We start from the raw sequence: 144,179 nt of genomic DNA on the forward strand, positions 1-144,179 counted from the left end.
ACGTAAATTAGATACTTCTCTACTTCATTTTCATAAATTTTTTTAAATCACTTTGTCATTATGGAGTATTTTGTGAAGATGGCTTAGAAAAAAAAATATATTTAATCAATTTTGAATTCAGGCTGTAAAAACAAATTGGGGTATGAATACTTTTTGAATACACGTTAGTGGGGTCTGAAATTTTGGACCCCACTATGTAAAAGGAGGAGAAGGAGGGTTAACACAGTTGTGTAAATCCTGGCTTATGAATAGGGTGGGTTTGGGGACTATGTGTATGTGCCAGTTGATAATGCCATGTGAAGACTGAGGGTCTTGTTTTTTTAAACGACAACTACTAACCGTATGACGAGACAAACGTGACTACACCAAGGTTAGATTCAATTGACTTCCTGAATTGAATGGAATTGACGCCAACCCTGGACTTGACACCAACCCTGGACCACACATTGGCAGCCATTTCTGACAGATCAAGTTGAAAATAAATCAGGTTTAATGTTTTATTTGAAAGTCATGCCACAAGTTGACATAAAATACAAAATGAAAATAAATGATTTCCAGATCATAACTTTAAAATAACCACAGTGTAACCGATAATCAAATCAAACAAACATGCACGGTAACAAAAAAAGACAACGTAAGAACACGCAGATAAGCATACAGTACATAAGATACAGCCTTCTGATATCTAGCTATCAGTAAACATATCAGTGTTAAGCGTAGAGAACACAAGGTTAATTGGATATATAAAATTAACAAGAGTATAAAATATTGATAAAAGATAGGCTACTCGTTATAAAGACCTTAGTATCTTCTATAAGTGTCACCATGCAGTATATTCCAGTCTCAAGTTAATAAACATCCGCAGAAAAGTACAAGAGAATCACAAGCTCATTCGTCGAACGTATCAGACTCCATTTTGGAAACATGGCCACCACAGAAGGTGTCTCATGACTTGGCAATTTTGAGTGAGCAATGTCATAGAATCTACATAATGCTATCGTAAAGATGACGTAACACCTAGCATAAACATGTATGAAGTTTCATGACCAATGTCCTTTAAAGTTCACATGCAGCGGTATGCAGGCTAACAAACTCAAGGTAGCTCCGAGTCTAAACGAGCTAACATACGTAAATCATTGCACCATGTTGATGGCTGTGTTCAACTGAAACATAGAAAGTACTGTTTGGCCATTACACAGGCTTTAATAAAAACACATATTCCAAATAAATCGTAAACACAATACAAAGACTCTCTGCAATCACTTATTTTCGGTATTCCTCACATTTTTCATGTTGTCCATCTCTAATAATTTTTTTTTGCTTTCAAATTTAACTGGATAAGTATCCATCTGACAAGTATTCTTGCAGACCGTTGCTTTAAAATGTCTCTCAACAATTATACGCTCTTGCGTTTGAAATGTCAGGAATATATTGTAATGACCCTGGACTTGATAAGCACAGTACAATCCCTCCCAACTGGGATAGCCCTATTGTAATTGTGGATAGGGTGTTAATCTTTAGGCTAGGCAACTGGTGTTCACAGCCCACTACAGACTTAGCACAACTTCCACATTTATCACACTGACGTCAGAAGTGGGATAGTGATCGTGGCTTTCGAAAGTATGTCCTGTAAGACGCAGGACTTGACATGCTTTCTGAAACGGAGGGGGTAATGATGAAAGTAAGAGTGTAATGATCCTATCCTTGAAAGGTGCCTAACAATCTCTTCCAGTGGGGATATCCTTATTGGGATGGGGGATAGGGTGTTTGTGTTAAGATCAGGCGAATGGGGTTTGCCCACGAGGGACCTTGTCCTACTTCCTTGTTCGTCACCATTAGATCTACATTTGTCACAATAGGAGTCCTGCAGTAGTGGACAAACACTTTGGTTGCTGTCACTTTTCATATACAGTACATACTGTTCGGGATGCTTAATTCAAATGTTCAGAATCCGTCAAATACATGCAAGTATGCAACATAAGCCTTCAATATATGAATATAGTAACACTGTTTACAACATTTTGAATAAAAAATATATCTTTGAAAATCAAACTGTGCGAGCTGATTTGAAGTAATTTGCTTCATGCATTGGTGTTATTGGTTTGATATAAAACTGGCCAAAGTTCTGAACATTCTTATGCGTTTTGTGTCCTTAAAACATTTGGCATGGACCATCAGAAAATATATACAGAGCCAGAAAAATCAGATCACCGAATTGACACTCCGCTCACCAAGGGTAAACCAATCGTACCTTGAGTAAGTGATGCTTCTGGCAAATGACAAGAACGTGCAATGTTAACGCAATGAGATCTCAACCAGCATGCGTTTTTGACAAAGACACAAAAAAAAGCATATTGGAACGAGAAAGGCTTGACAATCCCCACAATGTTTAACTAGTTATTGTATGTCCACAAGAGTGGCAAACAAAGCTAATTTACTGTAGAACCTTAACCAACAGTACACTGCAGTACATTGGTCTTTTCCTCCCGTCCATTTTGGCACCGTTGTAGCACAAATAGTTAAAAAAGACGAGCGATGGTCTACCACATGTGATACAACCCCTTGGTCCTGGTGACTATTATTGGTTCAGATATGGTCAGAACAGAAGCTGCAATACGGCCAACAGCTACTATACCACTAGCAATAGCTAACGATAAGGACTTGTGCAAACTACCTAACTGAAGACATTGTTTGTCTGTGGGGGTCACAGCAAGATTGTGAAACTGAGTCGTATAAATAACTAAAATGGCTGCTGCTGCTAACCTGCCAGCCTGCCCACCACGGGTGCCCCTGTTCAGAGTAGAGCCGAGCACCAGACTGGCTGAATGGACACACACTGCTACATCCTGGCAACAGAAAACCAACCAATCCCCTTATTGACAGGAGGACCTCTTCTTCCCCTGGCATGAAAGATTAATCTGCTTGGTATGTCATATTTTAACCCTGTGACACCTGCATGCGCTCTATGGCACTCTATTGCCTTTAACTTAACCATGACCCTTCTCGCCATAGCGTTCTATTCTCTGTAACACTTTACGTAGAGGATAAACAGAACGTTAGCTTCCGGGGGTGATATTGATGCTCGACTTCGTCTCGGGCCTAACAACACCCGTGCCAATATATCCCCCAAACACCGGCTTCTCAGGCATTATCACTTGATTATCATCTCAAAATGATCCTGACTAAATTACAGCCATTATGAGTAACTTGAACATTTCCTTCATAGAGACAAAACATCTAGGTTATTATAGTTGTGATTTTGTTTTTAGATTTTTATTTAAAATTCAGTTTAGTTTCAGCTTGTCTTCAGACAATGTACTATTTTTTATTTACTTTGAGTTTTATAAAATAATTTATATTTCATATTATTTCATTTCAGTTTAAATGTGTGTGTTAGGGACAGAAAGTAGCATTATGCATGTGTGGCAGGCCTATAGTTTGTATTCTTGGGGGGGTGTCACTTCTTGTCACTGGGGGACAATAATACATAAGGTGATGGGTCATGTCATAGGTTTGTTTAGGTTTAAATTATAAATCAATCTTAATGTGACTTGGGATTTAAAAGGATAATCGTCTGTGTCTAACTCAGATTCAGACATTTCTACCGCACCGTTCAACGCTATGGCCAGCTCTGGTTGTTGTTGATCATTCTCTTGCCAGTTCTGTAATAGCTCGAAAGCCTTGACTATGTTCACCCTGTTGTCAGTTATGACAAGTAGGATCTTCTCCTCTGGTATGTCACTTGCTCAATTACCTCTCCGGTGTATGGATGCTCTCCGGTGTATGGATGCTAAATCCGATGGAGGTTGAGCAACGCATGCTGTGCCTTGATTGGAGGGGTGATAGAAGCAGGCTGATATACCCATAAATTAAGTAGTCATTCCTTTCTTGCTCCATCCGTTTACACGGTTATTTTTCATGCCTCTTTCAGAATCTCCTTAACCTTCTGGGTTGCTGTATCCATTTCCAAAGCAATCAACCTGTTTACTCTAGCAGCGCCAGGTTTTACATTTTGGATCAGGTGTTTGGTTGAATTATCTGAAGGCTCGTGGACTTGCCAGACTGGATGAATAAATGAACAAGCGCTTCTTCTCTTTTTTTAAACTTGAATTAGGTTCTGATGTTTCTATTCTTTTCATGATAACTGCTAAAGTTGGTTGCCGTTAATGAGCAGCTACCAATAGCTGGTGGCTGAAATTGTATGATTCTTTGTGGGCGCAGATCAGATGAACTTTGAGGTTCTTTGGGTGTTCTCTTTAATCTCTGTCCCACACATGCTGCCATCTTCTGACACTACATTTCCTTTTATCCTTTCTAGCAATGTACTCAAAACAACGGATGCCGCCCTTGTTTACGCCTATGGTTCAATATTCGCGCTCGGATTTCTTCCCTATTAGCTACAGGTTTGACGGATGCCAGTAGAACGCTACCTGCCCGAATGCATAGTGCCAACTGTAAACTTTGGTGGAGGAGGAATAATGGTCTGGCTAGGCCCCTTAGTTCCAGTGAAATCTTAACTCTACAGCATACAATGACATTCTAGACGATTCTGCGCTTACAACTTTGTGGCAACAGTTTGGGGAAGCCCCTTTACTGTTTCAGCATGACAATGCCCACGTGCACAAAGCGAGGTCCATACAGAAAGGGTTTGTCGAGATCGGTGTGGAAAAACTTGACTGGCCTGCACAGAGCCCTGACCTCAACCACATTGAATTGGAACGCTGACTGCGAGCCAGGCCTAATCGCCCAACATTAGTGCCCGACCTCACTAATGCTCTTGTTGCTGAATGAAGCAAGTCCCCCCAGCAAAGTTCCAACATCTAGTGGAAAGCCGTCCCAGAAGAGTGGAGGCTGTTATAGCAGCAAAGAGGCACCAACTCCATATTAATGTCCATGATTTGGAATGAGAGGTTCAACGAGCAGGTATCCACATACTTTTGGTCATGTAGTGTAGTTTTAAAAATGTTTTTCTGAATTATTTTATTTCAGTTAACTAAATTGTTTGTCCAATTTTTGTTTTTGTTACTATATGTTACTTGTATAACATATTGCCTTATAACAATACAGTTTGAAGTTTCGGCTTGCAAAGCAGCTCTGCCAATATCGGCACCGCTGTTTACAATAATGAATCTGGACGTTTCTAATTATGCTAACTACTGGAAGATTCTGTCGCTATGGGCCTTCAGACACAACTCGAGGTAAGAGTAATTCGACACAAAAATAGATTTTGCATGAACTATCCCTTTCAGAGTTTTTTGTAGCAACCAGTTTAGTCTCTCTGTCTTAGTCTGCAACTGAACAACATAGAAGGAAATACATATGTCACACAGCACTTGAATGGCATTTTCGTCATTTGAAGCAACGAATGACAGTTAATAGTAAAAACATTATGAATGGTGGATGTCACTGATCAGTACCTTTAAAGTGACCCTTTTAAACATCTTGATTGGACATTGATATGATGTGCAATAGTGTAAACATGCTGATTCTTAAACACTACCATTTGTTTCCCACACTGAAGATGGAAAGAATAAAGAAATATAAAATAGAAACAATAGAATAACAATACAAGGCCATGTACATACCATTAAAAATGATCTATCCAAGACACATTAATTCATTAAATGCATTAATAAATATACAAACAAATGTGATAATACATTAAATAAATAAAATGCAATAAATGCCATTGTTGTTCGAGTAATGCAAAAAAGAAAAGGCGTTGAAACAAGCACATAAACAAGTAAAAGGGATTGATGGTTTGATAAAGAGAGAGTGAGAGATCGGTCGATCGAAGCTCTCCGCATTACATTCAAAAAATAAAATGTCTCTGGAATGATTCTTAACGTACGTGGGATCCCACGTCAAATCCTGCTCTAGAAACGTCTCTGCAATCATATTGCACTTTTGAAAAGATACTCGACATGACAACATGGCGTTTGGGGCTTGTTCCTCCTTGTATATCTTCTTTCTCCGCCGCTTGCCACTGTCAGAGATTGAGATAAATAGCCTGTGGAAAGCAGGTCAAAAGAAAAAGAGCGACATGATCTACATGAGAAGAGATGCTAACGGTTTTGGGGACTGTACCAGTGATGGTTCTGAATGATGTCATAGTCTCTGTCTTGGCCAGACAAAAACCCACTCTTTTCACACTACCATTTCAAATAATAAAAAATTATGCTAATTCAAACTGTGTTCCGGTCGGGAATAGTGGTATCGAGTCACAACAGAGTCAGAGCCAGGAAGAAGGCTATGGCACGTTGTTTTTGGCAGGAGTCGACTGACGGATTTCCTGCCTCTTCTCTCCGTCCACTATCTCCTCTTCCGCTCATCCCTCCATCCAGCCATGTCCGTGAGCCTGTCAGAGCCAGGCGAGGTGCATGATGTTCAAAGGCGCAGGCTTAACATGTACGAATGCATGCGCACACACACACACACACACACACACACACACACACACACACACACACACACACACACACACAGAGAGAGGGACAACAGCTGCTGTCTCTCGGGTCACATGATTCACGCGATTCAGGTCAATTGACAGGAGTCCCATGACTTAGGAAGCGTCAGGCAGTGGCGTTGCCGTAGAGATGACCGACTGACGTGGCACAGTGGCAACTGCCGCCGGCAAAAGAGAGAGGGAGGGAGGGCCTGGTCCGTCTTTGGTCCCGTAAAGCACTTGAATATGGCAGGCGGAGCTCCACAGTCACTCCACTGGGGCATATCAAAAGCGCCGGTTGCTAAGCTAAGAGTGTGATGCCTAGTTAAATAAAGGTTCAATAAAAATTAAATAAAACATTTGTGTGTAAAGGGGTATGGGGCTTGTGCAATGCAGGCAGATCATTTTTTTGCCGTGCTAAACTCGATTTTGTCCATGGCAACCTGTAGAAGTGAAGGGTAGCGTAGTCCGAGGGGATGGGAGTGGGAAGAGGAAGATGGGATAGATGTGATGGAGGGGGGAGGAGGCAAGGCTACACCCAGTATACCACCCAATACAATGACCCCCCTCCCACCCGACATATGGCTGGTCACAGGCTCCTAAAGAGACCCACTCAGCCTTAAGGCGATGTATAGCCCTTAGAGACGCTGGCAGATGCATGAGGGGTGCAGGAGCATGTTAAAAGTGTGTGTGTGTGTGTGTGTGCGTGTGTGTGAGAGTTGAAGGCATGTAGAGAGAGTAGTCTTGCCTACTACTTACTAAAACGATATACATACTGTGTACTAATCATGCATCATACTATTTAGAATGTACTGGTTAGTATATGTATGCAGTAAGCTTCAAACATCAACATACCAGGCTCACCCATACTGAGAATGTGTCATCTAACGCACAATTGCTTTGTTTCCCACCATTCATTCATTTTGGTAGCTGACTATCAGCGGTTTATCGGCTGTTGTCACACTTACGTGGGTCTGAAAAGACACTTCTCTTCCTCAATAGTGTGCAGTGAATTCTAGTAGATGGAAAGATGAAATGAGTATGACGTCCTGGCATTTAAAGCATACAAAATGTTCAATATTTCACATACTATAAAACGTAATATTTTCGCATACCCAATCAGCCTACTATTTAGAACTTAGACACGGCCTGTGTGCTTGTGTTTGTGTGTGTGTGTAATAGTGAGAGTGAGAGAAAGAGTCAGAAAGAAAGAAAGCTGTGTCTGTATATGTTGAAGGGGGTGTTGGGTTGGGTGGAGCAGGGGTGGGGGATGATTAACCTTTTAACTGACATGCTTGGGTTTAGGGGTGGCGAAAGGTCGTCAAGATGACAAAGGTCAAGCTCCTTCGACATTCCATGGCGAGAGCGGCGACGGCGGTGGTTGTGACGTCATATGTTGATGAGTGTGATGCAGGTGATGAGGCGCACGGTGACCGTGCCCGGGAGGTCGTTGTCTTGGCGATTGCCCTTGTCGCGCAGGTGGAGCGTGTGCTGCTCCTGCCGGTCGTTTGGGTCACTGGACAGGGTCACCTGACCCAGGAAGGTATCCACAATTACGTTCTTATTGTAGATCTATTATGGTATGGCCCAAGGTCCAAGGAGAGCAGAGAAGAAAGAGAAAAAGAGGGAGAGAGGAAGCATAGGAAAAGTGATTTTCAAAAAGTTAGAGTAAAACATATTCAAGAGATAGAGGGATACATTCTGTATGAACACAGACAGACAGATACAAAAAAGTTCCTCCTCTCCGTCTGTACTTACCTCAATGTGGATGCCTTCCTTGGGCTTCTTGCGGTAGAACAGGCCTTTGACATCGAAGTTAGGGCTCCGCGTGTCCTTGTGCACCGGCGAGCGCACCCTCTCTCCCTCACAGGTGATGATGACGTACGGGTCCGAGGCTGGGAGGGAGAGGGAAGGAAGGATGAGGGACAGCTGCCAATCTCTGTATCGGCATGAGAAGTGTAAACGTGTGTGTGCATGTGTACTCAACTATGCAGGCCAAAACCAACTCGAGGTCTAAATGAAGCCAATCCTTATCTGGCCATCAGACCAACCAGCAAGCAGACAGGTCTCTGACAGGTAGGTGGAGAAGGGCTTTAGTTGCTTGTGCTACTAGGTAGGTCGAGGATATGGGGAGAAGGAACTATAGAAGACTATAAATCTGAAAGGGAGGGGATAGGTTTCAGCCATATGGAAAAAAGTATTCCTAGACCTAGCCCTTTGTGGAACTACTACCATTTTGCTTAAATCTATCCAATCCTCTTCGATCTACATGAAGCTAGGGGTTACGGGTTAGGACATGGGTATTCAACTCTTGCCCTACGAAGTCCAGAGCCTGCTGGTTTTCTGTTCTACCTGATAATTAATTGAACACACCTGGTGTCCCAGGTCTAAATCATTCCCTGATTAGAGGGGAACAATGTAAAAATGTAGTGGAACTGGCTTTGAGGTCCAGAGTTGAGTTTGAAGGGGTTTAGGGGCTAGGGGCTGTTTCTGGGCTGAGCCAAAGTCTATTGGACTATTACTGTGCTATATGTCTAGTTGTAGCTAAGCCGCTAGCCACTAGGTGATGCTGATGTACCTCCTTGTGTTTTGGCCGGGTGCCTCTTCTTGTTGGGAATGAGACAGTGCAGCTCTGTGTATGACCAGAAGAGTTCACCTTGCAACACATGCTGATGGCACGGAAAAACACATACACACTCGCACAAAATGTACAGTACACACTTAAACTCAAGTTATCCATCGGCAGAAGAGTTTATTGTGTCGACCAGAACCTTTCCCCTCCAACTATCCCCCATCCTTTCCAGCATGGTCCAGTAACAACGGTGGAGATATAACCGGGCCATGCTAGTATAGCTCGTGTGAAAATGGTCTATGCAAGTCAGCTCCCAAAGCCTCCCTTCGACATGGGTGCGTACTGTAGCTTACTTTACTGTCTACTATTTCCTACTGCAGCCATACTAGCTTACCTCCATTAGAGTCCTGGCCCTGGAGTCCCTCAGCACTCAGAACGTGGACCTGGGTGACCAGCTGGGGGTAACCACACATGCCCGTCCAACACGTCTGTGGGGGCTCATCCAGGTTCAACTCTCTGTTGGGTAGGGAAAGAAAGTGAATATGGGTGTTATTCATTTTGGTGAGAGTAATGGCAGTGGATGACAAATTACGTGAAAGAGGTTCTGGGTCCACTTAGAGAATCAATTCAACTTTATCAAAAAGCTAAAATCCTTTTATAGAAACCCATACAATTCAACTGGTGTGCATGTTAAAGGGATCGTTCACTTTTTTGAAATAAGTAGTAAAATGCAAAAAATACTTTAACCCCAAGTGTCGTAAAATACCAAAATGAAATATCCCTTTAACATACACACCAGTTGAATTTGATGGGTTTCTATAAAATGAGGTTTGTTATTTGACCAATTTGAACTGATCCAATTTAGGCAATCCCTATCATAGAACTACAAAACAATACTGTTCTATTCAATTCTATGATCCCAGTGAACAATCCCTTTGCAAATGTAAGGAGGTTAAACGGAAGGGGGGTGGGGGTGGGGCTGCATGTCGGCCGGCTGGTTTACTTGCAGTCTGAAGGCACGTCGGTGAAGACCCGCAACAGGAAGTCGCCCTGCTGCCCGGGGTCAAAAGTCGTGGGGATGATGACGTAGCGACCCTCCTTGAGCTCCTTCCTGAGGAAGACGCAGCGCGAGTTGATGTAGATGGAGCCCGCCACCTTCTGCTGGGCCGTGTGCATGCGGTATTTTCTGTTCAGCTCCACCTAGAGGACGGGAGGGGACATGACATCAGGGTCACATTTTAAAGGGAGACTTTCAAGGTAGATATGGCATCATCAGGCAGAGCAAGGATAGAGGCAGAAGCAGGGAGACAGATATAGGAGGTGGAAAGATGGCACATGTGAGGACTGAAACAGGATCCTTATGTCTTATCTTTTATGTTATGAGTAGCAAGGAAGTAAAGAGATGGCAATACCATGAAGTAAAGCGTTAAGAGGCAAAAGGAAAAATTCATGTGGAACGACAGACGGTGTGTTCATCTTCCTGTGTATCCATCTGTGTGTGTTCATCTGTGTTTGTGTGTGTGTGTGCTAACATCTGCGTATTTGTCTCTTCATCTGTGTGAGTGTGTTCTTGTGTGTGTGTCTTCATCTTTGTGTGTGTGCGTGCATACCCGGTGAATGTCGAAGCCTATGGCCAGGTTATCTCCTTTGCCCTCTTTGGTGGTGGCTCTCCTCTCCTTCTGCTGCAGGGCGATCAACACCTCATCCTCTACCTTATTCACATCAAACACATACTGCAGAGAGACAAACACACTAATTAGAACAATCTCCTCAAATCAAATACAGAATATGCAGTACATGCAGAGACACCAACAGAAAAACACATACAAACTTACACAGTACAAACACACTCCTACCCAGCCTCCCACCATCCACCCACACTCTCCCCACTTCCACACATCCTCCACCCTCATGCACCACACCTGTGGGTTCTGGAGGAAGGTGGCCTTGTAGTTGATGCATCCCCCAGAGCGGTTCCTCAGAGGGTCTTGGCGGGGGACCCAGGAGCCCCGCATCACTTCCTCCTCCCATGTTTTGTGGATGCTCAGATAAGAGGTGTTGATGAGGCGGCACAGGATCAGGTCCGTGAAGTACTGGCAGAAGTCATCAAACGTCATCCTAGCGTGGAGAGGAAGGGAGGGAGGGCAAGAGGGAGGGAGGGTATATTTAGGAAAGTGCCGCTCAATCAGTTAAAACTTCTTAGGGCTGAAATCCTGTTAACGGGATCGATATGACAACAGCCAGTGAAAGTGCAGGGCGCCAAATTCAAACAACAGAAATCTCATAATTAAAATTCCTCAAGCATACAAGTATTTCACACCATTTTAAAGATACACTTCTTGTTAATCCCACCACAGTGTCCGATTTCAAAAAGACTTTACAGCGAAAGCATCACAAACGATTATGTTAGGTCACCGCCAAATCACAGAAAAACACAAAAAACATTTTTCCAGCCAAAGACAGGAGTCACAAAAAGCAGAAATAGAGATAAAATTCATCACTAACCTTTGATGATCTTCATCAGATGACACTCATAGAACTTCACGTTACACAATACATATATGTTTTGTGCGATAAAGTTCATATTTATGTCCAAAAACCTCAGTTTACATTGGCGCCATGTTCAGAAATGCCTCCAAAATATCCGGAGAAATTGCAGAGCCACATCAAATAACAGAAATACTCATCATAAACTTGATGAAAGATACATGTTTTACATAGAATTAAAGATAAACTTGTTCTTAATGCAACCACTGTGTCAGATTTCAAAAAAGCTTTACGGAAAAAGCAAAAACCATGCAATAATCTGATGTCGGCGCTCTGAGCCCAATCAAGCCATACAGGTACCCGCCATATTGTGCAGTCAACAGAAGTCAGAAATAACATTATAAATATGCACTTACCTTTGATGATCTTCATCAGAATGCACTCCCAGGAATCACAGTTCCACAATAAATGTTTGATTTGTTTGGTAATGTCCATTATTTATGTCCAAATAGCTACTTTTGTTAGCGCGTTTGGTAAACGAATCCAAAGTCACGAAGCGTGTTCACTAAAAGCAGACGAAATGTCAAAAAGTTCCGTAACAGTCAGTAGAAACATGATGTTTTTAACATAAATCTTCAATAATGTTCCAACCGGAGAATTCCTTTGTCTTCAGAAATGCGATAGAACAGAGCTCGCTCTCACATGAACGCGCATGGTCAGCGCATGTTCAGCTCATGATAGACCTTACTCAATCCCCTCTCCTTCGGCCACACTTCACAGTAAAAGCATCAGACAAGGTTCTAAAGTCTGTTGACATCTAGTGGAAGCCGTAGGAAGTGCAAAATGACCCATATCCCACTGTGTATTCGATAGGCGAGGAGTTGAAAACCTACAAACCTCAGATTTCCCACTTCCTGGTTGGATTTTTCTCTCAGATTTTTGCCTGCCATATGAGTTATTTTATTCTCACAGACATCATTCAAACAGTTGTAGAAACTTCAGAGTGCTTTCTATCCAAATAGACTAATACTATGCATATATTAGCAACTGGGACTGAGGAGCAGGCAGTTTACTCTGGCCACCTTTTCATCCAAGCTACTCAATACTGCCCCTGCAGCCATAAGAAGTTAATAAAATACAGATTAACTTCTTTGGTGTAGGGGCCAGTATTTTCACATCCGGATGAAAAGCGTGCCCAGAGTAAACTGCCTGCTACTCAGGCCCAGAGGCTATGATATGCATATGATTAGTAGATTTGGATAGAAAACACTCTGACGTTTCTAAAACTGTTGGAATGATGTCTGTGAATATAACAGAACTCATATGGCAGGCGAAAACCTGAGAGAAAAATCCAACCAGGAAGTGGGAAATCTGAGGTTTGTAGGTTTTCAAGTGATTGCCTATCCAATATACTGTGTCTATGGGGTCAGATTGCACTTCATAAGGCTTCCACTAGATGTCAACAGTCTTTAGAACGTTGTTTCAGGCATCTACTATGAAAGGGGAGCGAATAAGAGCTGTTTGAACCAGTGGTCAGGCTGAAAGCCTTTAGTTGAGTCGCGCGCAGCCGTGAGGACGAGCTCCGTTCCCTTTCATTTCTAATGACAAAGGAATTGTCCGGTTGGAATATTATTGAAGATTTATGATAAAAACATCCTAAAGATTGATTCTATACATCGTTTGACATGTTTCTACAAACTGTAATGGAACTTTTTTGACTTTTCGTCTGGACTTAGTGCCCGCGCCTTGTGCATTTGGATTACTGGACTAAACACGTGAACAAAAAGGAGGTATTTGAACATAAATATGAACTTTATCGAACAAAATGAACATTTGTTGTCTAACATGGAGACCTGGGAGTGCCATCAGATGAAGATCATCAAAGGTAAGTGATTAATTTTAACGCTATTTCTGACTTTTGTGACACCTCTCCTTGGTTGGAAAATGGCTGTAAGGTCAGCGCCTAGACACAGAAAACCAAACATAATTGCATGGTGTGCTTTTGCCATAAAGCCTTAAGGAGGCATTAAGGAGAAGTTTATCTTTAATCGTATGTTAAACACTTGTATCTTAGATCAATGTTTATGATGAGTATTTCTGTAATTTGATGTGGCTCATGGTTTTCTGTGACTAGGCGCTGACCTAACATAATCACATGGTGTGCTTTCGCAGTAAAGCCTTTTTGAAATCGGACACTGTGGTTGGATTTACAAGAAGTTTATCTTTAAAATGGTGTATAATACTTGTATGTTTGAAGAACTTTAATTATGGGATTTCTGTTGTTTTGAATTTGGCGCCCTGCAATTTCACTGGCTGTTGTCGAGGTGGGGCGCTAGCGTTTAAGCCTAGGCTTAATCCCATTAAGCCTAGGCTTAATCTGTGTGTGGGTGAATGGCCCCTAATGTGTTAATGGTGTGTGTGTGTGTGTGTGTGTGTGTGTGTGTGTGTGTGTGTGTGTGTGTGTGTGTGTGTGTGTGTGTGTGTGCGTGGTGGTCCCTCTCACCAGAATTCTCCGTCATCCTGCACGGTGACGCCCAGCTTCTCTCTCTCACTCTTGCTCACCTTCTTCCACTCCTCTGAGCTGGGGGCACAGACATGAAATTACCTCATGTTCGACAGTATGAAACAAAGGAAATTACAGCGCAAACACACCACTGAAAAACCCTTTGGATTGGAGATTCCGAAGTTCAGCACCACATGACAATGGACAGCAATTTTCTCAGGAGCAGTCATAGATTAAAACATAAAGACTTACCCCAGGAAGTAGGAGTTGTAGGTATCGGCAATACATAGCAATTGTGCGTGTGCCTATGTGCATATGAAAATAAACCTCTCTTCTGTTTCTATGAAATTCCTGCCAGTTCCACAACTTCTGTGTAACTCTGTGACAAACTTCCACATTAAACAATACAATTAAATGTCTCCAATTCCAATTGTGATCAAACCCCAGATACATTATACATGCATTCCTATGACTATATGAATGAAAGGAGACGACTCCTTTAATTACACCACTCAGTCACTTCCCCTTTAAGAACTAACATCTCTCTCCTTTACCTACTCAATAATTCAGCTGTCTTCATGAGCGAGCCCTACAATCTCTGCTATGTCACACAACCTAGTGATAAACAATAGGACACAACAGAAGGAGGAGGAGAGAAGCTCTTAGTCTTCTCCCCATCCTATTACATGATAAACACCATAAATTAACTATTGAACGTGTGATTTTATTTTATTTATTATGTTAGATATTTTCGGATTCTATATTTTTTTTACTTTAAGGTGACTTAAACGTGTGAACATGTGCACCACGTGTGCCTTCAAAAATAATAGCTGTATTACCATTCAACCAAGTTTATGTATAACAATACACGTCTGATTAACTCAGTTCCAAACAGTTGCGTTAATGGAATTCACTCCACAATATTATAGTCACTGTACTAACAGCACCCCTGCAGATCTCGGAATGACATTGTAATGGCTTTACTTTTTGTGTCTCCTTCTCCTGCATTATTACTGAAATGCAAAAAATGTAGAGCCTACCCTTATTTTTCCCTCCATATTGTTGTTTTTCTTTAAATAAATAAATAAAACAAAAACACACGTTCACACATATTCAACAGTTAATTTATGGCATTTATCACCCCCCCCCCCACACACAAACACACTCACACACACACATAGCATTCCCCATTTCAGAAGATGGAGAACACCTCTCTCTCCACCTCATTACTCCTACACGGTCTAGTCATTTCGAGGCAGTAAAGGCACTCTGAATAGGAGAAGCTTTCATTATGCAGTGTTGTGTACATCGAATTAGAATAAGAATTCTAATTCTAATACTATGGTTGCGTAGTACCACTTCCAGGCCTGAGGAGGCAGTGTTGTGTATTTACCTGTCGCTCCAGGGCCCGCTCCACTCCTTCTCTCCCCAGGGGTTCCTCATGCGGATCATATTGAGCTTCTCTGATTTGAAGAATGCCAGCAGGCCCTGGCCCAGACGCACCTTCTTCACGTCCGTCACTGCGTATGCGTGACCCTTGACCAGGCCACAGTCTAGCCGTGCCTCCATGTCCTCCACTGTGGTCGCCTATGAGACAATTAATAATCAATTAATTAATTCAGAAATATTTATTTGTGCAGCACATGTCATACACAGAATGTAGCTCAAAGTGTTTGAGTTGTGACAAGGGTTGTGTTCATTAGGGCGTGCGACATGCGACAAAATGAAAATCTGCATTCAGACATTTTTTTGTTTGATGCCTATTGAACAAGGCCCAGTCAAGTTGAACTGAGAATTGGTTTGTTTGAATTGAGCTTGCAGCCTAGACGGCTGGTGCTGTCCCTTGCTACTTGATCATCAAAGTATCATTGAGCACAGGGCCCAGATGTAATGAGCCCGTTTCACAAACAAAGTGTGATGCAACGACAGCAAGGGAGCAACTACTAAGGAGACAGAAGAGGAAAAATGATAAAGAAGACAGAAAGGTAATGAGGGAAACCAGGGTCGTATTCATTAGTGCACAACGTAACAAAATGTTTTGCAACGGAAACCAAAAACAAGTGTTTTTTATTGGGAAAGGGGAATACCTAGTCAATTGTACAAATTAATGCATTCAAAATAATGCACTCTGAATCAGAGAGGTGCGGGGGGCTGCCTTAACTTATCCGACATCCATGTCGGATAAGATCAGTTAGTCCCTCCCCGTTTCAGTCCATTTTCTTCCATTTGGTGCCTACTAAATATGACCCAGGGGATACTACATAAAAATTCAAAAAACATACATGACTGCTCCTGCATGAAAAAAACCCTTCTCATAGACCTCACAGGCTCTCAACTTAAGCATACTTAATGGCCTGCTGATGGGCCATCAACTGTGGATGGGCTTCCCATTGTATTCAAATTGGTTGAGTAGGTTGGCTACCAGAACATTCAGACCTGGCCCAACGGGAAAGCAGTTGTCTGGACTTCAGAGAGCTAGGCTTTTGCTAAGCCTAGTATGAAAACAATATTTGAGGTAGATTAATAATATTAATAATAATATAATATACAAACATACTGTACATATCTTAGCTATCATTACACATTGTAAGTTTCTAGGACACACCAGTTGTTCACAATTCAACCGAAAGTGGTGGAAATGAAATGTCTGTCTCCAATGGTAAAAATGAAAGACAATTTTATTTTACTAGGCAAGTCAGTTAAGAACAAATTCTTATTTTCAATGACAGCCTAGGAACAGTGGGTTAACTGCCATGTTCAGGGGCAGAACGACAGATTTGTACCTTGTCAGCTCTGGGATTCGATCTTGCAACCTTTCGGTTACTAGTCCAACACCAACCACTAGGCTACCTGCCGCCCCATAAATTGAAAACATTTCTGATTTGAAACTGATAGTTGGATGAAAATATACTAAATTGACAAAAAATATTTCCATTTTAGATAATTGAAAACATTTCTGATTTGAAACTGATAGTTGGATGAAAATATACTAAATTGACAAAAAATATTTCCATTTTAGATATTTCCATTTTAGATAATTGACCAAAAGTCATATTGACCAAAAGCGGAGTAAACAAAATGCATATATTTTAAATGATACTTTTAGCATTCAAAAGAATGAATGACTTTTTAAATTTCTCTAAGATATTATCTTATTTGTACTTGATGTAAAGAAGTGACATTTTATATCACTATGTGAATGTGTCTAAATACCATATAAAATACCACTGAATTTTAGGTAAGGGGTTAATTGTAGCAAATGTTACGATTAACCCCCTTTACAAATCTGAGTCTAATCTGAGTCTAATGAGAAAAAACAACTAACTATTGTCATCAATTATATCAATCAAAATAACTCTTCTTACTGATAAAAATGATGTATGATTAGATAAAATGGGGAATGTTCGGCAGGTCAATAATCAAGAAAGAGAGGTGGCAAGAATATTTCAAATTCGGCCTGAACATATATATATATTTTTTTAAATAGGTCACTACCCTATTATGCCCAGGCCCATAGGCTCTGTGGAAGACGTGCATTGAGCATTTGCTACCACACACATCATTTTTCAAACCATGCTTACAAAAAACAGCGAAAGGGGGGAGAAGACAAAAAGCAATTAGGCTTGGAGTCTGGGGAGAGATGCACGAGTGTGGCTTTTAAGATGCCTTTGTTGCATTCCTAAATCAGACCTCACAACAAAAAGCCTGGGAGTAGTCAAGCATTTTTATAATGTTGCCAGGCCGTTACAACCATAACCAAACAACAACCACCAAGTCATGGGTCATGTCCGAGGAATTAACGACTAGGGTTTTCGGGCCGTTCGTCTAGCTGACGTGTTTGTTTAGCCATTATTTTTTTCGTGTCTGTGTCCATTCTGTTGTTATTGTTTCTGTAATGGAGCCTAATGAAAACTCATGAATATAAAATGCCTATCGCTGCCAGTTGAGCTAGTGTACGTGATTCGGAATCACACAATGTTGGACTGTAAATGAGTTCTAGTGCAGGAGTGGACAAGCGCAGAACCGCAGACAATCAAAAGGGGGAACTCACTGCCTGCGTTCCAAATGTACAACTTATTACCTTTATAGTGTACTACTTTCAACAAGGGCCCATAGGGTTCTGGTCAAAAGTAGTGCACTTTGTAGGGAGTAGGGTGCCATATGGGACGCAGTCAGTGGCTGCCCGGGGGAGAGTGGAACTCGTACAAATGGAGCTCCCAACAGCAGATGTTGCGTATTGATGAACAGATGAATAGACGGACTGACGGATGGACAGATAAACAACAAGCAGGTTGAGGATGACAGGTAGATGGATGGATAGAGAAGAGGACGGTATTTGCATTCTGAAAGTGTATATGCACTCATACAAATTCAAGTCTCATCAGCAGAGAGAAAGCCTTGTATGATTACATTGATAGATGATAGATAGATGGATAATCACAAAGGATTACATTTTCCTCTCGCAAATGTAGACTTTGCATGAGCCAACTAACCTCAACTTTCGAAATAGACGGGATGGCACATTATCATGGTGATTGCCAAACGCTGCAATTTGCGATTTATGTCGCAATTTTTTGGTGTTCCAAATAGCACAAGGCAGAAAAAAACATTTTGCAATGGAAAAAAACAGGAAGTACATTGAACACGACCTAGATCTCCTAACTGACCCCCTGGCTGCCCCTGATCCAAAATGGCAGCCTTGTACAGATCTTCCCCGAGTGACTCACCCGGATTGAGCAGCTGATGAGGCCGTCCCGGTTGTGGACCTTCAGCACCCTCTCAAACAGCTGGTTACGGGCCACCTCGTCAGTGGCCATCTGGCCCTCCAGCAGGTCCATGGGCTCCGACACGCCCCCTGTGAAGTCCACCAGGGCATCCGCTGTGTTCCCGCCGTCCAGGGCCTCGTAGCAACCGTACACTCTGCAAGGACAGGTCGAGGAGGGAGAGGAGGAATGAGTTCATCTGAAGTCAAATATCTCTCTATCTATGCTGTCTACAGTGCACAGTTGACAACAGAATGACAACTGAGCCTCTTGTTTGACTCCACATCTCAAATCATAAAGACTGTAGCTAGTAGACACAGTATCTTGAATCAGTTAAAATAGTGACAGACAATAAAAAGCCTAATTCTAAGACATTAAAGGCTTATACATGCTTATAACATGTTATAAAGCATTATACCTACAGGCGTTAAGTAAAGTGTTACCAATTGGAAATATTTATTTACCCGAGTGAGTGAGTGCATCCTCGTTCTAAAGATTTTCTCTGCATTCCTCAAATATTGGGAGAGTAAAACATACAGTAGCATTTTATCCTATTCTAGATGATATTCCCCAGGTCTACTGGGGCTGCTACAGTACTGTATCTCTTTATCCCTGCCCCTAGGTGTTCATTACATTTTAATGGTTTTTTTTATTACCATGACCGTATTACACATTGTCCAATTGGGACAACAAATTGATTGATTGCTTGATGGATGGATTGAACGTTTAAAACATTTTCCAACCAGACTGTACTACACATTTCCCAATTTGGACAATAAAGCCGTTGACAGATTGATTGATTCATTGACTAACTTGGCATAAGCCTTCTCCACCAGTGCGCTCCAGAACTCGTTGCTGTCATCCGAGTGGCAGTAGACCAGCTGGTTGTCCACCGTGGGCAGTCGGTCGTCGATCACCACATCCACCCACTCTCCGAAGCGCCAGAAGCGGAAGTGGAAGATCCCGGCGTACGACTCGGGTGTCTCCGTGTCCCACTCCTGCTCTTTCCAGTCTGGGATGACCTGAAGGGAGGAGGTTGGAGAAGGAGGGGGTGGATGGAGATGAAAGCAGGAAAGAGAGAGGGAAAGGTTGGGAAAAGGGCGGAGGGGGTGTGGGGGTGAAAGAGGGAGCGGGTGTGGGTAGGCAGGACACGTAGAGGGAGGAGGGAGAAAAAAGAGAGTCCGAGTTATGCAAGCCGAACGAACAAGCCGCGTGTCGGCCGAACTGGTAAATATCACACCCTCTTGTGAGTGAGCCTGTCATCCCCGCTGGACATACCTCTTGTCCACAACTTGTCACCCCCGGCTGGCCCGCTGTGTTCCGGAGGGAACAAATGTAGTGTATCACCTGGGCTCTGGCAAGTATACATCCAGAGGGGGAAGAATACGTGGAACAGGACAGAGGGACGGGGAATGACTAGAGCTGCAATGAATGACTAGAGCTGCAATGAAGTACCAGCCAGTCATCCACCTTCCCGGTGGCTCCCCCTCGGACTGCGATGGGCGGGCTGGGGGGCAAACAAGACCGCACTTAGCCCCCTCGCCCACCCACCCGAAATACCCATCAGCCATCAGGGCCAAACAGGAAGTGTAGTAATGAGACGCCACATAATGAAAGTGTACTGCGGAGCGCAGAGGGCTAAACTTGATGGAATGAACCACTGTTCCTCTACTGCCCTTGGAGATACATGCTGGGGAGTGGTGGACTAAGAGCCCTGGTCGGTGGGTCGGTTCTGGCAGGGTGGTTCTGATGGAACCTTTGTTCTGCAGATCAAGGGGCTGTTCTGTGTGTGTGTGTGTGCGTGTGCGTGTGCGTGTGCGTGTGTGTGTGTGTGTGTGTAGCAGCTCCTTTAAGAGGAGAGGATAAAAAAACAATACTGCACCATAGAAACCCCAAGTCATGTGAGAGCCCTTAGGAAGCCAGTGACATAGAGAGAAAGAGAGGGGGGTGAGAGAAAGAGAGAGCGTGAGAATGAGGGAGAGGGGGTATCTATCTCGGGTTTCATCCAGAACATAATAAAGCTCTATAATAACTTTACTCTCTCTGCAAAGGATGGACTGGACTCTGGCCAGAAACAGCAGCAACCCCATCCACCCTCCGCCTAATGTTCTGAACATTGCAGATAGAAATATATCAGGTAGAACATATGTTTTTCTGTCAGATTGAAAAAAGCTGACACGATTTCCTATTCTTTCTATCCGAAGTTAAAGTTGAGCAGTGGAAACTGGTGGTGGGAGAAATCAGAGGACGGGGTTATTGTAATGGCTGTAATGGAATTAACGGAATAGGTATCAAACACATGAAACACATTCCGTGTGTTTGATACCGTTCCATTGCAGTGACACCAGCCTGCACTGGTTACTTGGCAGACTGACAAAAAAAAATCTCTGATTTCGGTCACACTTAGTTAAGTAAAGTACGCGAGAGAGGCAAGCCTACGCTAGCCGAGCACAACGATGGTACAAACGTGAGACAAAACAAATATGTTGTCACACAGCTGTCCCCTGTTCCTCCAAGGGCAATCCCCGCGTCGCTACTGCAGATGTCATTAGCTCAGGTTGCCTAGAGCTCATCTTGCCAACCAAGAACGACAAGACGGCAAGGCCCGCCCCGCATCTCAGGGTGCTGTGGGTGTGCAGGAGTGACTTCCACACACACATACTGTACTCAATAAAGAAAGAGGTAGAAAAAGATAGAGGAGGAAGAGGAAAAGGCCACAGTCCAAAGAGCTGCATGTGTGCGCCTACCTGACCCGGTGACAGAGAAAGAAAAGAGAAAGAAAAGAGAGAGAGAGAACGTGACCAAGAGAGAGTGAGGATTCCTGAGGACTCAGCCAGTCAAAGCGTTTCCCGGTTCCCCCTATCGACCCATCACACTCTTGAACCTAAACCAACATGGCCACCCAAGCCACTCTGGAGCTGCCCTTCAGGCCCGACGCCCATCTGACCGAGGTGATGCGTCAGCGGGCCCAGTCGCTGCAGCAGCGTGGCGGGAAGAGGCAGGACGGCGAGCGCCTCCTCCGACCACACGAGGCCATCTACCGCCTGGACTTCTCCCAGCAGGCATTGCGTTTTGCCCACTGGGGAGTGAAGCTGGCACGCTCAGGCCGCCTCACCGTGATTGCCACCTCACAGCTCTGGACGCCCGACCTCACCCACCTGATGAACCGCCAGCTGCTGGAGCCGGCGGGGGTGTTCTGGCGAGCTGAGAGCGACGGCGACGACACACCCGTGCACCACTATGAGGCAGACGCCCAGGAGTTTGGTGAGCGGATCGCCGAGATGGCGAAGGTGAGGAAGACAATGTACTTCCTGCTGGCATTTGAGGAGGGCGTTGGTCCGGACGCTGTTGAATGCTCCATCAGCTTCCAGGTGGACCAGAAGTGAAGACTGTAGGAGGAAATGGCAGACGGAGGGCAAGGTACTAGGCGGACATTTTGGTTATGTTTAATTTAATTTGACTATCCTCTGGCCTTATGAGCAAGTACGTTTGCCATTTCTCTTCTTGTTGTCTTTCGTCATGTTTTTCCACCACCACCATTCCTCGTCGGAGAACAACTTTGTTTTTCGTTTAGAATTTCAGTCATTTTCTACATATGCTACTTCTTCTTAGAGTTAGAGGTAAAGTTAGGTTTAGAGCACGGGTCTCAAAATGACGACCTGTGATCCAAATCTGGGCGATTTAATGTGGCCTGCAGTAGTTGTTAGAATGCGGTAACACAGGGGAAAGGACAGACAAATCGACCGACCGGAGGGACCACAACCACTCACTTCCTCTGGGGTAGAGGAAAGATAACACCTCAACACCTCCACTCCCTTGACTCGATCGCTTCCTTTTTAACACTCTCTTCTTCTTCCTGTCTTCCATTTTAGCATAGAACGACCGGCCTCAAACAAAACACAAAACCTTTTTGGATTTCAATATGCCCTTTCTACTGTAGGTAGACTTTCTGTAGGGATCCAGGTAATACTAGTCTAGTTTATCAAAAGACTGGAGCATTTCTGATGTTGAAATTACTATTAAAGATGCAGTAAGTGTTTCACTTGTGAGTGGACTTTTAAACCCGAGGCTTCAATCATGTTTCCTTCAGATCTTTGTAGAGCATTCAGAGCCGTACTGTAGCTACAATCAGTCGAGTCTAGAGATGTGATTATTCATTACTTGTAAGGTTTGTTTGATACCATAACGTGACTAAAGCAACTAATTAGAGAATGACTACTTGTGTGTAATTGATGTGCATTTGAATAAATCGTAACAAAAGACAAGACGGTTCTCTCTGTGGCATTTCTAACAGACTAGCAATACAACGTCAGCTCTGATGTTTTTCAATGTGTGTGTGTGTACGGATGCACATGTTTATGTGTTGGGTGTCTGTCTGCCTGTCTGCCTGCCTGTCTGTCTGTCTGCCTGTCTGCCTGTCTGTCTGCCTGCCTGTCTGCCTGCCTGTCTGTCTGTCTGTCTGTCTGCCTGCGTGTGTGTGTACGCACGGATCTCATTTTTTCTACTGGCGTCTGACAAACGAGCAGGCTCATCGCGGATGACTGAGGGGGTCTGAGTGTGTGTGTGTGTGTGTGTGTGTGTGTGTGTGTGTGTGTGTGTGTGTGTGTGTGTGTGAAGCCGTTCTCCACCCACCTGAGGTGGTTGGCAGCTGGGAGGGACACTGTAGTGCGCCAGCAGAAACATAATACCACAGCGGACAGCGGGGTCTTATTTATTAGACAGGAAATGGAAGAAAACAGACCGAAAACAGCCTGGACTCGTCAAAGAAGAAACATTTGTTTAAAATTTTCCTGTGATGTTTTTTTGCTATGGTGTGCCCTAATGAACACGACACAGACTGGCTTCCTATTACCTCATCCATCTCCGTCTGGCCCCGGCCCGAATGACAAACGTCAGGGAGGGGGATTATATCTCCACAGCAACCGGCACTTAAACTCCCTCCCTCCCAAAGGTCACCCCGTATTCATAAACATGTCAGAACAGAAGTGCTGATCTACAATCAGTTTAGCCTTTTAGATCATTATGAATAAGATACATGGACGAGGGGGGGGACCTGATCCTAGATCAAAGCTCTGAAAGGCTTTATGAATATGGACCGAGGCCACCACAAAGACAGAGCTGAGTAGTGGAGAGGGAGAGACGGAGGGGAAAGGAAAGAGAGAATATGTTGGTGTGTAGGAGAGAGACAGAAAGAAAAAAAGAAAACAGAAGGAGAGATGGACACCACAAGCGTGTGCCCCCCCCCCCCCCCCCCCCCCCCCCTCCCACACACACCTAGTCACCCACTCATTCACCACAGAGGCATAAATCAATGCCTGAAATCACAACCAGCCACCTGATAGATTGACTGTCTCTCAAATCAAATTGTATTGGTCACATACACATATTTAGAACTAGATTGACTATCTCTTTGCGGTTGACCGCTTTTCTCCCAAATTATTCTCAACGCCATTCCCTTTGTCAGTAATGGAGAAGCAAAAGCAGCAGAGTACAACGACAGTCTCCTGAGTCTCAATTAAGAGAATGGCCTGCAGTATGAGAGTGTAATTATTAATCTGATGGCGTCTCCATTGTCCTTTTCTTCCTTATTCAATAACATCAGCTCACAATCACACTTCTTCCCTCTCATACTTACAGTTGCCGGTCACACACACACACGACAGACATACAGACACTATACATACACACACCGCACCAATGCTAATTAGTCCTTTGCACATACCAGCTTCCTGGGGGGATCTACCTCTTGGTTGTTGTATGTACCGCTGCCCCATGCCTGGTGTAACTAAACCATCACTGCACTGCTTCCATCATGGAAATGCATGGTCACGCACGCATCAAGTTCATCTTGTTGTACTGTTGGACAACATGCCTTTATCTTCAATAGGTCAAAGTTGATTGGGTTGTATTTCTATGTAAAACATTTCTATGTAAATCATTCATTCCTCATCCTCACTCTGGGGATAGAAGTAGTTGTGGTCCTGAAAACAAAAATTGCTGAAATAGCGCAAGCTTTTCAAATCTGTTAACACATCTTTATGTACAGTACATTTTAAATAAAAACCAAAAAGCTAATTACTGAGTTGTAACACTTTACTTAAAGCATGCAGGTATAATGCTTTCTAAGTTGTTATAAGCATGTACAAGCCTTTATAATGTCTTATAACAAAGCTTAAGTCCTATTTGGACGGGATTCGTTTTACTGGGGGAGCTCAGGTAATGTAATTATGTGCACGAGCACAAATGACCACATCCGTCATTTTAGTCCCGTCCGAATCTGCTATGTCAGTAATTTTTACTTGGCAGGAAGGTTATTATCCCATGCCTTGAGGCCGATACGTAAAGCTTAATGAAGAGCAGTGATACTTGCAAGAGCAGTGTGCATGTTTCTAATTTTTTCTCATATTATATCAGCCCTAAAAACCTACTATTTATGGCAAACTCCCAGCTCCTCTAATAATACTTATCGCGTGCGAATCGTCATCACTGTGTATTGAGGGATATTGCAGGGTTTAACAGGCTAAGAACATGACAGCAAATGTATGTTTAAAACCAAGTATTATGCAGGCAAGGGCGTCATTTTATGTTGCATATGGGGGGTGGGGGTCAATGGGTTCACCCTAGGGGGGTCCGGGGGCATATAATCAGAATACAGGCAAAAACATTTGTTATAGCACGTGGGCTGCAGTCAGCAAATATTATGAGTTGAACTGATAGTGCCTTATAACTTAAATTGCCTTATAACCACCGTGGGGCGGCAGGTAGCCTAGTGGTTAGAGAGCTGGGCCAGTAACCGAAAGGTTGCAAGATCGAATCCCAAAGCTGACAAGGTAAAAATCTGTCATTCTGCCCCTGAACAAGGCAGTTAACCCACTGTTCCTAGGCTGTCATTGAAAATAAGAATTTGATCTTAACTGACTTGCCAAGTAACTTTTTTTTGTTTATAAATAAAAATCCTCACCTAATGACCTGTTCGTCCTCTCCCTGCCTCAACATGGGCAGTGCTCTCTCACACACTCTCTCTACTGCTTGTCTCTGACCCTTGCCATGACAAACAAATCAACTCAGAATGCAGTCATCAACTGTTTTGTTGTACTTGGGCTTCAAGTCAGCAAAGAAGAGGAGTTGAACTGATAGTTCCTTATAACTTGAATTCTCACCTGATTACCTGTTCGTTATCTCCCTGCCTCAACATGGGCGGTGCTCTCTTTCTCACGCTATCTACTGCCTGTCGTTGACCAAATACCATTATCATATGACAAAAATGACTGGCCTTAGCAATGATGGGGTTAGCTTATTAACACGAATTAGACTGCTTTCATTACCTAAATTAGTTATAGCTAACTAGCTGACTACATAGCTACCAATCTATTTTGAATTGTACAGTGTGCTTAGCTAGCTAGCTATGTAAACATTCATTCATTTACTTACAGTCCTCTCCACTCTCCAAAATAATCTTATTTCCTGCACTTTTCTCCTCTTTGGGGTTGGCAACTCCATTAAGGGCACTAGCTACTTTTACACCAGGGTGAACACTAACTCACTGAGTGCCGCTCATCTGAAAATGCTGTTGAAAAGGAAAAGGATTGACCTCCCGAGTGGCGCAGTGGTCTAAGGCACTGCATCGCAATTGCTAGCTGTGCCACTAGAGATCCTTGTCCCATCCAGCTCTAGCGACTCCTGTGGCGGGCTGGGCGCATGCACGCTGACACGGTCGCCAGCTGTACGGTGTTTCCTCCGACACATTGGTGTGGCTGGTTTCCGGGTTAAGCGGGCATTGTGTCAAGAAGCAGAGCGGCTTGGTTGCGTCGTGTTTCGGATGACACATGGCTCTCGACCTTCGCCTCTCCTGAGTCTGTACGGGAGTTGCAGCGATCAGACAAGACTGTAAGTTACAATTGGATACCATGAAATTGGGGAGAAAAAGGGGTAAAAGAAAAAAAAAATATTATAATTTAAACAAAAAATAAAAGGAAAAGATTGAGATAGTGTGCTAGCTTTGGTGCTGGTTTAGCTAGCTAGATAGCTAACGTTAGCTAACGTTATACGGTTTAACTCAGTATAAAACTATTTTTACACAATATTATATCTTCACCAATGGTTCGCTAGTTACACAACAACAGGAATACATTTATGAAATGTTCATTAACTTTTACTAGTTTTAAACTTACAAAAAATGTTTACATTGTAGTGCTTGTGAATACCTGTCCTAAGCAAACACCACAAAGAGAAAGAGAGAGAGTGGGTTGTGCGTGCAGCTGAACTGTTACTGCAGGCCAAACCCATGCATCGCAGACCAATGAAAAGGTTAAGAGGAGAAATTGTGTGTTTCTCTAATCTCCTTACAAGCCGTTCTCAACTCTTTTCCCATTTACCACCAACGGGCCGGATGCCTCTGGGGATCGGGAGCATTTGGCAGCAGGGGGATCCAATCATAAAATTAGGAGTACTGTGGTGCAAAGCCACATAAAGCCAGTAGCTGCCTGGAGCTTTACAGTGCAGATTGTTTGGGGGGGGGGGGGGGGGGGGGGGTCAAATTGACCAGTTTCTAATATTGGGGGTCATGCCCCCCCCCCCCCCCCCCCTGTCTACGTCCACCGTCAAGTTACACGTCTAACGCAAGTAGCCTACAAATTAATTTACTGTTTTGTCACATATCAACTTTTCCTGTGTCTAATTGTCTTTCAAAATAATAAGAGGACGATATATTCATAAAATGCCAAATACGTCAGTTAATTAAATATCTGCATAGACTACAATTCATGGTTCTTATTGATACGCATTATTATTTTGGCTTTCTCATAAATGTAGGCTATTAAGCCATAATTAGGCTTTCTCTAGACACGCTGAAATATCTTTACACTAAGAACATGACATTTTGAATTATAATAATTTTCTTTGTTCGGTAAAACGAATCCCGTCCGAAAGGTCCACTGGAAAAAACGGACATGCTGGGGTAATAATTTCATAACCGACATATAGTAATACCAGTCCTGAACTAATAGGGCTTTAGACCTACAACATGGTACACACATCCAGTAACTTGAAGGTGTCATAAAAGAATGCTAGATACCCACACATTCCTTCTTTCAAAACAACCGGGTGGACCGGAAAAATCTGCTTTGATACTTTACCTAAACACCAGACTGAGTTCTAAGCTTGAAGGATGCCACAAAGGACCATGGCAGTGTACTTCAACTCTACTGAGAGTGTTCATAGATAGGTGTTGATTTATCCTAATGATGCTTCTGGTGAGAGGAGCTTTCCCCTGTTTATCCCTTCACCACCAGGTAATGGGGCCTAATGGGTATTGTGTATGTGTGTTATAGTTAAGAGTGTGCATCTCTTGTTTAAGATCACACGTCACACACGCGCGCACACAACCCTCCCCACCCACAGACACACTTACTTTAGACCACAGGGACTCTCTGGAGGCCAGGCTGGAGCACGCTGCCACAAACCAGCAGTTTCCCAGCTGGCCCTGGTGCAGGTCGTGCGCACTGATCCCATCCACAAACAGGTGAGGGTCCTCAGAGAGCTCCTACACAGAGAAAAGGAGGGAGAGTGAGAGAGAAGGAAGAAGGGGGAGGCAGGGGAGAGGGTAAGGGAGAGAGAGAGTTAGAAAGGTTACATGAAGCCTATCGACCCCCCAAAAATTTGAGTTTCGTCAGTGCGAAAGGGAAGAACGAAAAAAAGAGATTGTTAGACAGGTGAAGATGAAGAGAGTGAGAGCGCGAGAAAGAGAGAATCAGTGAGAGAAGGAGAAAAAAGAGGGAATGATATATAAGGGAAAGAGAGAGAAATATGGATAGATGGAGAGAAAAAGGGAGAGGGAAAAAAAGAGAGAAAGGGAGGGTGAAATAAAGAGAGAAGACAGATGGATGGAGTGAGTTGCCAGGCCAGGCATGGCCGGGACTCTTTAATTACGGCTCCTAATCGATGGGAATTTAGATGAGGCTCTGCAAAACACTCCACTTCTATCCATCACACACACACACACACACACAACATGCCTCTACTGACAGACAGGAGAGAGGGGGAAAGAAAGAGAGGGCGAGAGAGAGTTCCAGTGAGTGAGCGGAATGAGGTTAAGAGAGTGTGGGCGAGAAAGAAAGTATAGAGAGAGCGGGAAAGAGCCCCCGACCCTGATAAGTCTGTCTCAGGTCTGAGAGGTGTTGTGGTGAATTATGTGGCGACACAAGAGGATCTACAGGGTCACGTATTTATCTGGGCCGCGCTAACCTGAGCCCCACCGGAACAACCTCTTCACACCAGACACAGAACGACCAACAACACACAGACAGCACTAAAAACAACCCCCGACCTACAACAAACAGACAGCACTAAAAACAACCCCCGACCTACAACACACAGACAGCACTAAAAACCACTCCCGACCTACAACACACAGACAGCACTAAAAACAACCCCCGACCTACAACACAGAGACAGACAGCACTAAAAACAACCCCCGACCTACAACACACAGACAGCACTAAAAACAACCCCCGACCTACAACACACAGACAGCACTAAAAACAACCCCCGACCTACAACACACAGACAGCACTAAAAACAACTCCCGACCTACAACACACAGACAGCACTAAAAACAACCCCCGACCTACAACACACAGACAGCACTAAAAACAACCCCCGACCTACAACACACAGACAGCACTAAAAACAACCCCCGACCTACAACACAGAGACAGACAGCACTAAAACTACCTCACATAGAGTTACAACTACCCCCGACCTACAACACACAGACAGCACTAAAAACAACCCCCGACCTGCAACACAGAGACAGACAGCACTAAAACTACCTCACATAGAGTTACAACTACCCCCGACCTACAACACATAGACAGAAGGCACTAAAACTAACCCAAGGTACTAGACTGGTTCTGCTTTAGCTGTGAAAACAGTTGCATGGTTGAAGAGCAGACCCTTAAGCCATATTGCTAACTATTAACTAGAAAATACTGTAGCTTTCTTCATTTGGGTCCTGGAATCCAGGCAAATACAGGAGTGGGCTAAAGCAGAGAAGACCTGAGTATCGACATGCAGGCAACTAAAATTCCTTAGAGGATCCCAATAAGGATCTGCAGTCAATAGTGATAGGTGGGAGACTGCATGAATGATATCTTTGAGGTTGCGTCCAAAATGGCACCCTATTCCCTATATAGTGCACTACTTTGACCAGGGCCCATAGAGCTCTCGTCTGCCTTAGTGCACTATATAGGGGACAGGGAGCCTTTCAGACACACCCCGAGTCTCTGTGGACACTGATAAGTGTGACGTGCGTGTGTGTTATTATCTACCTCTCTCTTTGGGGGGGGGGGGCATGGGGTTTTTCACCCACCAGGTGTGAGGCAATTGTTATTTTCAGCCGGTGTGTGTGTGTAGGGACTTTCCCCACCAACAATGTGCGAAAAGATCCCTGGTGCCGCGCTTCTGACATCCTACTCCATCTCCTAGTATCTCTTTCTCCCCCCCGACCCTCCTCCTCCCTCTGCCTCCCTCTCTGTCTCGCTCCCTCCATCCCACTCTCCTGTGGGGTGCGATAATGAAAGCAGGTAATAAACCAATGTCTGATAGTAGGGCAACAGTGATGTCATCATTGGCTCCTCTGACTAATAGATATGTCCACAGCCCACTGATAGATTGCCAGGGAGGTGACCGCCTCACCTGCGGGAAAATACTAAAGTTGCCCCTCCACAGACCGTATCCACATAAACAGTCATATCTGACATCACTATGACAATGCGCTAGCAATGTTATTCGGAGTATCCCAAATTGAATAATATTGTAATAATTATTAAATGGGCAATTCCAGAGTTATGGATGTTACATTAGCAAAATCACATTTGCACTCAAACTTTAATGTCTCACAGAATGGACAAACAAAAATAGATATGAAACTTTTGATGTGGGTGTCTATAGGAACCCTTGGGGGGAGTGGATACCCAAAAAAGCAGACTTCTAAATATTGGCATATTGGAGAAATAAAGCAAATGAAAAGCGTTATGATGTTACATGAAATGGACAAGCTTATTGGGGAGACTGAACATACAGTGGCTTGCGAAAGTATTCACCCCCCATGGCATTTTTCCTATTTTGTTGACTTACAACTTGGAAATTGATTTTAAAATTGAAGATGAATTTGAAGATGCAAAATATTGTTTTATTGTGAAACAAAGAATAAGACAAAAAAAAAACAGAAAACTTGAGCGTGCATAACTATGAAGTCAATACTTTGTAGAGCCACCTTTTGCAGCAATTACAGCTGCAAGTCTCTTGGGGTATGTCTCTATAAGCTTGGCACATCTAGCAACTGGGATTTTTGTCCATTCTTCAAGGCAAAACTGCTCCAGCTCCTTCAAATTGGATGGGTTCTGCTGGTGTACAGCAATCTTTAAGTCATACCACAGATTCTCAATTGGATTGAGGTCTGGGCTCTGACTAGGCCATTCCAAGACATTTCAATGTTTCCTCATAAACCACTTGAGTGTTGGTTTAGCAGTATGCTTAGGGTCATTGTCCTGCTGGAAGGTGAACCTAAGTCCCAGTCTCAAATCTTTGGAAGACTGAAACAGGTTTCCCCCAAGAATTTCCCTGTGTTTAGCGCTATCCATCATTCCATCAATTCTAACCAGTTTCCCATTCCCTGCCGATGAAAAACATCCCCACGGCATGATGCTGCCACCACTATGCTTCATTGTGGGGATGGTGTGCTCAGGGTAATGAGAGGTGTTGGGTTTGCGCCAGACATAGCGTTTTCCTTAAATGGCCAAAAAGCGAAATTTTTGTCTCATCTGACCAGAGTACCTTCTTCCATATGTTTGGAGAGTCTCCCACATGCCTTTTGGCGAACACCAAATGTGTTCGCTTATTTTTTTATTTATGCAAAGGCTTTTCTTCTGGCCACTCTTCCATAAAGCCCAGCTCTGTGGAGTGTACGGCTTAAAGTGGTCCTATGGACAGATACTCCAATCTCCGCTGTGGAGCTTTGCAGCTCCTTCAGGGTTATCTCTGGTCTCTTTGCTGCCTCTCTGATTAATGCCCTCCGTGCCTGGTCCGTGAGTTTTGGTGGGCGGCCCTCTCTTGGCAGGTTTGTTGTGGTGCCATATTCTTAAAAAAATATATATAATGGATTTAATGGTGCTCCGTGGGATGTTCAAAGTTTCTGACATTTTTTTATAACTCAACCCTGGTCTGTACTTCCCCACAACTTTGTCCCTGACCTGTTTGGAGAGCTCCTTGGTCTTCATGGTGCCGCTTGCTTGGTGGTGCCCCTTGCTTAGTGGTGTTGCAGACTCTGGGGCCTTTCAGAACAGGTGTGTATATATACACACTGAGATCATGTGACACTTAAATAAAGTCCACCTGTGTGCAATCTAACTAATTATGTGACTTCTGAAGGTAATTGGTTGCACCAGATCTTATTTAAGCGCTTCATAGCAAAGGAGGTGAATACATATGCAGGCACCAGTTTTCATTTTTTTGATTTTTTTTTTTAAACAAGTTATTTTTCATTTCACTTCACCAATTTGGACTATTTTGTGTATGTCCATTACATGAAATCGAAATAAAAATCCATTTAAATTACAGGTTGTAATGCAACAAAATAGGAAAAACACCAAGGGGATTGAATACTTTTGCAAGGCACTGTATTAGCAAAAGTCTGGGAGTTTGTCATTCTTGGGTAACCCTCCGTTATGGATGCTACAGTGTCTGAAATAAACATTTAAATCATAAAGATGTCTTCATGGTAATCTATCATAACACATTTGTTGTCATTTGGAATGCTTTAAAATGTCAGCAGAAGGCATAGTACCTTAGGATTGCACAACCATAGGTAGGCTGAATAGTATACACAGCCAGGCACCACACCCTAATAGATACTTTATCTTATTATATACACTGAGTATACCAAACGTTAGGAGCACCTTCCTAATATTACGACATGAGGCCGTGCATTATCATGCTCAAAACATGAGGTGATCGCGGCGGATGAATGGCACAACAATGGGCCTCAGGATCTCGTCACGCTATCGCTGTGCGTTCAAATTGCCATCGATAAAATGCAATTGTGTTCATTGTCTGTAGTTTATGCCTGCCCATATCATAACCCCACCATCACCATGGGGCACTCTGTTCACAACGTTGACATCAGCAAACCGCTCACCCACACTACTCCATACACGTGGTCTGCGGTTGTTAGAGCAGTTGGACGTACTGACAAATTCTCTAAAACGTTGTTGAGAGGCGGCTTATGGTAAAGAAATGAACATTAAATGATCTGGCATCCGCTCTGGTGGACATTCCTGCAGTCAGCATACCAATCACAAGCTCCCTCAACTTGAGACATCTGTGGCATTGTGTTGTGTGACAAAACTGCACATTTTAGAGTGGCCTTTTATTGCGCCCAGTACAAGTTGCACTTATATAATGATCATGCTGTTTAATGAGCTTCTTGATATGCCACACCTGTCAGGTGGATGGATTATCTTGGCTAAGGATAAATGCTCACTAACAAGAATCTAAACAAATATGTACACAACATGAGAGAAATATGCTCTTTGTGTGTATGGAAAATGTCTCAGATCTTTTTATTTCAGCTCATGAAACATGGGACCAACACTTTACATGTTGCGCTTATATTTTTTGTTCAGTATAGTACTGCCATATATGAAAAATGAATTTCAGCATATATTTTCCAAGAGAATCTTAGCTAGATCACCTCATTTTCCAGATATCAACAATTGCATCAGTAAAGGTCTGAAGAATACATCTCAAAGCAAGCACACAAAATATGGTGAATGCATCCGTTATGGATGTAACACATACCATAACGCTGACGATGAAAAGGTGAGAAACCAATTACAGACCATACAAAACCTTGACGAAAGTTAGCTTTACAGAGAACGTTTCAAGATGATCCGATGTAAGGTGCATGTTTTACAAAAACTTTTAATAAAAAAAACGTTACATTGCCTGTCCCAGTTACCCCCCTATCTTTACAAGACTGTCGATCAATACAGCTCAATACCGCTGTACTGAAATGGGTTTAGATGAGGTCGTAAATACAGTTCAACGTTGACTCTTAAGTGTCGGCTGGTGGTGAGAGATGGATGGAGAAATGGACTGAAGATGAGAGGGAGAATGAGGGAATGTTTGTGAAAAAAGTGTGTGCGCATTGCATGCATGTGTGGGTTTGTGTCCACACCACACCCAAGGTCAGTAATTTGCTGATGTAGACGAAAGCAGGTTGCTGCAAAAGCCAACTTTTCATCAATGGAGAGGAGAACCCCAACACTGCAGAGTCCCCTGGAGACCTCTCCACCATCCCTCTCAACACTCCTATTACTCAAAGGCCACTATGGAAGCAAATAACAGTTAGATGCACATTTTCTCTGCATGTGCTGCCATAGAAATATAGTGAATAGAACGGGCGTCCCCATTCAAGTCGATGACGGCATAATGGCTGGACTGGCGGCCATTGCGAGTGTACCCATAGGAGCAAAGCAGGAAGTAAAAACAGGAAGCGTTACAAAAAGGATATTCCGTTGAATTAGCCACCCCAGCTAGCACATTTGGTTCTTTGGAAGCTGTGGGAACATCCATTTTTGGTTTCCCATTGGTTCAGGGAACGAAACCATAAGTTTCCTGACCGGTAAAACTGAACTTTAAAAAAATTAAAAACGTTCTGAGAACGGAAGTGAAAATTTCACCTGTTCTGGGAACATACATTTTTGGGTTGCAGGGAGCTTCTAAAACCGTTTTACTATGATTTTACTATGATTCCCTCAAAGTTTTCTGCTAGCTTATTTTGGGTTAACTGTTTTGAAATCCAAGCACAGATAGGACACATGGAAATTAATTTGCTTAGACATTAAATCATGCAAACACATAAATGTTTTATTATAAACTGAGTGGTTCGAGCTCTAAATGCTGATTGGCTGACAACAGTGGTATATCAGACCGGGTATGACAAAACATGTATTGTTACTGCTCTAATGACATTGGTAACCAGTTTATAATAACAATAAGGCACCTTGGGGGTTTGTGATATATTGCCAATATACAACGGTTAAGGACTGTATGAAGGCACTTCACGTTGCGTCTTGCCTAAGAACAGCTCTTAGCCGTGGTACATTGGCCATATAGCACACCCCCTGGGGCCTTATTGCTTAATTGTGGCACGGCGTCAGTGAGATTCGAACCTATCATTTTCTGTTCTCTATCTATGGAATCAGTTCACTGCGCCTCCAGGTTGGAGCTAGCATGCCATGTTTTTTTTTAACTCATACAAAGCTGTCCATTTCAGTCTACGCAAACAAACCCCATTTCAAAAGAAAATAAGCACTCATTAAGATCAGATGTGGCCAACACATGGAACGTATATATTTTTAATAACATTCTTAGAACATTCTCTGACCGTTACTACACTCTTGTGGTTTTTAATGGGCATTTTTGTTAATATTGAGAATGGAATGTATTATTTTTTATAAATAACATTCTCAGAACGTTCTCTGAACATTACACAACAATTTGAGACCATGACTTTAAATAGAACCATGAGGAAACGTTACGAGGATGTACTGAAATTCGCACACAGAAAAACATTGTTTAACGTTCTCTGAACTATTTGAGAACATTCTCAATGTCGAAGCAGCTGAAGAACGTTCCTAGAACATTACCAAAATGTTAATTAAATGTAACCATGTTTGAACTTTAAGGAAACGTTCTGTTAAAGTAATGAAGTAATGTTTTTTTGTCAAGTTCCTTAAATGTGCTGAGAATGTTTCAAAGCAACTATCCTACGTCATTCCCAGAAAGTTGTTGGAAGGTTGTATGCAAAATAACCATAGGACAACCACACTAACCTAGCTCTAAGAAACATATGGTTCTCAGAACATTATGTGCTAGCTGGAACAGGCTATTTTACAGAGGAGTATGTTCACTTCCAATATTCACTCCCAATATCTGTTGGGTGGATTGCCCCGACTGTAAAAAAAACAATTGCCTACTGATCTGTCTGTCTCCCTACAGGGTAAGAAATAACAGTGTCATGGCTAATGCTGGCGATGGCTAACCAAATCATTTACCTTGTACTGAAGAGCTGCCACTCCGCTTCATAGTACCTCTGTGACCAAATCAGTCGCCGCCCAGCAGCCAGAGTCATAGCACCAGGCCAGGCGATGACGGTCAGACAAGATCAATACAACTGCCACAACGATCAGGGAGCTCATTTAGCCCAGATAGGTTTGGCTTGGGAGGACAGCGAAGCGAGCCCAGATAAATGGGCTCTGTCTTTTTATTGCTTGTCAGTCATGTCATAGATTACCACAACTAATCTGTAGGCCAGAGTGGATGTAGTAGGGAGAGAAGGCTGAGAGGGATTGCAGTACAGAGCCGAGAGCAGAGAGAGACGAGAGAGACAGAGAACCGAGAGACAGAGAACCGAGAGGGGAGAGAGAGAAGGGAGAGAGGAGCATTTTATAGAGGCCTCTTATTTATGCCTACATGCTCCACTGTCTTGACTTGTGGCCATAAACATACCCAAGTGCCGTTTAAAAAACGTAGCACTAAATGCTGCTTGTACTTTAATATATTTTTTGTGAGCAACTTTTTATTTAGTTTTGTCATTTTTTAATCAGAGGGGAGGTTTACAGGTACAAAACAATCAAAGACATGCATACAAAGATAACCCCAAACCATCCCACCCAGCAACCGAAGGTGCTTATCAGTCGCCCTCCCACGCATGCATCCATCCATCCGAGTCTCCCCATACATTCCCCCCAATCCCCACGCCCTTCCAATCCCCTAGCCCTCCCCATGCTAGCAGATAGCGCAATGACCTCTAAGTCTATGGGTAACGCTAGTTAGCGTTGGCTCACGAAACGACCTCTAACTTCCTTCATACTTGACACCGAGACATAAAAATGGTATCCAGAGTTCCTCTGACTCTGGGGGAGTTCATCTGACTAATTGCCAAAATCATGAAGTATCCCTTTAAATACAGTCTGTAAACAAACTGAAAATGTATAAGTTGATGTTTCGGATGTGTACTCTAATAACTCACTCACTTTTAACCCACCTCTTCTCACTATCTGTTACACATTAAAACCGTGAAATTACAACTGCTTGAAGTATTAGGGAAGACATATTTCAGACCATTAGCATCTTGCCTTAATACCTGAAATACCTCAACTGAAATTGCCTGAAATAACTGAAAGCCCGGAGAACGAGAAACACAAAGAAGCATCAAAACCATCAAAAGAAAAACAACCACCATAAAAGAGAGAAAAAAAAGAATGAGAAACGTGATGACAACAAAGGAAGATTGTGAATGGAACGGCTACTGTCATGGCTAATGGATGCCGTGCCGCACCACACTTCCCATTTCTAGCTGCTCCGAGACTCTGGAATAAGCGGCGATCTGGTCAGGAAGAGAGGAGAGAAGAGGGGGAGAAGGGTTTGGGAAGGAGAGGGGGAGGGATAATTGACTTGGACACTTGTCTGGCCATAGGCACCAGCCGTTAGCCGCTACAAGACGGTGCTTCTCTTTAGCATGTGTTGGTTTGGTGCCTCTGTGGGAAAGTCTGAGTGTGTGTGTGAGAGTGAAGATGTAAACACACACACACACACACACACAGTAGTAGACTACAGTCAGTGTTCTTGGCAAACCAGATGTCTTTGGTCTTCTGAGTGACTGCTACTATATATTGGTGCCGAGGACTGGTCTAGTGGTAGTGCTGCCGGCCACAGACCACACATTACCCCTAGAGGCAGGGGTTTGATCCACAACTGCGCCACTTTCTGAGTTGTATCCCTCTCCTTCATGTCCCCATCTCAGTTTACTTCTACCCCGTATCAATCTATAAAAACAAAAACAACAAACCTTCACAAAAAATACCATAATTGGTTGTCACATTTCAGCAACTTTCTTCTCCTTTTTCACAGTTCTAGTCTGTGTGAGGGTGTGAGGGTGTGTTTGTCTGTGTGTTAAGTGGTTAAACATGTGCGTGAGCTAAACAAACTAATGTGAAACGCATTGGAAAGATGTTTATTCAATGTACAGTACCAGTCAAAAGTTTGAACACACCTACTCATTCCATGATTTTTCTTTATTTTTACTAATTTCTACATTGTAGAATAATAGTGAAGACATCAAAACGATGAAATAACACATATGGAATCATATAGTAACCAAAAAAAGTGTTAAACAAATCAAAATAGATTTTAAATTATTTAAAGTAGCCACCCTTTGCTTGATGGAATGCTTTTCCAACAGTCTTGAAGGAGTTCCCACATATTTATTTTTATTCAACTAGGCAAGTCAGTTAAGAACAAATTCTTATTTACAATGACAGCCTTCCCCGGCCAACGCTGGGCCAATTGTGCGCCGCCATATGGGATTCCCAATCACAGCCGGATGTGATGCAGCCTGGATTCGAACCAGGTACTGCAGTAACGCCTCTTGTACTGAGATAGAGTGTCTTAGACCACTGCACTACTCGGGAGTCCTTAGTACTCAGCAGTTCACATTTACTGAGCACTTGTTGGCTGCCTTTCCTTCACCCTGTGGTCCAACTCATCCCAAACCATCTCAATTGGGTTGAGGTCAGGTGATTGTGAACGCCAGGTCTGATGCAGCACTCCATCACACCTCCACAGCCTGGAGGTGTGTTTGGTCATTGTCCTGTTGAAAAACAAATTATAGTGGTCCCGTGTGGCTCAGTTGGTAGAGCATGGCGCTTGCAATGCCAGGGTTGTGGGTTCAATTCCCACGGGGGGACCAGGATGAATATGTATGAACTTTCCAATTTGTAAGTTGCTCTGGATAAGAGCGTCTGCTAAATGACTTAAATGTAAACGTAAATGTAGTGGGACTAAGCGCAAACCAGATGGGATGGTGTATCGCTGCAGAATGCTGTGGTAGCCATGCTGGTTAAGTGTGCCCTGAATTGTAAATAAATCACAGACAGTGTCACTAGCAAAGCACCCCTACATCATAACACCTCCTCTTCCGTGTTTCAAGGTGGGAACTACACATGCGGAGATCATCCATTCCACTACTCTGCGTCTCACAAAGACACGGCGGTTAGAACCCAAAAATCTCACATTTGGACTCATCAGACCAAAGCAAAGATTTCCACCGGTCTAATGTCCATTGCTCGTGTTTCTTGGCCCAAGGAAGTCTCTCCTTCTTATTGGTTTCCTTTAGTAGTGGTTTCTTTGCAGAAATTCAACAAGGAAAGCCTGATTCACGCAGTCTACTCTGAACAGTTGATGTTGAGATTAGAGGTCGACCGATTATGATTTTTCAACACCGATACCGATTATTGGAGGACCAAAAAAAGCAGATACCAATTATATCGGACGATTTTTTTATTTGTTTGTAATAATGACAATTACAACAATACTGAATGAACACTTATTTTAACTTAATATAATACATCATTAAAATCATTTTAGCCTCAAATAAAAAATGAAACATGTTCATTTAAATAATGCTAAAACAAAGTGTTGGAGAACAAAGTAAAAGTGCAATATGTGCCATGTAAGAAAGCTAACGTTTAAGTCCCTTGCTCAGAACATGAGAACATATGAAAGCTGGTGTTTCCTTTTAACACGAGTCTTCAATATTCCCAGGTAAGAAGTTTTAGGTTGTAGTTATTATAGGAATTATAGGACTATTTCTCTCTATACCATTTGTATTTCATATACCTTTGACTATTTGAAGTTCTTATAGGCACTTTAGTATTGCCAGTGTAACAGTATAGCTTATGTCCCTCTCCTCGCTCCTACCTGGGCTCGATCCAGGAACACATCGACAACAGCCACCCTCGAAGCAGCGTTACCCATGCAGAGCAAGGGGAACAACCACTCCAAGTCTCAGAGCGAGTGACGTTTGAAACGCTATTAGCGCGCACCCAGTTAACTAGCTAGCCATTTCACATCGGTTACACCAGCCTAATCTCGGGAGTTGATAGGCTTGAAGTCATAAAGCATTGCATTGCATTGAAGCATTGCGAAGAGCTGCTGGCGAAACGCACAAAATTGCTGTTTGAATGAATGCTTACGAGCCTGCTGGTGCCTACCATTGCTCAGTCAGACTGCTGTATCAAATCATAGACTTAATTATAACATAATAACACACAGAAATACGAGCCTTAGGTCATTAATATGGTCAAATCTGGAAACTATCATCGAAAACAAAACGTTTATACATTCAGTGAAAAACGGAACCGTTACGTATTTTATCTAACGGGTGGCATCCATAAGTCTAAATATTCCTGTTACATTGCACAACCTTCAATGTTATGTCATAATTACGTAAAATTATGGCAAATTAGTTCGCAACGAGCCAGGCGGCCCAAACTGTTGCATATACCCTGACTCTGTGTGCAATGAAAACAAGAGAAGTGACACAATTTCACCTGGTTAATATTGCCTGCTAACCTGGATTTCTTTTAGCTAAATATGCAGGTTTCAAAATATATACTTCTGTGTATTGGTTTTAAGAAAGGGATTGATGTTTACGGTTAAGTACAGTCGTGCAACGCTTGTGCTTTATTCGCAAATGCACTTTTGTTAAATCATCCCCCGATTGGCGAAGTTGGCTGTCATTCTTAGGAAGAAATAGTCTTCACACAGTTTGCAATGAGCTTAGCGGCCCAAACTGCTGCATATACCCTGACTCTGTTGCAAGAGAAGTGACACCATTTTACCTAGTTAAAATAAATGAATGTTAGCAGGCAATATTAACTAAATATGCAGGTTTAAAAATATATACTTCTGTATTGATTTTAAGAAAGGCGTTGATGTTTATGGTTAGGTACACGTTGGAGCAACAACAGTCCTTTTTCGCGAATGCCACCGCATCAATTATATGCAACGGAGGACACGCTAGATAAACTAGTAATATCATCAACCATGTGTAGTTAACTAGTGTTTATGATTGATTGATTGTTTTTTATAAGATACGTTTAATGCTAGCTAGCAACTTACCTTGGCTTCTTACCTCATTCGTGTAACAGGCAGGCTCCTCGTGGTGTGCAATGTAATCAGGTGGTTAGAGCGTTGGACTAGTTAACTTGTTTGGGATAGGGGGCAGCATTTTCACGTTTGGATGAAAAGCGTGCCCAGAGTAAACTGCCTGCTACTCAGTCCCAGTTGCTAATATTTGCATTTTATTAGTAGATTTGGATAGAAAACACTTTGAAGTTTCTAAAACTGTTTGAATGATGTCTGTGAGTATAACAGAACTCATATGGCAGGCAAAAACCTGAGAAAAATCCAACCAGGAAGTGGGAAATCTGAGGTTTGTAGGTTTTCAACTCTTTGCCTATCGAATATACAGTGTCTATGGGGTCAAATTGCACTTCCTAAGGCTTCCACTAGATGTCAACAGTCTTTAGAACCTTGTTTGATACTTCTACTGTAAAGTGGGGGTGAATGAGAGGGGATTGAATAAGGTCTCTCCCAGAGTGCCATGAGCTGACCATGCGCATTCACGTGAGAGTTAGCTTGAGTTCATTGCATTTCTGAAGACAAAAGAATTCTCCGGTTGGAACATTAATGAAGATTTATGATAAAAACATCCTAAAGATTGATTCTATACTTCGTATGACATGTTTCTACGAACTGTAATATGACTTTTTTGACTTTGTCTGAATTAAGCGATCGCGAATTGGGCATTTGGAATCCTGGGCTAAACGCGCGAACAAAAAGGAGGTATTTGGACATAAATTATGGACGTTATCGAGCAAATCAAACATTTATTGTGGAACTGAGATTTCTGGGAGTGCATTCTGATGAAGATCATCAAAGGTAAGTGAATATTTATAATGCTATTTCTGACTTCTGTTGACTCAGCAACATGTTTGGCTTGTGTATATGTTTGGCTTGTTTTGGTCTCTGAGCGCCGTACTCAGATTATTGCATGGTTTGCTTTTTCCGTAAAGCTTTTCTAAAATCTGACAAAGCGGTTGCATTAAGGAGAAGTATATCTAAAATTCTGTGCATAATACTTGTATCTTTTATAAAAGTTTATTATGAGCATTTCTGAAATTGATGTGGCTCTGTGCAAATTCACAGGATGTTTTGGAGGCAAAGCCAAATGTAAACTGAGGTTTTTGGATATAAATATGAACTTGATCGAACAAAACATACATATATTGTGTAACATGTTGTCCCGGGAGTGTCATCTGATGAAGAATATCAAAGGTAAGTGAATATTTATAATGCTATTTCTGACTTCTGTTGACTCAGCAACATGGCGGGTATATGTTTGGCTTGTTTTGGTCTCTGAGCGCCGTACTCAGATTATTGCATGGTTTGCAATAATCTGAGTGTTGTCCCGGGAGTGTCATCTGATGAAGAATATCAAAGGTTAGTGATTCATTTTATCTCTATTTCTGCTTTTTTTGACTCCTCTCTTTGGTTGGAAAATGGCTGTATGCGTTCTGTGACTAGTTGCTGACCTAACATAATGATATGTTCTGCTTTCGCAGAAAAGCCTTTTTGAAATCGGACACTGTTTGGATTAACGAGAAGTTTATCTTTAAAATGGTGTCTAATACTTGAATTATGATATTTCTGTTGATTGAATTTGGCGCCCTGCAATTTCATTGGCTGTTGGCGAGGGAACGCCGTTCCCAGACAGGTTAACCGTAAGGTTGCAAGATTGAATCCCCGAGCTGACAAGGTAAAACTCTGTCGTTCTGCCCCTGAACAAGGCAGTTAACCCACCGTTCCTAGGCCGCCATTGAAAATAAGAAATGTGTTCTTAACTGACTTGCCTAGTTAAATATATATATATATATATATATATATATATATATATATATATATATATATATATATATATATATACACACACACACACACATTTAAAAAATAATCGGTGTCCAAAAATACCGATTTCCGATTGTTATGAAGACTTGAAATCGGCCCTATTTAAAATCGGCCATTCCAACTAATCGGTCGACCTCTAGTTGTGATGTGTCTTACTTGATCTCTGTGAAGCATTTATTTGGGCTGCAATTTCTGAGGCTGGTAACTCTAATGAACTTATTCTCTGCAGCAGAAGTAACTCTGGGTCTTCCTTTGCTGTGGAGGTCCTCATGAGAGCAAGTTTCATCATAGCGCTTGGTTTTTGCGACTGCACTTGAAGAAACGTAAAAAATTCTTGAAATATTCCGGATTGACTGACCTTCATGTCTTAAAGTAATGATGTACTGTTGTTTCTCTTTGTTATTTGAGCTGTTCTTGCCATAATATGGACTTGGTCTTTTACCAAATAGGGCTATCTTCTGTATACCACCCATACCTTGTCAAAACGCAACTTATTGGCTCAAACGCATTAAGAAGGAAAGAAATTTCACTAATGGACTTTTAACAAGGCACACCTGTTAATGGAAATGCATTCCAGGTGACTACCTCATGAAGCTGGTTGAGAGAATGCCAAGAGTGTGCAAAGCTGTCATCTGTAAATCGGATAGATTTATTGATGGGACAAACAAACAAAAGGCTTACATTTCGGCATAAATCGCCTTCATCAAAGCCTTGAGTAGGCCCCTGTCCAAATCATCAGATCCTTGAATATGTCCCTTTCCAAATAAACCACGAATGCAATTTAAAAAAGGACATTTCCTAAAAAAAAATCAGATTTAAAAAGAATGTTTATATTAGTGTAAGAAGTAGTAGTAGTATTAGTGTGTGTGATAGCCAGAAAGCTCCCTCACCTGGGGTCTCTTCCAGTGCACGTGTCCAATCCTGTTGCCCTGGTAGAAGAGGGTGTCGTCCAAGGCGGGGAAGTGTGGGTCTTCAAACAGAAGGCCACTGGCAAGGCATTGCCTCTTCAGGGTGGAGTATTGCTGCCCCTCGAAGGCCTTCACTGACGAGAACATCCTACAGCCTGTACGGACCAGACACAAAAGACAGGGGGCTCTGTTAGTGACCTGGAACTGACCTCCTAGCAACAAGTATCTAATATCCTTGAAGATTAGCATGTGACAGTTTAATTTTTTTTAACCTTATTTGGGTAGGCTACACTATTGACAAATACTATTGGACATTCAATTCAGAATTGGGTGTTTCTACCAAATGTCTGTGGTTGGAAAAAGTGTATCCAACTTCCACCATTGCTTTAAGCTCAGAGCAAACTAAAAGTAAAATACAATTTAGCCTACTATACAGTGCATTTGGAAAGTATTCAGACCCTTGACTTTTTCCACATTTTGTTACAGCCTTATTCTAAAATGGATTAAGTTGTTTTTTCCATCCTCATCAATCTACACACAATACCCCATAATTACAAAGCAAAAAAAGGTTTTTGGAAATATTTGCAAATTAATAAAAAAATAGAAAGACGATGTACTCAGCAATTTGTTGAAGCACCTTTGGCAGCAATTACAGCCTTGAGTGTTCTTGGGTATGAAGCTACAAGCTTGGCACACCTGTATTTGGGGAGTTTCTCCCATTATTCTCTGCAGATCCTCTCAAACTCTGTCAGGTTGGATGGGGAGCATTGCTGCACAGCTATTTTCAGTTCTCCAGAGATGTTCGATCGGGTTTAAGTCCGGGCTCTGGCTGGTAAAGTCAAGGACATTCAGAGACTTGTCCCGAAGCAACTCCTGCGGTGTCTTGGATGTGTGCTTAGAGTCGGTGTCCTGTAGGAAAGTGAATCTTTACCCCAGTCTGAGGTCCTGAGTGCTCTGGAGCAGGTTTCATCAAGGATCTCTCTATACTTTGCTCCGTTCATCTTTTCCTCGATCCTGACTAGTCTCCCAGTCCCTGCAAAACATCCCCACAGCATGATGCTGCCACCACCATGCTTCACCGTAGGGATGGTGCCAGGTTACCTCCAGATGTGACGCTTGGCATTCAGGCCAAAGAGTTCAGCCTTGGTTTCATCAGACCAGAGAATATTGTTTCTCATTGTCAGAGTCCTTTAGGTGCCCTTTGGCAAAGTCCAAATGGGCTGTCGTGCCTTTTACTGAGGAGTGGCTTCCGTCTGGAAACTCTACCATAAAGGCCTGATTGGTGGAGTACTGCAGAGATGGTTGTCCTTCTGGAGGTTTCTCCCATCTCCACAGAGGAACTCTGGAGCTCTGTCAGAGTGACCATCGGGTTCTTGGTCACCTCCAACGCTGACCAAGGCCCTTCTCCCCCGAATGCTTAATTTGGCCGGGGCGGCCAGCTCTAGAAAGAGTCTTGGTGGTTCCAAACTACTTCCATTTAAGAATGATGGAGGCCACTGTGTTCTTGGGGACCTTCAATGCTGTAGAAATGTTTTGGTAGCCTTCCCCAGATCTATGCCTCGACACAATCCTGTCTCAGTACTCTACGGACAATTCCTTCGACCTCGCGGCTTGGTTTTTGCTCTGACATGCACTGTCAACTGTGGGACCTTACATAGACAGGTGTGTGCCTTTCCAAGTCATATCCAATCAATTGAATTTACCACAGGTGTACTCTCAAGGACGATCAATGGAAATAAGATGTACCTGAACTCACTTTCGAGTCTCATAGCAAAAGGTCTGAATACATATGTAAGTAAGGTATGTTTTTTTATTGTCAATAAATTTGCTAAAATTTCAAAAAAACATTTTGCTTCGTCATTATGGGGTATTGTTTTTTAGATTGATTAACATAACAAAATTTGGAAAAAGTCAAGAGGTCTGAAAACTTTCCGAATGCACTGTATATCACAAATGGACTGACAGCCTGACTGACAGCTGTGCCTCAAGCACCATTGTAAACAGAGTCCATAAAAACAGAGCAGAAACATCTTTGCAGCTACAAAAGAATGGTGTTGGGTAGACAACATTAGCAAATATTAAGTTTTTGAGGTCAACTAGGAACAATTAGAAACAAAACTTCAGACAGACACACACAGAGCGAGCGAGCCAGACCAACCAAGGACGCACTAATGGCACAAACACCCAATTGAGACTGTACGCACAATTCTGCAAAAATATACGTTGTGTACAACACAAAACCTCAAACAATGCATGCAGAGCAGAATTAGGACTATAACCGCTAGTTATCAAAAGAAGAAAAGAGCAGTTAAATTTTACAACCACCTAAAAGGAAGTGATGCCCACACATTCAACCACAAGGCCCTCACCTACAGAGAGATTAACATAGAGAAGAGTCCCCTCAGCCAGCTGGTTCTTTGTTCACAAACACAAACAGACCCCACAGAGCTCCGGGACAGCAACACAATTAGATCCAACCAAATGTGAAAGCAAAAAGATAACTACACACAATGGAAAGAATCAACCAAAAAACAGAGCAAATAGGAATGCTATCTGGCCCCAAACAGAGAGTACACAGTGGCAGAAATACCTGACCACAGTGACTGACCCAAAATTAAGAAAATCCTTGACTATTGTTGGAAAGTGACAGATTTACTTGAGCACGTTTTCATATGTTTCTAATTATAACTGTAAGTGGCTTAGCAGTATTGATGAATGTTTTATGGGTTAGATGGAATGATCTGCAGTACCAGCCAAATGTTTAGACACACCTACTCATTCAAGGGCGTTTCTTAATTTTTTACTATTTTCTACATTTTAGAATAGTGAAGACATCAAAACTATGAAATATCACATATGGAATCATGTAGTAAACAAAATTTTTTTAACAAATTGAGATTCTTCAAAAGTAGCCACCCTTTGCCTTGACGACAGCTTTGCATATTCTTGGCATTCTCTCAACCAGCTTCATGAGGTAGTCACCTGTAATCCATATCAATTAACAGGTGTGCTTTGTTAAAAATGTATTTGTGGAATTTCTTTCCTTCTTAATGAGCCAATCAATTGTGTTGTGCCAAGGTAAGAGTGGTATACAGAAGATAGCCGTGAAAAGATAAAAGACCAAGTCCATATTATGGCAGGAACAGCTCAAATAAGCAAAGAGAAACGACAGTCCATCATTAAGTCATGAAGGCCAGTTAATACAAAACATTTCAAGAACTTTGAACGTTTCTTCAAGTGCAGTTGCAAAAACCATCAAGCGCTATGATGGTACTGGCTTTCCTGAGGACCGCCACAGGAAAGGAAGACCCAGAGTTACCTTTGCTGCAGAAGATAAGTTCATTAGAGTTACCAGCCTCAGAAATTGCAGCCCAAATAAATGCTTCAGAGTTCAAGTAACAGACACATCACAAGATCAACTATTCAGAGGAGACTGCGTGAATCAGGCATTCATGGTCAAATTGCTACAAAGAAACCACTACTAAAGGACTCCAATAAGAAGAGACTTGCTTGGGTCAAGAAACACAAGCAATGGACATTAGACCGGTGGAAATCTGTCCTTTGGTCTTAGTGATACGCAGAGTAGGTGAACGGATGATCTCCGCGTGTGTGGTTCCCACCGAGAAGCATGGAGGAGGTGTGATGGTGCTTTGCTGGTGATACTGTCAGTGATTTATTTAGAATTCAAGGCAAACTTAATCAGCATGGCTACCACAGCATTCTGCAGCGATACAACATCTCATCTAGTTTGCGCTTAGTGGGACTATCATTTGTTTTTCCAACAGGACAATGACCCAACACACATCCAGGCTGTGTAGGGGCTATTTGACCAAGAAGGAGAGTGATGGAGTGGTGCATCAGATGACCTGGCCTCCCCAATCCCCCGACCTCAACCAAATTAAGATGGTTTGGGATGAGTTGGACCGCAGAGTGAAGGAAAAGCAGCCAACAAGTGCTCAGCATATGTGGGAACTCCTTCAAGACTGTTGGAAAAGCATTCCGGGTGAAGCTGGTTGAGAGAATGGCAAGAGTGTGCAAAGCTGTCAAGGCAAAGGCTGGCTACTTTGAAGAATCTAAAATCTATTTTGATTTGTTAAAAACTTTTTTGTTTACTACATGATTACATATGTGTTATTTCATAGTTGTGATGTCTTCCCTATTACTCTACGATGTAGAAAATAGTCAAAATAAAGAAAACCCTTGAAAGGTGTGTCCAAAGTTTTGTCTGGTACTGTATGTGCAATGGTATTTGGTCAGCAGGAAAGTCAACAGGGGGCCTGTCCATAAGGGTGGGATAGGAGCCATGTGTTAGAGCTGATAAATCATACATTAGTGTCTTATATCTTAATGTTTTTATCATATTTTCTCAATATGTTTCATATCATTATATTATCTTAGTATGAATAATTGGCACATTTGTTAAAATAGAAATATGTGTTTATCCTGTGTATGAGAAGAGCAATTATGTAGTGTACTGACTCCCTAATCTCAAGGCCTCTCCTGATTGATAAGAAGACCGGTGAGATGTGTGGAGTAGAACCAAGGTTCCGGACTCAAGCTGGGACGACACCACCTGCCCAGCCACAGAGATGAATTGTTCATCCTAGACACAGAAGGGGAGTCTGTTTGGGAAGAATGGGGGGGGGGGGGGGGGGGGCAGGTCTGCCTATGGGCCCCAAGCTGCACTTCTTAACCTCCTGCCAAATGTATGACCACATTAGAGACACATATTTCCCACAGATCACACAGACCCACAAAGAATTTGAAAACAAATCAAACATTGATAAACTCAATATCTGTTAGGCGAAATACCGCAGTGTGCAATCACAGCAGCAAGATTTGTGGCTCGTTGCCATGAGAAAAGGGCAACCAGTGGAGCACAAACAACTTTGTAAATACCACTAATATATAACTGTTTATCTATCTTCCCTTACTATTTGTACTACTAATAGCACATTGCTAACACTGTACATAGCTAATAATAACACTTTAAATGTGCATATTGTTTAAACATTTTTGAGAGCAATATTTACTGTTCAATTCTAATTGTTGTTTTTGTTGTTTTGTGTCTTCTCGCTTTTGTATATTGTTTATTAAGCTGCTGCACCGCAACTCACTGCCTTCCTGAAGACAAACAATGTATACGAAATGCTTCAGTCTGGTTTTAGACCCCATCATAGCACTGAGACTGCACTTGTGAAGGTGGTAAATTACCTTTTAATGGCGTCAGACCGAGGCTCTGCATCTGTCCTCGTGCTCCTAGACCTTAGTGCTGCCCTTGATACCATCAATCACCACATTCTTTTGGAGAGATTGGAAACCCAAATTGGTCTACACGGACAAGTTCTGGCCTGGTTTAGATCTTATCTGTCGGAAAGATCAGTTTGTCTCTGTGAATGGTTTGTCCTCTGACAAATCAACTGTACATTTCGGTGTTCCTCAAGGTTCCGTTTTAGGACCGCTATTGTTTTCACTATATATTTTACCTCTTGGGGATGTCCTTCGAAAACATAATGTTAACTTTCACTGCTATGCGGCTGACACACAGCTGTACATTTCAATGAAACATGGTGAAGCCCCAAAATTGCCCTCGCTAGAAGCCTGTGTTTCAGACATAAGGAAGTGGATGGCTGAAAACGTTCTACTTTTAAACTCGGACAAAACAGAGATGCTTGTTCTAGGTCCCAAGAAACAAAGAGATCTTCTGTTGAATCTGACAATTAATCTTGATGGTTGTAAAGTCGTCTCAAATAAAACTGTGAAGGACCTCGGCGTTACTCTGGACCCTGATCTCTCTTTTGACGAACATATCAAGACTGTTTCAAGAAAGCTTTTTTCCATCTACGTAACATTGCAAAAATCAGAAACTTTCTATCCAAAAATGATGCAGAAAAATGAATCCATGCTTTTGTTACTTCTAGGTTAGACTACTGCAATGCTCTACTTTCCGGCTACCCGTATAAAGCACTAAATAAACTTCAGTTAGTGCTAAATACGGCTGCTAGAATCCTGACTAGAACCAAAAAATGTGATCATAATACTCCAGTGCTAGTCTCCCTACACTGTCTTCCTGTTAAGGCAAGGGCTGATTTCAAGGTTTTACTGCTAACCTACAAAGCATTACATGGGCTTGCTCCTACCTATCTTTCCGATTTGGTCCTGCCATACATACCTACACGTACGCTACGGTCACAAGACGCAGGCCTCCTAATTGTCCCTAGAATTTCTAAGCAAACAGCTGGAGGCAGGGCTTTCTCCTATAGACCTCCATTTTTTATAGAATGGTCTGCCTACCCATGAGAGAGACGCAGACTCAGTCTCAACTTTTAAGTCTTTACTGAAGACTCATCTCTTCAGTGGGTCATATGATTGAGTGTAGTCTGGCCCAGGAGTGTGAAGGTGAACGGAAAGGCTCTGGAGCAACGAACCGCCCTTGCTGTCTCTGCCTGGCCGGTTCCCCTCTCTCCACTGGGATTCTTTGCCTCTAACCCTATTACAGGGGCTGAGTCACTGGCTTACTGGTGCTCTTTCATGCCGTCCCTAGGAGGGGTGCGTCACTTGAGTGGGATGAGTCACTGACGTGATCTTCCTGTCTGGGTTGGCACCCCCCCTTGGGTTGTGCCGTGGCGGAGATCTTTGTGGGCTATACTCGGCCTTGTCTCAGGATGGTAAGTTGGTGGTTGAAGATATCCCTCTAGTGGTGTGGGGGCTGTGCTTTGGCAAAGTGGGTGGGGTTATATCCTTCCTGTTTGGTCCTGTCCGGGGGTATCATCGGATGGGGCCACAGTGTCTCCTGACCCCTCCCATCTCAGCCTCCAGTATTTATGCTGCAGTAGTTTGTGTCGGGGGGCTAGGGTCAGTTTGTTATATCTGGAGTACTTCTCCTGTCTTATCCGGTGTCCTGTGTGAATTTAAGTATGCTCTCTCTAATTCTCTCTTTCTTTCTCTCTCTTGGAGGACCTGAGCCCTAAGACCATGCCGCAGAACTACCTGGCATGATGACTCCTTGCTGTCCCCAGTCCACCTGGCCGTGCTGCTGCTCCAGTTTCAACTGTTCTGCCTGCGGCTATGGAACCCTGACCTGTTCACCGGACGTGCTACCTGTCCCAGACCTGCTGTTTTCAACTCTCTACAGTATCAGGAGCGGTAGAGATACTCTTAATGATCGGCTATGAAAAGCCAACTGACATTTACTCCTGAGGTGCTGACTTGCTGCACCCTCGACAACTACTGTGATTATTATTATTTGACCATGCTGGTCATTTATGAACATTTGAACATCTTGGCCATGTTCTGTTATAATCTCCACCCGGCACAGCCAGAAGAGGACTGGCCACCCCTCATAGCCTGGTTCCTCTCTAGGTTTCTTCCTAGGTTTTGGCCTTTCTAGGGAGTTTTTCCTAGCCACCGTGCTTCTACACCTGCATTGCTTGCTGTTTGGGGTTTTAGGCTGGGTTTCTGTACAGCACATTGAGATATCAGCTGATGTACGAAGGGCTATATAAAGAAATAAAAAAAAAGATTTGATTTCACTTGCTTTTGCAAGTTTTTTATGCCAATAAAGCCCCTTTGAACTGAATTGAGAGCGAGAGAGACAAGGTGAGAGAGAGCCAGAGAGATACAGAGGGACAGAGCTGTTGAGGGAACAAGCCAATCTTTTTGGAGCCACAAATCAAGGAGCTGTTGATGACCTCGCCATACGATGTGACAGGAGACCAAGAACTTAACAAATCTCCATCACCATAGACACCAAGAAGGATGTTTTGTTCTAGGTTAATTTGAAACTTATGATTTTCTACTGGCCTGTGATGACAGAAAATGGCTGCCAAATTTCCTACACAGTACACACAGGTCCAACAGGCTTACATGGAATGAGTTGACTAATCAAAAGGCAAATCTGTCAAGGCTGGGGTCAATTCGAATTGAAGGCAGTCAATTCAGGAAGTGATTTTAATCACTTTTGCAATTTGAAATAAACTTTTGAAATAAATAGCTTCTACTCCTCAGTTTATTGAAAACTCATTGAAAGAAGATGGTGTTTTTTCATTATTTAAAAAAAATAGTTATTTAAGTTTACTTCCTGAATTTACTGTTTCAATTCGAATTGACCCCAGCCCTGATATCAATTAGCTACACAGCTGGTTTCTTTATCTTTTTAAAATCGGCTTTAATCATACAACAACAAAATCTTAAAGGCCATTGGGAAATAAACCAATGGGAAGGATTTTCTGCATGGCAACTAGGTTCAAGAAAACACACTGTTCTTTTGCCTGTGGGGAAGAGGACAAGTAATGAGATCTTATGGAGGGCCAGAATGGGAAGAGGAGTAGTGTGTGTGTGTGTGTGTGTGTGTGTGTGTGTGTGTGTGTGTGTGTGTGTGTGTGTGTGTGTGTGTGTGTGTGTGTGTGTGTGAGGGTTGTTAGGCTACTTGTCTTTTTAAGCATGTAACATTGTCTCTGTCTGATGTTGACTGTCAGTCTCAAATGTGCCAGGAATACACAAGAAAAACTGAATCACAGACAGATCGTTCTCCACAGGAGCATGGAAAAGATGGATGGCAGAAGCCTTTTAGAGGCAAACTTTAGACCAAACACCACACCACACACTTCAATAACTGACAGAAATGAACCAGAAACACAAACAGCAAGATTAAAAGACACACGATGAGAAGAATGGAAGTAGAATACAGAAGCACATAGACCAAACAGTATATACTTCCCCCTATCCTTTAGGTTATTAGCCTCAAATTTTGCTCCAGGGTGAAGATTCCCCTAGATACAGACTCAGGATCAGCTTCCTATCTCCCAATTCTAACCTTACCAATAGTGGGGAAAATGCTAAACTTACCTAAGATCAGCGTCTAGGGGGCAACTTTACCCTACTCCTCTAAGCTCAGTCTGACCTGCTGTGACATATTCAAAGGCAAACGCATAACATTTGGTCTTCTTTCAACATCTTTTTTCTGACATGGACATGTAATGCAACAGAAGCACATGAAAGTCAACATTGAATCAAAATGAAATAAAACATTTAAATCAAAAGAAATGCGGCCATTAAAACTAAATTCTTTACACCTTATGGCATTTTATTCAACAAAAAAGTTATCTTGAAGTGGTCTCCGGCAACATGAGATCACAGAAAATGGAGGAATGCCAAATCAAATCTCTAAAAAGGTTTAAAATCATATTAACTTGGACGAGTGAGGTATAAATTTGTATCAAGGGACGTACAGTATACATCATCTTCCAGAGGTATAAGGAATCATTTTAATTTAAACCCAAACAGGAAATGATACAACAATAAACACACATGTAACACGCATACGCAGACACGGACACACACCCTACTGCCAACCCTATTTTCTGATTAACATTTTGGCTAGACATTTGAACTACAGTAGCCTACACACATGACGTCTGCCTATAGGCTACAGCTACGTAGTAGTAACCCAGCCTAGACAATAATTGAAGGCAGTAAAAGGAATAGGGCCTACACTGACAAAGAAGTTGCACAACACCTAAGCTGCTGGCTGTCATTCAAAGCTCCCAACTTCGAGATCCGACCGTTAAACCAGTGAATTATTCATGTCCACATTCTGCTTTTCTCCATTTATTAATATGGACTCACAGGGTGCATACTAAATGGCACACTATTTTCTATAGTTCCTATCGGCCCTGGTCAAAAGTAGTACACTTTATAGGGAATCGGGTGCCATTTGGGACACAGACACAGCCTATGGACTTGTAGTGCCATATGCTCTCAGAGCTGGGGACATTTCCAAAAGCCTACCACCTACTAGGAATGGGCCCGTATTTATCAAGCGCTTCCAGAGTAGGAGTGCTGATTTAGGAGACATTTTGGCTTTTAAATCCCAGTTAATAAGATCACATGCACAGGGGGAACCGTATCCTAGATCAACACTCCTATTCTCTCATAATCAACTTTGCTTTACATAGGTGTTCTCATCTGGTACAAATCTACTTCAAATGGAGGCCATCACCACCATTTCAGAGGCTAACTATTGGGTTTGCCCTCAATAGCTGCCATCAGTAGCCTATTCAGATGGATAAATGCGACATTTGATATTGTCATAATAAAATAAATAGCCTACCCCTAATATTGACGAAGAGGGCTGATTCAATTCAGACTCACTGATTGCATTTATCAGCTGAATACGTGGAGAAATAAAAGAGGTTGCAGTTGGAGCCAAAACATGACACAGATGGTGCAGACCAGTCTCGCTCGAGACTGCAGAGGGAAAACCCACATGCGGGCACACGCCCACTCTCTTCCATGCAAGACGAGCACAAATGGGTCGATGGCCAGAGCTCGGGGGTGAGGTTTGAGAACATACACACGGTCATGTATTTGGTTTAGCAGCAATCAACAGCTAATATGCCAACCGCTTAAATGTAATTGATTGGAGAGAAGTTTATGAATTTGAATAATAGGTTTACAGGCTAATGGTAGGCATAATAAACATGTTACTATTCAAAAATATTAGCATCATTAGCTTTACTTTGTAGCCTATTGTAACAAGTGTGGTTTTACTGGATAGTCTACAAGGTATTGTCAGACACTACCATCGGAGCAGGTCATTAGTGTGCCAACTTCTCCCACTACTATAAAACACGTTGACAACTAAAGCAAGCACACATTTTCTTCAGGAAATATTTTCTAGTTCTGTGTGTGAATTAGAGGTCTAGTCACCTTAACAAATCTATTTTAATCCCCAATACATTTGTATTCACTCTTTAAATGAGACAAACAAGATGCAAGTTGGGTTAGATCCTGCTATTATGAATCCTTAGATCTTTCTTTCTTCTTCTGATCCTATAGAGACTTGTCCCACTCTCCACACCTGCCTGTCTGTGTTGTGTGACCTCGTCACCTGAAGCATTTACATCAATGAAATGGTTAGTTTACCTTGTCGTTGCATAAAAATAATATATTCATCAAATCATTTACTTAATCATTAATTAATCAACACGTTTTATGGAAATGTCATCATTGGAAATGTCCAGGTGGATAATAGAAAAGCAAGTTATTTTTCTGAAATGAATTACTCATTTTCAATTTATTACATTTTCTAAAGGTCGCCAACGCTCCTCTTCGTGACAATTTGATTATACTTTCATTATGTCATCATGACATTTGCTGTAAAATACAGTGCTCTCAGAAAGTATTCAGACCCCTTGACTTTTCCCACATTTTGTTACATTACAGCCTTATTCTAAAATGGATTAATCTACACACAGCACCCCATAATGACAAAGCAAAAACAGTTTTTATTTAAAAAATAATAATAATAAAAAATTGAAATTTCACATAACTATTCATGACCCTTTACTAAGTACTTTATTGAAGCACCTTTGGCAGCGATTACAGCCTCGATTCTTTTTGGGTATGACGCTACAAGCTTGGCACACCTATATTTGGGGAGTTTCTCCAATTCGCGTCGCTGCACAGCTATTTTCAGGTCTCAGGTTCAAGTCCGGGCTCTGGAAGGGCCACTCAAGGACATTCACAGACTTGTCCGGAAGCTACTCCTGTGCTGTCTTGGCAGCATGCTTAAGGTCATTGTCCTGTTGAAACTTCGCCCAAGTCTGAGGTCCTGAGCACTCTGGAGCAGGTTTTCATCAAGCATCTCTCTGTACTTTGCTCCATTCATCTTTGCCTCGATCCTGACTAGTCTCCTATTCCCTGCCGTTGAAGAACATCCCCACAGCATGATGCTGCCACCACCACGCTTCACCATAGGGATGGTGCCAGGTTTTCTTCCAGACGTGAAGCTTTGCATTCAGGCCAAAGCGTTCAATCTTGGTTTCATCAGAACAGAGAATCTTGTTTCTCATGGTCTGAGAGTCTTTATGTGCCTTTTGGCAAACTCCAAGTGGACTGTCATGTGCCTTTTACTGAGGAGTGGCTTCCGTCTGGCCCCTATACCATAAAGGCCTGATTGGTGGAGAGCTGCAGAGATGGTTGTCCTTCTGGAAGGTTCTCCCATCTCCACAGAGGAACTCTGGAGCTCTGTCAGAGTGACCATCGGGTTCTTGGTCACCTCCCTGACCAAGGCCCTTCTCCCCCGATTGCTCAGTTTGGCCGGGCGGCCAGCACTAGGAAGAGTTCTTGGTGGTTCCAAACTTCTTCCATTTAAGAATGATGGAGGCCACTGTGTTCTTGGGGACCTTCAACACTGCAGACATTTTATGGTACTCTTCCCAGATCTGTGCCTCGACACAATCCTGTCTCGGAGCTCTACAGACAATTCCTTCGACATGGCTTGGTTTTTTTCTGCGACATGCCTGGTCAACTGTGGGACCGTTTGTCTAATCAATTGAATTTACCACAGGTGGACTCCAATCAAATTGTAGAAACATATCAATGATGATTAATGGAAACAGGATGCACCTGAGCTCAATCTTGTAGTTCATGTACAATTATAAATCTACACTGAACAAAAATATAAAACGCAACATGCAAGAATTTAAAAGAATATAAGGAACTCAGTCAATTGAAATAAATAAATTAGGCCCTTAATCTATGGACATCACATGACTGGGAATACCGATATGCATCTGTTTGTCACACACACAAAAAGTAGGGGCGTGGATGAGTCAGTATCTGGTGTGACCACCATTTGCCTCATGCAGTGCGACAAATCTCCTTGGCATAGAGTTGATCAGGATGTTGATTGTGGCTTGTGGAATGTTGTCCCACTCCCTTTCAACAGCTGTGCAAAGTTGCTGGAAATTGGCGGAAACTGGAACACGTTGTTGTACAAGTCTATGACGAGCATCCCAAACATGCTCAATGGTTGACATGTCTGGTGAGTATGCAGGCCAGATCTGGGACATTTTCAGCTTCCAGGAATTGTGGACAGATCCTTGCGACATGGGGCCGCACATTATCATGCTGAAACATGAGGTGATGGCGGCGGATGAATACCACGACAATGGGCCTCGGGATCTTGTCACGGTACCTCTGTGCATTCAAATTGCCATCGTTAAAATGCAATTGTGTTCATTGTCCGTAGCTTATGCATGCTCATACCATAACCCCACCATGGGGCACTCTGTTCACAACATTGACATCAGCAAACCGCTGTCTGCAATCTGCCCGGTACAGTTGAAACCAGGATACATCTGTGAAGAGCACACTTCTCCAGCGTGCCAGTGGCCATCGAAGGTTACGACACTCAGCTGCAGTCAGGTCAATGATAGATGGATGATCTTAGCAAAGCAGAAATGCTAACTAACAGGGATATAAACAAATCTGTGCACGTTATTTTGGAGAACTAAGCTTTATGTGCACATGGAACATTTCTGGGATGTTTTATTTCAGCTCTTGAAACATTGGACCAACATTTTACATTTGCGTTCCTATTTTTGTTCAGTGTAGTTCCAATCCATCTCACTCAGAACAAGCCACATGACAATGACATAATGAATCAGTTCACAAAGGTGATGATCAACAATTGACGCCATATTTGTTGTCTCAAATCAAATGCATACCAGCAGTACTGAAGAACTGGTCACCATCTCTAAGTCAGACAGTACCATCCTCTCACCTCTGTGATGACGAGACCTGCTTGGCGAGACTACTATGAATGTCTTTATAACATATACAGTCAGGTCCATAATTACTGGCACCCTTGATAAAGATGAGCAAAAAAGACTGTATAAAATAAATACAAATATTATATATTGTATGCTAAAAGAAAAAAGAAAAAGAAAAATAAATCGGGAAATTATATTATTTTATACTAATACAAATGCTCAGAGAAAGACATTTTGTTTAACAAGTAAGAAAAAAAAGTGGGGGGGAGAGGTCAAACTTATTAGCATCACTGTATTCAATAATGTATTACCCTCCCCTTGCGAGGATTACGACACTGAGCCTTTTAATAACATGTTTTATGTGACTGGAAATCACAATGGGAGGGCTCAGACCATTCCTCCATACAGAAGCCTTCGAGATCCTTGATATCATTTGTCTGCTCTTATGAACTGCCTTCCCCAATTCAGGGTCCAGGGTCTTGGTAAAGTTCATTATGCCATTGAACTTAACAAGGGCCCCAGGAGCAGTGGAAGCAAAATAACCCAATAACATCTAAGATCCACCACCATAATTTACCATAGGTATGAGATACTTTGTATATGTATCTGTTTTTTTAATGCCAAACCCACCACTGGCATGTGTGGCTAAAGAGCTTTATTTTCATATCATCTGACCACAGCATCGGTTCCAAGTGCCATTGCTGTTTTATCTAACTCCAGGTAAGCGATGGTCAGATTACATTAAAATAGATCTCTTAAACCACGCACAAAAGTGGTGGGTTTTTGCATATTTTTGCATATTCAGAAAAGTAGCTCATACCTACGTTAAAATATGCTTTAAGGGCATCCCAGGTGGTGCAGAGGTCTAAGGCTCTGCATCACAGTCCTGAGGCACCACTACAGCCTCGGGTTCGTTCCCAGGCTATGTCACAGCCGGCAGTGACCGGGAGCCCCATAGGGCAGCACAAAATTGGCCCAGCGTCGTGGGGGATTTGGCTGGGGATATTTTATTAGGATCCCCATTAGCTGTTGCAACTCTTCCTGGGGTCCACACAAAACATGAAACATGACATAATACAGACCATTAATAGACAGGAACAGCTTAAGGACACATTTTCTTAACAGGGTCGCTGTTCTTGTAATAATGTCTCTATATAATACGTATGCTTTCTTGAATTTGTTCTGGATTTGGGGACTGTGAAAAGACCCCGGGTGGCATGTCTGGTGGGGTGTGTGTGTGTGTAAGTGATGTGTGTGTACTATGCAAACAATTTGGGATTTTCAACTCATTAATGGTTCTTTTAAAAATAAGTGATGCAGTCATTCTCTCCTCAACTCTCAGCCAAGAGAGACTGGCATGCATAGTATTTATATCAGCCCTCTGATTACAATAAAGAGCATGACATGGCACTCTGTTCTGGTCCAGCTTAACTAGGTCTTTCCTTGCAGCACTCGACCACAAGACTGGACAATAATAAAGACAAAATTAGCTTTTTGGAGTGTGGTGTCAAAAAAGCAGAGAATCTCTTTATTACGGACAGACCTCTCCCCATCTTTACAAGCATTGAATCAATATGTTTTGACCATGACAGTTTAAAATCTAAGGTAGCACCAAGTAGTTTAGTCTCTTGAACTTTTCAACAGCCACTCCATTCATTACCAGATTCAGCTGAGATCTAGAATTTAGGGAATGATTTGTACCAAATACAATGCTCTTAGTTTTAGAGGAGTTCAGGACCAGTTTATTACTGACCACCTATTCCAAAAGACTGCAACTCTTTGTTAACCTGTCTAGGATCAGCGTGCCGCTAGCGGCACACCCCCCCCCCCCCCCCCACTGAAAAACCAGTGCCGCGAAATTCAAAAAAAATATTTTTTTAAAATATTTAACTTTCACACATTAAAGTCCAATACAGCTAATGAAAGACACAGATCTTGTGAATCCAGTCAACATGTCCGATTTTTTAAATGTTTTACAGGGAAGACACAATATGTAAAGATGTACATCTATTACCTAAAAACACATTAGCATAATCCACCATCTTTTATTTGTCCACCAACACCAGTAGCCATCACCAATTCGGCTAAACTAAGATATTTATAGCCCCTAACCAACAAAAAAACTCATCAGATGACAGTCTGATAACATATTTATGGTATGGGATAGGTTTTGTTAGAAAAAAGTGCATATTTCAGGTAGATGGCATAGGTTACAATTGCACCCACCGTCACAAATGGAATAGAAAAACTACTTAGAGCAACGTGTTTACCTACTTACTAATCATCAAACATTTCGTAAAAATACACAGCATACACGAATCGAAAGACACAGATCCTGTGAATACAGACAATATTTCAGATTTTCTAAGTGTCTTACAGCGAAAACACAATAAATCGTTATATTAGCATAGCACATAGCAGCCCAGCATTGATTCTAGCCAAAGTGAGCGATAACGTCAACATCGCCAAAAATATATTAATTTTTTCACTAACCTTCTCAGAATTCTTCAGATGACACTCCTGTAACATCATATTACACATTCCATATAGAGTTTGATCGAAAACGTTTATATTTAGCCACCAAAATCATGGTTAGACAATGTGAAATGTAGCTCAGCTGGTCAGAAAATGTCCTTGCGCCACTTAGACAGTGATCTACTCTTATACATAAATACTCATAAACGTGACTAAAAAATATAGGGTGGACAGGGATTGATAGACAATTTAATTCTTAATACAATTGCGGAATTACATTTTTTAATTTATCCTTACTTTTCAATACAGTTTGCGCCAAGCGAAGCTACGTCAAAAAACATGGCGTCCTAAGCCACTAACATTTTTCGACAGAAACACGATTTATCATAATAAAAATGTCCTACTTTGAGCTGTTCTTCCATCAGTATCTTGGGCAAAGGATCCTTTCTTGGGAGTAATCGTCTTTTGGTGGAAAGCTGTCCTCTTGCCATGTGGAAATGCCAACTGCGTTCGGGATGAACTGAAAAGCGTGCCCAGCTATTCACATCGTTTCAAAAATAAATGTCCCAAAATCGCACTAAACGGATATAAATTGCTATAAAACGCTTTAAATTAACTACCTTATGATGTTTTTAACTCCTATAACGAGTGAAAAGATGACCGGAGAAATATAACAGGCTAAACTAACGCTTGGAACAGGAGCGGTCGGTGTCCTCCACGCGCGTTACGCACCAAGAAAAGACTTGCTAGCTACAGGGTTTTTTAATTTGTAGGGCCTGTGAACGCGCAATCGACCCCATTGGAATCGTCATCACGTAAAGGCATCCAGGGGAAGACGTAAGAAGTGTCCGTATAGTCATAGCAATAACAGTGCCCTTTTAACTGACTTCAGAACAGTGGCCAACATTTCTGAAATCTGACTCCATGTCAGGGAAATTGCTGTAGAATGGGCTCTGTTCCACTTAGAGACAAAATTTCAACTCCTATAGAAACTATAGACTGTTTTCTATCCAATAATAATAATAATATGCATATTGTACGATCAAGGATTTTGTGGGAAGCCGTTTCAAAAATTACCCAATTAGCATAAATAGTCTCAACAGCGCCCCCATCCTCAACAGGTTAAGGGTTTCAGTGACTTCATTAGTTGTGGTTGCTGATGCATATATGGTTAAATCATCAGCATACATGGACACAAATGCTTTGTTTAATGCCAGTGGCAGGTCATTGGTAAAAATAGAAAAGCGTAGAGGGCCTAGAGAGCTGCCCTGCAGTACACCACATTTTATATGTTTGACATTAGAGAAGTTTCCATTAAAGAAAACACTTTGAGTTCTATTAGATAAATAGCTCTGAGTCCATGAGGTTGAAAAGCCATAACACATACGTTTTTTCAACAACAGGATATGGTCAATAATATCAAAGGCTGCACTGAAACAGCTCCCACAATATTCTTATTATCTATTTCTTTTAACTGTTAGGCTCTAAATATCCGAGTAAGAAATTGACGGACACTATGAAAGCTCCAACCAAGTTTATTCACCCATTGGGTCAATACAGCTGCATAAGACAAAGACATGGTTCCACCAGTGGTAGTACATATACACCACAATTTGGGTTGGAATCTCCTCCTCTCTAAACCTTACATCTTTGTTGCTAGGCAGGAAATTAAGTGACTCGGGCAATAAACTGTTCCTTCTCCCTTAACGTGACCTGACCTGGGCCCCCTTCCTCACTAAACCACATCTCTCCACCCTTATCTGTGCCTGCCAAGATGTGATCGTCTTTCCTTCACTTAGAACATTCCATGGATTATTGCCTCTACCATATACATTCCTCCTACTTACACCCATCAACTTCTGGTGTATAAACCAGACTATGACACTCCTCATGTCTAGTATAACTAATGATTAATAATATAAGTTTAGAAATCCGAACCCATCACAACCAATCATCAGTCGTTTGTGTCAGTGCAGTACATGTTGAATGCACTTTCAATTCCTCATCAATCCACGAAGCCCTTCAAGTTCAAACAGTCAGTTTCTTAACAGGTGCATGTTTATCAATAATTGTTAGAAGCAATTTCATAAATTCATCAAGTGCATCGTCTGGATGCTCCTTATTAATCACATCAGACCAATAAATATTTTTATTTGGGGGATTTCTTAAGCTCATTGTGCTCTAGCGACTCCTTGTGGCGGGCCGGGCGCCTGCAAGCTGACCCCAGTCGTGAGTTGAATGGTGATTCCTCCGACACATTTGTGCGGCTGGCTTCCGGGTTTAGCAAGCATTGTGTTAAGAAGCAGCGCAGCTTGGTGAGTCATGTTTCGGAGGACGCCTCTCTCTTTCTCGAGCCCGTTGGGGAGTTGCAGCGATGAGACAAGATTGTTACTACCAATTGGATATCACGAAAATTGGGGAGAAAAGGGGCAAAAAATAATTACAAAATGCTTCAAAACTGCAACATTTTCTCTACACCCAATGGCAAAATCTCACTCAGGGTCTCCAAAAGGCTAATTAGCTAATACTCTTCATACAGAAAAACATTGCTTTTCAAAGTACCATTTAAGCCTTGCAACAGAGAAGCATATACTGTAGGCCTGTCTCAGTTTTGGATATGTTGGTGATACACTATACTGTATATAAAAATGTATGTCTATTTCCTTCAAATTAGTGGATTCTGCTATTTCAGCCACACTCGTTTCTGACAGCTGTATAAAATGGAGCACACAGCCATGCAATCTCCATAGACAAACAATGGCAGTAGAATGGCCCATACTGAAGAGCTCAAAGACTTTCAACGTGGCACCGTCATAGGATGCCACCCTTCAAACAAGTCAGTTCGTCAAATTTCTGCCCTGCTAGAATTGCCGCGGTCAACAGTAAGTGCTGTTATTGTGAAGTGGAAATGTCTAGGAGCAACAACGGCTCAGCCGCAAAGTGGTAGGACACACAAGCTCACAGAATGGGACCACCGAGTGCTGAAGCGCGTAGCACGTAAAAATAATCTACAAAACTCATTATCGAGATCCAAACGTGCCTCTGGAAGCAACGTCAGCACAAGAACTGTTCGTCGGTAGCTTCATGAAATTGGCTTCCATGGCCAAGCAGTCGCACACAAGCCTAAGATCACCATGTGCAATGCCAAGTGTCAGCTGGAGTGGTTTAGAGCTCACCACCATTGGACTCTGGAGCAGTGGAAACGCGTTCTCTGGAGTGATGAATCACGCTTCACCATCTGGTAGTCCGACAGACAAATCTGGGCTTGGCGGATGCCAGGAGAACGCTACCTGCCCTGCTACCTGTACCAACTGTAAAGTTTGGTGGAGGAGTAATAATGGTCTGGAGCTGTTTTTCATGGTTCAGGCTAGCCCCTTAGTTCCAGTGAAGGGAAATTTTAATGCTACAGTATACATTGATACATAGTAGACGATTCTGTGTTTACAACTTCTTGGCAACAGTTTGGGGAAGGCTCTTTCCTTTTTCAGCATGACAATGCCCCTGTGCACAAAGCGAGGTCCATACAGAAATGGTTTGTCGAGATCGGTGTGGAAGAACTTGACTGAACTGCAGAGCCCTGACCTCAACCCCATCGAACAACTTTGGGATGAATTGGAACGCAGAATGCGAGCAAGGCGTAATCGCCAAACATCAGTGCCCGACCTCACTAATGCCGTTGTTGCTGACCGGAAGCAAGTTCCCACAGCAATGTTCCAACATCTAGTGACCCTTCCCAGAAGAGTGGAGGCTGTTATTTCAGCAAAGGGCAGACCAACTCCTTATTAATGGCCATGATTTTGGAATGATATGTTTGACGAGCAGGTGTCCACATACTTTTGGTCATGTAGTGTATGCCATTTCTAGTTCTGTAGTCAATATGAATCATCCAGAATTTTGATATTACACTACAGACAACACGTACAACACATTTCCATGTCAGTTTGGAAATCAGTAATCATCTGAAAATAAAAAATTGACAGTCAGTATATGGTTCGTCATTGCAAGGGTTCATTTAATGAGACTACAAGAGTATCAAATAATATAATAATGCAATTCAGACATTTTGACCAGGGCCCATAGTAGTACAATATATAGGGAGCCATTTGGGACACATGTCTGGTCTTCTGATAGGACACAGACAAAGTGATTGTCTCTAGGATGAGGACTGATTAAGTCTGCTCTGCCAACATCCTGATTACACCCATGGATCTGGAGGAACAGTACTGTACACACACACACACACACACACACACACACAAAGACAGAGACAGAGAGATTTCCCTCTTTCTCTTTGGTGGTGTAGTAGTGCAGAGAAAGACAAAGAAGTGAGCGTGAGAGAAAGAGATCCTCTTTTTCTTTGTTGGTGTGGTAGTTTAGAGAAAGAAAGTGCAAAAGAGAGAGATACGCCTCTCTCCATCTCCCTGTGTGGTAGTGCAGATAAAAAACTGAAAGAGGGGATACCTGCACTGGTTGGCTGGTGGAGGGGTGCACCACAGGCAGGCAGGGCCTTCCCCCTCCCCCTCACCCCCTCATGAATGTGTTAAGAGGAAGGCTATCCCAGCCAGCAGCATTATGCCATACTTTCTTCCTCTCTGCAGTCTCCTCTAGCAAGCTAGAAGCTGGCCGATCCATGCATCTGACATCAGAGGTGTATTCAGGAACCTGAAACGTTCAGGCCCCGGTTTCCCGATAGCGAAGGAACTAAGGCTTACGAGTGTTTTAACAATACATCTGTCCTGCAACGCGAAGATTTAAACTGTGTTTCCCAAAACACAACACAGAGAGAACATTTGCTAAGTGTGTGTGTTGAGGAATGCATCGATACTGATAAGATCGATACCGCTAGGATCGAAAGAAAGCTGATTGCAGCGCTACCTTTCTCCATTCAAATCTTACCTTAACATTAGAACTATTCCACAATAATGACAACGGATCAGCTCCGACAGAGATATTATCACCTATGGCAGCAAATATTGAGACCCTATAATAATGCATAAAATGAAGATCTGGCACATCATTGCGCACCTGTCAGGCTACACAAAAGTTAGACAGTAGCCAACTAGAAAAATAAAAATTCATTGAATGAACATGAAATTGATTTAATATTAATATGAAGCCTATACTGTAGGTAAGCTATTTATCTTTTAATGCAGTCATATCGTTTTTTATTTGGAGCATATTTATGTCCTTTGCTTGTTTGTAACAATTGCAAAGACATTTGCAACTTTGTATTTGTAGTCAACTTCGTTGTGAAGTTATCGGTGCTCACAGAGACAGATTAACACATTGATTCTATGTTTAGTGGTAATACATATAAAGTGAAGCAGTAGGGAAAAAACTAATCTAACGACGAATTTAGCTGTTCTACGAGTGGTCTGAGGAAGTCGGTAAATAACAAGGGTTTTCATGTGCAACTTTAGTAAGAATGATTTTGGGAAAGAGCTCGGAGATTTAGCAATGCTCCTATGAAGGTTCTAACGATGAACTTAGCCTTAAACCTAGGAGGGATCCAGCTTTTGTCAAATTAACGTCAGGAAGGATAATTTACGCAGCAGGATAATAACGTAGCATGTTAGGAGAATTAAGTTAAAGTTCGAAAAGGGATACGGTTAGCAAAACAATATACACTGCTCAAAAAAATAAAGGGAACACTTAACTTCTTGAGAATACAGGGGGTGCTGTTTTTGCATTAGCATCATTTCCTCTACAGATTAAACTGCCTCTTATTCAATTATTGCTCTTACTATATGCATATAATTAATACCATTGGATAGAAAACAATCTATAGTTTCTAAAACCGTTTCAATTTTGTCTCTAAGTGAAACAGAAGTCATTTGACAGCACTTTCCCTGACCAAGAAGAAGAATGCAAGATGTGTATGCTCGCTTCAACGCTCTGCCTATATATGGTCACGCCACCTATGACCCGAAACACACTTCATTCGTCTTCCTCTGGGTGTCAAGAGGACGTCAGATGAGAAATTTTTTGTTTATCTTGTACTGACGTGAAATAAGACCTATTTCTTTGGCGTGACCGACAACTTCCGGTTCTCTGAATCGCGCGATTTGTAGGTGTGATTGTCTTCTGTTTTGCTGCCGTTACGGATGAAAACTATCTCCGTCTCGAGGTTTGTTTGATACATGTGACCATATCATCTTAATGTATGTTTTTTCAATATAGTTTAATCAGATTATTTGAATTTTTTCGGGAGTTTTGCCGTGTTCCGTTCTGTGACTTTTTTTCTTTGGCCAGTCGACCAGTACATATGCTAAATGAAGAGGGAAAGTTGCCATTATGAATGGATTGAACGACTCATCAGGACTAAGGACACCTTGATCAACATTCTGATGAAAGATCAGCAATAGTAAGACCCAATTTACGATGTTATTTCATATATCTGTCGTGCATGTGAACTGGTCGGGGCCGCCCAGCTGGTTCTGGCTGGCGTGGCTATGCTAATTTAGCGCTACATTTTGTTTTCGCTATAAAACATTTAATAAATCAGAAATATTGTTTGGATTCACCAGATGTTGGGCTTTCAATATCTGTACGCTGTGTATTTTTTCTGAAATGTTTTAAGACAAGTAATTAGTTATATGACGTTGGTCTCTGTAATTGTTCTGGCTGCGTCAGCACTATTTCAGATTGCAGCTGCAATGTAGAACTGTGATTTATACCTGAAAAATTCACATTTTTCAAAGAAAAACTATGCTATACCATAAATATGTTATCAGACTGTCATCTTATGAACTTGTTTCTTGGTTAGTGGCTATATATATTTTTATTTAGTCGAATTAGTGATAGCTACTGACGCAGGAAAAAACTGTTGGAGTAAAATAATTGTGTCTTTTGCTAACGTGTTTAGCTAATAGATTTACATATTGTGTCTTCCCTGTAAAACATTAAAAAAATCTGAAATGGTGGCTTTATTCACAGGATCTGTATCTTTCATTAGGTGTCTTGGACTTGTGATTTAATGATATTTAGATGCTACTATTTAATTGTGACGCTATGCTAGCGATGCTAATCAGTGGGGGGGGGGGGGGTGCTCCCGGACCCGGGGTAGGTGCTCGGTAGAGGTTAAACAACACAATGTAACTCCAAGTCAATCACACTTCTGTGAAATCAAACGGTCCACTTAGGAAGCAACACTGATTGACAATAAATTTCACATGCTGTTGTGCAAATGGAATAGACAAAAGGTGGAAATTATAGGCAATTAGCAAGACACCCCCAAAAAAGGAGTGATTCTGCAGGTGGTGACCACAGACCACTTCTCAGTTCCTATGCTTCCTGGCTGATGTTTTGGTCACTTTTGAATGCTGGCGGTGCTCTCACTCTAGTGGTAGCATGAGACGGCGTCTACAACCCACACAAGTGGCTCAGGTAGTGCAGTTCATCCAGGATGGCACATCAATGCGAGCTGTGGCAAAAAGGTTTGCTGTGTCTGTCAGCGTAGTGTCCAGAGCATGGAGGCGCTACCAGGAGACAGGCCAGTACATTAGGAGACGTGGAGGAGGCCGTAGGAGGGCAACAACCCAGCAGCAGGACCGCTACCTCCGCCTTTGTGCAAGGAGGTACACTGCCAGCGCCCTGCAAAATGACCTCCAGCAGGCCACAAAAGCATAGGAACTGAGAAGTGGTCTGTGATCCCCACCTGCAGAATCACTCCTTTTTTGGGGGTGTCTTGCTAATTGCCTATAATTTCCACCTTTTGTCTATTCCATTTGCACAACAGCATGTGCAATTTATTGTCAATCAGTGTTGCTTCCTAAGTGGACAGTTTGATTTCACAGAAGTGTGATTGACTTGGAGTTACATTGTGTTGTTTAAGTGTTCCCTTTATTTTTTTGAGCAGTGTATAATAATTATGACATACAATTGGCAAAAGCTGGATCCGTCTAGTCATGACCTTAAGATGCTTTTGGGAAACCGGGCCCTGAATGTTGCATATGGAAATAGAATGAATAGAGACGACAGGATTCCCTATTTCTATCTGACAGACAATCATTTGCGCTCTACACAATTCATTTCCATATGAACGTTCCGTTTCGTCATCCTCCGTCATTCTCCTAACCCATCAGCCTACATGCATCATAATTGGCGATAACTAATAGGCTGGCCTTTATAGGCCAGATGCATTAGTCATAACAAAAGAAGAGTGCATTATGGCAGTGTTTCCCAACCTCGGTGCCTGAGTACCCCCAAGAGCACAATTGTAACCCCAGACAAAAACACCTGATTCAACTTGTCAAGGTATGCTTGTTCAGGGCCACAACAAAAATATTTTGCCTACTGTTGGGTGTACTCGATGACTGAAGTTGGGAAACTGCATTGGGGGACAGATAGACAAGGCTTCTTACAGGAGAGAGAGAGAGAGCGTTAGCATCCAGTAGGCTATATTAGTTGTGTCACATGGACCTACATTTAAGAATCAGCAAGGGAGTTTGTTGTTATTCAACATCGGTCAGATTACATATAGTTTTACAAATTGCATATGACATAATTTAAGGCAGTCAGGCCTATAGTAGACATTTCTTATTTCGCAATGGACTGTTAGTGTTCTGCCCTAGATCTATCTGACCATTTGTCTGCCTATAACAGTAGGCTATTTACTCAAGTCTGTGTAACTGTTTAGGTGAAAGATTGAAGGTTTAGACGGTCGTAATGGTAATAATAAGAGCCTATAATTTGAACACAGCTGCGCCTGGTAGCTATGGGAGACAACTTGTCTAGCTACCTATCCATCCACATCGCTCCGGCCAACTAGCAGTCGATAGAGCAACGGAATTAAATTTAGGGTCGTCGGGCAAGGAGAGGACAGTATTCGTGTGGGTGTTGGTCTTAAAACCAGACAATTCTCAACTTGGTCCTCACATATCAGAAGGAGCAAGTTAGCAATGCATTCTCCTGAAATATCAAAATTATTAAATAAGCACCACTCTACTGCAAGCCCTTCTGGAAGGCATAAATAAGAAAATAGGGTTATAGCAGTGGTGGCAAATTGTAGCTAGAAATCAAGGTTGCAGCGGTAGTCTATTGTTTTGTGGGATAATATGTTGTTATTCTGTTGCCAATTGTGGAAAGAGCAGATCCTAGCTAATAACCACATCTTGAAAGACTTCCTTCCCGCGTGGTATCCACAGCAGTGCACGCGACGGGTCAAACAATGCTCCCAACGGACGGCGAGGCATAGGCTAACTCCGTTGGTAATGGATCATGTCTCGTATATGCACCCTGCTTTGAACACAACACAAGCCGCGGCAGCAGCTCCCATGACTAGCCTACTGTATTTTCCTTCCAACTACGGTTCCCGCCTCCCATCACCTCCTCAACCACGGTCACTCGTATTGCATGGATTACAAAAGCGGCATCTGCAGCGAGGTCCCTAATGCAAATGAGGCGGTGTTGTTTTACTGTTACCTGAACAGAGCTCCTCTCCCTTGGGCGACGTGTTCTCTCTGTTCCTCCGGGGATCCAGCGGGTCGGGTATGGCAGTCCCAGCCGGGGCTGCTGTGATTCCTCCTCGGTCCTGCTTGAGCGACGCACCCCCCTCTGATCTGCTTGCAATGTCGCTCTCCCCCTATGGAAAGCCAAAAGGTTCAAATCGTTTTACCCGGAACAAGTCAACACTTGTCATTATCATGTTTCACTTGCTTTTTTCAAGTGTCAAATGTAGATTTTCTTAACATGTGTTTTTTTCACTTTTGCGTTTACAGGTGATTTGAACGCTCATAATGATCATATTTCAGATGCTTTTTTCAAGTGTCAAATGTCATTTTTACACATGTTCTTAACACATGTCCAGTGCACATTTACAAGTGGCATTTAGGCATTTTTTTGTATTATTCATGGGTGACTAATAAGCCCAAGCAGTAGGCTAGGCCATTATATATGTTATAAAATATTGAAAATGTATAAATAAACTCAGCAAAAAAAGAAACGTCCCTTTTTCAGGACCCTGTCTTTCAAAGATAACTCATAAAAATCAAAATAACTTCCCAGATCTTCATTGTAAAGGGTTTAAACACTGTTTCCCATGCTTGTCAATGAACCATAAACAATTAATGAACATGCACCTGTGAAACTGTCGTTAAGACACTAACAGCTTACAGACGGTAGGCAATTAAGGTCACAGTTATGAAAACTTAGGGCACTAAAGAGGCCTTTCTACTGGCTTGGAAAAGCACCAAAAGATAGATGCCCAGGGTCCCTGCTCATCTGTGTGAACGTGCCTTAGGCACGCTGCAAGGAGGCATGAGGACTGCAGATGTGGCCAGGGCAATAAATTGCAATGTCCGTACTGTGAAACGCCTAAGACAGCTCGACAGGAAGACAGGACGGGCAGCAGTGGCAGACCATGTGTAACAACACCTGCACAGGATCGGTACACCTGAAATTCACACCTGCGGGACAGGTACAGGGTGGCAACAACAACTGCCAGAGCTACACCAGGAACGCACAATTCCTCCATCAGTGCTCAGACTGTCCGCAATAGGTTGAGAGAGGCTGGACTGAGGGCTTGTAGGCCTGTTGTAAGGCAGGTCCTCACCAGACATCACTGGCAACAAAGTCGCCTATGGGTGCAAACCCACCATCGCTGGACCAGACAGGACTGGCACAAAGTGCTCTTCACTGACGAGTCGCAGTATTGTCTCACATGGGGTGATGGTCAGATTCGCGTTTATTGTCAAAGGAATGAGCGTTACACCGAGGCCTGTACTCTGGAGCGGGATCAATTTGGAGGTGGAGGGTCTGTCACGGTCTGGGGCGGTGTGTCACAGTATCATTGGACTGAGCTTGTTGTCATTGCAGGCAATCTCAATGCTGTGCGTTACAGTGAAGACATCCTCCTCCCTCATGTGGTACCCTTCCTGCAGGCTCATCCTGACATGACCCTCCAGCATGACAATGCCACCAGCCATACTGCTCAATCTGTGCGTGATTTCCTGCAAGGCAGGAATGTCAGTGTTCCACCATGGCCAACGAAGAGCCCGGATCTCAATCCCATTGAGCACTTCTGGGACCTGTAGGATCGGAGGGTGAGTGCTAGGGCCATTCCCCCCAGAAATGTCCAGGACCTTGCAGGTGCCTTGGTGGAAGAATGGGGTAACATCTCACAGCAAGAACTTGCAAATCTGGTGGAGTCCATGGGGAGGAGATGCACTGCAGTACTTAATGCAGCTGGTGGTCACACCATACTGACTGTTTGATTTTGACCCCCCCTTTGTTCAGGGACACATTATTCAATATCTGTTAGTCACATGTCTGTGGAACTTGTTCAGTTTATGTCTCAGTTGTTGAACCTTGTTATGTTCATACAAATATTTACACATGTTAAGTTTTCTGAAAATAAACACAGTGTTGACAGTGAGAGGATGTTTCTTTTTTTGCTGAGTAAAACAAACAAAAATCACTACATTGGGGAAAATAGTAGTGTACACTTTGTCACTGGTGTAAAATTCCAAATACTCTTTGACGTACAAAACTGTGTACGCGACCAATACACTTTTATTTTATTTGATCACTATTTGAATCCCTCATTGCCACAACAATTGAAGTGTAATTTAAATTTAGAACTGACATAAAATTGCTTTTTTATATACAGTCAGCCACTTTGCATACGTCATTCACAAATGTAAAAAAAAGTCATAGCAATTTAAAATATCCCAATCCAAATAGTGGTGAACATATCAATACAGTAGATATTAATATAAAAAACACTAATGGCTAAGCAAAGGGATTTAGGAAAGGTAGAGGAGCTAGAATAGAAAAGGAGGAAAGGAACGCTAGATGGCAAAGAAAAGAAAGAAAGGGAGCTAGGATATGAGGAAAATAAATGATGAAAGGGAACCGAGAAAGAAGAAAAGGAAAGGAAACATAGAAACAATAGGAAAGGAAACGAGGAAAGGAAGCTAGGAAAAGTAGTAGTAGAGGAAAGGGAGTTAAGAACAAAATGGAACTGAACAGCATAGGCAGTAAACTGTTTCTGTTACAAAACGTTTTGTGACAGACTAAACGTTTTGCAACAGAATTTGTGTAATGAATGCACCCCTGATTGTACCTCTCTATTTCCTGGGGCACTTTCAGTAGGCAAATGTTGCCAATAGAAATGTTATAAATAGAGCTGACATGATTTGTTATTCTACAGTCAGAAAGACTTATTTGTTCCACACAATACATTTCTATCTAAAGGTTCAAAAAAAAGTGTCAGGATAAAGTAAGGAAAATGGATTTCAAGACAAAGCATTTCATAATGACAGACTATTGCTGAATCTGATACAGAATATGGTCGTTACTGGATACCACAGTTTCACTCTAAAAGTGTTGGCTTGGGTGAACAGCCCATTTGTGTTTCCCAGTTGAGGCTGCTTCCCAACTTCAGACAAACCCCAGGTCAGGACATACTGCATGGTGACTATTCGTGCATTTCCCTGTGAAGAAAGCAACACAGAAAACACAGGAAAGTTTAGAATAATTCCAGTTTTTCAGTAGTAGTTGATGTTAATTACGTAATGTAAAACAAATCATTCTTCATACACGACATTCATACTTGTATGTCCCTGCAGATTGTTCTAAACACTGGACCCTGGCCAGTATTTATCTTAATTTTATATTACTGAATGGCATGTTAGTGGGAAGACAGATAAGCCATATTGAACAACTGTGTGTGTGGCACCACTGGTCAAGCCTAACGCTGCAGGGAAAACTCACTGCTGGACTATGCTGACCACTGTCTCGCCTTCCCATTTACCAGAAATGTGCTATTGTGCTTAAAAGAAATCTAAAAAACACGTTGTAGCACTCTGGTGCACTGCAAAACATTACCTATTCTGTATCTTACACACTGTCAAATGCAATGGAGTGTGTTGAATGGTCGGTGTTCATACAAGGACATGTATACAACTAGACATGACCATCTAAATGACCAGATAGCCATTGAGGTGAGAAATGTAGCCTCACCAACAGCAAACACACCCCCATAAACATTATTATGTAAGCGGAAGCTGGTTTGATGATGATGATGATGATGAGGAGGAGGTTTCCTATGTACCAAATACAACAAATATTGTTAGTGGGGGGTGGGGGTGTTTATGTCTATGTGTTTATGCATATACATGAAAGGCTTGTCGTGGTATTCATATAATTACATGAAACTTGTCTGTCCAACAAGATCCCACACCTGGAACTTCAGGTTCTTGCAAGTCACAGTCTCCACGTTGAAGCCGATTGCTGTACAACACAATGACAGAGATTAAATACCTTGAGCTATAAGCACATGTCAAGAAAGAAGAAAGGAATGCCCTTTAACCATCCACTGTATTTATGACATGTGAAAAGACCATATATTATAGTGGAGCACACAACAACATAACAATCTATTCTCCCTGTATGCACCTGGAACTTTCCAAGTAGAAATAAATGAAAAACAAAAGCGTAATGTACTGGGAATTAAATAGATAACAAAGTCAGTTTCAGTAACATAACGATGACGCCATACATTTCTATCACAAGTTGCTGGGCTGACAGTTGGCATGAAATGGCAAATAACTTGTCAGAAAAGGGCGAAATCTTTACTATGAAATTAGTAAACAAACTAGGTACAACATCCTCTTGGCTAGTCAGTACAAAAGAAAGATAACCAGCTAGTTAGCTAACATACAATAGAATGGTAAGAGAAGCAAGTTAGCACAACATGCTAGCAGACTTTTAGAAGAGAAAAACACATTCATCAATGCTATACAGTACTAGTTGTAAACCGCAATGGAATGTATAAAATCATATCTAAAATATGGAAATAAAATAGCACACTTACAGATAGGTAACATTAGCGAAGAAGCTCCTCCATCAATGTTTTTCGATCTTAAGCTTGCTTGAAGGAATCAATCAGTGGGCTTCTATATTTATATATACTGTATATAAAAACAATTATATTTTTCTAAATATAAAGGCTTTACGAAAAGCTTTATGGCTTTTGGAAAAGAGAAAATCAACCATATAATTGTCCTTTAACATTTCAACAGGGAAATTCCTACTTTGAAAAGCAACTTCACAGAAGACACGCATTTCCTACACTTGGAAATGCAAACACAACAGGTGAAAAAAATCTAGGGTAAAAATGCTCACAACGTGTGAAATTAAGAAGACATGTGCTTTATTCACCTGTTCATGCAAAAAGGACATGCGGAAGAATTATGTTTAAAAATGTACACCAATCGGTTAGAAAGCTTGAATGTTGTACTTTCAGACGCATTAAATTGTGCTACGTTTTGAACGTCTGTGTAATAACTGGCACAATTTTAGTAAAATTATTAAATTACATTTACAGAATGTAAACAATAAAACAAGGCAAAATTAAAACGAGTGTTTCCACGTATTACAACTACAAAGCTGACGCTCATTAGATATCTTATTTTCATTGAAATAGCATGGCTGGTTAGCTAGCTAGCAATAGTCTTCTGTCTTGCGTGTAACTAATTGTTGTTACTTTGTGGAATGTAGCAATAGGTCTTTGTACTTGTCATTTGGTTGAGACTAACATTAGTTTGGAAAGTAATTGTTTACTTTGTGTATATTTGTTGTGTAATTGGTTGGCTTTGCTAGTTAGCAAGCTGAGATGTATTTGCTCAAGTTGGCTAGCTAGTAGCTCATGTTTTAGGAGAACAGGCTAGCTCCCTGTAGAATCTAGACAATAGAGAATGGGGAATAAGATCTGATGTGCAGCTGCTTCTATCTGGCTGTTGCAGTGCCCAGACGAGGTGAGAGCAAACCGCTACAGAGACAAAAAGGTAAGATCTCTATCTTGAGTAGCTAGATTTAAAGGTTGAACCAATGCAATACATTATTTTATTGGCTTGCTAAATGAGCTGCTTTTCCTGAAAATTTACATCTGATAAAGTTGTTAGTTCTAGTTGTTGTTGTTCTTATGCAATGTCCAGGAAATGTTACAGCCACAACATCATAATCAAGTACTTAAGCACCTGCAGACTAGCAAGGAGGAAAGCCTATAGAACAATAACTACTAGCTATTTATATCCGATAGGCATTTTATGCGCTTGCTAAATGAGCAGCTTTTCCTAAAAATGTCTCTGATAAAACTACACTCTTAGAAAAAAAGGTGCTGTCTAGACCCTAAAAGGGTTATTCGGCTGTCCCCATAGGATAACTTTTTTAAGAACCCTTGTTGGTTCCAGGTAGAACCTTTTTTTGTTCCAAGTAGAACCATTTTGGGTTCCATGTAGAACCCCTTCCACAGATGGTTCTACATGGAACCCAAAATGGTTATACTATGGGGACAGCCGAAGAACGCTTTTGGAACCTTTTTTTCTAAGAGTGTATCTAGTGGTTATTCTAATGCAATGTCTGCTAAAATTATGTATGTTTTGTACTGTTACTTTTTACATTCTGAAACATTGTCATTAGTTTTGGACTAGACTATGATATGGAAATGTCTACTGTAAATACTACACTTTTTAAAAGGTTGAATGAAATTAGCACTGTTTATAATAGTTTGTTGCTACTGTCTGGTGAGGAAGTGGGCAATATGGAATACATCAGAGGAGAAAGGGAGAATTAATGAGAAATCATAACTTGGACAATGTCAGGGAATAAGCAGGTAAATGTACAGCCTATCAATGACAAAATAAACAGTGCAGAGGTAGCTTTAAGATAACATTAGATATTTTCATTTTGTGTATTGGACAGAGGGCTAGCCAGCTATTCTCGAAACATTGGATTACCAACTTGTGTGATGACGTCTCACTTTGCTGCACATTTTCATATGGATTTATATACACTGAACATAAATATCAATGCAACATGTAAAGTGTTGGTCTCATGTTTCATTAGCTGAAAGAAAAGATCCCAGATGTTTTCCATTCACACAAAGAGCTTATTTCTCTCAAATGTTGTGCACTTTAGTCCTTCCTCCGCTTCCTCCTTAACAGTTTATAAATTCCTTTTTAGAAAACATATTTTAATCCAGCCTTTGTGGTTTGGAAAGTATAGTGAGTATTATTGCTTTAATTTATTTATCAAACAGATGTTTTTTGGGGAAAAAGTAGGTACTTTTTTTAATGATATCAATGACAAAAGACTTTCATTGTATTGCTCACCGAATACAGAAATTGAATGGATTCGGAATTAACAGAAGAAAAATGCATATTAAATATATTTTTCAATGCCATAAAGGAATAGATATTGGTATAATAAGACCAACAAAGGCTGAAAATGTGTGATACTGTGAGGAAAATGCTAAAAGATGGTCCAGCAATGTGAGTTATATGTATTTAGCAACAAAACATTTTTTTTGCGTCTGCTAAATTACTAAAATGTAAATGTACAGTAATAAAGGTAGAAATATGACAAAACTAATACGGTTAAGATGGGGTAAGGAGATCTTTTACGTATTTTTCTATGAGATAATATCAGTCATTTAACATGACCTTTATGAATCAGGAAGCCTTTGTGATTTTTTAATACATAAATGCTCAAAAAAAAAATATATATTACAAACTATGACGTGAGCCGTTGAACATTGTCTCATAGAACAAAATCTAAGTCTGAATTGACTAAATAAGTTTTCAGCGATTATCAAAAAACCCTACAAAAACGCCATTCATTACCCCATAGGCTGTCGAACGAACCATGGCCGAGTTAGTGCCTACAAAAATATGCTATTACTATATATCTCTATAGCTGGGTCAGGAAGCTGGCTAGATGTAGTGGTGCTCCCTGGTGGCCTAAGGCGGGGGGGTTAGGACCCGCCTCACTTGGCCCTCTCCCCTTGGGGCAGGGAGCTGGGTGGATCTAGTGGCGACCCCGGTGGCCGCGGGCAGGGGTTGGCCCCCCCTCCCTGAGTCGGCCCCAGCCCTCTCCGGCCTTCTCCACCAATATCCCTAGTGCAGGGAGCTAGGTGGATGTAGTGTCGCCCCCGGTGGCCCTGGGCAGGGGTCGGCTCCCCCTCCCTGGGATGGCCTCAGCTTTCTCTGGCCCTCACCCCTGCTATCCCTGGGGCAGGGAGCTGTCTGGATATATTGGCGCCCTCTGTTTGCCGTTGGCGGGGGTTGGCCCCACTCTCTGGGGGATGGCCCCCTCTCCCTCGGTCGACCTCAGCCCTCTCCCCTCATGTCCCTGGCCTGGTGCAGGGGGCTGGCTGGATATACAGGTGCCTCCTGGTGGCCATGGGAGGGGGTAAGCACCCCTCTACGGGGGTCTGGGCCCCCTCCCTGGGAAAGCCTCAGTGCTCTCTGGCCCTCTCCCCATATCACTGGGGAAGGGAGCGGGCTGTATTTGCGCCCTCTGGTGGCCTTCAGCCCACCCACTAACTAGAGCGAGTCTCTAGACAGAGTTAGAGCATTAACATCACCTGTAAATGCACATGGGACAGGTGTAAAAAAACACGTGCGAAAATTGACCAAAACAAGCGTTCTCATCACCTGCAAATGCACACTGGACAGGTGTAATGAACATGAGTAAAATTTGACCATAACGATCGTTCAAATCACCTGTAAATGCACACAGGACAGGTGAAAAAAATCACATGTACAAATTACATTTGACACTTGAAAAAAGCAAGTGAAAATGATCATTACAAGCGTTCAAATCACCTATAAACGCACACTGGACAAGTGGAAAATGCACATGTAAAGAAAATTACATTTGACACTTGAAAAAAAATCCTAATCACAAGTGTTGCATGTTTCTGTGTAAGACGATTTGAACCTTTTGGCTTTCCATATGTCCCTCTCCAAGTGCACGCCAGGGAGGAGCTGCGGACTGAGCATGTGCGGTGTCGGTGTTGACACCAAACTCACACTTAAAAATGCTCGAAGTGCAAATCTTATTAAGCGGGCTATTTTTGTGATGGTCGCGCTCAGACTTTAAAAACATTATGCGCGAAATGTCTTCAATAGGCTATTAATGTTGTCTGATAAATGCAATGCATGAGTATTGGTAAGAAATCATCACATCGCTGAATTGAAAAATTGTTGGCTGCACTCTGCCCCACTCGTGTGGTCAAGATGTGCAACAGATAAGAATACTGTGTAAGAAGATTAACACATGGACTGGAATAAACCTATAGCGCAAGGGACCAGGAATGCGTCCCAATTAGCACTACTGTCTCCCGAAGAGTATACTTGTTCTCTTTCCTTTATGGACTTGGAAGGAAATTACTGCTATATGGAAACTCTCTGTCTAGCCCATGCCAACACCAATTAAATGCTTCTACATTTTGTGGGGAGTAGTGAATGAGAGCAAACTTCTGGAGGAAAGAGAGATTATAAAGGACGCACCCCGACCATAGGCTTCTTGTCTAGAGTTAGGCTATTAACCATATTGCACACACGGGATTCGAAGTGGGTATTGCAGCAGGCAGTTTTTCAGTTCACAAGGCATGGTTCATGAGTTAAAAATAACTTTCTAAAATCTTTTCAAAAGGACTCCATTTGCCAAATTCCTAAATAAATAAACTTGAAATGAGCATGCCACAATTTATTTGATTCGTTCACCCACCAGGCCATACTCAACATCGGCATTCTTTACAAACCAGCTGTAACCGCGACAGAGATTCAGCACCACTTAAGATGACAGCGACGGAGTCAGAATTCCTGAAGTTTAGTGCCACCTAGCAATGGACATATGCAAAAAAATGTAGTTACTTGCACCTTTTTCCTGCTTTGGGAAGTAGCCCAGGGCCGAATGACAACGTTGATTTTGACGTTCTTATCTTTTTAAATAAGGTGCTGTTTATTTCATCATCTCATTACATATTTCTGTACACTCCTTTAGCTCTGTACTGTGGTAGTTACCATCAGAACCATGTATAGAGAAGGTTATATACAGTATTTGGACATTGACATGTTTTGGATCTGTACTCCAGCATTTGAAATGATACAATGACTATGAGGTTAAAGTGCAGACTATCAGCTTTAATTTGAGGGTAATTCAATCCATATTGGGTAAACCGCTCAGAAATTACAGCACTTTTTATACATAGTCACCACATTACAGAGAACCAAAAGTATTTGGACAAATACTTGTGCCTTTTTCTCAATTATTATTTACGATTCATTCATGATTATCCGCATCCACGTTAAAATGTACAAATGTTAAGAAACATTCACAAAAAAAGTGACTCCAAAATGACACAATGCATGGTAAATAATATATTTCTATTGGGCACAATACAATCTAAAACACAACCAAAACAAACTGCAATTGCATCCAACAAGTTTGTAGTCACGGCGTGCTAAAAATATGGGACCAAATACTGTACTTTTGACTACTTTAATGTATTTTCTAAATGGTTCACCCGATATGGATGAACATACCCTCAAATTACAGCAAACAGTCTGCACTTTAAACTCAGTCAAAACAGAAAATGTGTGTCAGTCTGTTTCTTGGGAAAACAGTGAACAACTTGTGAACATTTCTGAATTATAATATATACTGTGGAGCCAGTTTCCCCACCCCAGATTAACCCAAGTTCTGGAATAAAGTGCACTTTCAATGAAGATTCTCCATTGAGAATATATATATTTTAAAATCTAGGACTAATGTTAGTCTGGGTCCGGGAAAGTCCAGGAACGACGTCACATCTTAATGCAGTGTTCACATGCTAGTCGGAACTAAGAAACTCTGAAATTTCCAACTTGCTGATTTGTTGAACGCAGCACATGTATAACTACAACCAGTTAGTCGAATGATTCAGGGTTTCCTAGTTCCGACTAGTACATGAATGCAGCATTAATTCTTTGTTCGTCACCACAAACAAAAACATGGCCAACAGCTTGGCTCAGACAGTTGCTCGAGGACACAGCTTGTTCTGTTGAAGAGGTCCGACGACTTGTGTTGGCCAGGCACAAAACTTGGGACTGTAGATATGGAGGGAAACGGACCTCCTACCGTTCTTCCTTCCATGTCGTTAGAGAGACCTAACAACCATCGTCACTCCAATAGTGGTGGGGTGTCCATGGATGGTGTCGGGGTGGTAGTGCAGTCTGTGTGGTGGTTGTTTGACAGTAAGGCGAACGCCACATTGACAGAGACAAACCTTCACAACCACCATCCACGTCCCATCTACAGACAAGGAAATGCCTCCTAGACAAAAACGATGACTGACACTCGGTGGGTGTGGACTCCTGCTGAGAAGCTGAAACTCATTTCTTTCTTACCCTTTCATTTTCACCACACAAACTCCTCCCTTTATACATTTCTGTAACTCTGTCCTAAATCAAGTCTTTATTTCCCCACAGGAATAGATAAACAAATTATCAAAGGTCAGCTTGAAAATATTCTTATTGTCCGTCAGGGTTGAACCCCCACGATACAAAGATGTTATTTTTTTCTAAGACGGTCAGGCCTGGAAATATTTTATTGTCCATCAGGCCTGAAGAACCACCGTTATACGTCATCACCACCGTTACGCCATGTAGATGAAGGTGTTGAGATCCGTCTCGTCCCGCTTGATGTACTTGTGCTCAATGAGCCACTCCATCTGCTCCTTGATCATCTTCTTCTGAGGTAGGAACATGTTTTTGAGGATCTCGACCAGCTCTGTCTGCAGCTGGGCGTTGGTGATCCGCTTGCGCATCTTCATGATCTGGATGATGGCCTCCTGGAAGGGGAGAGACCAAGAGAAGAGAGAGAGGGTGAATCTCAATTGTACTGTATTTCCTTGATACCTTGCATCCTCCATCCTTGCCGCTTTCTCAAAATGCATTGGGGAAGAGCCAAGGGGAGAAACCGCAGATCTTCTGCCTCAATGTACCTTGAGAAAGAGATGAGGATGTGAGAAATAAAAAAATCTTATTTGCAATGACCTTTCAATGGGAAGCCCTTATATAGTACCTGTGTTCTCAATATCCTGAGCTGGACGATTCCCTCGTTCTCCTCCTCCCTCATTCGCTCTGTGGTGAGCTGAAGCCGGCCAATTAGGTTAATCTTCCCCCTCTTCTGTACCTTGGAGTTTTTTCTGGACACACACAAAATTTAGAGGCGCTACTAGTGGGTATTTTTTGTGCCACATACTAAACTCAGCAAAAAAAGAAACGTCCTCTCACTGTCAACTGTTTATTTTCAGCAAACTTAGTATATGTAAATATTTGTATGAACATAACAAGGTTCAACAACTGAGACATGAACTGAACAAGTTCCACAGACATGTGACTAACAGATATTGAATAATGTGTCCCTGAACAAAGGGGGGGGACCAGCTGCATTAAGTACTGCAGTGCATCTCCTCCCCATGGACAGATTTGCCAGTTCTTGCTGTGAGATGTTACCCCATTCTTCCACCAAGGCACCTGCAAGTTCCCGGACATTTCTGGGGGGAATGGCCCTAGCCCTCACCCTCCGATCCAACAGATCCCAGACGTGCACAATGGGATTGAGATCCGGGCTCTTCGCTGGCCATGGCAGAACACTTACATTCCTGTCTTGCAGAAAATCACATACAGAACGAGCAGTATGGCTGGTGGCATTGTCATGCTGGAGGGTCATGTCAGGATGAGCCTGCAGGAAGGGTACCACATGAGGGAGGAGAATGTCTTCTCTAACGCACAGCATTGAGATTGCCTGCAATGACAACAAGCTCAGTCCAATGATGCTGTGACACACCGCCCCAGACCATGACGGACTCCCCACCTCCAAATCGATCCCACGCCAGAGTACATGCCTCGGTGTAACGCTCATTCCTTCGACGATAAACGCGAATCCGACCATCACTCCATGTGAGACAATACTGCGACTCGTCAGTGAAGAGCACTTTGTGCCAGTCCTGTCTGGTCCAGCGATGGTGGGTTTCCGCCCATAGGCGACGTTGTTGCCGGTGATGTCTGGTGAGGACCTGCCTTACAACAGGCCTACAAGCACTCAGTCCAGCCTATCTCAACCTATTGCGGACAGTCTGAGCACTGATGGAGGGATTGTGCGTTCCTGGTGTAAGTTGCAGTTGTTGTTGCCATCTTGTACCTGTCCCGCAGGTGTGATGTTCGGATGTACCGATCCTGTGCAGGTGTTGTTACACGTGGTCTGCCACTGCGAGGACGATCAGCTGTCCGTCCTGTCTCCCTGTAGTGCTGTCTTAGGCGTCTCACAGTACGGACATCGCAATTTATTGCACTGGTCACATCTGCAGTCCTCATGCCTCCTTGCAGCATGCCTAAGGCACGTTCACGCAGATGAGCAGGGACCCTGGGCATATTTCTTTTGGTGTTTTTCCAAGTTAGTAGAAAGTCCTCTTTAGTGTCCGAAGTTTTCATAACTGTGACATTAATTGCCTGCCATCTGTAAGTGTCTTAACGACCGTTTTACAGATGCATGTTCATGAATTGTTTATGGTTCATTGAACAAGCATGGGAAACAGTGTTTAAACCCTTTACAATTAAGATCTGTGAAGTTATTTGGATTTTTGCAAATTATCTTTGAAAGACGGTCCTGAAAAAGGGACATTTCTTTTTTTGCGGAGTTCAGCTACAGGACAACCTCCAAGTTTAGAAATTCAACCTGTAAGATACAGTGCATTCAGGAAGTATTCACACCCCTCGACTTTTCCACATTGTTGTGTAACAGAATTTCAAAATGATTAAAATTTGATTGTGTGTCACTGGTCTACACATAATACCCAATAATGTCAAAGTGGAATTATATGTTTTTAGAAAAATGTCTCGAGTCAATTAGTATTCATATTGTTATGGCAAGCCTAAACTTCAGGAGTAAAAATGTGCTTAACAAGTCACATAATAAGTTGCATGGACTCACTGTATGATTTTTCAATGACTACTTCATCTCTGTACCACACACATACAATTATCTGTTGTTAAGTCCCTCAGTCGAGCAGTGAATTTCAAACACAGATTCAACCACAAAGACCAGGGAGGTTTTGGCATAAGAAACGCTTAAAAGGCCTTATAAATAATTTGTTAGATACTACTGCACTGTTGGAGCTAAGAAAACAAGCGTTCCCCTACACCCGCAATAACATATGCTAAATATGTGACCAATAAAATTTGATGAGGCCAATGGTGACTTTAATGAGTGTGATAGAAAACTGAGGATGGATCAACGACATTGTAGTTACTGCACAATACTAACCTAAATCAAGAGTGAAAAGGAAGACTATAGAATACAAATATTCAAAAACATGCATCCTGTTTCCAATAATTCACTGAAGTAAAACTGTAAAGAATATTCATATTTTCAAGCATGGTGGTGGCTGCATCATGTTATGGGCAGGCTTGTCATCGGCAAGGCCTAAGGAGTTTTTTAGGATTAAAAGAAACGGAATAGAGCTAACCACAGGCAAAATCCTAGAAGAAAACCTGGTTGTCGGCTTTCCAAAAGACAGTTGCCTAGTTACAGTTCTGATTTAAAATCGTCTGGAAAGTCTATGGCAAGTATTGAAAATGGCTGTCTAGCAATGATCTACAACCAAATTGACAAGAGGTTGAAGCACTTACAAAAACAATAATGTGCAAATATTGTACAATAAAAGGTGTGCAAAGCTCTTAGACTTACCCAAAAAGACTCACAGCTGTAGTCGCTGCCAAAGATGATTCTAACATTTGACTCAGGGGTGTGAATACTTATGCAAATTAGATATCTGTATTGTATTAACATTTCTAAAATTTTGTTTTAATTTAGTAATTATTGAGTATATTTAATCCATTTTGAATTCAGGATGTAACAAAACGTACAATAAGTCAACGGGTATGAATACTTACATTGCCTTCAGGAAGTAAAGCTAGCCCAGAGAGCCAACTCTGTGGCGGTAGAGAGCCGGGTTGCAAACCCCATCTGGTCACACATTAGGGAACACTTACATTAGTGAAAACTCCTGATTGACATAGAAGAGGGTGCCCTCTGCAAAGTCTTTGGGCGAACCCACCACTGGGTCGTAGGACAACACCTGCCGCTTTAGCTTGGGGAACGCTACCAGGGACTGAAGGACAAGGAGAGAGGGAGAAGAAAAAGGGTGAAAAAAGAAGAGTGATAGAAGGAATGAGAAAGAGGAGAGAAGGAAAGGAGTCTAAACTTAAATGAGTGGATATTGTTTTGTAGCTGTGAGGAGCATAAAAGGTTGAGAGTTAACAGGATCCCGCTTTAAATGAAGTGCACATTTATGTCAGGCTTTAAAAAGGATTCATAAATGTGGCATAACTACCGATTTCAAATGTGACATAACCCACTGTCAAATATGACAAACCTGTGCTTTATAAAAGGATGGCATAAGAACCGATTAAAGGCCTTATAAATCATATCAAATTGAGGCTTCACAAAGCATTTATAACCCTGCCATGTATCTTGGTAGAGCATCGCAATGCCAGGAGTGGGTTCGATTCCCAGGACCACCCATCCGTAGAAATGTATTCACACATTACTGTAAGTTGCTTTGGATAAGTGTCTACTAAATTGTATATATTATATTACTCTAAAACATTTCTACACTGAACAAAAATAAACAACATGAAACAAGATTTTACTGAGTTATAATTCATGACGAAATCAGTCAATTGTAATAAATTCATTTGGCCCTAATCTATGGATTTCACATGTCTGGGAATACAGATATGCATCTGTTACTTAGAGATACCTTAAAAAAAAAAAAAGGAAAAAAAAGTAGTGGATCAGAAAACCATTCAGTATCTGGTGTGACCATTTGCCTCATGCAGTGAAACATCTGCTTTGCATGGAGTCGGTCAGGCTGTTGATTGTGACCTGTGGAATGTTGTCCCACTCCTCTTTAATGACTGTGTGAAGTTGCTGGCTATTGGCGGGAACACGCCGCACATGTTGATCCAGAGCATCCCAAACAATCTCAAATGGTGACATGTCTGGTGAGCAATGTTCCTTCTAAGCTGCGCGCAGTAGCCGAGCAGCTCCTCGGGACTGCTGCGCAGAAATATCAGCCCCTCAGAGAGAAGCACGAGATTGAAGCAATATTTGTCTCGGCCTGTTGGCGGTAGGTGCACACAATTCAGCTGGGTAGGCAAACTGTTGCCATTTTGAACAATTTCATGTGTCTGAAGATACAGTATCAAAGAGATACTGTTTTATGAGTTCATGTTTAAGTTCAGCACTGTCAACACTTTGTATTCAACACTTTTATAAGACATAAAATCAGTGTTCTTCCTATTTCCACTCAGCGCTACAACAAGAACTGCAGCAGTAACGAATGTGTATCTATAGGCGTGTGTTATCATTAGTGGCTTGGGTCCTTAGAGGAATTTTTCATTTGATCTGTTCATAGGAACAACATGAATTTGTGCATGAGGCAGAAATAATGCGGTGCGACTCGAGTTGCCCCATCAGCTGGAAGACAGTGTCCTTTTTTGGTCAGTGTCAGTGGAGATAAGGGAGAGCAGAGGGATGCTGAGAGGCGGACCCTCAGTCTGCTGCTCTCTCCCTCCGCAGAGACTGACCATCAGATGCAGATACCATCAGTCCAGTAAAATAAAAAGCAAACTATTTAAAATGTACGCTCACTCAGCTGTGCATCACAAGTAATATAACAACGGATCTATTACTGGTGTGATCATATAGCCTACCTGAAATGCTGAAAGATACTTTTTAAAAAGTGTCGTCTCGAACAACAATGCATTAGTAGCAAAGCCAATATGCGGTGATAATGTATTGAGCACATCGCTTACTGCACAAACCTCATTGCTACTGTAATATAACTCGTTATTGCTATTTTACTTCTGCTCATTAATTAATAATTTGTTACTTTGATTTCTTTTTAGGCATTTCTCTTAACTGCATTGTTGGTTAGGGGCTTATAAGTATTCGGCGCATGTGACCAATTTAAAAACAAATAATTTTGTTAGTTAATGTTGCATAGGCTTTTTTTTTTAAAGTCGTGGTAAAAAAAAAAATCTGAGAGGTATCTCAGCTTGCATTTTGACTCAGTGATCTTGACTCAGAAAAGGTTGGTGACCACTGTTCTAGAGTTTTCCCTGCTAAAACTATCTTTCATTTCCATTTACTATAGCAATTGTGATCGAATCAACACAATATTAGCCACTTTCAATGTAACATATCGAAACAAAAAACAATGTAAGAGATTTTGTTGTAGCCAGAACGCATCAGAGTAGGATTCTATTGCATTGACATACACTACTCAGCCCGTACTCTATACGGACCAGTGCGGCCTAAACAATCAGAGCTGCAGTAGGCCTATATCCAAATAGACCATTGCCATATATGGATATGTGCCATTTACTTTTAACTGGACTGTGTTTACAGCATGAGCGGTTGTGAGTAGATGCGCTTGTTTTGAGATCAAAGCAAGAGCTCCATGTAGCCACGGGTGCACATTTTGTTCATGTCCTTTGCTAGTTATTGAGCTACTAGCCCAATTATAGATACTTTGTAGTCAGCAATAGGTAAGTGATTTCTTCTTACAAGAGCACAAAATATGTACATTTTATTGAAAAGAGAATCAGGTAAAGAGCATTTTGTGTCTTAAAAGGGGCAGTGTTGTATTTTGAGACAGACTTCAATAAGCTAAGCAGCCAATAGGCAGAGGGTAGCATAATTTGTCTGATTCTCTGTAATAATGGTATGAATAATAATAATGCATTTTATTTTGTAAAGTGTTTTCTTGCATCAAACACCACAACATTGTCGGTCACCTCCTTGTCTGAAGGACAAGAAGATGAATCTGTTTATGTCAAGCCCTCCATGTTTTATTTTTTTCTCCCAAAAGCCTCACGGAATGTAGGCCTACATTAAACACTACACATTGGCTGCAACTGTAGCCTGAATGATAGAACAGCTATTTCCATGTGAAAATGTTACAGGATTCATTTTATGGTAGGCCTATAATATGATCAAATGGCCGCTTAAAACTAACTTAAATCAAGTACAGCCTCAGAGTTCATAGCAAAAGTGCGCTGGAAGTTGCACAGAATTTTCACAACGTTCAATTTAGCGCTCAGCAGACCTGAAATTTGCTCAGTGCTCAAAATAGAGGGAACATTGCTGCTGAGTATGCAGGCCATGGAAGAACTAGGACATTTTCAGCTGTGCATTATCATGCTTAAAACACGAGGTAATGACGGCGGATGAATGGCACGACAATGGGCCTCAGGATCTCGTCACTATCTTTGTGCATTCAAATTGCCATCGATAAAATGCAATGGTGTTTGATGTCCATAGCTTATGCCTTCCCATACCATAACCTTACTGCCACCATGGGGCACTCCGTTCATATCAGTAAACCGCTCGCCCACATTGCCATACACGCAGTCTGCCCGGTACAGTTGAAACCACAATTAATCCACGAAAAACACATTTCTCCAGCGTGCCAGTGGCCAATGAAGGTGGGAATTTGCCAACTGAAGTCGGTTACAACACCGAACTGCAGTCAGGTCAAGACCCTGGTGAGGACGACGGGCAATCAGATGAGCTTCCCTGAGAAGGTTTGTTACAGTTTGTGAAGAAATTCTTAGTTTGTGCAAAACCACAATTTCGTCAGCTGTCCAGGTGGCTGGTCTCAGACCATCCCGCAGGTGAAGAAGCCAGATGTGGAGGTCCTGGGCTGATGTGGTTACACGTGGTCTGCGGTTGAGGCCAGTTAGACATACTGTCAAATTCTTGAAAACGTTGGAGGTGGCTTATGGTAGAGAATTAACTTCTTGACACTAGGGGGGCGCCATTTCGACTTTGTAAAAATTCATTCCCAAATTAAACTGCCTCGTACTCAAGTCTTGCTCGTACAATATGCATATTATTATTACTATTGGATAGAAAACACTTTCTAGTTTCTAAAACCGTTAATTAGTAGTTAATTTAAACCGACTTATAGCAGTTTATATCAGTTTATTGCGATTTTCCTGGATTTCTTTGTGATGCGCTTTCACGAGTTGGACACCTCTCCAGTGGGTGGCTATCGTTAGCTGCTTTTTCCACATGAGAAGAGGACATCTTTCAACCAAAAGACGATTGTTCTGGAGAAAGGACACCTTGCCCAAGATTCTGATGGAAGCTCGGCAAATAGTAAGCAATCTTTATGTTGTTAATTCGTATTTATGTTGACAAATGTCAAATAATAATTCCGCCATGAATTTCGGTGCGGTCTCGCTTTAGCGCACGCTGTATGCTGAAGTAACGTTAATTTTAAAAATGTAACACAGCGATTGCATTAAGAACTAATTTGTCTGTCATTTGCTGTCCAACTTCTATTTTTTAGTCAAGTTTATGAATAGTTTTCGATTAGAATAGGTGCCTCTCCAAGATGGCGCCGGACAGATTGCTTGAAGTTTTGGCCACTAATCACATTGTATAACCACGATTTGTGCCGCTAAATATGCACATTTTCGAACAAATGCTATATGCATTGTGTAATATGATGTTATAGGACTGTCATCTGAAGAATTCTGAGAAGGTTAGTGAAAAAATTAATATATTTTGGTGGTTTATACGTTATCGCTATTTTTTGGCTTGAATCAATGCTGTTGTGATGTTTGCTATTGTGGTAAGCTAATATAACGCTATATTGTGTTTTCGCTGTAAAACACTTAGAAAATCTGAAATATTGGCTGGATTCACAAGATCTGTGTCTTTCATTTGCTGTACGCTGTGTATTTTTAAGAAATGTTTTATGATGAGTAATTAGGTAATACACGATGGTCTCTGTAGTTATTCTAGTCGCGTTGGTGAGAGTTGTGATGGTGGCTGCAATGGTAAACTATGATTTATACCTGAAATATGCACATTTTTCTAACAAAACATATGCTATACAATAAATATGTTATCAGACTGTCATCTGATGAAGTTGTTTCTTGGTTAGTGGCTATTTATATCTTTATTTGGTCGAATTTGTGATAGCTACTGATGGAGTAAAAAAATGGTGGAGTAAAAAAGTGGTTTCTTTTGCTAACGTGGTTAGCTAATAGATTTACATAGTGTCTTCCCTGTAAAACATTTTAAAAATCAGAAATGATGTCTGGATTCACAAGATGTGCATCTTTCATTTGGTGTCTTGGACTTGTGATTTCATGAACATTTTATTATACACTGCTCAAAAAAAATAAAGGGAACACTTAAACAACACAATGTAACTCCAAGTCAATCACACTTCTGTGAAATCAAACTGTCCACTTAGGAAGCAACACTGATTGACAATAAATTTCACATGCTGTTGTGCAAATGGAATAGACAAAAGGTGGAAATTATAGGCAATTAGCAAGACACCCCCCAAAACAGGAGTGATTCTGCAGGTGGTGACCACAGACCACTTCTCAGTTCCTATGCTTCCTGGCTGATGTTTTGGTCACTTTTGAATGCTGGCGGTGCTCTCACTCTAGTGGTAGCATGAGACGGAGTCTACAACCCACACAAGTGGCTCAGGTAGTGCAGTTCATCCAGGATGGCACATCAATGCGAACTGTGGCAAAAAGGTTTGCTGTGTCTGTCAGCGTAGTGTCTAGAGCATGCAGGCGCTACCAGGAGACAGGCCAGTACATCAGGAGACGTGGAGGAGGCCGTAGGAGGGCAACAACCCAGCAGCAGGACCGGTACCTCCGCCTTAGTGCAAGGAGGTGCACTGCCAGAGCCCTACAAAATGACCTCCAGCAGGCCACAAATGTGCATGTGTCTGCTCAAACGGTCAGAAACAGACTCCATGAGGGTGGTATGAAGGCCCGACGTCCACAGGTGGGGGTTGTGCTTACAGCACAACACCGTGCAGGACGTTTGGCATTTGCCAGAGAACACCAAGATTGGCAAATTCGCCACTGGCGCCCTGTGCTCTTCACAGATGAAAGCAGGTTCACACTGAGCACATGAGCACATGTGACAGACGTGACAGAGTCTGGAGACGCCGTGGAGAACGTTCTGCTGCTTGCAACATCCTCCAGCATGACCGGTTTGGCGATGGGTCAGTCATGGTGTGGGGTGGCATTTCTTTGTGGGGCCGCACAGCCCTCCATGTGCTCGCCAGAGGTAGCCTGACTGCCATTAGGTACCGAGATGAGATCCTCAGACCCCTTGTGAGACCATATGCTGACACATGCACATTTGTGGCCTGCTGGAGGTCATTTTGCAGGGCTCTGGCAGTGCATCTCCTTGCACTAAGGCGGAGGTACCGGTCCTGCTGCTGGGTTGTGGCCCTCCTACGGCCTCCTCCACGTCTCCTGATGTACTGGCCTGTCTCCTGGTAGCGCCTGCATGCTCTGGACACTACGCTGACAGACACAGCAAACCTTTTTGCCACAGTTCGCATTGATGTGCCATCCTGGATGAACTACACTACCTGAGCCACTTGTGTGGGTTGTAGACTCCGTCTCATGCTACCACTAGAGTGAGAGCACCGCCAGCATTCAAAAGTGACCAAAACATCAGCAAGGAAGCATAGGAACTGAGAAGTGGTCTGTGGTCACCACCTGCAGAATCACTCCTGTTTTGGGGGGTGTCTTGCTAATTGCCTATAATTTCCACCTTTTGTCTATTCCATTTGCACAACAGCATGTGAAATTTATTGTCAATCAGTGTTGCTTCCTAAGTGGACAGTTTGATTTCACAGAAGTGTGATTGACTTGGAGTTACATTGTGTTGTTTAAGTGTTCCCTTTATTTTTTTGAGCAGTGTATGATATCCCTGTGGCTTTAGGCTAGGCTAGTCAGCTTTTTTGATGGGGGGGATCCCGGAGGCGTTAGAGGTTAAACATGCTGGCAACAGCTCTGGTGGACATTCCTGCAGTCAGCATGCCAATTGCACACTCCCTCAAGACATCTGTGACATTGTGTTGGGTGACAAAACCACACATTTTACAGCGGCCTTTTATTGTCCCCAGCACAAGGTGCACCTGTGTAATGATCATGCTGTTAAATCAGCTTCTTGATATGCTACACCTGTCAGGCGGATGGATTATCTTGGCAAAAAACAGGAATGTAAACAAATTTGTGCACAACATTTTTGATTAGAAAGCTTTTTGTGCATAGGGGACATTTCTGGAATCTTTTATTTCAGCTCATGAAACATGGGACCAACACATTACATGTTGCGTTCTTCCATTTTCTAATAATTGCGCCAACAGTTGTTGCCTTCTCACCAAGCTGCTTGCCTATTGTCCTGTAGCCCATCCCAGCCTTGTGCAGGTCTACAATTTTATACCTGATGTCCTTACACAGCTCTCTGGTCTTGGCCATTGTGGAGAGGATGGAGTCTATTTGATTGAGTGTGTGGACAGGTGTCTTTTATACAGGTGCAGTTAATACAGGTAATGAGTGGAGAACAGGAGGGCTTCTTAAAGAAAAACTAACAGGTCTGTGAGAGCCAGAATTCTTACTGGTTGGTAGGTGATCAAATACTTATGTCATGCAATAAAATGCAAATGAATTACTTAATCATACAATGTGATTTTCTGGATTTTTGTTTTAGATTCCCGTCTCTCACAGTTGAAGTGTACCTATGATAAAAATGACAGACCTCTACATGCTTTGTAAGTAGGAACACCTGCAAAATAGGCAGTGTATCAAATACTTGTTCTCCCCACTGTATGTGTTATGACTTACCAAAGGTGACTCACTTCAAACAAAGTATTGCAGGATACTACATCAAATGTTCTGCTGAGTTATGAAGGTTATCATGATCCACAGGTTACTGTAGGTATTTAAATGGGTTAATGGACCTGCAAAGCTTGCGTTTGTGTCAGAACCAAAATATTTGGAGTCATCCGACCTGAGACTACCGCACCAGGTATTCCTCTTCTGTTCCCATGCTGGAGACCAGGGCTTGATGACAACCTGATACAAATGGTGGCAACATTTTGCGGCTGATCTTCCAGCAAGGGAGTGGGTGAATGTGTCAAAGACATGGCTGGGCCCAAAACCTCACGGTATGGCTCGTTTTTGTTGTGTGCGCACTGAGGAACATCTAACTTAGTTCCAGAAGAACTAAGTTCCAGAAGTGTTGGTCCACCAGACCTCTGCACATTTGAGCTGAAGTGTAATGTGACTAACATGACTTCACTTTAGAGCGTATGCCATCCATCAGCACAACATGCCCCCCCCCTTTATAAAGCACATATATATCATATTTGACATATTGGGTTATGTCACATTTGACATGGGTGATTATGTAAGTTATGCCACATTTATGAAGCATGACATACAGCTATAGCTTTGTAACACATGTAGTGCTTATGAAGACCTCATAAGCTGAACGTCACTTAAAGCAGGACCGATAAGTTCAATCCATCACAGCTAGACGTCAATCAAAAAACATTTTAGAAAGTACTAATGGTTATGGTCGCATGGAAACTGCAGGGAAGTTTCAGGGTTTGTTTGTTGCATATCAAATTAATAAAAAACACGTTTTCCAGAAAGCCCGGTTGGAAGACTCCCGGAATAAAGCAAGGATGTGCCACCAATCCAGAAACCCTCCAACTTGGATTTCGGGAAAACATGGTAATTTTGAAAATGTTACAGGAATCTTGTAACCCTAGTCCTTACGATAGATAACCCTTTGACCTCCATCTACCCTTTGACACCGTGCATTACCCAGAGGGTGCGTCGGAGCTCGGCATCAGGCAGCTCCGTGGCCAGCTTAAGATTCTCAAAGCTGATCCTCTCCCGAGGCCTCTGGTTCCAGGCAAACAGCACAGCCAGTTGGAATGTGGTCACCTCCAGATCATACTGGCCCACCTCATTCTTAAATGTGATCTGGATAGAATTACATAGAATCTCTATCAGAGGTCGACCGACTAGGATTTTTCAACACCGATACCGATTATTGGAGGGTCAAAAAAGCCGATACCGATTATTCGGCCGAATTTATATATATGTAATAATGACAATTACAACAATACTGAATGAACACTTATTTTAACTTAATACATCAATAAAATCAATTTAGTCTCAAATAAATAATGAAACATGTTCAATTTGGTTTAAATAATGCAAAACCAAAGTGTTAGAGAAGAAAGTAAAAGTGCAATATTTGCCATGTAAAAAAGCTAACGTTTAAGTTCCTTGCTCAGAACATGAGAAAGCTGGTGGTTCCTTTTAACATGACTCTTCAATATTCCCAGGTAAGACGTTTTAGGTTGTAATTATAAGAATTATAGGACTATTTCTCTCTATACCATTTATATCTCATATACCTTTGACTATTGGATGTTCTTATAGGCACTATAGTATGCCAGCCTAATCTCAGGAGTTGATAGGCTTGAAGTCATAAACAGCGCAATGCTTGAAGCACAGCGAAGAGCTGCTGGCAAATGCAGTAAAGTGCTGTTTGAATGAATGCTTACGAGCCTGCTGCCGTCTACCACCGCTCAGTCAGACTGCTCTATCAAATCATAGACTTAATTATAATAAACACAGAAATATGAGCCGTTGGTCATTAATATGGTCAAATCCGGAAACTATCATTTCGAAAACAAAACATTTATTCTTTCTGTGAAATATGGAACCGTTCTGTATTTTATCTAACGGGTGGCATCCTTAAGTCTAAATATTTCTGTTACATTGCACAAGCTTCAATGTTATGTCATAATTATGTACAATTCAATTATGGTCTTTGTTAGGAAGAAATGGTCTTCACACAGTTCGCAACGAGCCAGGCAGCCCAAACTGCTGCATATTTCCTGACTCTGCTTGCACAGAACGCAAGAAAAGTGACAATTTCCCTCGTTAAAAGAAATTCATGTTAGCAGGCAATATTAACTAAACATGCAGGTTTAAAAATATATACTTGTGTATTGATTTTAAGAAAGGCATTAATGTTTATGGTTAGGTACACATTGGTGCAACAACAGTGCTTTATTGGCAAATGCGCTTGTTAAATCATCACCCGTTTGGCGAAGTAGGCTGTGATTCGATGATAAATTAACAGGCACCGCATCGATTATATGCAACGCAGGACAAGCTAGTTAACTACACATAGTTGATGATATTACTAGGTTATCCAGTGATTATGTGAAGATAGTTTTTTTATAAGATAAGTTTAATGCTAGCTAGCAACTTACCTTGGCTCCTTGCTGCACTCACGTAACAGGTAGTCAAACTGCCACGCAGTCTCCTCGTGTAGTGCAATCGGCCATAATCGGTGTCCAAAAATGACGATTACCGATTGTTATGAAAACTTGAAATCGGCCCTAATTAAAAATCAGCCATTCCGATTAAACGGTCAACCTCTAATCTCTATGGTCTGGACAGAGAGGAGGCTGGAGGGGGGAAGGTGCAAGAGGCTGACCCACCCCCTAGGCACTCCTCTGTGTGTGTGTGTGTGTGTGTGTGTGTGTGTGTGTGAGGGGGTGGTGTTTTATACTCACAATGCCATTGGACATGAGGTGATGCCAGTGCAGTTTTCTGCCACTGTGGTTCTTCTTGTAAAAGTCCTCCACCTCGGGGATCAGGTCCTCCAGCTCGGTGGGCAGTGACACAAACACCTTCTCTGAGCTCCGCGACCACGCCCCCGCATTCAGGATCTTGATGTTGACAGAGTCCGCTGCACAAGAGGGCGAAGGTGATTACATGTCACACACACACACTAGTATAACTACTAATTCATTGTTTTATACAATACATTTGCCACATTTGATCAGTTTCTAGAACGAAAGATTCCCTGATCAAGATGTCATTTTTCGGCATTTTGATGAAAAGCCCATGTCCATTCCAGTGTTCCATTTAATTATATAATATACACTTTCAAGTACTTGAGCTGTGCTTTTTTTGGGGGTACTGGTAGTGGAGCCAGTGGAATAGTGCAAACTCCAAGCGAAATTCCCAAAACATTAAGGACTGTATCAATAGTAAATTTATTGCTTTTCACTAGGTCTCATCCAGCCACATACATCAAACATTATACCCACAAAATGTACAGGTACACAGGTTTGATTCCAGCTTGAACCAGAAATACAAGACCTGCCAACCTCACCAGATGGATGGTCTGACATTCTTCTGTAGAATTCTCTATTATAGAGCAGAATTCATGGTTCCTATTAAGGCAAGTCATCCAGGTCCTGAGACAGCAAAGCATCCCAAAACCATCCCCATGCTTGACTGTTGGTATGAGGTTCTTACTGGACATGAATTTTGCTTTGTATCAGAGAACTCTAAAGGACAATGTCAGGCCATCGGTCTGTGAGCTGTAGCTGAAGTGAAGCATGCATGATCCAAAACACACAATCAAGTCTACATGAAAATTGATAAAAAGCATGGCCAAGTCAAAGTCCAGACCTAATCTCAATTGAGATGTGGCAGGACTTGAAACGAGTACAACAGTTCTGCATGGAAGAGCGGGCCAAATTCCTCCACAGCAACATGAGTGTTCAACAACTACAGGAAATGTTTGGTTGGAGTCATTGCACCTAAAGGTAGCACAACCAGTTATTGACTAAGGGGGCAAGTACTTTTTTTACATATGGGCATTGGGTGTTGCATAACTTAATGAAACAAATAATTGTGTTATTTAGACACTCAGGTTCCCTTTATCTAAAATTAGGTTTGCAGATCTGACAACATTCAGTATAAAAAAATATGCAAACGTAAGGAAAGTTGAAAGGGGTGTAATGGGAATTTTAATGTTTGTGCTTTTCTTATAAGACATTTCTGTGTTCTATAAACCAATTTCTGTGTTCACGCAAGTGGCTGACTGTACAAATCCTCACTATCAGTAGCTGCAACTTGACAGTACACCCAGACCTTGTTTTGAGAACAAACGAAAGATCTGTTTCAAGGTCTCAGCTTAGAGAGAAGAAGCCTCGTGAGATATTGGTCTGTCACATGTTATGAAACAGTATTGGTCTGTCACATGGATGAAGAAAACAGTAATGATGAATTACGGAAATATAACTACTTGTCTGTGTATTGTCATATACAAGACAACTGCACGGCCCAGGCAGAGCTCTTGATTGACATGTGTAATACGGTGTATTGAATTGGAACCTCTCCAACAAACTATGATTTATTTAATATTGACTTAAGAATTTACACAAAATATTCAATATGCCTTGTCAATGGTGAACTGACTGTCACATCATTAGCAGACTACTGTTGACATCCAGCTACAGTGCTTTCAGAAAGTATTCAGACCCCACATTTTGTCATGTCACATCCCTATTCCAAAAAGGATGAAATAATTGTTTCCTTAACCTACACACAATACCACATAATGACAAAGGGAAAACAGGTTTATAGAATATTTTGCAAATGTATAAAAAAAAGAAACTGAAATACTTTTACATAAGTATTCAGACCGTTTGTTATGATTTATTAATTGAGCTCAGGTGCATCCTGTTTCCATTGATCATTGAGATGTTTCTCCAACTTGGGAGTCCACCTGTGGTAAATTCAATTGATTGGACATGATTTGGAAAAAGAACACGCTTGTCTATTAAAAGGTCCCACAGTTGACAGTGAATGTCAGACAAAAACCAAGCCATGATGTTCGAAGGAATTGGCCATAGAGCTTCGAGACAGTATTGTGTCGAGGCACAGATCTGGGGAAGGGTAGCAAAACAATATGTGCAGCATTGAAGGTCCACAAGAACAGCGGCATCCATCATTCTAAAATGGAAGAAGTTTGGAACCACCAAGAATCTTCCAAGAGCTGGCCGCCCCGGCCAAACTGAGCAATCGGGGGAGAAGGGCCTTGGTCAGGGTTGGAGGTGACCAAGAACCTGATGGTCACTGACAGAGCTCCTCTGTGGAGATGGGAGAACATACCATAAGGACAACCATCGATGCAGCACTCCACCAAATCAGGCCTTTATGGTAGAGTGGCCAGATGGAAGGCACTCTTCAGTAAAAAGCACAACAGCCCACTTGGAGTTTACCAAAAGGCACTTATAAACTCAGACCAAGAGAAACAAGATCCTTTGGTCTGATGAAACCAAGACTGAACTGTTTGGCCTGAATGCCAAGCGTCACGTCTGGAGGAAACCTGAAACCATCCCTACGGTGAAGCATGGTTTCCATAATGCTGTGGGGATGTTTTTCAGAAGCAGGGACTGGCAGACTAGTCAGAATCGAGGGAAAGATGAACAGAGCAAAGCCCAGAGTGATCCTTGATGAAATCCTGAGAGCTCCGGAGCAGGTTATCAGACTGTAGCGAAGGTTCACTTTCCTACAGGACAACGACCCTAAGCACACAGCCAACAACACAGGAGTGGCTTCAGGACAAGTCTCTGAATGTCCTTGAGTGGCCCTTCCAGAGCCCGGACTTGAACCCGATCTAACATCTCTGAAGAGACCTGCTCCCCATCCAACCTGACAGAGCTAGAGAGGATCTGCAGAGAAGAACAGGAAAAAGTCTACAAATACAGGTGTGCCAAGTGGAGTGGTGGGGCGAAAAAATTATGCTGATTCTGTTGCAAACATTTTCTAAAAACGGTTGCAAACGGAATGGGGAGGAACCTACCTGAATTTGACCAAGAGAAACCCTTGTTTAACTCGGTTTGCTTCCGTAATAAATAAGCTCCTGCCATGCAGCTGGAGGGAGGAAAATAGTACGAGGGCCAGAGTGGAGAGCTAAGGATTGTCTCCTCTCCTAAGTCGTCTGATTGGCTCAGCTCCAAATTCAGACGGTTGAGTCAAACACAATTTTCCAAGTAGAAACCTATTTGAGTATTTTAAATGGTTGTTTTCGTACCAGCTTACTTTGACCTCAAATTGCGTGCATGGTACGCAAACCGTGTGCAGGTTGGCAGGTCTGCAATACGAAAACGTATGCCAGGGATCATCAACTAGATTCAGCCGCGGGACAATTTTTTCTTGAGCACATGGTCGGGGGCCAGAACATAATTACAAATCATTTTACCGCAAGAATCCCAAACAGATTAAATACTTGACTCAAACAATCATTTTAAACCTTGCTTACATTTTTTCTCAGAAAACTTGGGGGGGGGGGGCAAATAAAACCACCCGCGGGCCAAATTCGGTACGCGGGGCGCCAGTTGGGGAACCCTGATGTATGCACTCACTGTTATAAGTCGGTTTGGATAAAAGCATTTGCTAAATGGCATAATAACTATAGATCTCATATTAGTTACATACAGCTACCTGGTTTACCTGTTAGGGCCAGCTTGTTGTGTTTGTGACACTCTTTGAAGTTCTGGTTGAGGTCCTCGGACACCTTGATGTCCTGGAACATCCGAGCCAGCTTATTCACGTAGTCAGCGGGCATGCCTACTTCCTGCAATCAAGGGTTGGGGACATTGGCAACGTGGTATAATTTTAAGTATGTGAGGTGGATCAAACGCACAAATAGGCAGCATGTAGTATCTCCCATCTTCCTTCTCATAAGACACCGGCACACATGCAAGTACCCATCTAGGGCTGTGGTAGGCTATGGCATATGGATGTGAGCTACACTAATTTAGCAGACAAGATTTTCTTAGAATTCTGTGGCATAGTATGAAGAATACAATTGAACATAGCAGAATAAAATAGAAAGGACATCTTCTCCCCAAAATTTGCGAGGGGGTGCGCACATGCGGCTATTCAGTATTGAGCGGTTAACAAAGAAACAGGTCCTCCTATATGCTTAATTTAGAGTTATTTATGTAACTTCAAAAGTTAGAATGTATTAAAGAGCAGACTAGCCTAAGGCATCGTGGGACAAATTATGATTTGAAAAAAGTTGCATGAAAGGCATGAGCTCTACTCAGTTTCCTGTGCAAGGTGCACAAATGTGTGGAATTAGTTGATTAGTGGCCCACAAAAAAAAACTTGAATAGCGAATGCAGTGACATTTTTAATATGCAAGCATAGGCGGCGTGACCATAAGGCAAGGGGAAGCTTTCCCTAAAGTAAACTGCCAAAATTATAATTGCCCAATTAGCCTATGCTTGTCTACACAGGAATAAATAAAATCTTTTTATTTTATTTATTTTTTACAGTCACTACTAAAGCATGATTTGGTTACAGAGAACTTAGCTTTTTTTAAATTTTGTTTTGGCTATGGGTCGGAAGGAAAGGCAATTTGAGCAGACTATTGTCGAGTTGCGACTGTCCGAAAAGTAGAGGCCAAGCCAGGCATATTGCAATATTTCAAAAAACAATTGTGGGAAAACAGTTTGGAAAACAAATGGTTTATTTATAATTGTTGGGTCAGTGCTACTTAAGTTTGTTTTTGGACAATCATTTCCAAAAAATGGAATCATTTCCAGTTTGGATGGAGGTCATATTCTATTTGTGTCTCCCCTTCTCATAGGCCTATTATATGGACAAAGCTTTTTGTTAGTCGGCAGAGTAGCATACCCTTTAATTTGTCCTATTAAAAAAAACATTCCGCTAAAGTGTAGTAGAATTGCATGAAACGCGTTTATAAAAAAGGCAATTCTTTTCCCCTATGCAAAGAAAAAAACGTGTCTGATAAAGCCTAGGCCTAACTCAACGTAATACGCGCTCAGCCAGGCATTGAACAGTTTGAGAATGGAGTTAGATTATTAGCCCAAATTATAACTATCCAATCTACTCATCACCTTATGAATAGTAGGACATTTTACATAAAATCGGCAAAGATTCTGCATGTGATGCTTTATTGTAAAGGTTAATTTATGGTGAAAATTATCTCCCCCAAACTTTAAACTTACGCGCCACCTATGTATATCAGTTAGGCTACACCGGTTGTAAAGAAGATGAATGTGTTTCCTTTTAAGAATTGAGCAATAAATATAGCAGCATGAGAAAGCTGGGATCCTATTTTAAAGTGGTCAGTCAAAGCTCTTTTCACACGGAATTGCGCAATGACTGGGTTAATAAGAACACGTTTCACTAGGCTCTGTGCTCTCTAACCGTGTTCCAGGGGTCCTAGGCCTATAGGCTACGTTTGCAGTTATTTGGCCACTTTAGTTGATTCAAACATTATCAAAACATATAGGCCTATGGGCAAGGCTACATGACTTGTGCGACTATAATTTAGGAACAGGAATGCACTGTTTCTTGCCTTGATGCCCAGCATGTGCACTATTCACAAGAGATATTATCACCCCATCAGACTATTCTTAGCTTAATCTGGTCTTTAGATAAAACAAATTTAACACATTTAGTGTATCGGAAGAGGGGCATAGGGGGGGAAAAAACACATCATTTATGGACTTAAAAGAGCGAATGGAGGACACTTTTCCCGTGGTTCATTTTCATGCCAGCCAGGTAGGCTATACTCCTGTTGTAAAGCGAAGCAATGTGCTTAATATTAGGAAAGTTTAGAAATAGATAGTAGGCCTAGCCTATAGAAAGCTGATGGTAAACTCTCTAGGAGGCCATCAATTCTGTTCGCACGCAATTGCACAGCCTATAGAAATGTTGTGCAACACGAGCTCTCATTAAGTATTTGTTTTGAATACATTTGCATTGATATCAGTGATTAGAGGGACAATAGTGTGCTGAGTACCAGGCCATTAGCGACTGGCAATTAGCAAGTTTGGTAGGCTAATAATGACCATCAGCAGCATCAGAGCAGCCTAGTTACAATGACTAAACGGTCACGTGGAATTTGACTACGGTCATGACTGGTAACCGCCGGTAATATGGTCACCGTAACAGCCCTAAAACACACCCACAGGTCGTACCCGGAGCCACTCCACCATGTTCTCCTCGATTTCGCTGTCAGCGGAGATGTCCAGGATTAGGCGTCGGGTCAGATGGGCTTTGTGGTAGCGCATGAACACGTCTTTGTTCTGCACGTACTTCAACACCAGCAACTGCAGGAGAACACAGAACACCACTGTGCAATCAGGGTCATATTACAATAATATATGACATTTAGCAGACGCCTTTATCCATAGTCATGCATGCACACATATGGATGGTCCCGGGAATTGAACCCACTACCCTGGCGTTACAAGCGCCATGTTCTACCAACTGAGCTACAAAGGACCACATTCATTAGTGCATACAGTAGCACAAAATGTTTTGCTAAAACAAGAGTTTATTGGACAAGTTCCGGTAGTCCCTCCCGGTTTGTCTGTTTTCCTCTATTTGGTGTCTAATGAACATGACCCAGTAAGATCGTCCCATCCAAACAAGAAACAAGTGTCTGCAGATCTGAAAAGAATACATAGAGGTATAATACAGCATCCCTCTGTATTTATCACTTAGTTTTAGCAGGTACTGAGTATAAAGCAACGACTACACTAAACTTAAAGATGAAGGGGGGGGGGGGGTGAGCGACACATAGTATGTGAACGGATGTCATTGCTCATGTCCTTTTCAACTGCTCCGCTATAAACTGCTCCACGCTCACAAATGTTTTTAAAGTATTGAATACGAAGCATGGATTTGAATGAAAAGTATTTGAATAAACATGGATGTAAGAAGCGAACATAGGCTACATGTCATATTAAACATCATATAAACACTAAATAGGTCAGGAGCCAGACAGGGAGCCTAAGAAGGAACAAAAAGGAATGATTACAGCTATATTATTTCAATTATTTCCAGGCTATAGCCTACAAAGAAACGCATTGTGAAGCTGTTGCGAGTGCGACACAATAGTCTGGTAGGGACATAAAGCGTGCAGCATTTAGAGTTCATTCGGAACGTATTCAGACCCCTTCACTTTTCCCACATTGTTACAGCCTTATTCATTTTTTCCACCTCAATCTACACACAATACCCCATAAATGATAAACAAAACGTTTTAGAAATGTGTTATGGGATTTTTGTGTTTAATGACTAAAATATGTATACATTTGACTTAGAATTATAACTAAACAGAATACTACTATAATACTGTAAGAATGAATCTTATTATAATCATAATGTTGAATGTTATGTGTTCCTTGTTAGAAAGAATGGGTTTATCTTCAGACAGGCTAGAATGATGTCTCTACCCAGGGAGGGGAAAGACCTTGGGATGGTTGCAGATAGTTGAACAGGTGGCAGACAGTAATGAGAACGCTAACTGTACTGCCATTGTATCCGAGAGGAGGAAGGACATTAAAACCTATGACATCATCTTTATTATATAACCTGATGTAAAATGTATTATGATCAGTACTCTCGAGAATAAACGCTATTGATTGATTGATTTTGAGACTGGTTTCTGTCCATTTAATGCTGATAATTATCTTACAAATTCTTATCTATGGGCAGTGTTTTGATTGAATTGGTTGATAAACATAGGAATAAAATTCCTTTAACAAAATGATCGCTAAATCATTTTAAAAGAAACTGAAATACCACATTTACATAAGTATTCAGACCCTTTACGCAGTACTTTATTGAAGCACCTTTGCCACGATTACAGCTTCGAGTCATCTTGGGTATGATGCAACAAGCTTGGCACACCTGTATTTGGGGAGTTTCTCCCATTCTTCTCTGCAGATCCTCTCAAGCTCTGGCAGGTTGGACGGGGAGCGTCTCTCCAGAGATGTTTGATTGGGTTCAAGTCCGGGATCCGGCTGGGCTACTCATTCAGAAACTTGTCCCAAAGCCACTCCAGCGTTGCCTTAGCTGTGAAGGCCATTGTCCTGTTGGAAGGTGAACCTTCGCCCCAGTCTGAGGTCCTGTGCAGGGTTTTCATCAAGGATCTCTATACTTTGCTCCATTCATCTTTCCCTCGATCCTGACTAGTCTCCCAGTCCCTGCTGCTGAAAAACATCCCCACAGCATGATGCTGCCACCACCATAGGGATGGTGCCAGGTTTCCTCCAAACGTGACGCTTAGCATTCAGGCCAAAGAGCTCAATCTTGGTTTCATCAGACCAGAGAATCTTGTTTCTCATGGTCAGAGTCTATAGGTGCCTTTTGGCAACGTCCAAGCGGGCTGTCATGTGCCTTTTACTGAAGAGTGGCTTCCGTCTGGCCATGCTACCATAAAGGCCTGATTGGTGCAGTGCTGCAGAGATTGCTGTCCTTCTGGAAGGTTCCCCATCTCCACAGAGGAGCTGAGCTCTGTCAGAGTGACCATCGGGGTTCTTGGTCACCTCCCTGACCAAGGCCCTTCTCCCCCAATTGCTCAGTTTGGCTGGGCAGCCAGCTCTAGGAAGAGTGTGTGGTTACAAACTTCTTCCATTTAAGAATGATGGAGGCCACTGTTCTTGGGGACCTTCAATGCTGCATACATTTTTTGGTACCCTTCCCCAGATCTGTGCCTCGGTACAATCCTGTCTCGGCGCTCTACGGACAATTCATTCGACCTCATGGCTTGGTTTTGGCTCTGACATGCACTGTCAACTGAGGGACCTTACATAGACAGGTGTGCCTTCCCAATTAATTTAAATTTGCCACCAATCAAGTTGTACAAACATCAAGGATGCTCAATGGAAACAGGGTTTCACCTGAGCTCAATTTCATGTCTCATAGCAAAGGGTCTGAAGACTAATGTAAATAAGGCATGTCTTTTTTTTTTACATCTGCACTTTGCATTTACATTTACATTTAAGTCATTTGGCAGACGCTCTTATCCAGAGCGACTTACAAATTGGAAAGTTCATACATATTCATCCTGGTCCCCCCATGGGAATTGAACCCTGGTCCCCCCGTGGGAATTGAACCCACAACCCTGGCGTTGCAAGCGCCATGCTCTACCAACTGAGCCACACGGGACCACGTCATTATGGGGTATTGTGTAGATTGATGAGGGGAAACAATTATTTAATCAATTTTAGAATAAGGCTGTAACGTAACATGCGGAAAAAAAGGGTCTGAATAATTTCCGAATGCACTGTAAACATTGTATTAAAATAATTATAGTTTATAAATTGCACAAATAGGCAGTGACTTTCAATTAAACACAAACTAAATGAAAAATGACATGAAATTCATTTTTTGAACTCATTTTTAGAAACAAGATTTAGAAACAAGTCTGGGGCTTCAGGCTCATGCGATGGTGCCTGGAGAGCCGGCCAGCAGCGGAGAATATCCTCTCCACACTTGCAGAACCATGGGGGATGCTAAACACTCCTTTGGCCACTCTTGCCAGGTTGGGAAGAGAGGCAGAGTTGCTTTTTTATATAGGCAGACAAAGGTTTTTAGGCAAAATAACCTAATCAAAACGGAAAGCTCCTTGAAAGTGGGAATATGGCCTATTGTATTGATTATAAACTTTTTGTTCTATTAACACTTTGCTACAATGACAGTTATTTTAGCATGAGCACATAGTAAGTACACATCATACTTTTGGGAGAAGTGTCTTTTCAGATTCCACAATGAGTCTTTAGCTGTTTCAGGTAGCCAGCGTGTAACAACTGCCATATCCTGCACGTAGAACAATGCCATCCAGTCTATAACCTAACAGTTTAGCACCATGCCATCAGGCAAACACACTACATCACCGCACTCCCTCTCTTGGTTCTCAACTTTGTAAGCCACGTTGATTTAGCACCTGTGTGTTTTATCAGTTTCTTTGTGAAAATATTTAGCAAACTCCATGACAAACTCCATGACAGTAGCTAAAGCAAGGGTCTATTAGCAGCACACAAGTAGACTACAAATGCATGCTGGGCCAGGCATGCCCTGAGCTCCTGAAGTGAGCGCAACTGGAGAGAAATTGGAGCGGGTGAGAAGGCGGACGCTCCAGCCTTTGGGAATCTCGCTCCAGTCAAATTGGGCTCGCTTCGCTCACATACTCTTGAGCGATGTAAAGGTGAAAGCAACACACTGTCCTCAGCCCAAGGCCGCTTGCACACTGATTGGGTCAATGCTTTTTTTAACGGGAGTCATCTGCTGCTGGACGACTGACAAGAGATGATGATTGTCTGACAAAAAACACAAACTGAAACTTGTTGACTTGAGATATACTTCTGAAGGACAATAACCAATGATGTACATCACATACGATTTCATCCGAGTACGCACGTGTGGCCGAAGCCTTAAGGAAAGCTTGCTGGAGTCATCAAATCATTATGCGCGTGCACACACACGTACGTACCACTTCCTTGAGCTTGGCCTCGATCTCCTCAGATGCAAGTTTCTTGCTCAGCGGGGTTTTCCTCAGCAGCATATCACAGTAGTTGGCCAGCAACTCTGGACACTTGGACTCTGGCTGAGTCTTCAGCCCCACCCTGACAGACAGTACAGAGAAAGTAGAGCAGTGTCGTAAACTCACACGTTCAGTCATTCACTAATTAAGCAATTAACAGTTCAGAAGTGTAACATTTTTCCCATGAAAAAATGAAGGATCCACCCCGCACCTTGTTGAATGCTCCCACAGCTTTATCAAGTGCAACATCAATAAATACTGTAGCAGCCTTCAACAGTATGCCGGTATCAATTTTGAATTCAGTGAAAAAATTAAAGCATACAGTAGAACTCTTACCCTTTCTGCTTCAGCGGAATTTCCAATTTAAAAATAGTAGCGTCATTCACAACTGCTTTGTAAGCCTAAGAAAAAAAAACATTTGTTACATATATAGTGACAACTACAAATACTGCACATAAATTCATTGACAACGTTGTGTCAATGTTGGACAAACGTTGAAAAACGTTGCGCTTACATTCATTGGCAATGTTGAATCAATGCTGGAAAAACGTTGTGCTGACCTTGTCTCGGGCTGTGAGGAAGCGAGGGTCGTCCTGAAAGGCATCTTTAACCAGCTTACTGAAGCGGTTGAAAAGGGTGAGGAGCTGTTCCACGTACTTCTCAGAGTCCTGCGCGTGCACACAGAGAAAAATACAAAGACTAGTGGATTGTTCCTGTCACCTTTCAGTAAATACAACACAAATGTATTTAATATCTCTGTTAGTGTAACATATCTGTGCGCGTGTGTGTGTGTAAGCAGCTTATGTATGTGTGGCACTCACCGAGGTGATGGTCTCGGCGGAGGCCACCATGTCGGCCAGCCCAGCAGACATGATGTGTTCCTCTAAGTCCTTCAGCATGGGCTCGATGCCACTAGGCACCTTGTCCATCAGAGAGAACATGAGATGGAGCTCTATAAGGTGGAGGAAAGCTACAGTCAAACACTCTCCATGGTAAGATACTGCGGCTAGTCTATAGATTCTAGTTTTCTACTTCTAGATTATAGTATCGAACAAGGGGTACGCAGCAGCGCTTGATGGCCAGATTTGAATAACCCGTATTTAGAGGTTGGTTTCCGTTGACTGATTCTCCAGTCAACATGCTTTTTAGTTCAGGACTCTGTACAGTAAACCAGCCCTTGAAGTTATAAACATCACAGTGGTGGTATAATATTGTCAGTTAGACTTTACAGTCAAAAGGTCAAGTTCTATATCTTACTGCTATACACCAAACAAACAGATGCTCCACAAAGGCACACATTGGTTAGTGACACGTAAGTAGGTAGACTCCTGGTTAAAACTATCAGGACATACACAATACAAGGTGGGTTTATGGTCAGACACTGATGTTTGGGGGGTGATGACAATGTGTTGAATAACACACACGGAATGGGCAAAGGCAGCCTTTGGTTGGTTGACGAGGACAAATTGAAACAGGAAGTGGAGGACGGCGAGGTAATTTCCTGGTTTGCAAACCTGAGCTGGCCGAGCCTTTGGTGCCGGGAGCGCTCCGGCCGTACTCACTCTCTGTCTCGTTTCGCCTGATCATGCCAGGACACTCGGCCAAGATGGTCTCCTTGAAGGATGTCACCAGGGCGTTCACGCAACACTCCATCAGCTGAGGGGGAATAGAAAAACCATGGGTCGCTCATCTCTTCATCACATATTTCAAAATCGAATTGATTTATGAGGCCTTTTTTATATCAGCAGTTGTCAAAGTGGTTTTACAGTAACCCGGCCTAGAACCCAAAGAGCAAGCAGAAGGAGAATGGCAAGAAAAACCTAGAGAAGAAGAAACCTAGAGGGGAATCAGGCTCAATCATATCAATAGCAGCAGGGTCATTCCAGGAAGAGAGTACATGTTGCACCTCTGATATTTTAAGTAGAAATTGTGCACCAATATTGAATTTTAACCCCTAGTCGATGGACGTACCTTTGTCAATCTTATTAAGACAATTTAAAAGATCAAATTTAATCCATTTAAGTTAGAGATGTTTTGCATGGGCTGTGTCTCAATCCACTACAGCCGCCGACGTCAGCCTTCAACTCCTGCTGTGGAAGGCGGCAGAGCTACAACAGTGTTTGTAAATTTTATATACACTACCGTTCAAAAGTTTGGGGTCACTTAGAAATGTCCTTGTTGTTGAGAGAAAAGCTAATTTTTTGTCCATTAAAATATCAAATTGATCAGAAATACAGTGTAGACATTGTTAATGTTGTCAATGACTATTGTAGATGGAAACGGCTGATTTTATGGAATATCTACATAGGCATACAGGGGCCCATTATCAGCAACCATCACTCCCGTGTCCCAAAGGCACGTTGTGTTAGCTAATCCAAGATTATAATTTTAAAAAGCTAATTGATCATTAGAAAACCCTTTTGCAATTATGTTAGCACAGCTGAAAACTGTTGTTCTGATTAAAGAAGCAATAAAACTGTCCTTTAGACTAGTTGAGTATCTGGAGCATCAGCATTTGTGGGTTCGATTACAGGCTCAAAATGACAGAAACAGAACATTCTTCTAAAACCCATCAGTCTATTCTTGTTCTGAGAAATGAAGGCTATTCCATGGGAGAAATTGCCCAGAAACTGAAGATCTCGTACAACGCTGTGTACTACCTTCACAGAACAGTGCAAACTGGCTCTAACCAGAATAGAAAGAGTGGGAGGCCCCGGTGCACAACTGAGCAAGAGGACAAGTACATTAGAGTGTCTAGTTTGAGAAACAGACGCCTCACAAGTCCTCAACTGGCAGCTTCATTAAATAATACCCTCAAAACACCAGTCTCTACGTCAACAGTGAAGATGAGACTCCGGGATGCTGGCCTTCTAGGAAGAGTTGCAAAGAAAAAGCCATATCTCAGACTGGCCAATAAAAATAAGAAAGATTAAGATGGGCAAAATAACACAGACACTGGACAGAGGAACTCTGCCTAGAAGGCCAGCATCCCGGAGTCACCTCTTCTTCTGCGAGGACAATCAGCTGTCCGTCCTGTAGCGCTGTCTTAGGCGTCTCACAGTACGGACATCGCAATTTATTGCCCTGGCCACATCGGCAGTCCTCATGCCTCCTTGCAGCACGCCAAAGGCACGTTCACGCAGATGAGCAGGGACCCTGGGCATCTTTCTTTGTGTTTTTCCAAGTCAGTAGAAAGGCCTCTTCAGTGTCCTAAGTTTTCACAACTCTGACCTTAATTGCCTACCGTCTGTAAGCTGTAAGTGTCTTAACAACCGTTTTACAGGTGCATGTTCATTAATTGTTTATGGTTCATTGAACAAGCATGGGAAACAGTGTTTAAACCCTTTACAATGAAGAGCTATTTGGATTTTTACGAATTATCTTTGAAAGACAGGGTCCTGAAAAAGGGACGTTTCTTTCTTTTTTGTTGCAGAGTTTAGTTTACTCACTGCTTGTACAGAGTTACATTCACGTCTCGTCTCCAAATAGCGCAACGCCCGTTTCTCCTCCTCTCTCAACTTGACGTCTGCCTGTTAGAACACACAGAGATACACATGTTGGTTCCCCCTCAGATGGATAGCCTAGAATACAGACAGAGTTGCTGAGAAATAGATTTGCAAAATTCCAGTAACTTTCTCAATTCTCAGCTTTAAGAAATCCCAGTTGGAAGAGTATTGAATTTCCTGTTTATTCTATCCTGAGGCCAAATATTATTTTGTAACCCTACTGAGATATCACAAAGGAACTGCAGAAACCGTACTTGTCTCAGACCGATAGTTTTCGAGCGCTGTAATCACTGAAATCCAAAACAACCCCTAGCCACTCATGTAGTCCTGAAAGGATCGGATATGTTTAAGCAGTGTGGTCATTGCTTCACCTTGCCATCTGATAGGCAGCAAAGGATTTGCGCCATATGGCTTACACCTATTCAAATGTTTCAAATCTACATGAGCATCTGAGGGGTTTGGACTTGGCATGTCCATTTGGAATTCAGCTTATAACTTGACATGTGGGTGTATGATCGAGGGGCCTTTTTAGGGTTGCAAAATTAGAGTAAGTTTACAACAATTCCCAGGTTTTCCAGAAATCCCAGTTGGAAAATTCCTGGAAAAGGGAGAGAATAAGCAGGAAGTCCAGGAGTCCTTTAACTATAGAGTTTCCAGAAAACCATCTGGGAATTTTGGAAAAGTTACAGGATCCTAGTACTACTCACGTATTTCATGTAGTTCTGTACTCCGTTCTGCTGCAGGGAGGAGGGGGCCTGTGTTCTGTAGAATCTCTCGGTGGAGTCCATGTAGGCCTTCTCAAAGTTATCTCTGTAGATCTGCAACTTGTTGTCTGGGTTTGAGCACAGGTTCACTGCAGAGGGAAAACAGGGATGGAGGTGCCCAGGGGCCAAGTTCATTAGCATGCAACATTTTAGAAATGACCATTTCTTAAAAGATGAGTCCAATCAGTCCCTTCCGGTTTCAGTAGGTTTTCTTCCGTTTGGTGAGTTATGAACAAAACCCAGGAGAATTACAGGCATCTTTGTGGAGTGGGGTAAAGAGCACATTTTTGTCATTCACACTACATAGCTAAATTCAAAAATTTGACTACCTCACATTTTCACGTACAGCCTGCATTTGTCATTGGGGGCTTCACACCAAAATTCACATTACAGAGAAATCCAATTTGGCAGAGAGATTTGGTGAATCAATCCATTGGTATGGTCTACATACACCAAAGATCTGGCTCGTGTTCATTACACACCATTCTCTCACAGCTAAAGGCGACAGTGATGTTTTGCTCACCGTAGGACTCCCTGACGCCGATGACCAGCTGAGAGTCGAAGGCCTCCCCAAGGCGTTCGGCGTGCACCAGCTTCATAGCACTGTCCTGCAGCCTGTTCTTGATGTTGGAGAAGATGGACTCGTTCCACGTGTCCAGCATGAGCTGAGGGTATAGAAAATTAAGTTTAGAAGAACATTACTTTGCCCATATATCTCAAAAATGTCCTTTTGTCTTTTTGCTTAATCTAATGCCTTGCTCAAGGGTACAACTGCAGGTGATGGCATGATTTGACAACAGTATCCCTCCTGTTGCTGGTTCAGACACCGAAATTTTGTCCCTGTCAATCTCGGGATTTGAACCGACAATCCTCCGGATGTTACCTAATCTCACTACATCCTACTCCCCTTTCCACCCCATAAGCTACAAGGTAATAGAAGATACAGTACATGTACACATGAGCAGGGATAGAGGGAATCTATAGGCAGCAACATTTCCTCTTATATCATTACAAATACAACCAAATACTACTGCTGCTGCCCTGTTTACAATGTGATGTCTTTCCCACTCTCCTCCCCTCTTCCTCAAGTTCTTGTTGCTACCCAGTTGGCAAGTGATCATCTCTCGCATTTCCCATCCCATTTCTTCCTCCCCATTTCCTCACCTTCCGTACGATGCTGTCTTCTACGTTAGACTTCTTGTTGCTGCCCTGTTTGCCCATGAGCGTGATCTCCAGCTGGCAGAAGGGTTTGGGCAGGATGTCGCACTGTGTGAAGAACTTCCTCCACTCCACGATGTAGGCCTTCAACAGTGCCGTGTCATCCTGGTGACTCAACACCCGCTGTGGGGGAGAGCGCAGGGCCCTGTTATGGACTTTATGGCGTTGAAAAACTGGGGGTAATAGACAGTCTGCTTGGTTACTCAACACATGTGAGAGCATTTGAGGGCATTGTTATGGATTACATAGCATTGAAAATGTTGGTTCTCAGGGGTAGGCTAGTAGACTGCGTGGTTACTCGGTAGCCTACTGTCACAGCTAGCTTGATAGCTAGCTAGCATTAGTGGTACTCAGCGAGGGAATAAATTGCACAGTCCATTCAATGGTAGCAAGACCTAGCAGGCCTACCTACCGCTTGTGCTTGCTTGATGAAGTCTAAGATGTCCGCCTTCAGGGCCTGGTGGATCTTGGCCGGTCCCTTGTCATCCCATAGGCATACTGCATGGACGTCTCTATGGAAACAAAGAGATCGGATGAGGGGATTGGAGGAGAGGGACATGTAGTTCAATCCATCTGTCAATCTAACAGTTGAGACAGGCGTTAATGGAAACGCCTGGAGTTAACAGAATGACAGGATTTTCTCTTGGGGTATAGTCTATTAAGTGACGCGAAACGTTCCGAATGTTGAAGATAGAAAAATAACGGATAGAGTCGACACCACAATTCCTTAATATAGTAAGGCAATCTGTTCTACATTTTAAATTTTTATTTGAACCTTTGCAAAAGGCTCTTGGGTCATATTCACTAGGAACCAAACAGAAGCGAACTGCCTGGACTTGTCTAATAAGAAACACTTGTTTACAATATCCATTGCAAAACTTGGTGTGCACTAATGAATACAACTTCTTTATGACAGAGCACATGAACACGGACTGCGTGGCCATACTCACGAGAAGAGGTCAAACCACTGCTGCTTGGTGACTGACTCCTGACGGAGCAGCTTCAGAACGATGGGACGCATCAAATCCCACTTGTCTTCGAACTGGAGGGAGCCTTTGTTCTGGGTGAGAAGGGTAGAAGTGTCACCTCTGGCTATAGGCTGCCTAGCAGTTATGACAACACCAGAGTGAATCGCAATTGTATTTACTTGATCCTCCTTCTCAAAACAGAATATCATATGTCAAGAACCTCCGATTTTCTGCTCCAATGTGCTTTGAGAAGCACATGAGAAGGGAAGATGTGAGAAATTAAGGACATACAATTGATATCATTGACATCCCAGTGGTTGCTTTATGTTTAGGCACTAGGCAAGTTGGCCTACTTTAACATTAGCAACAACACAAGTGCTGTTAGACAAGCCATGACAACAGTTATCAACCCACTATCTGAAAGGTGCTTCATTCCTGATTTACTAGCATCTGTTTTTCCAGGATGTGTAACTACATCCAGTCTACAGTAGGCTCTTATGTGAGGGAGTGTTGTATAGTAGTGTAGTAGATATGACTAGTTATAGGTCCTCATCAAATAGGTCTACATTGTATCACATATCAGTACGCTAGCCCCCCCAAAAAATATATAGAATAGATTTTGCGCCAGTGTGTCCTGATAAATAACGTTGTCGTAGCTATCGGGATGTGGCTGGCAAGTAGCTTTAGCCTACCTTCGGTGGCTTGAAAATCAAATCCAGGCAGTGATTCAGTGTTTTATCAGACACAACTACAGTACTGTAACTAGCTAGTTACACTGATACAGTAGAGTTAACGCTAGCAGACACTAACTTAGCTAGTTACTGTGCCATCCATGCCAGATGTCTAGCTGGCTAGTAGCTAACTAATGTGTTTTCATGAAAAAGACGACAATTTGTGATTAACGTTAACGTTAGCTAATGAGTTAATTAGTAAACGATAGTCATGTAAAATTAAATGCTAGTGTTAGCGAACTGTTACGAAGCTAGCTATGTACGTGTGTACTACTGGTGCAGCAAAATAGCACCAGGCTAACGAACGTCAATAAGAGGAGTAAAGCAGTCTTTTCATTGCTAGCAAGGCAAACAACAGAACATCATATCACCTATATTGCAAGGCCATCTTCAGGTATGTGCCCTTAGCAATGTAGAGTAAGATATTCTCAACTATGCAACAGACAATGATTCATGTAACGTTAATCAAATGTATTGAATCAAATGTATTGAAAAGGCAGGTTCCTACCTTTAACAAATTAGACGTCGCCATGTTCAGGACAGTGAACATGAACTTATTCCCTCGAACAATCTCGCGATATTTAGGGGTTGTAGTTGCTAAAAGGATTTGAACAAAATCTGGAGAAAAACATACATGCTTCCTGATGGTTTATCATTATATTCCGTTTTTTTTTTATAGCTAGATTAAACAAAATCCATACTTGCAATTAAAATGAATGTTGAAATAGTCTAATAATATATACTTATCAAAAAATAATGTCACCCACTAAAAACTAGGAAAACTATGAAACACTGGAAAATAACTAATAATATATTGTGTGCAGTGAAATGTGTCTAAACATTCATTAAAACGTTTAATTTAAAATAGCACGAAAAATCAACTGGTGGTGTCTCCCCGTGCGCTGCGACTGAGGAAATGTGATTATTTTGGAGTCCTAGCCTCGCTCGCACTGACGCATTCGAAATAGCATAACAAGTTTACTTTTGGACAAACAGGAAAAATACAACAGGAAAAATACAACAGGCTAACTCAGGTAAGTATCTTTACTATGCAATGCGAGAGTTACGCTATCATACCTAAAAGGGCATGAACGTTTATAAATATTTTTTTTTACATTGAGAAATATGATCAGTTCAAAAGTATGACAAAGTGTCTTAGTTCTACAGGCCTATGCCAATAACTCATATATAAACTTGCCATTTGGTTTCCTAATGTTATAGGCTAATGGAAAAGCAGTGATACAATTCATATATAGGTCTACACTACAGTATATTGCATGACAATTCAACTTCCATCAATTCTTAATTATCAAATATTAACTTTCTGGAGCATTCACTAATGTCGAAAATAGTAAAATAAAGAAAAACCCTGCCTATAGCCTATAGTCATTTTTTAAAAATACATATACAGTACCAGTCAAAAGTTTGGACACATCTACTCATTCCAGGGTTTTTCTTTATTTTACTATTTTCTACATTGTAGAAAAGTAGTGAAGACGTCAAAACTATGAAATAACACGTATGGAATCATGTAGTAACCAAAGAAAGTGTTAAACAAATATATTTTATATTTGAGATTCTTCAAAGTAGCCCCCCTTTGCCTTGATGACAGCATTGCACACTCTTGTCATTCTCTCAACCAGCTTCATGAGGTAGTCACCTGGAATGCATTTCAATTAACAGGTGTGCCTTGTTAAAGGTAATTTGTGTAATTTCTTTCCTTCTTAATGTGTTTGAGCCAATAAGTTGTCTTATGACAAGGTAGGGTTGGTATACAGAAGATAGCCCTATTTGGTAAAAGACCAAGTTCATATTATGGCAAGAACAGCTCAAATAAGCAAAGAGAAACGACACTCCATCATTACTTTAAGACATGAAGTTCAGTCAATCTGGAAAATGTCAAGAACTTTGAAAGTTTCTTCAAGTGCAGTCGCAAAAACCATCAAGCGCTATGATGGTACTGGCTCTCATGAGGACCGCCACAGGAAAGGAAGACCCAGAGTTACCTTTGCTGCAGAAGATAAGTTCATTAGTTACCAGCCTCAGAAATTGCATCCCAAGTAAATGCTTCACAGAGTTCAAGTAACAGACACATCTCAACATCAACTGTTCAGAGGAGACTAGTAGTGGTGTCTTTGCAGCAATTTGACCATGAAGGCCAGATTCACGCAAAGGACACCAATAAGAAGACTTGCTTGGGCCAAGAAACATGGCCATTGGACATTAGACCGGTGGAAATATGTCCTTTGGTCTGATGAGTCCAAATTTGAGATTTTTGGTTCCAACCGATGTGTCTTTGTGAGATGCAGAGTATGTGAATGGATAATATCTGCATGTGTAGTTCCCACCGTGAAGCATGGAGGAGGAGGTGTGATGTTGTGTGGGTGCTTTGCTGGTGACACTGTCGTGATTTATTTAGAATTCAAGGCACACTTAACCAGCATGGCTACCACAGCATTATGCAGCGATACGCCATCCCATCTGGTTTGCACGTAGTGGGACTATCATTTGACCAAGAAAGAGAGTGATGTAGTGCTACATCAGATGACCTGGCCTCCACAATCACCAGACCTCAACCCAATTGAGATGGTTTGGGATGAGTTGGACCGCAGAGTGAAGGAAAAGCAGCCAACAAGTGCTCAGCAAATGTGGGAACTCCTTCAAGACTGTTGGAAAATGCCAGGTGAAGCTGGTTGAGAGAATGCCAAGAGTGTGCAAAGCTGTTAGCAAGGCAAAGGGTGGTTACTTACTGAAGAATCTAAAATCTAAAATCTATTTTGATTTGTTTAACACTTTTTTGGTTACTACATGATTCCATGTGTTATTTCATAGTTTTTTCCCCCTACAATGTAGAAAATAGTAAAAAATTAAGAAAAACCTTTGAATGAGTAAGTGTGGCCAAAGTTTTGACTGGTACTGTATATATAATACAGTATAAGAGGAAATGATCTTATTAAACCCTAGGTCTAGCCTACTGCTCACATAGTGTGCTAACTGGCAACAGTGGGTTAAAAATGATGCAACAGGCGCACAGAACTGCAGGAGAGTGAAATCGACACAAGACAAAGTTTTGAATGCTTCAAGGACGGCAAGATATCAGTTTCTACACAATAACATAGGCGTTCTTATTATTCCACCATGGAATATTATTTTGTTTATATATATATGTCTCTCTCAGGCAAGGGCATGTGCCCGAACACCCCACAGTCTGCTTAATGAGATCCTCAAACTACTTTTTTCCTCAAGTTAAAACGTTATTTGTTAACATTTTGTATTAGTTTTTATATCTCACGAAGTTGATGGATGTTGCGGTCTAGCTGTCATGGGTGTTGTCTAAACTCTAAATATTGCAACATTCTGGTCAAGTCAAAATAAAATTGTATTTGTCACGTTAGCCGAATACAACAGGCACAACCATACAGTGAAATGCTTACTTACAAGCCCTTAACCAGCAATGCCATTTTAAGAAAAATACCTACAAAAATAAGAATATTATATAATCTGGTGGTGATGAGGTGCTGAAGTGCCTTATCAAATATCAAAACTGTCTGCATCATTACACTGTCGCCCGAAAGGAGTCCCTTCAGCACCACATCATAGTTTGGTTGCAAGCTCATGGGCTTGATCAAGAGATTGACGTGACACACCAGCGTCTTGGCCAATCTCAGAAGAGGAGGCGGTCCTTTGGGCCTGACGTAAAAAACAGTGGGTTAGATTTACCCATTGTGGTGCTGTAGCCTGCTGATGTATTTAGCCACGAGAGTTATGGTATGTCTTTTGAGCGCTCGATTTAACCGTAGCTTCAAATGAACGCCGAGGAGAGTTTAACCTATGCAGGTAGATGAACCACCATATTCTATTTAATGTTTAGATATTTAGTCTGTGGCGCGCGTGACGATGCCTCGCAAGATTTGCTCGTGAGTGTATGGTGTTATATGATTGTAATGTTGTATCATTGTAGTCACGTTACATATGTAGTCTAAAATGTTGTAGTGGCTGAAAGCCTTAGTAGATTGTGTGTTCAGTACTTGTTACTTTATTTGGCCACGTGTTTTAATAGGAAGGTGTGACCGTAACTAGGTTTCCATCCAATTTGCGACAGACATTCATAGGAATATTTTAAAGTCTGTATTAAAAAATATGCACATTTTCCCACCAGATATGTTTCCATCAAAAAGCCATTTGCGGATAAAAGGCTGCGCGCGATGCTGTAGTACACACATAAATAGCTTATGCAGGTCTAGGTACAGTGCGGGTAGTCTATTTACATAGAGTTTTTTATGGATAAGGGGGATATTATTTGTATTTGTCAAACGGCATTGATCATCATGTCACCAGAATAAGACCCTCGAAATGTATTGCAAAGGAGTATGAAGCTCATCACCTTACACATTCATCACCCTGTGAAGTTAATCAATAATTTCATCTGTAGCCTAACAAACGGCAAGCTTTTCCGTGTCGTAGTGGGAGGACCACACAACATATCGCGTGACTCTAAATTTACTTCGATATGATGGTTATCAGTATCCCTTTCCGCTTAAATCTAAGTAGTAAGTCAACGTGCCTAAGGTGCTCTGTTCTTCTCTTGAAGTATTTACTCATAAAGGCGTTTCCACCGCCATTTCTAGAATATTACATTTTAGACACAAACAGATCCCACCACGTTGAACGAACAAATTGTATGTTGGCAATTTATACAATTTTTACCGGCATTTCATGTTTCCATCAGCCTGATCATGACTTTTTTTCATGCATTAGGTAAATCATCATTCGCATGAAATGGTTGGATGGAAACGTGGTCAAAACATTGTGACAGTTTGTTGATGAATGTTTCAGATTTTGACAGCTCGTTGAGTAAAAATCCTATGTTTGCTGTTTTTAGTTTAATTAAATGTTTATCATCTACAAAGGAGCAATTGCACACCATGCACAATAGTATTTGTGTTGTTGCCATACACAAATCTAAATGTTTTCCATTAATAAAAACATTCAAATCAGATTTAAATATCTGATTTGGGATATTGAAACAAGCGAGACCCACTCACTTTATCACACCACCAGGGCTACTGTATGCAATGTCTTCCTTGATTAAAAACCTTTCTTATTAAAGGGCTGGGAATAGTTGAGAGCTGTAGGCTATAAAAACGTAGGCCTAATCTCCTTTTCAAAAAGTACTAATCTGGCATGAAAAAGATTGACATATAAAAACATAATTAGTAGTGTTACCTTCCTTGGAGTGCAGAGTGCCTAGTTGAGCACAATATAATGAGGCCTAAATTCCAGGGGAGATTACTGCACACTGCTTGTCTGGGTCTTTGATGCAGACATTGTTAATAAAACTGTTCAGTTTCATCTCTCTCTCATTCCCTAATCTGCCCCCCCCCCCTTCTGTTTTGGTGGGGTTCTCAGGGATACCTCAGAAGGAAATGGATGGTTCTGAGCCTGCAGAGAGCTCTGACTGTGGACATGGAAGGAGCTGTTGGACAGCCTGTGCCAGGCTGCGCAGCTACAAGCTGAAGGGCGTCTTCACATGGTGAGCACAACAAGACAAACAATGCACAGATGCAACAGACAATGCACAGACGCAACAGGCCATGCACAGACACAAAATGGGCATATTATTCTACAGTACATACATTTAAGTGATTTATTGATTGATGTTAACATGACCTTGGCAGGCGTCTGCTGAAGACCATCGCCATGGGTCAGGCCCTGTCCATGCTGATTTGCGGTACGGCGGTCAGCTGCCAGTACCTAGCGGAAGCGGGTGTGGAGACGCCCATGTTCCAGAGCTTCCTCAACTACGTCCTGCTGCTGCTCACCTACACTGCCTCGCTCAGCCTCAGAAAAGGTCAGAAACCGCCCCCCTGAATTCTACACATGCTAATGCTAAACTGAGTACATTGACTTACATTCTTTTTTGGTATGAAAATGCTAATATTAGTGAGAATCATCACCTTCGTCTTTATTTGCAGGGGCCAGTTAGAATATTTTAGAAATGCATCCTTCCTACAGTTGATTCCTTGAGGATATCATATTTTTATACATACTTTGAAAGATGAAAGCAAGGTTACGCAACCTTATTACTTTCACCAATTCAACCAATTAAGATCAGTGATTACTTCAAGGAAGAGAGGATGGAATGAAGGATGCAGGATGGAGGTATTCAAACAGGCCCTGGTCTTCCTGACCATACACTAGCAGTAGAGTTTGAAGCCACATAGTTCCGAATCTAATTGGTGATATTTGGGAATCCTACCTACTGGGATAAAAAATAGTAATTAATATATGGGTTGTGTTTATTACGGCATGCAAGGGAAACGAAAATGAGTGTTTTTAAGTCCTTGTAGTCTTTTCATGTTTTAGACTGTTTTCATCCGTTTGGTGCCTAATGAACACAACCGTGGCCTACACAGATAGACTAAAACTACAGTCCTGCTAACTCATAAAATAAAAATTGTCTCACTCTGGATTCTCGCTTTGCTGTTTTAACAGGTGATGGGAATATATTACAGATTTTAAAAACAAAATGGTGGCGGTATTTACTTATGGGACTGACGGACGTGGAGGCAAACTACACAGTGGTGAAGGCATACCAGTTTACAACGTTGACCAGCATACAGGTAAGACATTTCTAATACCGTTGCATACTGTGTTTTTTGGGTGAAGAATGACTCACTAATTTGATGTATCTAGGACCTAGGTGATACATTGAGTCACCTGGCCGGTTTTTCCATGTGTGCCACAAATGAATATTCAAGTGCCTTTAGGGCTTGGAGGTATACCATATTTCACAATGTACCCTGGTGGAGGGGAGGTATAGGAGGACAGGCTCATTGTAATGGCTGGAATGGAATCAATGGAACGGTATCAAACATGGACACCACTCGTTTGACTCCGTTCCATTAATTCCATTCCAGCCATTACAATAAGCCTGTCTTCCTATAGCTCCTCCCACCAGCCTCCACTGATGTACCAGTGTTGATGCACAGACCGGTTTGGGTTTTTACTTTACCTTCTATAACGGTATTTTAATGTTTTGTTAAATGGGATATGCTGTGTATAACCTCCATTTTTATAGTTTACACGCTGCTTGAGTCATTCCTCTCCGCTCTCTGTCTCTCTCCATGCCACTATCCACACAGACCTAGCCCTGTCCCCTGTCACTTATGGAGTGCATTTGTTGTTGCTTGACTATGGGACACTTGCATTCAGTCAACGATATTGTTTCCACTTAGCATCTTAATATAAACCCTCAAGTGTTCTATAATTACTCTTAGTTTGTTTCTTACGTCTGCAAACAGCTAGTGTATTTTCTTAGTAACTTTTAGCTAAATCGTTTTAGCCACTAATGCTAATTGCTAGTTAGTTAGCTAGCTAGCTAATAAATGTACTGAGTCAGAGCAAACGTAGCTAGCTAATACAACCTGATACCACTGATGGTGTAAGCCTAAATCAGCATGTTTGTGCAACTTCTAAATCAGTGGAATAGGCTTAGCATGACTATATTGGCTACATGAAGAAACATTTTAATGTAGCCAAAGATTATAGGGTCCCCTAGGAAACACTGACCAATGCTTTGGTTCCAACCCTGTCACAATAACTCCTCCCTGGCATTTTCAATTGTTGATATGTCAAACAACACTGTATTCAATGTGTTATTTATTCTAACTATAGAATTAGAACAAACATTCTATTTCCAAGATTCCAACAGTTCACCCAAGTGTTTTGATCTAATTCGCAAGTCAAATCGCAGATACAACATTTGGTTAAAAATAAGGGCAAGATTTTTTGCCCATATTGTGTAGCCCTAGTGTGGAAATTATCTAAAATGTGTGCAGGAAATTTAGAAATATTATGAGGAAATTATTTTGGGTTGAATTGAACAGTATAAAACAATCAGAATGGAAAAAGACCCATTTAAAATCACTTAGAATGTATGTGTTGCCACTCTAGGGTCATGCATTACTCATAAAGCAAATTTATAACTTTTTTTATTCACAATAATAAAATACTGTTAAATGTTTTTAAAAATACAGTGATATCATATTTTGCCCATATCACCCAGCCCTAAGTGTCTTTCAGTTGCCTTGTATGTAATCAGCATTTTATACCTGAAAAATACTATATGTGGTTCTGGTTGCAGCTTCTGGACTGCTTTGTGATCCCGGTGCTGATGGTGCTCTCCTGGTTCTTCCTGAAGACGCGCTATCGCCTGGTGCACTTTGTGGCTGTGGCCGTTTGTCTGCTGGGGGTGGGTGCCATGGTTGGGGCTGACCTACTGGCTGGGAGAGACCAGGGATCCAGTAAGAACAGTACTCATGATATTTAAGCAATAAGGCCTGAGGAGGTGTGCAATATAACCAATATACATGTACTACGGCTAAGGGCTGTTCTTAAACACGATGCAACGCAGAGGTGCCTTATTGCTATTATAAACTGGTTACCAACATAGTTAGAACAGTAAACACGTAATTTAGCTTCATTTAAAAAAATGTTTTATGTAACACTTTTTTGTTGTTGTAGTTTTGCTTCATACCTGTGTTTATATTTAAGCAATAAGGCCCGAGGGTGTGGTATATGGCCAATATACCACGGCTAAGGGTTGTTCTTATGCACAACGCAATGCCTTAGCCGTGGTATATTGGCCATGTATCACAAACCCCAGAGGTGCCTTATTGCCATTATAAACTGTTTACCAACGTAATTAGAGCAGTAAACATATGTGTTTTGTAATACCTGTGGTATACAGTCTGATACACCGTGGCTGTCAGCCAATCAGCATTCAGTGCTCGAACCGCCCAGTTTATAATGTCTGTTATAAACTGGATGGTTCAAGCCCTGAATGCTAATTGGCTGACAGCTGTGATAAATCAGGGTATGACAAAACACACATTTTTACTGCTCTAATTACATTGGTAAACAGTTTATAATGGCAATAAGGCACCTCGGGGGTTTGTGATATATGGCCAATGTACCACGGCTAAGGGCTGTATCCAGGCACTCCGCGTTGTGTTGTGCATAAGAACAGCCCTTAGCCATGGTATATTGGCCATAAACCAAACCCCCTCTGGCTTTTATTGCTTCAATATACCACAGCTTTCAGCCAATCAATCTCCAGGACCCAAACTACCCGGTTTATAAGTAAGGGATAAACACTGACGTTCTGTATATTACCTTGGAAATAATGGAGGACGAGGCGGAGCCGAGATCATTTTTCCAAGGTAATGTACTGAACTGAGGCGTTTATACCACAGTTGCCAAATAAAACAATACTAAAATACACATTTACTGCTAGAAATCCAAAATACTAATCTTTTGGTTGCTAGAGACGTGACCCAGTCATTCGTTTGATTAGTTCAGCCTTGTCGTCCATTATTTCCAAGTTACGCCATGGCATTGTTGAACACTAGTTTCTTATTGGCTTGAAAGGTATTCTAGAGCATGTATATCAGCAAGGTAGAATTCAATGCCTATAATTCATTCTTATATGTTCCATGTTTGATCTGCTTTTGAAAGCAAAAGTCAAATTGAAAACATTGTCATTGTTGAATTCGATTTTCATGCTAGGACTGATGGTTTTGTTCGCTAGCTAGCAAATCTTTGTTTGGTTACCAAGCAAATTACTGTAGCTATCTAGTAAACTTGCTAGCTACTTCAAAGGATGTTGAACACATTTCTACCTGCAAATGAACACATTTCTGGCATCAAAAGTGTTTAATTATAGCCAAGGTATAAAAGGAATTATAAACTCTGGAAAATAATGCAACTCCGTGGAAGGTTAGTTCCACTAGCGTGTCGTGGAACACACCTTCCACGTCCGTTCATCATTTTACATAGAACGCATAGACCCTCATTGATTATCCCTTATGTAATGTACAGAACGTTGGCGTTTATCGGTCGTCACTAGTTACCACACCCACACAGTCATAAACCCAGCCTATTTCTACTATTTCTCTTCTTAAAATCTGATTTTAAACCTAACCTTAACCACACTGCTAACCTTATGCCTAACTCTAACCTTACATTAAGACATAGACAATTTTGACATTGTGGCCTTGGTAACTAGGGACAACTGCGTTTATCAATTATATGTTATTATTGTCAGGGTCTACACAGGAATATATATATATATACCCTGAGGGGGGAGTCTCCTGGGTGTGGGGGTCAACCTACTGGCTGGGAGACCCGTGATCCGATCCAGTGAGAACACTACCTATTGTAATTTATTGTTATATCACTTTGGGCCTGTTTTCCAGACAGGTTAATCTCCAATAAATATGCTTTATAGTCTAGGACAAGGCTTTTGTCCACTTCTTTTGATGTAGAAGACATACCTTTTTATACTTAGTCAGGCATATCCATAGAGGAATAACAGCTTTAAATGTACCTCAGTGTCTTTTCTTGGGGCATAAACAGTTCCATACATTCTGATCCGGAGAGGCCTTAGGGTTCACTGCACGGGCAAAGATAAACAGGCATTATTAATTATTAAACTCTCATCACAAACCCTTAGAGCTGATTCCTCATATTATTAACTCTGCAAATTACCGTATCTAACATGTCAAAGACTTTGCCTAAAATAACGTTAGTCTTTTCTCTCTCTCCTTCTCTCCCACCTTATATTTTATCTCATACTCTCCCTCTTCTCTCTCCCTTCATCCCGCTCTCTTTCCCTCCTTTCTCTCCATCTAGCCAGTGATGTGTTGCTGGGGGACGGTCTGGTGCTGGTGAGTGCTGCACTGTATGCAGTGTCAAATGTTTGTCAGGAGTACACGGTGAAGAACCTGAGCCGTGGGGAGTTCCTGGGTATGATGGGCCTGTTCGGCACCCTGATCAGCGGCATACAGCTGTAAGACACCCCCTCTCCTCTCTCCAGTGTTGAACCGGTTCAAAGACAGTCTTTCCTGCCTTTCTCCCCTCAGTATTAAAGGGATAGTTCACTTTTACAAATGTAAGCTTACTTCGCTTTCGTTTTAGGCCAAGATTCAATCTGAAAGCAGTTTGTCGACAATGCAGCTTTTAAAGGCAAGTTACTGTGTTCACTGAGAATGCATTCACGTTAAATGCTGCAGATGTCGGCTCAATTGGAAATGACCTCTGCCTCATTGTCGACAGCCCACGATCAGATTGAATCCTGGCACTAGCTTATCCTCAAAAAGCAAACTATCCCTTTATATTTTTGTTTGGTGCACTACATCAGTCAGTACATATTGTATTTATTATGGTACTTTCTCCCCACATCATCCAGACATCACATTTTCATCACTTGAGCAGTTATTTTAGGCAACATCTACCCATCAGAATGGTCTTGAAGGCGCTTTGTAAGTCTGTCGACCGACACAGTTCCTATTTGCAATCTTACCTTCTGTTGTCCTGTGTTGCAGAGCCATATTGGAAACCAGTGCAGTAGCAGCTATTAAATGGAACTGGAAAATTAGTAAGAATTCATTTTCTCCCCATATTTGATAACCCCCTAACTCAATTGTCAGAATCATATACAGTCAGGTCCATAATTATTGGCAACCCTGATAAAGATGAGCAAAAAATATTATAAATGAAATAATATGAATACTGATCTATATTGTATTATCCCAAAAATGTGGAAATTATATTTTATACTAATACAATTGATCAGAGGAATACATAATACAACAAAGTAATACAATAAATCTCAAAAAGATGGGGGTAAAAGTTATTGGCACCCCTGTTTTCAATACTCTACCACCCTCCCCTTGTAAAAAATAATATACTTTTTCTAAATTGTTTATGAGATTGGAGAACACATTGGGAAGGATCTTAGACTATTCTTCCATACAGAATCTTTCCAGATCCTTGATATCATTCGTCTGTTCTTATAAACTGCCCTCTTCAATTCAAACCACAGGTTTTCAATGGGGTTCAAGTCCAGAGACTGATATGGCCATTGCAAAATGTTGATATTGTAACCATTCCTTTGTGGATTTTGATTAGTGTTTAGGGTTATTGTGTTGCTGGAAGATTCACTTACAGCCAAGTGTCAGCATCTTGTCAGGGGCAACCAGGTTTTTGGCAAACATTTCCTGGTACTTGGTAAAGTTCATGATGCCGTTGACCTTAACAAGGGCCTCAGGACCAGTGGAAGCAAAAATAGCCCATAACATATCAAATCAAAGTTGATTTGTCACGTGCGCCTAATACAACAGGTGTAGTCCTTCCAGTGTAATGGTTACTTACAAGCTCTAAACAATAGTGCAAAAAAGGTATTAGGTGAACAATAGGTAAGTAAAGAAATAAATAAAACAGTGAAAAATAACAGTATCGAGGCTATATACAGTAGCGAGGCTACATACAGACACTGGTTAGTCAGGCTGATTGAGGTAGTATGTAGATATGGTTAAAGTGACTGCATATATGATGAACAGAGTAGCAGTAGCGTAAAAGAGGGGTTGGTGGGTGTATGGCTATAAAAAATATATAAAATGTAAGGTACTTTTCTGCATATGCTTCTATTTTTTTACACAAAACCCACCGCTCGTGTGCGTGGCCAAAGAGCTCTATTTTAATCTGATCATAGCACCGCCTGGAGTTTGACGAACAGCATTGGCACTTGGATTGGAACCGGTGCTATGGTCAGACGCCACAAATTGTAACGGCGATCCTCCTCCTCTTCAACCGAAAAGGAGGAGTAGTGAGGGAACCAAAATGCAGCGGAGTTTGAAGACATGATTTATTAACGAAAACACGAAAACGAAATACACTTGACTAAACAAAATAACAAACGGTGTAGACAGACCTGGACGACAAACTCACATAAACACTAAGAACGCACGAACAGGGAAAATAGCCTACACATAAAAATGACGATAAACTAAACAAACCGAACAGTCCCGTATGGTGCGACAAACACAGACACAGGAGACAACCACCCACAACGAACACTGTGAAACAACCTACCTAAATATGACTCTTAATTAGAGGAACGCCAAACACCTGCCTCTAATTAAGAGCCATACCAGGCAACCCATAAACCAACATAGAAACAGACAACATAGAATGCCCACCCAAACTCACGTCCTGACCAACTAACACATACAACAAACTAACAGAAATAGGTCAGGAACGTGACACAAATATAGAGCTTTTTGGCCACGCACACACGTGATGGGTTTGGCAATAAAAAAAACAGAAGCATATCCGGACTTGAACCCCATTGAAAACCTTTTTTTTTTTGAGCATGCAATATAGCTCAGGATTTGTATTATTTATTTATTTTTGCTCGTCTTTATCGAGGGTGCCAATCATTTTGGATGTGACGGTATGTCAATTATGCCCAAGTTTTTTTTCTTCTCATTTCATTTGGGTAATAATCTAATTTACTCTAGTTACAGGTAACTACTAAAATAATGGAAACCCTAGAATAAATGAGGGATACGAAGTACTGTATATGGAAAGCAGGTGCTTCCACACAGGTGTAGTTCCTGAGTTAATTAAGCATTTAACATCTCATCATGCTTAGGGTCATGTGTACAAATGCTGGGCAGGCCATTAATTTGGTTAACTTGACTATGGTAAGACCATCCACAGGGCACGAGTGGTCACTGAATGGTTTGATTAGCATGAAAACGATGTAAGCCATGGTCATCTGTCACCAGATCTTAACCCAATTGAACACTTATGGGAGATTCTGGAGCGGTGCCTGAGACTGCGTTTTCCACCACCATCAGCAAAACACCAAATGATGGAGTTTCTAGTGGAAGAATGGTGTTGCATCCCTCCAATATAGTTGCAGACACTTGTAGAATATATGCCAAGGTGAATTGAAGCTGTTCTGGCTTGTGGTGGGCCAACGCCCTATTAAGACATTTTATGTTGATGTTTCCTTTATTTTTGACAGTTACCTGTATATGCTCTGTATAAAGCTATTTTGCTCTGTGCAATAGTTTTACAGAAAGTGATTTGTTTGCCCAGTAGAATTCCCTTCTGAGATTCTGGGCCTTATTCAGTAGGGCACATATTGCAGAACATTTTGAAAAAGAAAACAACAATTTGTACTTCTTGGACTTCAATAAGAAATTCAATCTCCATTTCAATCTGTTGCAAATGTTTTCTCCTTTTTGTTGCTTTACTGGACACAACCCTGGTCCATGTTCAGTAGGATACAACGTTGCAAAATGCTTTGAAAAGGAAAACTCAATAAGCGTTTCACGATTGGACAAGTCCAGACAGTCCCTCCCCACTTCTTTGTTTCAGACCATTTTCTTCCATTTGGTGCCTAATGAACACGAACCCTGGTGTTTCCCTCCACAGTTGTACTGTTTGCGGCCTATGCCTTCTGCATGTATGCCCTGTACAGTTTCATGCCCCTGGTAATCAAGATGACCAGTGCCACTGCAGTGAATCTCTCCCTGCTCACCGCTGACCTCTTCAGCCTCTTCTGTGGCATCTTCCTCTTCTACTTTGTTGTGAGTTAAATATACTATTTTTCTGTGGGTTTGCTCTTGAGCCAGAGGGGTGCCCAAAATTGACAACATTGTTCTCCAGAAATTACTTTATTGGACAGAAAGGGGCCCATGCCCATGAGCAAAAGCATATATTGTAGGCCTAACACGGAACCCAAACCGGCTGCGCGCGTGCACCATCGTGCGCTATCATGCATAAATGTATTTTGCCCCCCCCCCCCACACCACACCAAACGCGATCACGACAAGCAGGTTAAAATATCAAAACAAACTCTGAACCATTGACATTCATTTGGGGACAGGTCGAAAAGCATTAAACATGTATGGCAATTTAGCTAGCTAGCTTGCTCTTGCTAGCTAACGTTAATTTGTCCTATTTAGCTAGCTTGCTGTTGCTAGCTAATTTGTCCTGGGATATAAACATTGAGTTGTTATTTTACCTGAAATGCACAAGGACCTCTACTCCGACAATTAATCCACACATAAAACGGCCAACCGAATCGTTTCTAGTCATCTCTCCTCCTTCCAGGCTTTTTCATCTTTGAACTTATATGGCGATTGCATCTAAACTTTCATTGTATTTCCACGACAACCGGGAACAAAGTTAGTTTTTAATCACCCACGTGGGAATAACCAATGAGGAGATGGCACGTGAGTACCTGCTTCTATAAACCAATGAGGGATTGGGAGAGGCAGGACTTGCAGCGCGATCTGCGTCAGAAATAGGAATGCATTCTATTTTAGCCCTTGGCGTCGCAGACGCTCGTTGGTGCGTGCGAGCAGTGTGGGTGCAATAATTGAATAACATGGATTTCTAAATTCATTTTGCGGCGCTCGCGCACGCGACGTGTCCGGTCTGGTCAGCATGTAAGGTGGATTCTGTTGTTTAATGAGAAGGATTCTGTGGTTTGATTAGATTTAAAAAATGTAACATTGTGTCATGTGTATATGAAACATACAGCCAACTCTCAAGCCAATCTTTGAGGTAAATACTGACTTCCATAATGTTTAACTAACACCTCACAAATGTGTTACAAATGAGTTATGCAGAGCAACTATAGCCGCTGATCCAGGGTCTGTGAAATGGATCAATCAAAACGTCTACCTCTGCCCCACACGCCACAGTTCTCAGGCCTGTACATTGTGTCGTTTGTGGTGATCACCGTGGGCTTCGTCATGTTCAACGCTGTGCCCACCTACACGCCCGTTCCCGAGTCGGACTCTGCTGGTGAGGAGGACGACGGAGTTTGATGACACTGCTGCCTTTGTTGACGGAGAAAAAGACCACCCAAAAGACCCCCAGAAAGGAGAGCCCACCACAGACCTGCTCCAAGCGGGAGCAGAGGGGAGGGGGGTCCAAGTAAGAGGGGACAGAGACGAGCAACAGGCATGCAGTGACATACGTTACAGAATAACACAGCACGAAGATGTAGCCAACTAGATTATGATTTAGTTAGTCTTTCAACAACTGTACATAGATGGTATGGTTTTCTGTAGTTGGATAGGTGTATAGAAGTCTAGATGCGCCAGACTGCATAGTACAAATCGAGCTACGCGCAACTATGTAGCCAACAATATGGCTCATTAGTTTGCTTTATTAGACAAGCTACTATGCAACCTCACAATTTTTCTGCTATTGGGTTGACAATCTATATATTTTATCAAAGGCTTACATTGTGTTCTGCCTCCTTTTTAAACTAATCAGTGTATGGTGTGTTGATTACTATATTTCTTCCCCATGAGGACAATGTATTTGCAAAGCACATTCAAAAAGACAGTTCCTCCAAACAATATTTATTTGTGTGATTCCAGGTTGCTATAGTAGCCTACTAATACACAGTTGTCAATGTTTTTTTGTTCTTTTGTTGCAGCAGGTCTTCTGAAAACTAATAGGTAGATGAAACATTTTGTGGTATTTGTGTCTGCCGAAAATATGCCTTTGCCAAAGTGTTTTTGTAAATTGATGATAAAGTTTTATATTCTCTTGTTTCTGGCTACATCTGTCATGGCTCTTATTTTCTGTGTGGATGTTGTGTTATCATTATTGTGCTAGATCCCTCAGTGACTATCTTGATTCTTTTAAGTTTTTGTCAACCAAAAATACAATTTCCAGTTTATGGAGAGAGCCTAGAGAACAAACCAGAATTAATACTAGGCTATAATTGGAGAGAACCTGCATCATAGACAAGTTACAAGGTCTCTTGAAACTACAGATCGATATCCTAGTTGTCCAATCAAATCTACACAGTCCACTAGATGTTGGATGTAAATGGAAATAGCAGATCTTGGTGCCTATACACTACATGACCAGATACTATTGATAGATAATTTAGAATGCTGAGGTGCGTGCGCAAGCATCCAAGAGGTAAATATAGCCTTATAAATGGCCCCTATTATCTTATATTGTCACTCATGCCTAATTTATACATGGTGCTAACATGCATCCCTTGTTTCTGATCCTATCCACATTCTGATTATGGCCACATTATAGCCGTTGCATCTACACATGGTAAAATGTGTTTTATCCGTCCACATTGTGAACAGATTAGCTGGTGCTTCCCTGTATTCAAAGTAATTTACAGATATTTTTGTAAAATAATATGGATTTATTGTCTAAAAATGTGTGGACAAGATAAGGACAAAGGCTGCAAAGTACTGCATTAGTTTTTTGAGCTATCTGAACTTTACTATTTATATTTTTACCTAATTTTACTATACTATACTCACTAAACACAAATGCTTCGTTTGTAAATTATGTCTGAGTGTTGGAGTATGCCCCTGGCAATCCGTCAATAAAAATTAATTGTGCCTTCTGGTTCGTGTAACACAAGGATTATTTATACTTTTCCTTCTGATACGTAAGTACATTTTAGAAATTCCATTTACTTTTGTATATTTAAATCGAAATACTTTTTTAACTTTTATTGAAGTGATATTTTACTGGGTGACTCACTTTAACTTGAGTCATTTTATATCAAGATTTTTTTATTTAAATGTTGAGTACTTTTAGCCTATAAAATGCTAAATATAGGCATAGGTCAAGGAGAGAAATCATACTGGTAAAATGTGTTTTATATTGGATATTAGGTTTTAGCGATTGAACCAAGCATGCCATAACTATAAACAGGGTATATTCTGAATCGGGTGGATGGAGAACAATCCACACCTTTTTGTTGTTGAAAATATGATTTGGGATTTCAATCTTCAATAGCTCTTACAAAAAGCGTGTCATGACTATGCAAATTATATATTCTGAATCGGGGGGGTGGAGAAAATACACAGCTTTTGTATAGTTTAATTATTTTACTTTTTTTTGCTTTCAATGTTTATTAGCTCTTACACAAAGTGTGCCATGACTATGAAAATTATATATTCTGAGTCAAGGGTGGATGGAAAACAATTCACATATGTTATGATTTTTTAAATATATATAAATATATATATATAAATAACAAATTGCTTTAGGGATCGTCTCTTTCAGGCTGAAAGATGTTCTCCAGCATTTTTTTTTACTTTTACTGTTAAAAAGCAATATGCCAAGTATACATACAGTAGAGTACACACACTAAAGGGTAAAACAATATATATGTTTTCAGCAAAAGTGTTTTTAGACACAACTGCAAAGTTCAAGGATCAGGGCATTCAGGGAGTTGGTCTGATGGGAAGTTGTGATGTCATCAGTTCCCCCCTTGCTTGGAGGAACAATAGAGGAGCAATAGAGAACAAAAGCAAAAAGCTTGTGCTATATAATGACTTACCTGGACCACCTATTGAGATGTGCCTTTTGTTAAGTAAATCAGTTGTTAAATGAGGTGAAAATGAGACTTGGGTGCTACATTAAAGTGTTAAATTGCAGGTTGTTGGGGTGGGAGGAGGAGGAGGGTGATTAATGGACGGCCCCATTCTCTCTGGCTGCAACACCATGTGTGATTAAGTCCACCTGCAAATCAGCATTTAGAACTAGAGCATGAGGAAAAGTATATGTGTGTGTGAGTGAGAGTGAGTACCTCTCCTCCTGCTCAGAGAGAAAGCAATAAGAATATGGCTTAAAAAAATATCTCCCTATTGATAACTACAATGTTGTTGATCCATCCTCAGTTTTCCCCTATTACAGCCATTAAAACCTGCAATTGTTGTAAAGTCACAATTGGCCTCATAGTGAAATCCCTGAGCTGTTTACTTGCTCTCTGGCAACTTGAGTAAGGACACCTGTATCTTTGTAATGACTGGGTGTATTTATACACCATCCAAAGTGTAATTAATAACATCACCCTGCTCAAAGGGGCCCCAGGTGGTAAGAGTAGGCAACAACAACTGCCACGCTGATCCTTAACACTGGGGCCGCTCAGGGGTGTGTACTTAGTCCCCTCCTGTATTCCCTGTTCACCCACGACTGAGTGGCCAAACACGACTCCAACACCATCATTAAGTTTGCTGACGACACAACAGTGGTTGGCCTGATCACCGACAACGATGAGATGGCCTATAGGGAGGAGGTCAGAGAACTGGCAGTGTGATACCAGGACAACAACCTCTCCCTCAATGTGAGCAAGACAAAGGAGCTGATTGTGGACTACAGGAAAAGGCGGGCCGAACAGGCCCCCATTAACATCGACGGAGCTGTAGTGGAGTGGGTCGAGAGTTTCAGGATCCTTGGTGTCCACATCGCCAACGAACTATCATGGTCCAAACATACCAAGACAGTCGTGAAGAGGGCACGACAAAACCTTTTCCCACTCAGGTGACTGAAAAGATTTGGCACGGGTCCCTAGATCCTCAAAAGGTTCTACAGCTGCACCATCAAGAGCATCCTGACCGGTTGCATCACCGCCTGGTATGGCAACTGCTCGGCATCTGAGCGTAAGGTGCTACAGAGGGTAGTGCGAATGGCCCAGTACATCACTAGGGCCAAGCTTCCTGCCATCCAGGTCCTATATAATAGGCGGTGTCAGAGGTAAACCCATAAAGTTGTCAGAGACCAGTCACCCAAGTTATAGACTGTTTTCTCTGCTACCGCAAGCGATACCGGAGTGCCAAGTCTAGGACCAAAAGGCTCCTCAACAGCTTCCCCAAGCCATTAGACTGCTGAACAATTTATAAAAATCACCACCGGACAATTTACATTGACCCTCCCTTGTACACTGCTGCTACTCGCTGTTTATTATCTATGCATAGTCACTTCGTCCCCACCTACATGTACAGATTACCTCAACTAGCCTGTACCCATGCACACTGACTCGGTACCGGTGCCCCCTAAATATGGCCCCGTTATTGTTATTGTGTTACTTTTTATTATTACTTTTTATTTTAGCCTATTTGGTAAATGTTTTCTTCTTCTTTAACTGCACTGTTGGTTAGGGGCTAGTAGGTAAGCATTTCATGGTAAAGTCTGCACTTGTGTTCGGTGCATGTGGCAAATAAAGTTTGATTTGATTTTCAATGTCTGCTCTTTTTTACCCATCCACCAATAGGTGCCCTTCTTTGCAAGGCATTATACAACAGATGGGTCTAATCCTGAATGCTGATTTGTTAAAACCGTATTCCAGCCGGTGTCTATTCCACAAATTGCCACAGCTAAATCTATGATGTTAAAATGCCTATTTACTCTGTTCCATCTGACTGAGCAATCCATTGTCTCACGAGCCCAGCCAGGCAATTTATAAACTTGATCTACACTATAAAAAGCATCTAGACATTATCTCACATTTCTTTTAGATTAACATTTAGTTTTCAACAGCAGAGATTTGTATCATCCTTGCTGTCTGTCTCTCCGACATTTGCAACATTATTTCAATGTTCAAATTCATCTCCTGCTGTCCCATAGTAATGAACGTGTTGGGAGGAGACAGACAGGCAGGCAGCGTTTCTTAGCCAGTTTAAAATCATGATTCACCTGGCATCATTTTTATGGATAAATACAACAACAAAAAAACTGAAATAAGTAAAAAATAAACACAGCTAATTTGCAGTCTTTCCAGCTTCAGTTTGAAGTTATTGTGTGACTGTAGCTGTGTTGCTAGCTAGCTTCTTTGAACACGTGTCCTGACGAGTGAGCACATTTTCTATGCCAGGCAAAATCGCGCCACATTAGCTTGTTATGGATGTATCCAAAGAAACGTCACTAGAAAACTATGCAAATGCAGCTACTTTGCTGTTATTCTGGCTTTTTGATGTGACTGTAAGTTAGCCGTAGTTGGCTAGCTAGCAAGCAAGGGATAAGAACGTTGCCAGCCAGTATGGCAATGGAACATTTAGAACAAATGATAGGGTTGCATCCATAGATACAGAACAAAAAGACTGAACGACTCAGTCACGTCTCTAGCAACTCTAGATTTGTGTCGGGACTATATCTTGTGGAAGAATGAAATAGTATGAATAAATTAATCAAAATAGAATTTTGAATGAAAATATGTCAAACATTATTTGAATATGTTGGAAACCCATTGTATAGAAGTAATAATGCCCTTGAAGCCTGTGTTTTGAGGACATATTGACACAATATATCCTCCAAACACCGGCTTCAAGGGCATTATCACTTAATTGGAAAGCCTCCCTGGTCTTTGTTGTTAAATCTGTGTTTGTAATTCACTGTTTGACCTTACAGATAATTGTATGTACAGAGATGACGTTGTTGTTATTTAAAAATCATGTTAAACACTATTTTTGCACACAGAGTGAGTCCATGTAACTTATGTGACTTGTTAAGCAAATTTTTACTCCTGAACTTATTTAGGCTTGCCGTAACAAAAGGGGTTGAATACTTATTGACATTTAAGCTTTTCATTTTTAATGAATGCGTAAAAATGTCTAAAAACATTATTTCACTTTGACATTATGGGGTATTGTTTGTAGGCCAGTGACAAAATCGCAATTTAATCCATTATAAATTCAGGTTGCAACACAACAAAATGTGGAAAAAGTCAAGGGGTGTGAATACTTTTTGAAGGCACTGAATGTATTGGGTCCCTCAGTCTATGATATTACAGTTTAATTTCAAAATGATGTGAAGTGACAAAGAATTGCTGGTTATAAAGGAAAGATAAAACGAAGTCATCACTTACAGTGTTAACACAATCATTACTTCTGTTAAAAATCATTCTGACAATAGTGGATGAGGATTACATCAGCCATGATTCAACAGTAACGGTTTACTCTTTTATCTGTCATATTGTGTGAGCCTGGGAGTCTATTAAAATATTTTCACACCAGGCCACACTAACCACAAAAAACATTCACACTTTCGCAGTATTAAAAATAACCCCAAATATTTTTGTCATGTAAGTAAACACTCATGCTCACACAGTTGTGTTGTTTGGTGCAGCCTAAATCAACAAAAAAAAAAGCTGTGGATTTTTCTCCATCATCCCCTGATTCAGAATATATCAGTTTGATATTCATGGCACACTTTGTGTAAGCGCTATTGAAGATTGAAAGCAGGATGAAAAACAAATCAAAATTCTTCAACAACAAAAAAAGCTGTGGATTTTCTCCATCCCCCTTATTCAGAATATACAGTGCATTAGGAAAGTAATTCTGACCCCTTGACCTTTTCCACATTTTGTGACGTTACAGCTTTATTCTAAAATGGTTTAAATTGTCCCCCCCCCCCCCCCCATCAATCTACACACAATACTCCATGACATGGCAAAAACAGGTTTTTCGATTTTATTTGCAAATGTATTAAAAATACAAAACAGTACTTTGTTGAAGAACCTTTGGCAGTGATTACAGCATCGAGTTCATGGGTATGACGCTACAAGCTTGGCACACCTATATTTGGGGAATTTCCCCAATTTTTCTCTGAAGATCCTCTCAGGCTCTGAGAGACTTGTCCCGAAGCCACTCCTACGTTGTCTTGGCTGTGTGCTTACGGTCGTTGTCCTGTTGGAAGGTGAACCTTCGCCCCAGTCTGATGTCCTGAGTGCTCTGGAGCAGGTTTCATCAATGATCTCTCTCTACTTTGCTCTGTTCATCTTTCCCTCGATCCTGACTAGTTTTCCAGTCCTTGCAAATGAAAACATCCCCACTGCGTGATGCTGCCACACCATGCTTCACCGTAGGGATAGTGCCAGATTTCCTCCAGACGTGACACTTGGCATTCAGGCCAAAGAGTTCAATCTTAGTTTCATCAGACCAGAGAATCTTGTGGTCTGATAGTCTTTCGGTGCCCCCAAGCAGGCTGTCATGTGACCATTGACCGTGTGACCATTGAGTTCTTGGTCACCTCCCTGACCAAGGCCCTTCTCTCCCAATTTCTCAGTTTGGCCAGGCAGCCAGCTCTAGGAAGACTCTTGGTCATTCCAAACTTCATCCATTTAAGAATGATGGAGGCCACTGTGTTCTTGGGGACCTTCAATGCTGCATAAATGTTTTGTTACCCTTCCCCAGATCTGTGCCTTGACACAACCCTGTCTCGGAGCTCATCGGACAATTCCTATGACCTCAAGGCTTGGTTTTTGCTCTGACATGCACTGTCAAGTGCACTGAAAAAACGGAACAAGGTGGGCTGTCAAATTTACAAAAACAAATTATGTGGGATTTACTCAAACATGCGTTGTTTCTCCTCTCAACGCGATGTCATTGCTTGCAATCAATGCGAAATCAGATCTACTAGTTTGAATCATGTAGGGGGTGCGTGAACCAATAAAGTTCATTCATGATGAGTAATGAGGAACAATTCAAACCGCACGAGAGAAGAATCTTCCAGAAAGAACGCTGCCGCGTTGGCGGAGAAGACAGTACCTAGAATCTTGGTCAAGTTAAGCATGGTGATTGATTTTATTCAACATTTGTCTGTGTGGTTGTAGTCAGAATTGTAAGCAGTAACGTTATTAGTGATCGCTCCATATTCTCATTTTGTGCTCTTGAGTCTGAAACATAGTGGCATGGCAGCTAAAGGTAAAAAATGGTGTTCCTAGCTAGCTTCTATGAACAGTAAAACAGGACTAGGTCAAGATTAACATTTTGCAAAGCGGTAAAGTTAGTTGGCTTAACACCATGATATTTACCTATTGTTCAAGAACTTTGAATGTACCTAGCCAAGAACTAATTAAGGTTTGCTGAGGAGTGCACACCGCTTGAGATAGCTAACATGCTAGCTAACTAATGTTTTGGTGATTGTGCACGACATCGTCTGCAATCACTTTGCAGCAGCATTTAGTGTGGCAAATGTTTTTCTTGTGAGGTAAAAGTATTTTTTGTAAAGAATGCATTTGCATCAAAACAGACATTAAAATGTTTTCATTTTTTCATTACATATTTAAGATCTAATGATTATACACCTAATCCTATGAGATTGGTGCTTTCATGCAGTTTAACAGTTTGCCCATGGCTGCCTCCATGTTGTAAAATGTGGTGCAAAGGTGACATACTTATTGAAATGGGATGTGGAGTTAATTTTAGCAGTTGAACAGTGTTACTTTATATTATGGGTGTCCATTTATCAATACATTTAAAATGATTCGACAAAAATAAAATAATTCAACGTACTACACATACCTCTCATTCTTGGTCTGTTATTCCTTATGAAAAATAACTACCTCATTTTGTTTAAAAAATGCATTAGAGAGAGTGCCCAATCATTGTTAAGACAACTCTTTTTCTATACAGATATATAGCCTACATTACTGTGATTTAGACCTGTGCAATTCATTGAACACTGAATGTCAGTGAATGGACATTTGTCATTCCAAATAGCTGAACCGTTACAAGAAGTACATGCCTTTTGCCTTCCTTGTCACTGATGCAGATGGTCTCTTGCTCCTTAGTTACACACCTTTAGCATGTACTTTTTATTTCCCTATTCATTTGTGTAAATATAAACACTAAGGTAGAAAATGGCAGCATTTCATCTTGTGCTTACATGAATAATTCTGTAGAACCTTGTCCATTATATAAATTATGGACAAAGTTCTACATAATTATGAGTAATATTATCAATAAAATAATGTTAATTATTAAGTAGTGATCAGGTTTAGGGAACATGATCAAATCCATTTGAAGCTACACATTTCATTAAAATAAAATTAGCTTTACCAAATCATGTTAGGTTGATTATATCCCATTACAATGCATTTACTTGAAAAAATTATATTTGGTTGACAAAAATAAAATAAGTAAACTGAAAAATAAAGAATTGTGTTTATCTAACATGTTTCATTAATGTGGAACCGATGTAAACATTTGAATTAAGTAAATTCAAAGCACAATTTTTTAAAGTGTGTGTGACCTGATATAGACAGGTGTGTGCCTTTCCAAATCATGTCCAATCGATTGAATTTACCACAGGTGGACTCCAATCAAGTTGTAGAAACATCTCAAGGATGATCAATGGAAACAGGATGCACCGGAGCTCACTTTCGAGTCTCATAGCAAAGGGCCTGAACACTTATGTAAGGTATTTCAGTTTTTTTTTACTTTTAATACATTTGCAAACGCTTGCCATTATGGGGTATTGAGTGTAGATTGATGAGGGGAAAATTTTATTTATCCATTTTAGAATAAGGATGTAACGAAACAAAATGTAAAAAGGGGTCTGAATACTTTCCGAATGCACTGTGCAATTTACATAGTCATGGCATGCTCTGTGTAAGCTATTGAAAATTGAAATCCAAAATCTTATTTTTTTATTATTATTATTTTTTAAGTGGATGGTTCTCCATGGTTCTCTATCCACCCCAGAATATACCCTCTTCATACTCATGGCATGCTTGGTTAAATAGCTATTGACGAGAGAAGACCAAATAGCCACTGAATGTCCAATATAAAACTAATTTTACCTTGCAAGAAAACCTTTGATGTTATGGTTGACAATCGGAATGTCCAGACAGCATATGATATAGCCTGACAGACTGCACCTGCCAAGTAGCCTAGGCCTATCCTAGGCGACACAAAACAAACATGACAATATGATTAAATTGTATAATTTAGGTGGTCATCTCTTTGGGTTTGCTGAGTTTGTGACCTCTCAAATCCCATGTTGTTTTGGCGCAGCCTGGTCTCATAGAGTAGACATAATATATTAAAAGTATTTACGGAAATTGAAATTAGTATGATATGTTACATTTGGTGGGGTAACACAAGACAGATGGTTACTCTAAAAAAGGGTGGTTGGTCAGGGTGGATGGGTAGATGCAAATGTCTAGCAACCCAAAGGTTGCAAGTTCGAACCTCATCACGGACAACATTAGCTAATTAGCCACTTTTTAACTAATTACTAATTTTATCTACTTTTCTACTACTTAACATGTTAGCTAACACTTCCCCTTACCATTTAACCTAACTCTTAAACTTAACCCAAACCCCTATCCTAGCTAATGTTAGCCAGCTAGCTGCATTAGCAACCTAGCTAGAATTCGTAACAATTCATACATTTTGCACATCCATAACATATTGTACATTTTGCAAATTCATAACATGTTGTACCTTTTGCAAATTCGTAACATACAATGCAACTTGTAATTTGTAACATACAGTTGAAGTCGGAAGTTTACATACACCTTAGCCAAATACATTTAAACTCAGTTTTTCACAATTCCTGACTTTTAATCCGAGTAAACATTACCTGTCTTAGGTCAGTTAGGATCACCACTTTATTTTAAGAATGTGAAATGTCAGAATAATAGTAGAGAGAATGATTCATTTCAGCTTTTATTTCTTTCATCACATTCCCAGTGGGTCAGAAGTTTACATACACTCTATTAGTATTTGGTAGCATTGACTTTAAATTGTTTAACTTGGGTCAAACATTTCAGGTAGCCTTCCACAAGCTTCCCACAATAAGTTTGGGGAATTTTGGCGCATTCCCCCTGACAGAGCTGGTGTAACTGAGTCAGGTTTGTAGGCCTCCTTGCTCGCACGCACTTTTTCAGTTCTGCCCACACATTTTCTATGGGATTGAGGTCAGGGCTTTGTGATGGCCACTCCAATACCTTGACTTTGTTGTCCTTAAGCCATTTTGTCACAACTTTGGAAGTATGCTTGGGGTCATTGTCCACTTGGAAGACCCATTTTCGACCAAGCTTTAACTTCCTGACTGATGTCTTGAGATGTGGCTTCAATATATCCACATACTTTTCATTCCTCATGATGCCATCTATTTTGTGAAGTGCACCAGTCCATCTTGCAGCAAAGCACCCTCACAACCTGATGCTGCCACCCCGTGCTTCACGTTTGGGATGGTGTTCAACGGCTTGCAAGCCTCCCCCTTTTTCCTCCAAACATAACGATGGTCATTATGACCAAACAGTTCAATTTTTCTTTAATCAGACCAGAGGACATTTCTCCAAAAAGTACGATCTTTGTCCCCATGTGCAGTTGCAAACCACAGTAAGGCTTTTTTTTATGGCGGTTTTGGAGCAGTGGCTTCTTCCTTGCTGATCAGCCTTTCAGGTTATGTCGATATAGGACTCGTTTTACTGTGGATACAGATACTTTTCTACCTGTTTCCTCCAGCACCTTCACAAGGTCCTTTGCTGTTGTCCTGGGATCGATTTGCACTTTTCACACCAAAGTACATTCATCTCTAGGAGACAGAACGCATCTCCTTCCTGAGCGTTATGGCAGCTCAGGAAGGGTCCCATTGTGTTTACACTTGCGTACTATTGTTTGTACAGATGACTGTGGTACCTTCAGGCATTTGGAAATTGCTCTCAAGGATGAACTAGACTTGTGGAGGCTGATTTCTTTAGATTTTCCCATGATGTCAAGCAAAGAGGCAGTGAGTTTGACGGTAGGCCTTGAAATACATCCACAGGTACACCTTCAATTGACTCAAATGATGTCAATTAGCCTATCAGAAGCTTCTAAGGCCATGACATAATTTTCTGGAATTTTCCAAGCTGTTTAAAGGCACAATCAGTTTTTGTGCCTCCAACCTAAGTCTATGTAAACTTCCGACTTCAACTGTATCATACGAAATGGGTGATGGACATCCACAAATTAATATATACACGAAACGTAACATATCATACCATAGAAAATTAAGTGTCTCGATTTAGAACAGAAAAATACGAAATGCTCCGAGACCAGGTTACAGCGCGAAGGTCAGTGTCTGGCGCGCGAGGCTAGGACTGGGCTGTCCCCCTCTCCACCACCGCGCGGCAGCAGAGACTCTGCATTGCTATGCTTTTCTATCGCTCAGTCTCCTCATCCCCTCAGTGATGCGATCATCATAGAGGAAGAACAGGTACCGGCAATCAAGTGAAGACGACAACCGCACCACAAAAGCGCAGCTGCTACCTGCGGCAATCTATTGCGTCTTTGGCCGCCTCCTCTCGTTCCCTTTTCTTGCCTGTAAGTGTTTATTATTGATCCATTTGTAAATATGCTCATGTTCCTTTTTAGGAAGCGCGATTGATTTGTGTTACTCCAGAGCTCGGATTATGCATGATGTGATTGGGTGCTGATTATTAGCTTCGAGACATAAGGCTGTACCAAACAACACAACTGTGTGATTTATTTGCATTATAATGAGATGAATAATGTTAATTCCAGCATATTGCAGGAAGCCTAACCTGAAGAACTGGTAGGATAAGGCTATATCGATTCAATGTGGTTTACATTTCTCACAGCAACGTAGTTATCTATAGCCTATATAATCTGACAGCACAGCAGCACCATGGAAACTGTCCCGACAAAAATAAAACGAGCCATTCACCAGATATTAAACCGTGTAGGCCTATGTTTCGTATCAACAATGTAAAATTATGTTTTTCCTCTTCCCACTTGTTTTTTGTACAGGAATAAATTGTGTCGCTGGCCGTGAGTCAATTCTAAAGAGAAGAGGAACAAACGAGGCAAAACCATCAAAATGAAACATTATTTGAGGTAGGCAAATACAGGCTCTTTCTGCAAGGGATGTTTTAAGTTTTTTGTTTTAGAGATGGTCAGAACTTATTTTAATGATGTCTTGCCTGTCAACTCACATTGGCAAAGCCAAAAATGTTGTTTGCTTTCACTCATGTGGAGTGAAATTTAGGCTATAGCTCAAATGGTCCTTGAAGTCCTCCAAGTGTACATATTTGCATACATACTATGGATTATAAGCAATTGATAAACATCTTACATTTAAAAAGACTAACAAACCCAATTAAATGTACACCACATTATGTAGATCGCACTTTCTATGAGACAAACTGCCCTTGTCAGTGTGAGTGTGTGTGGTGCTAAAAGGACAGCTAAGCCAAATCAGTCAGGTCAGCCTGGCCTCAGAGCCATACAAATCAAATTGTATTTGTCATGTGCCGAATGCAATAGGTGTAGACCTCACCGTGAAATGCTTACTTACAAGCCCTTAACCAAAATGCAGTTCAAGAAATTGAGTTAAGAAAATATTTACTAAAGAAACTAAAGTTTAAAAAAAGGAAAAAAAGGAACACTAGAAAATTACATAACAATTACGAGGCTATATACAGGGGGTACCGGTACCGAGTCAACGTGCGGAGGTACAGGTTAGTCAATGTAAATTGTAAAGTGACCATGAATAGATAAACAGCGAGTAGCAGCAGTGTAAAAATAAATGTAAATTGTCCTGGTGGCCATTTAATTAATTGTTCAGCAGTTCTAGACTTGGCGTTCCGGTATCGCTTGCCGTGCGGTAGCAGAGAGAACAGTCTATGGCTTGGGTGACTGGAGTCTTTGACAATTTTTTGGGCCTTCCTCTGACACCGCCTAGTATATACACTACAGTTCAAAAGTTTGGGGTCACTTAATGTCCTTGTTTTAAAAGAAAAGCACATTTTTCGTCCATTAAAATAACATCAAATTGATCAGAAATATAGTGTAGACATTGGTAATGTTGTAAATGACTACTGTAGCTGGAAACGGCTGATTTTTTATGGAATATCTACATAGGCGTACAGAGGCCCTGTAACGGGTGTCGTAATCCTCCTCCTCAAACGAGGAGAGGAGAGAAGGATCGAAAGACCAAAATGCAGCGGGTTGTGAATACATAATGAATTTTAATAAACAAGACGAAACTAAACACATGAAGAACACTTGATACTTTACAAAACAACAAAACGAAGTAAACAGACCTGGACACGAACTTACATACAACGTGAAGAACGCACGAACAGGAACAGACTACAAATACCTAACGACAATGAAACAGTCCCGTATGGTGCGCACATACACTGACACGGAAGACAATCACCCACAAACAAACAGTGAGAACCTCCTACCTTAATATGACTCTCAATTAGAGGAAAACGCAAAACACCTGCCTCTAATTAAGAGCCATACCAGGCAACCCAAAACCAACATAGAAACGGAAAACATAGACTGCCCACCCAAAACTCACGCCCTGACCATCACACACATACAAAACAACAGAAAACAGGTCAGGAACGTGACAGAACCCCCCCCCTCAAGGTGCGAACGCCGGGCGCACCAGCACAAAGTCCAGGGGAGGGTCTGGGTGGGCATCTGACCACGGTGGTGGCTCAGGCTCCGGACGCTGTCCCCACACCACCATAGTCACTCCCCGCTTCTGTATTCCCCTCCCAATGACCACCCTCCAACTAAAACCACCTAAATGAAGGGTCAGCACCGGGATAAGGGCCAGCACCGGGATAAGGGCCGGCACCGGGATAAGGGGCGGCAGGTCCTGGCTGAGGGACTCTGGCAGGTCCTGGCTGAGGGACTCTGGCAGGTCCTGGCTGAGGGACTCTGGCAGGTCCTGGCTGAGGGACTCTGGCAGGTCCTGGCTGAGGGACTCTGGCAGGTCCTGGCTGAGGGACTCTGGCAGGTCCTGGCTGAGGGACTCTGGCAGGTCCGGGCTGAGGGACTCTGGCAGGTCCGGGCTGAGGGACTCTGGCAGGTCCGGGCTGAGGGACTCTGGCAGGTCCGGGCTGAGGGACTCTGGCAGGTCCGGGCTGAGGGACTCTGGCAGGTCCGGGCTGAGGGACTCTGGCAAGTCCGGGCTGAGGGACAGCTCCTGACTGTGGGGCAGCTCATGACTGTAGGGCAGCTAATGACTGTAGGGCAGCTCATGACTGTAGGGCAGCTCATGACTGTAGGGCAGCTCATGACTGTAGGGCAGCTTCTGACTGGCTGGCGGCTCTGGCGGCTCCTGACTGGCTGGCGGCTCTGGCGGCTCCTGACTGGCTGGCGGCTCTGGCGGCTCCTGACTGGCTGGCGGCTCTGGCGGCTCCTGACTGGCTGGCGGCTCTGGCGGCTCCTGACTGACGGACGGCTCTAGCAGCTCCTGACTGACGGACGGCTCTAATGGCTCGGGACAGACGGGCGGCTCTAATGGCTCGTGGCAGACGGATGGCTCAGAAGGCGCTGTGCAGACGGATGGCTCAGAAGGCGCTGTGCAGACGGATGGCTCAGAAGGCGCTGTGCAGACGGATGGCTCAGAAGGCGCTGGGCAGACGGATGGCTCAGAAGGCGCTGGGCAGACGGATGGCTCAGAAGGCGCTGGGCAGACGGATGGCTCAGAAGGCGCTGGGCAGACGGATGGCTCAGAAGGCGCTGGGCAGACGGATGGCTCAGACGGCGCTGGGCAGACGGATGGCTCAGACGGCGCTGGGCAGACGGATGGCTCAGACGGCGCTGGGCAGACGGATGGCTCAGACGGCGCTGGGCAGACGGATGGCTCAGACGGCGCTGGGCAGACGGATGGCTCAGACGGCGCTGGGCAGACGGATGGCTCAGACGGCGCTGGGCAGACGGATGGCTCAGACGGCGCTGGGCAGACGGATGGCTCAGACGGCGCTGGGCAGACGGATGGCTCAGATGGCGCTGGGCAGACGGATGGCTCAGACGGCGCTGGGCAGACGGATGGCTCAGACGGCGCTGGGCAGACGGATGGCTCAGACGGCGCTGGGCAGACGGATGGCTCAGACGGCGCTGGGCAGACGGATGGCTCAGACGGCGCTGGACAGACAGATGGCTCAGACGGCGCTGGGCAGACAGATGGCTCAGACGGCGCTGGGCAGACAGGCAGTGCAGAAGGCGTTGGGCAGACGGCCGACTCTGCCCTGCTGAGGCGCACAGTAGGCCTGGTGCGTGGTGCCGGAACTGGAGGTACCGGGATGACGGCACGCACTTCAAGGCTAGTGCGGGGAGCAGGAACAGGGCACACTGACCTCTCGAAGCGCACTATAGGCCTGGTGCGTGGTACCGGAACTGGAGGTACCGGGCTGAGGGCACGCACCTCAGGGCGAGTGCGGGGAGAAGGAACAGTGCGTACAGGGCTCTGGAGACGCACAGATGGCTTAGTGCGTGGTGCCGGAACTGGAGGCACTGGGCTGGAGACACGCACCATAGGGAGAGTGCGTGGAGGAGGAACAGGGCTCTTAAAACGCACTGGAAGCCTGGTGCGTGGTGTAGGCACTGGTGGTACTGGGCTGGGGCGAGGAGGTAGCGCCGGAAATACCGGACCGTGCAGGCGTATTGGCTCCCTTGAGCACTGAGCCTGCCCAACCTTACCTGGTTGCATGCTCCCCGTAGCCCGTCCAGTGCGGGGAGGTGGAATAACCCGCACTGGGCTGTGTTGGCGAACCGGGGACACCATGCGTAAGGCTGGTGCCATGTAAGCCGGCCCAAGGAGACGTACTGGTGGCCAGATATGTAGGGCCGGCCTCATGACATTTGGCTCAATGCCCAATCTAGCCCTACCAGTGCGGGGAGGTGGAATAACCCGCACTGGGCTATGCACCCGTACAGGAGACACCGTGCGCTCTACTGCGTAACACGGCGTCTGCCCGTACTCCCGCTCCCCACGGTTAGCCTGGGAAGTGGACGCAGGTCTCCTACCTGCCCTCGGCCCACTACCTCTTAGCCCCCCCCCCCCAAGAAATTTTAGGGTAGTACTTGCGGGCTTCCAGCCTTGCTTCCGTGCTGCCTCCTCATAACGTCGCCTCTCCGCTTTCGATGCCTCCAGCTCCGCTTTGGGGCGGCGACACTCCACTGGCTCTGCCCAGGGTCCTTTACCGTCCAGGATCTCTTCCCATGTCCAATCCTCCTTTTCCCACTGCTGCTGTCGTTGCTGTCCGTTAACCCGCTGCTTGATCTGGGTTTGGTGGGTGATTCTGTAACGGGTGTCGTAATCCTCCTCCTCAAACGAGGAGAGGAGAGA

At 42.1% G+C, this 144,179-nt stretch overlaps 5 protein-coding genes across 8 annotated transcripts in view; 3 read left to right on the forward strand and 2 right to left on the reverse strand.

Annotated features, from left to right (window-relative positions):
* Window positions 1-483: 483 nt before the first annotated feature.
* Window positions 484-69,168, reverse strand: LOC129819775 (calpain-5-like). Its single transcript, XM_055876354.1, has 13 exons — window positions 69,010-69,168; window positions 43,535-43,707; window positions 28,180-28,311; window positions 19,584-19,792; window positions 18,735-18,927; window positions 15,401-15,594; window positions 14,008-14,085; window positions 10,940-11,135; window positions 10,628-10,750; window positions 10,021-10,217; window positions 9,412-9,533; window positions 8,204-8,340; window positions 484-8,017 (listed from the first exon to the last, which is right to left on the reverse strand). Exons 2-13 carry the CDS (start codon window positions 43,697-43,699, stop codon window positions 7,835-7,837), a joined length of 1,929 nt encoding a protein of 642 aa, XP_055732329.1. The 5' UTR covers window positions 43,700-43,707; window positions 69,010-69,168; the 3' UTR covers window positions 484-7,834.
* On the forward strand, window positions 21,212-23,029 carry LOC129819857 (olfactory marker protein-like). The gene has a single exon (XM_055876492.1). The coding sequence runs from the start codon at window positions 21,665-21,667 to the stop codon at window positions 22,154-22,156; it is 492 nt and encodes a 163-aa protein (XP_055732467.1). The 5' UTR covers window positions 21,212-21,664; the 3' UTR covers window positions 22,157-23,029.
* A 9,329-nt stretch (window positions 69,169-78,497) lies between the features above and the next one.
* LOC129819889 (cullin-5-like) lies at window positions 78,498-112,319 on the reverse strand. 2 transcript variants are annotated; one of them, XM_055876563.1, is made up of 19 exons: window positions 112,162-112,319; window positions 110,905-111,014; window positions 110,367-110,466; window positions 109,901-110,077; window positions 109,260-109,401; window positions 108,680-108,825; window positions 107,916-107,996; window positions 106,029-106,122; window positions 105,288-105,418; window positions 105,027-105,134; window positions 104,803-104,867; window positions 104,416-104,548; window positions 100,112-100,243; window positions 97,608-97,731; window positions 93,869-94,044; window positions 92,094-92,255; window positions 83,412-83,530; window positions 80,440-80,563; window positions 78,498-80,206 (listed from the first exon to the last, which is right to left on the reverse strand). In XM_055876563.1, the coding sequence occupies exons 1-19, from the start codon at window positions 112,201-112,203 to the stop codon at window positions 80,012-80,014; spliced, it is 2,361 nt and encodes a 786-aa protein (XP_055732538.1). In that variant the 5' UTR covers window positions 112,204-112,319; the 3' UTR covers window positions 78,498-80,011. The 2 variants fall into 2 exon arrangements, with proteins under 2 accessions (XP_055732538.1, XP_055732527.1); XM_055876552.1 differs by having other exon boundaries at window positions 105,981-106,122.
* A 252-nt stretch (window positions 112,320-112,571) lies between these two features.
* On the forward strand, window positions 112,572-128,081 carry LOC129819891 (solute carrier family 35 member F2-like). Of its 3 annotated transcripts, none has more exons than XM_055876586.1 (9): window positions 112,572-112,687; window positions 117,063-117,186; window positions 117,332-117,504; window positions 118,149-118,276; window positions 119,800-119,959; window positions 122,349-122,505; window positions 123,041-123,093; window positions 125,943-126,097; window positions 127,220-128,081. In XM_055876586.1, the coding sequence occupies exons 2-9, from the start codon at window positions 117,080-117,082 to the stop codon at window positions 127,343-127,345; spliced, it is 1,059 nt and encodes a 352-aa protein (XP_055732561.1). In that variant the 5' UTR covers window positions 112,572-112,687; window positions 117,063-117,079; the 3' UTR covers window positions 127,346-128,081. The 3 variants fall into 3 exon arrangements, with proteins under 3 accessions (XP_055732561.1, XP_055732553.1, XP_055732569.1); XM_055876578.1 differs by lacking the exon at window positions 112,572-112,687 and adding an exon at window positions 115,352-115,490; XM_055876594.1 differs by lacking the exon at window positions 112,572-112,687 and adding an exon at window positions 115,506-115,570.
* An 11,140-nt stretch (window positions 128,082-139,221) lies between these two features.
* LOC129819911 (ELMO domain-containing protein 1-like) overlaps window positions 139,222-144,179 on the forward strand; it is a 21,103-nt gene continuing 16,145 nt past the window's right edge. Inside the window, exons 1-2 of the mRNA XM_055876606.1 lie at window positions 139,222-139,387; window positions 139,835-139,921. Of these exons, the coding sequence (XP_055732581.1) occupies window positions 139,905-139,921 (17 nt within the window). The 5' untranslated portion in view covers window positions 139,222-139,387; window positions 139,835-139,904. The remainder of the gene's footprint in view (window positions 139,388-139,834; window positions 139,922-144,179) is intronic.

This window comes from Salvelinus fontinalis, chromosome 2, assembly GCF_029448725.1.
Source record: "Salvelinus fontinalis isolate EN_2023a chromosome 2, ASM2944872v1, whole genome shotgun sequence".
Classification (NCBI taxonomy): Eukaryota; Metazoa; Chordata; class Actinopteri; order Salmoniformes; family Salmonidae; genus Salvelinus; species Salvelinus fontinalis.

Excerpts from the sequence above, each read along its gene's own strand:
- LOC129819857 (XM_055876492.1), top strand. The coding sequence starts at position 21,665 with ATGGCCACCCAAGCCACTCTGGAGCTGCCCTTCAGGCCCGACGCCCAT.
- LOC129819775 (XM_055876354.1), bottom strand. The coding sequence starts at position 43,699 with ATGTTCTCGTCAGTGAAGGCCTTCGAGGGGCAGCAATACTCCACCCTG. Across the intron at positions 19,793-28,179 it reads GAGAGTCCCTGTGGTCTAAA|GTCATCCCAGACTGGAAAGA; the intron begins GTAAGTGTGTCT and ends TCCTCCCTTCAG. Across the intron at positions 10,218-10,627 it reads TAGGCTTCGACATTCACCGG|GTGGAGCTGAACAGAAAATA; the intron begins GTATGCACGCAC and ends CCCGTCCTCTAG.
- LOC129819889 (XM_055876552.1), bottom strand. The coding sequence starts at position 112,203 with ATGTTCACTGTCCTGAACATGGCGACGTCTAATTTGTTAAAG. Across the intron at positions 109,402-109,900 it reads AAGACAGCATCGTACGGAAG|CTCATGCTGGACACGTGGAA; the intron begins GTGAGGAAATGG and ends CTATACCCTCAG. Across the intron at positions 92,256-93,868 it reads ACCTCATGTCCAATGGCATT|ATCACATTTAAGAATGAGGT; the intron begins GTGAGTATAAAA and ends AATTCTATCCAG.
- LOC129819891 (XM_055876578.1), top strand. The coding sequence starts at position 115,460 with ATGAACGCCGAGGAGAGTTTAACCTATGCAG. Across the intron at positions 115,491-117,062 it reads GGAGAGTTTAACCTATGCAG|GGATACCTCAGAAGGAAATG; the intron begins GTAGATGAACCA and ends TGGGGTTCTCAG. Across the intron at positions 117,187-117,331 it reads CTGAAGGGCGTCTTCACATG|GCGTCTGCTGAAGACCATCG; the intron begins GTGAGCACAACA and ends TGACCTTGGCAG.